The sequence below is a fragment of the Talpa occidentalis genome, unplaced genomic scaffold (genome assembly GCF_014898055.3).
Source record: "Talpa occidentalis isolate TD23 unplaced genomic scaffold, MPIMG_talOcc4v2.1 talOcc4.4, whole genome shotgun sequence".
NCBI classification, from domain to species: domain Eukaryota; kingdom Metazoa; phylum Chordata; class Mammalia; order Eulipotyphla; family Talpidae; genus Talpa; species Talpa occidentalis.
In genome coordinates this window covers 146,317,833-146,454,003 of record NW_023604295.1, presented here as the reverse complement: position 1 = coordinate 146,454,003, position 136,171 = coordinate 146,317,833, and the positions used below count along the sequence as shown (strand labels likewise).

At 61.0% G+C, this 136,171-nt stretch overlaps 5 protein-coding genes across 11 annotated transcripts; 1 reads left to right on the top strand and 4 right to left on the bottom strand.

Annotated features, from left to right (window-relative positions):
- Nucleotides 1–20,784: 20,784 nt before the first annotated feature.
- Nucleotides 20,785–32,081, top strand: CTSB (cathepsin B). Its single transcript, XM_037526560.2, has 10 exons — nt 20,785–20,826; nt 27,754–27,904; nt 28,245–28,330; nt 28,736–28,850; nt 29,189–29,307; nt 29,707–29,792; nt 29,906–30,052; nt 30,212–30,328; nt 30,917–31,045; nt 31,363–32,081. The coding sequence occupies exons 2-10, from the start codon at nt 27,779–27,781 to the stop codon at nt 31,458–31,460; spliced, it is 1,023 nt and encodes a 340-aa protein (XP_037382457.1). The 5' UTR covers nt 20,785–20,826; nt 27,754–27,778; the 3' UTR covers nt 31,461–32,081.
- Nucleotides 32,082–39,096: 7,015 nt separating this feature from the next.
- Nucleotides 39,097–58,089, bottom strand: FDFT1 (farnesyl-diphosphate farnesyltransferase 1). Of its 2 annotated transcripts, none has more exons than XM_037526557.2 (8): nt 57,917–58,089; nt 51,144–51,241; nt 50,400–50,583; nt 46,936–47,064; nt 44,142–44,333; nt 43,371–43,547; nt 42,139–42,291; nt 39,097–39,612 (listed from the first exon to the last, which is right to left on the bottom strand). In XM_037526557.2, exons 1-8 carry the CDS (start codon nt 58,013–58,015, stop codon nt 39,391–39,393), a joined length of 1,254 nt encoding a protein of 417 aa, XP_037382454.1. In that variant the 5' UTR covers nt 58,016–58,089; the 3' UTR covers nt 39,097–39,390. The 2 variants fall into 2 exon arrangements, with proteins under 2 accessions (XP_037382454.1, XP_037382456.1); XM_037526559.2 differs by lacking the exon at nt 57,917–58,089 and adding an exon at nt 53,662–53,716.
- A 3,903-nt stretch (nt 58,090–61,992) lies between these two features.
- NEIL2 (nei like DNA glycosylase 2) lies at nt 61,993–71,274 on the bottom strand. 5 transcript variants are annotated; one of them, XM_037526553.2, is made up of 5 exons: nt 71,251–71,274; nt 69,608–69,747; nt 66,764–67,092; nt 64,461–64,657; nt 61,993–62,757 (listed from the first exon to the last, which is right to left on the bottom strand). In XM_037526553.2, exons 2-5 carry the CDS (start codon nt 69,743–69,745, stop codon nt 62,372–62,374), a joined length of 1,050 nt encoding a protein of 349 aa, XP_037382450.1. In that variant the 5' UTR covers nt 69,746–69,747; nt 71,251–71,274; the 3' UTR covers nt 61,993–62,371. The 5 variants fall into 5 exon arrangements, with proteins under 5 accessions (XP_037382450.1, XP_037382453.1, XP_037382452.1 ...); XM_037526556.2 differs by lacking the exon at nt 71,251–71,274 and adding an exon at nt 70,776–70,893 and having other exon boundaries at nt 66,829–67,092; XM_037526555.2 differs by lacking the exon at nt 71,251–71,274 and adding an exon at nt 70,776–70,799.
- A 781-nt stretch (nt 71,275–72,055) lies between these two features.
- GATA4 (GATA binding protein 4) lies at nt 72,056–111,744 on the bottom strand. 2 transcript variants are annotated; one of them, XM_037526549.2, is made up of 6 exons: nt 111,138–111,744; nt 82,889–83,058; nt 82,041–82,166; nt 79,577–79,664; nt 78,178–78,326; nt 72,056–77,310 (listed from the first exon to the last, which is right to left on the bottom strand). In XM_037526549.2, exons 1-6 carry the CDS (start codon nt 111,742–111,744, stop codon nt 77,128–77,130), a joined length of 1,323 nt encoding a protein of 440 aa, XP_037382446.1. In that variant the 3' UTR covers nt 72,056–77,127. The 2 variants fall into 2 exon arrangements, with proteins under 2 accessions (XP_037382446.1, XP_037382447.1); XM_037526550.2 differs by having other exon boundaries at nt 82,889–83,055.
- Nucleotides 111,745–111,802: 58 nt separating this feature from the next.
- Nucleotides 111,803–118,639, bottom strand: LOC119258278 (translation initiation factor IF-2-like). Its single transcript, XM_037526716.1, has 4 exons — nt 118,561–118,639; nt 116,660–116,971; nt 114,564–114,721; nt 111,803–112,128 (listed from the first exon to the last, which is right to left on the bottom strand). Exons 1-4 carry the CDS (start codon nt 118,637–118,639, stop codon nt 111,862–111,864), a joined length of 816 nt encoding a protein of 271 aa, XP_037382613.1. The 3' UTR covers nt 111,803–111,861.
- Nucleotides 118,640–136,171: the final 17,532 nt, after the last annotated feature.

Below are 136,171 nucleotides of genomic sequence, written 5' to 3'. Positions count from 1 at the left end.
AATTCATGCTGGAATATACTTTCTCCTCATTTAAGAAAATGCCTTTAGGCCCAAAACCATGTTTTATTCATCTGTATGTGCCAATATCTGACACTACGTGACAAAGAACAGGCTGCTTGATGTAAATGGACTGGGTGGTACTGGATGGGGAGGTGACAGAACATGCATGGGACAAGAAGGCAGGTCACCGAGTCACTGGTCCTGCCTTGACTCTCTGGGGGGCCTTGGGCAGGCCACTCCCCTTCTAGTCCACATAGACTTAGCCTCTACCATCTTAAAATCTTTGTCTTTTAACAGGAGATTTAGTGCATTTACATTTAATGTAACACCCAACATATTTGAGTGTAAATCTTTAATTTCTTGTGTGATTATTTGTCCTGGCAGCTCTATGCCTGTTTATCTCTCTTGTTGCCACCACTTAACTTTTTTGATTGATTTTAACTTGATTGATTATATCATTCCATTTTTTTCCCATCTACTACCTTGGAGGTGATAAGTCCTATTTTTATTGTGATTACCCTAGACATTACAACATGCAGAGTTAACTTTTTATCAAATCCTAAAGGTAACTATATGTTTAGCCCATTTCCTGGACAATAGAACAATCTTATAAAACTTCAGTTCCATTTACCCATTTAGATTATAGGCTATTGCTATACATTTCAGTTTTCTGCTGTTCTTTTGAAACCCACAAATCATTGTTATCACTTTCTGCAGTGTGTGTTCACTTAGATTCACCCAGTTTCTTTGCTTTCTATCCTTGCATTTCAGTACTTCTACTTGGGATTGTTATACTGTCTGCCTAAAACACATCCTACAGAATTCCCTTATACAGGTCTTATTTGGGGAAATTCCTTCTGATTTGTTCATCTAAAAAGTCTTTATTTTGCTTTTATTCCTGAAAAAAAATATTTTCACTGTATAGACTGCTATCTTGGCAGTTATTTTGTTTCAGCACACTGAAAATGTTTGTTCACCTTCTAGGTTCTATTATTACGGGTGCGGGCATCTCTTTTTGCCCCCTCTACCTACTTTTAAGATTCTTTTGTCTATGCTTTCTTTGGTGGTGGTGGTGTGGTACTGTTTTGCAGTTTTATAAGATGTGCCCAGTGTGGCTATATCTTTTATTTATTCATGTGGGGATTGATCCTGTTACACTTAAAACTGTGGGATGGGATCTTTTATCAATTCTGGAAAATCCTTCATTGCTGTTCCTTCAGATACTGTCTCTGTTGTGTCCTCTCTGTTGGAGTCCCTAAACATGCCCATGCCACACCCCAGGTGTCCACCATCAGGCACACGTGTCCCCCGCCCACACTCCCAAGCACCTCCTGCATTCAAGGCCGCAGGCAATAGCCACAGAGGCCAACCACGTAAAAGCCTGACCATTTCACTTATCCCACAGAATTCTGAAACAACAGTTTTTATAACTTTCTGCATGAAGCTGAAAGTTTGCACCTGAAACCTCAGCTTATCTGGACCACATAGTCCAGATCTGCTGCTTCCCTGCTGGGGCCTGGGGCAACTTATTTGCCCTCTCAGGCCCCACTTCCTCACCTGCGGCCCCTCTTAGGTGTGCCGCCGGAGGACAAGTGTGTGCGTAGGACTCAGCAGCCACCGCAGTGACCAGAAGGTGGTCACTAGATAAATACCCCGAGGAATGTCCCCGGCTCACCCGGCGCCAGCTGTGGTCACCACCAGGCCTCAGCCTACGCACCTGCAAAGCGGCCTAACCACCCCCTCAGCGGCGTGAGGAAATGCCCCTGGAACGCTGGGGCCATGAGTCAATTTAATGGGTATTTAATTTCATTTAATTTGACATTTAAATGCCTCATCCTACCAACATCTTTTATCCCTCCGCCAAGTGACCCTGGGCCAACAGATGAGGGTGGTTACAAAAACAGTCTGTCAAGGAGCCGGGGTGTGGGGGGTCAGAAGGATGGGGGTGGAGGAGATGGGAGGACTGGGGTGAGGGGAGCGAGGGATGGGGGATGAAAGGAGGGGTGGATGGGACCAGGCGACTGGAGGGATGGGAGAGGGGAGGCGGGGCATGGGGTGAGGATGGGGGTGAGGAGGAGGGGAAGAGAAAGGGGGGACGGGGGCACGGGGTGGGGCGGGGAGGAGGATAAGGGCAGGGCAGTTGGGGGTGAGGCGTGGGGTCGTTCTGCTTCTTCCCACCACCGTCCTGGCTGCCCCCCTCCCCGTCACAGGGGCCCCTGCACCGAGGCCCCTGCGGCTCAGATCTGACGAGAGGTGTCGCAAGTCCCTGGGCCGAGGCCCGAGGCTGGCAGGTGCCCGAACTGCGCGTCACCGGCTGAAGGTCTGAGCCCACTCGGTGCTGGGTCAGAGCCCTCGCCAGCCCGGAAAGTGGCGCTCCTGGGTCTGCTGTTGCTGTTCTGGTCTTTTCCTCTGATCTGCGTAAACACCCTCAGCCCCCCACCTCCGGCCCTTCCTTCCTGAGCGGAGCCTGCGCCACCCCGCCCCGCCCGGCCCGCCGCCAGGCCGCAGCCGCCACCACCACCCCGGCTGCCGCTGCAGCCACTTCCGAGACCCAGTCCGTGTCCCGAGCCAGGAGACGTGTGGGGAGGCCGGAGGGATCGGGGTGCCCGCAGGAGAGAAAATAGGAAGGGGAAGATAGGAGTCTCCAGGGAATGGGAGGGTGTTTCCGAGGCAGGTTTGGGGAATCCCCGCCTGCAGGCCACGCAGCCCCCGGGCCTTCTGAGCAGGGCGGGGAAGGAGGGCAGGTGAGCCGGGGCTGGGGGCCCTTCAGTCCGAGTCCACTGTGGCACTTAGGGCTGCTGCTTTTTGTTTCCCACTAACACAAGCCTGTGGGTCCCAGGGCCAAGGGCCCCGTGCAGCCAGGTCGCTCCTCCTGGACCCGCCAGACCGGCCTGTCCGGCCCGGGGGCCTCGCACTGGCCTTGCCCTCAGTCTGGGGTGCTCTGGCGCAGGGGGTCACACCCTCTTTTCCTCACTGTCCTCTATGTGTCCCTGACCTTCCTCTTGAAAACTGCAGCAGCAGCCTCTGAGAACTGCCCCAAGCGGCAGGCTGGAGCAAGAGCACCATGGCACCCCAAGGTATGGCCTCTGGGCCTCCCCAGTGGCACAGCGGTTGAGCGCTGGGTTGCGAAGCTGCCCGCGGCCTCTGCGGCGCCGGTTCGATCCCCGGCTGCTCCCCGGCCACTGGCGAGGGTCCCGCATGGCGCGCAGACCTCTCCTGCCGCCCGCTGCTCCCCTCAGCAGTGTACTTCGGTCCTTCTGCCTGCTCTGCTCCCCGCTCTGGCTCTGGTGAATTCTCTCACCCTCCCGCGCTTCTGACTGTACCCAGTGCATGTATAAATAAATAAATAAACAAATAGATAAATAAATAAATAAATCTTAAAAAAAAAGATATGGCCGCCCCTTCCTCCTTGCACTGCGATTCCACCCTCCACCTGGAGGAGCCTCGCCCCTGTATGTGACCAGCCCCGAGAACAACCCCCCTCAGCCGGGCCTCAGAGTGGACGCCAGTGGCCCTGCTCCAGGCGGGCGGGACGTCACAAGGCCTGGACGTGGGCTCGGCCATTTGGGTGGGAACTTTGAGATCCTGGAAAACCGGAGTGTGGTCTAGGAAGGGGGTTCGGGTGCCCAGGGGCGCACCCCCTTGGTCAGCTTCTCCTGGAGAGCATGAGGCGCCGGGCAGGCCCCTGGCCAGCCCTATATTGGGGGGGGCTGCCCCTCCCTGCTCCCTTCCCTCGTCTGCTGGGCACGGGTGTCGCGTGTCGGCTGCTTCTTCCCGGGGAAACGCAAGTGCAGAGAAGGGGGTCCGGCTGGCCCAGGGACAACCTGTGCTGGGCGCAGCGCGGCCCTGCCAGGTGCCGGGTGCGGGTGCGTGGGGTGAAGAGTGGGGGTCCAGGCGGTGGAAGCGGCGGCGCTGTCTCCGTCAAGCCGGTGGCTCTGCGGGGGCCTCCCCGCCCCCGGTGAGGCAGGTGCGGGGGCTGCGCGGGCCCCGGACCCTCACACCGGGGGGCTGCCGGCTCTGCGGGCGCAGGACTGGGCACCCCCCCACCCCAATTCAGGCTGCCCAGCCCGCTGGCAGAATCCCGGCTCCAGGATCTACTTGAATGTGGACTGTGGTCCCCAAGTGGGTACGGGGCGGGGGGTGACAGGGGGACGTGGAGGAGCAGGAGGCCCTGGGGAGGAGGGGGAGGGAGAGGCTGCAGGGACCCCCTGGGAAGACTGAAGGGAAGAAGGTGACCCCCGAGCACCCCACTGACCAACGTCGCCGGGGCCACCCCCCTGGGGGCTCCAGGGGCGCGCGGGGGGCATCGTGCTAGGGAGAAGGCTACGGCGCCCCCCACCCATGGTGTCCGAGCGTGACCCGGCCCTGGGAACCCGGGGTCTCCGTGGAAGGCCCCACCCGGGCCCGCCTCTCAGAGGAGGAGCCCAGGAGGCAGGCGCTGCCGCCATCAGGGCGCGGGTCCCTGCCCAGGCCCCGCGAGGGGCAGCGACCTCCTCCGCCCCGCTGGCCGGCGCTTGCGGGGACCTGCTCTCTGGCTGGCGGAGCAGAGACCCGCGGCCCAGCCCCCGGAGACCCCTGCTTTCCTCGAAGTCTGTTTAGAGAGAGGAATGACCCAGGGTGCCCACCCCGTGCAGCCTAATTTCCATTTTGGGGGGACATTCAGCCTGGCGTCAAGTGGAGGCTGCACCCAAAATGTGGAAGGGGCGCCCAGGACAGTGACCCTCCCGGCCCCCACTGCATGTGGAGGTTCTAGGGCATAAGCTGCCGGCGCTTCCCCAGATGCCGCACCCCCACCCCACACCCGCAGGTGGCCGGGCGATGGGAGACGAGGCGCAGCCGTCGGGAGGGGCAGCGGGCGGCTCTCCACCAGGCATCGCGCCCCTCAGGACGGGCACCGCTTTCCGGAGGGGACAGGCCCTGAATAAACACTCACGGGTGAAGACGCGAGCGACCCACAGCCGGCACCGCTGGCCGTCGGAAACCCGCTGCCACCCGCCGGTGAGCACCGGAGAGACGGACCAGCCCGAGCGCCCTGAGGCTGAGGACGGCGGCCCAGGCCTGCTGGCGGGCAGGCGATGCGGGTGGCCACTTCCAGAGCCGTGTGCCCTACGCCGCCCGCGGCACTGTCCGCAGCGCTCCCCAGGGCCCTTGCACACGCCACGCACAGATGCGCGACCCCAGCAGCCAAGTGGGAGCAGCCCAAACGCCTGCCGGGCGGCCCGTCCCGCCTGATCCTGCGGCAGTTGGCCGTGGACAGGACGGTCCGCCCGCCCCTGCTCTGATGAACCCCCATGTCAGGGAGGCGGGTGTCCCCCAGTCTGCGGAGCCGGAACCCTATAATGTGTCCCAGTGAAGGGCTCACATACACCCGGCAAGCCCTGAGATCTGACTTTCACGTGTGGGAAATTTGGGGGGTGCAGGAACAGGCTAAGCTTCCCGGCAAGGCGGCAACCAGACCCGGCAGAGTGACATTCTCCAGAACGCCAAGAGCTCTGCAGCCCGAGTCCAGCCCCGGCCAGGGAGTGACCCACAGGGCCCAGCAGACTCTCCTGTCTCCCCCTGCTCACCTCAGCAGTGGATTTCGGTGGATCCTCCTATTCTGCTCCCCACTCTGTCTCTGGTGAGTCCTCTCACCCCCCACACCTCGAGCCTGTACCCCAGTTCTTATGTGCATAATAAATAAATCTTAAAAAAAAAAAAAAAAAAAAAAAAAAAAGGACCGTGAGCGACATCACAAGCAGGTGCCCGACGTGGTTCTGCGTTACCCACTGAAAGGCCATCCAGAGACCCCTGGGCTGGGGATTAGGCGTGTGAGGAAGCTGCTGTCGTGTGTGATGTTGAGAGGCCCCCAAGCACGCTCCAGTCCACATCATTCTGTTGTGTCACTCGAGAGAAAGCAGTGGCTGGCGGCGCAGGACGCCTGTTCTCGAGTCTCTCCGAGAATCAACGAGGCCTGCGGGTATCGGGAACGGTCCCTGGTGGGGGTGGGGCTCGGGGCACTCCCTCCCATGATGTCACAGATCCCACCCTAGGGCCCACCCCCACGACCTCACATGACCCTGCCCCCTCCCAAGGCCACCTCCTCGCCCCTAGACACCCGGGAAGGACACCCCCCAGCTGACCTCTCCTGACGCGGGTGTGGGCTCCCCAGCCGCCACATCTGGTTCAGGACCCCGGCCCAGCAGGAGGCCAGAGAGACACTCAACGGGTGTGGGTTCTCCTCTGAACCCTGCCCTGGTCTCTCACATAGCCGTGGAGCTTCTCCTCTGTGAAGTGGGCTGGAAACGCCACCCCGGGCAGCTGTGGGCAGTGTCTAAGGAGAGCCCGAGGTGGGGACACCGCCTGACGGGGGTGTCCTGTGGCGCGGGAGGGCAGCTCTCCCCTGCTGACCGAGGCCCACGTGCCACCGATTGCCCAAGAGCCGGGGCTCCACGTGCGCAGGCTCTGGCGCTGAGAACGGCCGAGGTCAGCAGGCGCGGGCAGCAGTCAGGAGGACGGGCCGCGGGCGCCTGAGCCCAGAGAGGAAGCAAAAGTCCTTCGTAAGGACCTTGGAGAAGCAGCAGTTTCGCTGGGCTGTGCATCTGCCCCACGGGGCGGCCACCCCACCCCTCCAGCCCGCTGCCCCCCCAAGACGGGACCGCAGAGAAGTCACCCCAACAGCCACAGGGAAATGCGTAAATGGGGCGAGACTGCAAAGAGGGGACAGCGGCTGGGGCTCTGCGCCCCAGAAAATGGCCTCCAAGTCGGGGTTTCTGTTTTCCCCCCTCTCTTCCTTGATGCAGAACCCCTGGCCCGCGCCGTGGGTGTGGGTGTGGGTGCGGGTGTGCTCGCAGCAGGCGCCTCCCCGGTGACACTGAGCAGCCAAGTCCAGCCTCATAAACGAGACCCACCCCGGGGATTTATGGGCTCGGCGTGGGGGGCGGGGTGCTCCCACCCACAAACCCGTCGCTCAGACTCAGAACAGCCGTCGCCCACAGGCTCCTAACCCGCAGCGGCCCTGCTCCCCAGGACAGAGGCAGGAGATGGGTCCGTCCTGAGTGGCTGCTGCCGCCGGGAGGGAGGGGGCCGGGAGGCGCCTTCATGGCTGACGGCGGGACGGACGCTGGATCCGAACCCCCGCCGCTCTCCGCACGCTGCGTGCCCCTCACGTGCGCTGGAAGCTGGCTGGCCTCCCCCCCCGGCCCGGCTGTTTCTCATAGATGTGAAGAAAAGCCTCTTAGAGAATGTGGAGGAACCCCACAGCCCTCCCGGCGCCGCAGACCCCGCTTTCTCTCCCCAGCGTCTCAGACGGTTTTCCAAATCACCTGAAGCCCTCACCGCCGCCTCCTCAGAGGCTGCACCCCGGAATGGCTGATTCCCATGAAGGTCCCAGAGCCCCAGGGCTACGGGCCTCTCCTCGGCCACTGCCGACTGGAGACGGGGCGGGAGCGGCAGAAGGGGGGCCCCCCCTCCCCAGACCCGGGCCCAGACCGCAGGTATCGGTCGGGCCATGTGCCCTCCAAGGGATCCCGGGGGACCCCTCTTGCCTCCCAGCTCCTGGGCATCCCATCCCACGGGGGAGTCCTGCGCTCCCCCAGGACTCCCCAGGCCGTGCTGCCCCCCTGCGCTGCCCCCTTGCTGCTGCCCCCGCTCTCCTGGCCGCCTGGCCTGGCCGCCTGGGCGCGCCCCCGGCTCTCGGGGCCCGTCTCTAGCCACTGCGGCCCCACGCAGTCTCGCGGCTCCTTCCTTGCACGCTCACCCCCAGCTTGGCCGGGGCAGCCAGGCCGGGCTCGCCCTTCGCCGCGTTGGCTGCAACGTTTCCTGGGGGTTCTCACGCTGGACATGCCCGGGCTGCTGGCCTTGCCTGTGCGCCGTCCGTCTCCGAGGCCTGCCCCACCTATTCCCCCGGCTCCCCAGCCACCCCCGGCGCCTGCTCCCCTCAGAGCCCACATCAAAGACGGCAGCTCGTCCTGCTGGCGCCGCCTTCCGAGCCCCCGGCTCCTCACCACCCACACTGCCCCGGCCTGGGTCCTGCCGGCCCGCGGAGCCCCCCGCCCCGACTCGCAGTCAAGCCAGGCCCCCAAGAGGCCAGCCGGGCGGAGTTCCGGTTTGGGAAGAGGGTGCCGTGCCGGAGGGGGGCAGGGGGCGGCGGCAGGCCAAGGCGGGCTCACGCTTAACCCCATCAAGAGGGAGGTGATGTTCCAGGTCCACTCCGCCATCTGGCATGGGTGATGGATCCCGGCTGCATGGGTGGGAGATTTAAAGCCCAGGCCCCCCATTCTGGCTCCCCTTTCCTTCCACCTGCCTCTCCCGCCACCCCCACCCCACATGCTCATGTCCGTCCCGGGCCATGACTCCCTACCCAGCTCCAAACACGCTGGCCACTCAGGCTGGGCACCTGCAGATCTCTGGGTGCACGTGCTCTCCCCTGGGTGCAATGCCCCCGCCTTGACTGTGTTTGGGGTGGGCTTGAGGGCCTCCCCAAGCCATCCTGTCTAAACTTGCAACACCCGCCCCCCACACACACTGGTGCCCCCATCTCTGCTTTGTCTCCCCATCATGCAACACGCAGGGCATGTTTGTTGCCGCCTGGCTTCCCCTGCTGCAGTGCAAGCGCGGGGGAGTTGAGGTTTTCATCTAAGAGCTGCACCCCCAGCTCCTAGAACGGTGCCTGGCATGTAGCTCATGCTCCCCCCAAAAAAATGTTTGCATGTATTCACCGTGGCACCGGCAGTGTTTGCTGAGAAGCGAGGACCTTCATAAATGCGTAGCAAGAGGCCGGCCGGCCCGTGCAATTCCTGCAACTTTCTCAAGAAAGTGAGCTGGGGAAACACCATGGGGACGAGGGAGGTGCTTCCAAGCAAAGTGGAGGCGGCCGGGCAGGCTCTGCTGGCGAAGACCCCAAAACGGGGCTCACGCGTGAGGTGTGGGCAGAAGAGCGCGAGGGGCGCTGGTGCACTGAGCGCCTCCTGGGTGCGGAGACCGTCCGGGCCCCTTCACCCGAGGCTGGGAAGCTGGCGGCCCGGCCAGGGCCACACGGGTAGCGGCAGGTGCCAGCCTCGCTTCTGACTCACGACGAGGTGCGGCCAGTTTCTGCACAAGCTGCTGGAGCTTGTGCCGAGCTGCTGAGGAGCCCATCAGACGTGGTGACCGGCGGCCACAGGGACCCCCCCCCAGGATCCCGGTCACAGGGACGTGGCCCTGGTGAAGGCTCAGTAGGTGGCGGGCGGCGGGCAGCCAGGTGGGCGGCCAGGTGGGTGGCCAGGTGAGCAGCGGGGCAGCTCCAGGCTTGTTCTGAGGCCCCGGCTGCAGGGCTGGCCCCAGGGCACGGGCCCTCCCAGAACCCTGGGCTCAGGCCTCTTGCTGGACCTTGTCCCCTGGCACCTAGAACTGTGCCGCTCTGGGCACCTGGTGCCCGGCGCTGTCCGACCCCAATGTCACTCGCTCCCACCAAAGAGAAGCAACCTGCGGCCTGTCTGCCCAGGCAGGAGGCGAGAGCGCGCGGGAAGCCCTGGTTCTCCCTCCGACAGCAGAGCCCGGCGCGGGGAGTCGGGGCGCGGCAAGCGGGCCTGAGGCTGTCTGGCTGCACCTTAGTTCAGGCGGCCCAGGGAGGTCTTGAAGGATGGGAGGGGTGGTGGCAGGGATCTGGGGGGCTCGTTGCCCCAGGGAGCGTCACTGCGAACACCCGAACACCCGCAAGGGCCAGCGGCGCCGCCCGCCCCGGAGAGCTGAGCCCGGGACCCACCCAGGCAGGGACCGCCCCTCAAGGGCTGGGCTGGCGGAAGAACAGACTGGGGTGTCCCCAGGAGAGCGGGGCTGCTGGGCTCTGACTCCCAGCGGGCGGCAGGTGACCCCCGGGCTTGAGGGGGAGACGGGAGGAGTGAGGACGGCCCGGCGGTGCGGGTAGCCGAGCGGGGAGGGTCGGAAGGCAGCGCGCCCAGCTCTCGTCTCCCGCCGTGGGCCTCGCTGGGGTGGCCAGAGCGGGCGTCTGTCCATCGGGGGGCCTCTGGGGCCTGCTGGCAGAGTCGGACTCTGCACACTAGGCCCGGCCGGGCCTGCCCTAGAAAAAGGAAGCTCCTGGCAGAGACATGGAGACAGGCTCGTGCTGCCTTCGTTTCTGGCCGAATCACAGCAGGCGACCTCGGGAGCTCCGAGGCGGAAGTGGGGGGGGGGTGCGGCACCCCTGCCCCTGGCCCCGGCTCAGGGTGCTCCCGCAGGTGCTGCTGTCACTCTCGCACTCGTACGCACTTCTGTTTGTTTTTCTTTTGGCTTTTGGCTGAAACACCAGAAACTATCCACTCGCCTCGATCCAGGATTTCAAACACTCGGCTGAGCGTGGCTTGCTGTGAAAGCCAGAGACGCTGACAGCGATCCTGTCCCGAGCCAGTGGTCCGGGAGACGATCAAAGCTGTGGTCAGGTCAAAGCAAAGCAGATGGGCGCGCTGGCGGGGCCCGGGACTCTGGGGTCCCCAACTCTGGGGTCCAGAGCCCGGAGGCGGCAGCAGTGACGTCCTGGCGCCGGCCCAGGCAGGCAGCCCTCGGGGCCCCGGGCTCCCCTCTCTCTGCGCTTGGCAAAGCAGCTCTCTTCTCACACATGCTCCTTAAACAATCCTTTTTTTGTGGAATATAGAACCATAGTTCACTGTGATGTTGAATGTTTTGCTTCATGCAGTCAACAGTCATGTATTGATGGCTTGTGATAGTTTCCTCACACCCTCCCTTGACCCCCCAACTTCTCCCCCTCCCCCTCCCCCTCCCTCTCAACCTTAACAATGTCACTTCATTTATGAGTGTCCCCTAGTTTTTATAAATATTTTGCTTTGTCGAATTGTCTGCTTAGTAAACAGGCTTGTCCTCCTCATTCTGGCTTGCATTTTATTGCAAATGGCAACATTGTGTCTCTCTTCAGGGCTGAGTAATATTCCACCCTGGAGCCAGACCAGGTCTTCTTGAGTGAGTGCTCTATCCATGCCGCAGAGCTTCTTTCCTGCCCTCGCTATTGTGTTTTGCTTTTGCTATTAACTGGAAACGTTAACAGTTACTTGTGGACCCAGAGGCACCTGCAGCAGGAGCCTCTCTCCTCTCTCCACCTGGCATGTGTTGTGGGATGACAAACCTTGATGACTTGGAGAGGGGTCTCGAGACCAGACAGTGGCCACAGCCTCAGTCCATCTGCTTTAGGGAATAACAAACTTACTGTTTGGGCTTCTTGGGCCCTGGGGCTTGGCTGAGGGGCAAGTCTGGGTGGGATTTAGCCTGTGGGGGCACGCAAGCATGAGCCCTGAGGCACCCTATGCTGGAAGGGAGGGAGACAAGCAGGGAGCAGCAGGCACCTGTCCCCCTGGGACAGGCCCCAGGCGGGTGACTACCGGGAATCCAGGCCTGCTGGGAAAGAGGCTCAGGGATCAATAAAGCTGCAGGGTGGAGGGGTGGAGAGCCAGTTATTCTTAGCCTGGAGCCAGAGGGAGGGAGAGACTAAGTGGGAGGTATTTGGAGCAGAGGGCACCAGCACAAATCTCAAAGCGCTTAGTTGGGGGAACGTGAAAGCCCCACTTCCCCTATGGGGGCTGCTGCCTGTGCTTCCCCCCACCCCCAGGCTCACCCCGGCCCCTCCAGCCCTGTGGGGACGCCTGGCCCCTCCTCCAAACTTTGTTTCTGCTGTTGTTGGCTAGAAATATCTGCAGCTTTTGCTCCCCACATCCCTCCTGCTGTTGAAATTCCAGTCTTTCACAGCCCCTGGTTTCCTCTGCCTCCTCCTGGCACCCACAGCCGTACCTGTGCCATGTGCCGCAGGGGGGCCGGGGTGGGGGTGTGTGTGTGTGTAGTGTGGTGCTCCTGGCCCCAGCTCCCATACCCAGCCTCCTCACTGCTCCAACCTGGCCTGCAGAGCCCCTGTGCTGCCCCTGCTGTGGGCCCCTCTTGGACAGGCCCCTGGCTCCGAGCTCCCCCTGGCTCTGAGCCCCGTTTGCTGTCTGTTAAAAGGTCTCGTGGGGTCAAGGGAGGATGAAGTGCCCGGGAGCGCTTCGGCTGTAATGACAGGGTAGTTACTTGTTATGCACACGGAACTCCAAGCTAAATACCTGCCTTGGAAAACTCTGCGTCCTTTCCACCCTGCACCAGAGATAAGGGTTTGCTTCCAAGGCTGTCATTCAGCACTGAGCAGTCCTGGGCTCTTGGCCTCAGGGACTGTTCTGGAAATGCAAAGGCATTCCAGTCATCCTCTGAGTTCAAACCACAGGTCAGGCTTTCAGAAACCCATGAAATATTCAGGGCCTTCCAGTGGCCAATGCTTTCGTGACTAGTATTCTTACTCATTGTCATCCTGGGGGGGCAGGCATGGGGCTGCGTGACATCACCCCAATGCAGGCACAGGAGACGGCAGGGACTAAGAGAACAGTCAGAACATTAGACGTTGGAGCAAGACTCTTGCCTTTAGGAAAACGATTGGTAACCCCAGCGTTGCTGGAGGAAGTAAAAGTGGAGTCGGGGGCGGGGGTGGGGGGGGAGCTTTGGCCTGTCCCAGCAGGCTGCCTGCCCGGGGCTGGGTCCTTTCTGGAAGGCAGCTGTCAGGAAGCCAGCGGAGGGTCAGCTGCCCTGCCAGGATGACGTCACCAGCATCCCAAGTGCAGGAACTGAGAAACCGGCCCCTTGGCCGCTGGGCAGAGGCAGCATTGAGCGGGGGGTGGGTAGGCGGGGCAGAGAGCCACCTTCCAACGAGAGATTCCAAAATTGAGAGGCCTGAAGAGGCAGCGAGCACCCCAGCACCCCAAATGTCGCAGCACAAGCCACAGCTGGGGCTCCCTCACTGTGAAATGCCACTACCCTGCAAACTCTGATGGGACTTGGGGTGCCGTCCACAGCCTCCCCTTGTTGTAGAGCAACCCCGATGCAAAATGGGGTGCCTGACTGTGGGTCCTCACCCGCACACTTAAAAGGACTTATCAGGGAGCCTGCCAGCACTGCTGTGTGCCCCCAGCACTGGGCACAGACAGGACCCCCGATGGTGTGGGAGGGTGTCCGTTTCAGGATGGCCGACGCTTCCCCAGGGACTGTCACCCACGAGCAGTGATGCTGCGGCGGGTGCGCTGACGTAGGCAGGTGCATGCCTCGAAACCCCTGCACCCCCGAGCAGCCAACAGCCCATCCCGGAAGGCAAGAGGGGTGGGTGCAGCCCATTCTCTGCACGTTCTAGGAGGAGGGGACAATTTCTCAGAGACCATAGCCCAGGAACAGCACCTGAGGGCAGGTGTGCTGGCAGCGCCAGGCAGACGGCTCCTCACCTTTCTCCCTGCAGGAATGAGCTTTTCCTGTTAAAAGCTGAGAAAAATATCTACAACCCCTCCCCCCCCCCCCGAGAATTAACAACTCTCAAACCACAGAACATTCTAGAATTAGGAGGAAGAAGAAAGGCAAAAGTGGCCGTGGCTCTTAGTAACCAGCATCTAGAGGCCCATCCGTGGTTAGTAGCTTCCCTGTTAGGAGCCGATCGTGCAGCCCCCTCCCCACCCGAGCGCTGAAGTCCTAACCCCCAGGGTCAGGACAGGGGGTCTGTAGGGAAGGGCTCGGGATTTGGACACAGAGACACCAGGGGTGCTGATACAGAGGGAGGACCGCACGAGGCCACGGAGACATGAGGTCGGGGAGACGTGAGGTCACGGGCCTCCAGAGCTTGGGTTTCCAGACTCCGGGAGGAAATGGACGCCCTGGCCAGCGGCCCAGCCCCCCACGCCTGGGACACCTGGGCTCCCCACCCCACCCAGGGGCCCTCCCTCCCCGGCAGAGGAAGGGGCTCGGGGCTGTGGACTTGCCCTCCTCCCGGGAAGTGCACCGGCTCGGGGCGGGGCCCTGGGGCGCGGGTGCGGGACCTCCCCGCCACGTCGCTGGCAGAAGGGAGTCTTGATGGAAAATGCTCCAGGAGCCCGCAAGCCCGGCGGGACCCCAGTGCCCGCACCCGTCCTCACCAGCACCTGCCGCGTGGAGGGAGGTCAGAGGGCACCGAGACCCCCGCTCGCGCTGCTCCTGGACACCTGAGGAGACCCCCAGGGCCCCTGACGCCTCTTCAGAGGGGGAGTTGCTAAGGAGCCAGAGACGCAGGGGCGCAGCCAGCGTCCGCCGGGCGAAGGGCACCCAGCCCTGCCAGCTGGCTCCCGGCACCCCACTTCGCAGCCCACGCCGTGGCCCGAGCCCCGGGGCAGCACCCACGCGAGGACGGGGCCCCACGGTGCCCCAAGTGTGGAGGGCCCTGCGGGTGGGTGCCCGGGCCGCGGGCGGCCACCTCAGCGCCGGGCCGTGACTCAGCCCGTGGGCGCCCGGCCCACTCCGGGTGGCTCTGGCTGCCGCAGGTGTCGGTGTTATCTCTGGGCTCCGCCCCCCATTAAGGCTCCATCTCCATTATCTCTGCACCTCACCACCCCGCGCTGGGATTCCATTCCCGGGCTTCACCCCCAAGCGGAGTGACGAGGCCGGGCTCCGGGGTGAGTCACGGTTCGCGGGAAGAGCAGAACCCCGGCCGCCGCAGGCGCCATGGAGCTGACACAGGCTTCTCGTGGGGCGGCGCCCGCGGTGTGGGAGGCTTCGTGCCCCATGACCCAGGGGTGGGGAGCCGGGCACTTACTCCTGGTCCGAAGGCTCCGCACCCAGAGCTTCCAGCACAAGGGCGGCGGTGGGTGACCCAGCTCCAAGGAGCGGAAGGACTCGGCCCGCCTCCACTCTTGTTTCATCCACGACCCCGGGGGCCTGCACGCCCGCCCGCGCGGAGAAGCGGACCTCTGCACCCAGCCCGCTGACCACGTGCCCACCTCAGTCAGAAACGCCCCCGCAGACACGGCCAAAACCACATTTCACCAGCACCCTGGGGATCCCTTGGGACCGCCCAGGTGCCCATAAACACTTCCCATCGCATCCCTACACGGGAAGCAGGGCTGAGCTGTGCGATCCGGACACCCAGTCACTGCGCTTGTGCTGTGGACTGGGCCGTGTTGGGCTCCGTGACACGGCAGTGACCAGAGCAGACACAGTCCCAGCCTCCAGAAACTTCTGCCTGGGGACACACGTTAAACACACACTCGTACACCGGGCTGAGTCCGAGAACTGTGCTGGGAGCACGGAGAGTACGATGAGAGGCCTGCAGTGGACTGGGGGGGGTCTGGGAAGATCTCACTGGAACAGTGCTGCTGGGAAGTGAACAGCGACTAGGCCTCGGCCAGGTAAATAGGAGAGGACGGGCCAGCACACGCGAAGGCCCTGCGGGGAGGACGCGCTCGGCCTCCTGGGGGAGTCCAGTGTGGCTGTGGGCTGGGGGTGAAGGAGAGGCACGGGAGAGGCTGGGGGCAGAGCTCAGGCACAGCGGCATGGCCGCCGTCTGGATGTCAAGCTGAGAGGTGCAAGGTCGTGTTCACTCTTCAAGACCAAAAACAACGGCTTTATTTTTTTAAAGATTTTTTTTTATGTATGCATACAAGAACTGGGGTGCAGGCCAGAGGCGCGGGGGGTGAGAGGATGCACCAGAGACAGAGTGAGGAGCAGAACAGGGGGCTCTACTGAAATCCACTGCTGAGGGAGCAGCGGGGAGACGGGAGAGGTCTGGGGGTCGGGGCCGAGGGGGTCAGCTCCCCGCCACAGTGGCTGGCGATAGCTTCATAGCACTGAGACTTTCGCCCCTGCGTCACCAGGGAGGCCCAAAACAACAACTTGATCCTTCCATTAAAGAGGGATCTACAGATGATTTGGGCACGAAGGGTTTTCAGTGACTGCTCTGTTTGGAAAATAAGTGAGTTTCTTCCAGACCCTAGTTATATTTTGGCCCGAGCCAATATGTATGTTGACCATCGTACACCATATATTTTGATCATTTAATGGAGTTTACTATGTGCCAGAGACTTTAAATTCTTCAACAGGAAAGCCTACGGGGCACGGGCCTGAAGGCCGACCCGTCTGGAGGCCAAAGGTATCCCGCTGGAGAAACAGAGGTTGTGCTGAGTCCAGCTGGGCAAGAAAGGGAAAATATCACAGCCCGGCCCCCGTGATGGTTGCGTGAATGGAGGACAGTGATGAAGTTCTGGTTGTTGGTTTGGTCACCAAGTTCCGGCTGCTGGCGACAGCCGGGGGGCAGCTCGAGGACTGTCAGAGGAGGCGCGCCCGCCTCGGGCTTCTGTAGAGCAAGGTGAGAAGGTGACTTGCTTCGCTGGTGAAAATGTTGTAGAGCAACCCCGATACAAAACAGGGTGCCTGACTGTGGGTCCTCACCCGCGCGCTTTAAAGGACTTATCAATGCTCTACTGCAGGCCCAACTCCACCCTCAGGTCCCAGCCACCCTCCCTTGGTGGTGATGGGATTTGTCTTTCCCAATGTCTTGATGGCTTTGGTCTGGAGTGGGGGTGGGATCCACAAAGCCTGTATGGGATTAGCTCAGGACATCCTTTCCCCCTAACAAAAACACAGTACTGGATTTCCATACGCAAGAAAAAATCTTGTAACTGTCCTACATGTGGGACCATCACTGTCCCCCAAATTTAAAACAGCCCCCCTCCATGCTGCTGGGGGAATGCCGTGACTGTGAGGACAGTGGGTCCCAGAGCTGGGCTGTGCCCGAACCACCTCTGCCCTGGGGGCAGGGCCGGGGAGGAAGGTGGGCCTCGTGGAGGGAGCAAGGACCGAGGCGTCCCAGACCTCCATGTAGGGCCCCAAGGTTAAGGGAGAAAACAGATATTGTGACATGAATTATTTTCTCAAGAAAAAACTCCAAGGAAAAAAACCTCATGGTTCCTGCATGGATCCTTCACTGAGTCACTCACTGAGGGCCCCTGGGCTGGCGCTTGGATCAGCCGCGGAGGTCCTGGGGAGCAGAGGGCGCTCACTCACCCCCAAGCCAGGTGCCTCCAGGCAGACCCCCTGCAGGGGACAGGGCAGGAGCCAGCTGCTTGCCACGGAGGGGGTGAGGGGGAAACGTGGAGGAGGAAGGCGCAAAAGATGAAGAGGTTGTCCCGGGCCAAGGGCCAGCAGGGCCACCAAAGACTGCTGCTGAGATGGCGCTTTCAGCGCACACGCCATGAGGTCAGGCCCTCCCCCGTCCTCACCGCCTCTCCCCAGCCTCGCCGCCTCCAGGAGGCTCCGCTCAACTCCCTGAAGTTGAGCCTCAGATGTGTGCGGCTTCAAGCGTGAACGTGCATGTGTGTGGGCTGTTGCGATCAGAAAGAAATCTCAAGCCCAATCTCGCCACCCGCTGCTTCCCCTTTACCTGGGGATTTGCAAGCTCCAAAGGCCACGAAACTGAAAGACACCTAAGGCGGGGGGGGGGCCAGGCAAACCCACCAAGGGGTGCGAAGCGGCCACACGAGCAGCATGGGCCTCTGCCGGAGCCCCAGGTGTGCTGGGAGGCGGGCCCTGGCGCCCTCCTGCGCTGGTCTGGGGGCGCTGGCTGGGCCTGGCTTCCCGAACTGCTTCTGGCTCCGGGCTAGACCACAGGCCCAGCCACGCAGCCCCCGGCCTCCCACACGGCGCTCCCCTTGGTGGCGGGGCTCCCCCGCAGCCGGCCTGTGCAGAGCCAGGACCAGGACGGAGACCCCCGGGCAGAGGACAAGGCGGGGACAGAGCTGACCTTCAGGTGCCCCCGGATGGCCCAGCCTTCCTGCGCTTGTAAAATCCACCGGCTCCCCACCTGCCTCCGGGGCCCAGCCCTCCCCGCCCCACGCACACGAGGTGGTTAGCCACCGCAGTCACGGGCGCACAGGTAATTAGCCGTGGGATCCTCTCATCTGCGGAAGGAACCAGTAAGCAAACACGCCAGCTCCCCCACAGGCAGCCGCGGGGGGCCAGGGCTCTGACCCAAGACCTTTGTGGGGGGAAACAATCCAAGGGGAGAAGGTCTGGGAGTCTTCGGAGCCCAGCCGAGCAGAGGCCACCCCGGGGAGCCCCTCAACAAGGCAGCCCAGCGCCAGCCCCCAGGGCCCGGAGGGCCTCTGCGTCATGCTGGGGGAAGGGCGCCCGCCTTCTGGGGGGTGGGGCTGAGTGGGGCGGCGCCGGCAGGCTGGGGACCCTGCAGAGGGGAGCGACTGTCGGAGGGGGGCGGTGGCCCTCCCTGCCCCTCCGGGCTCTCTGTGTTTTAACAGCAGTTTCCTGAGGACAAGACGCCTCGGCCAGGAGAAAACCACTCTTCCCTTCCTGAAACCCCTCGCCTCCACCCGGCGCCCTGGGCCCCCAGGCAGGCGCCCCCAGGCAGAGTGTGCTGCGCAGGCGGCAGCCGTGACTGGCCGTTCTCTGGCCCCGGCCCGGCCTCCTGTCTTTGGCTACAGAGCCAGGCCCGGCTCCGCCGGGTTCAATCTGGGCTGTCTCGGAGCGAAGTGAAAGCTCCGGCGGCCCGTTCCCGGAGGGGCCCTCTCCGGAGCGCGTGACCGCTCAGTGCCTCGCCCGTCAGAGCCTGAAAGCAGCTTCCCATTTGGCAGGACGTGGGGGGTTACTTGGGGGGAACTTTACTGGGGACACGCTTACCGTTGATTTACGTGGGTTTGCCGGGCATTCCCAGGCCACCGCACTGGCTCCAGGACGCTCGTTGTTCCAGAAAGTCACCAGGCCGCGCACGGCCTCCGGGTCTCCCGCCTCCCTGCCCGGCCCGGCCCGGCCCGGCCGCCCCCGTCTCCACAGACGTGCCCACGCGGGACAGTTCACGGACACGGAACCATGAATTAGGTGGCCCGGGCGACCTGGCTGACGTCACTCGGCGTGAGGGTTTTCAACGTCACGATGTGGCGCTCGGGAGGGCGCCGCTGGCCGGCCGGGGTCGCGGGGCAGATCCGTCTACACACAGGGAGCTGGGGGAGGCGTGCGGGACCAGGGAGTTAGAAGTGGCTTGTTTCTGCCAGGGCTGCCTCCCCGCAGGGGGTGAGGAGAGGCTCTGCCCCATTAGGCAGATTACCTCATTAGCCGTAATCAAGAAATTCCACGCTGATTAGTTTAAAATTCCACTCTTGGGAGAGGTGAAAACTGCAATTAGGTTGGGTATTAATTAAGTTTGGGTTTGCTGACGTGGGGCTTAGCACAAGCGACTCCATCTTGGCCCTGCTGTGTCCTCAAACACGCTTTCTCCCGAGGACTGTTCTCTCCAGGTCCAGAGTGCGGGAAGCAGGCGGCGCCTGCCAGTTCAGGCCAACCCTGGACATGCTGAGGGGTGGCCCCCGCGCCCTCGCCGCTGCCCTGGCCGGGAACACCAACATTCTGCTGAGCCTTCAAGGCTTCTTCCTTCGTGCACGCACTCAGCTACCAGCCAGACGCTGTCCCCCGGGCTGTGCGGGAACACGCAGGCCAAACCCTTGTCCACGTGGAGCTCAAGGGCCAGCGAGGACACGAGCCGGGTCACATCGTGTGCTTTCGCCACGGGCGCTCCTGGCCAGGGAGGCCGAGCTCTGCTGTGACCAGCCCCTCCAGAGTCCGCAGCATGGAGGCAATGGCTGTGAGGCACTTAGCGGCTCGCTGGCTGGGAACAGGCAGGGGAGCCATCATGGGCGGGATCTCGGGCTCCGTTAGGGGGTTGAGATGATGGTCACTGGGCAGGGCCGCCCACCCCCACTGTCCCGAGTTCCCTCCACTCAGGAGCCTGCGGCCGTGGGCTCCCGCCCTAACTCCCTCCCCGGCAGGGGTCCAGGGTGCCCAGGGGCTGAGTGGCCGCTGGCCAGTCCGCAGGCCCGGCTGCGTCCATTACCAGGAGTACCTGGATAAACCACCAGGCTTCTGGGGCCTCTGGAGTAAGGGGGAGCGGGGGGCTCCTGGAGGGGCCGGGTCCAGCAGGGTGCTGCTGGGGGCTCAGGGGGCCTCTGGCCCCAGGGGCTTCCTGCTCGGAAACCAGGTTTCTGTCCCCACCCGCAGCTTGAGCGCCTCACGGGCCCCGCTCGGCTGGTTAGGCTGGAGCAGCTCGCGGAGGGCTCTGGGGGGCCTGGTGGCTGGACACCTGCTCTGGCAGTGATTGCTGTGGTAAAAGAAGGGGCAGCCTGTGACCCCCAACCAGGAGTCCTTGGGGACTTAAATCACTGGGTTCAGAAGGAGGGGGGTGTCTCCAGGAGGCTGGGGACCTTCAGGCCACCTGCAGCGCCCTCCTGCTCCCCACAATCCCCAAGCCCAAGGGTTAAGGGCGATGGGCTGGGGCTCCCAAGCTTAGGGGGGTCTTTTGGAGGTCGGGCCGGGTCACGGGGAGGGCAGGGAGCCAGGGAGGGGCTACCGGCCCGCAGGGGGAGAACTGGTGAGGGGGAGCCCACGGGGTAGCCCCGCACGCAGTGGGGGGCGGGGGGCTGGGGTTGAAGGTACAGGAGAAGCCGGACGAGGGGAACGCGGGCCTCAGGGCAGCCGGCTCTAGGGCGCAGGGAGACTCGGGGGCAGAGACAGGGGGCGGGCGGGGCGCGGGGGCCAGCCGGGGTGCGGGGGCGGGCCAGCGAGGTCCGCGGGGGCGGGCCAGCGAGGTCCGCGGGGGCGGGGCGGGGCGCGCGGGGGGCAGGCGGGGCGGGGCGCGCGGGGCGGGCGGGGCGGGCGGGGCGCGGGGCGGGGCGGGCGGGGCGCGGGGCGGGGCGGGCGGGGCGCGGGGCGGGGCGGGCGGGGCGCGCGGGGCGGGGCGGGGCGGGCGGGGCGCGGGGCGCGCGGGGCGGGGCGGGGCGCGCGGGGCGGGCGGGGCGCGCGGGGCGGGCGGGGCGGGCGGGGCGGCGGGGCGGGGCGCGGGGGGCGGGGCGGGGCGCGGGGGGGGCGGGGGCGGGGGGGGGGCGGGGCGGGGCGCGCGGGGCGGGGCGGGGCGCGCGGGCGGGCGGGGCGCGCGGTACTTAGGCGCGGGCGGCGCGGGGCTCGGGGCGCGGCGGGTGTCTGCGGAGCGCGGTGAGTGCGGCTGCGGGGCGCGCGGCGGCGGGGTGCGGGCCGGGGCCCCCGGGTCTCCCCGCGTTCGGGCCGGCGGGCCGGGGCGCGGCCTGCGGGAGGAGCGGGCGCCGCGACCTTGGGCGGCCGGGCCTGCGCCGTCCCCGGAGTCCCGGGAGCGCCGGGCCGGAAACGGGCCTGGAACTGGGTGGAGCCCCGGAGCGGGACGCGCGGAGGGGAGGGGGGTCCGCCGCGGCCCCCGGCCTGCCCCCCCTGCGCAGCGGGCCGCGCTCGCCGGCGGTGCTGCAGAGCCGCGCGGGGCGCCCCCCGGCACCCCCTGCTCGGCCCATGGCCCTGGGGACCGGGAGTCCGGGAGCCGCGGGGCTCGCAGGCCCGGGCGGGGAGGGGCCGGGCAGGCGCGAGCCGGGCTTGCCCGCCCCGGCACCAGGTGCCACAGGCCTGCGCCGGCCCCGCGGGCCTCTCGCGGGGCTCAGAGGGAGGCCTGGCTGTGTCACCTGGAAAACCTGATCCTCAGGTGCCGCCCCTGAGGCCAGCGCAGCCCGTGACTCAGGCGAGGGGGGCGCAGCGGCCAGGCTCCCCGGGCCGGCGCCCCCCTCGCGGCGCCTCCCCCCTGGAGGCCCTTCCCGGGCAGCGGCCCCGAGGAGGGGCCGCCCCACCCGGGAGGTTGACGGTGCCCCCGAGGAGGAGCCTCCTGGGCATCTGTCCCGCACGGGGTGCTGCCAGGCGCAGAGAGCCCCTGGGCCTGGGCGGCCGCAGGCGCCGACTCCTTCCCCGATGTGGGTCGGGTCAGGGTGCGGGGCGTGTTTTGGCCCAGGACAGGCTGCACCTGCTCTTCAGACCTGTTCCCAGCGCCCCCAGGCTCAGGGTCTTCCTCCCTGGTGCTGGAGTCAGGTGGGACGTCGCGTGGTAGGGGTGAGGCCATTCCGCGTGCCCCTCGGCCCTGAGGTGGAGGGGTGAGCACTTTGAGGGGAGCCTTGGCTATTGGGTGACTTTCTTAGATGTGGGAACAAGTGTGGCTGTGTCGGTGGCCCCATCCTTGCGAGAGAAGGACCGAAATACTTTAGGGATGAGGACTCAGCTCTGCCATCTGTTCTTGGCATAAAGAAAGTTCTAGAAGGATGAGGAGTTGAACTATACAAAGAGGGAATTTTTGTAGGATCCAAATTGGGGACTTTCACATGACTCAGCCCTGCGTGGCGCGGGCGGGCGGGCGGGCGGGCGGGCGGGGGGAGAGCCTGGGCTGCTGGAGGTGTCGCTCACCTGCTGCACCTGAGTCTCCCTGCAGCCGGGCCCTGCTCCCGCAGCCTCCTGGGAAAGCACGTGGGAGGTGGCTCCTGAGTCCAGCCTTGCTAGGGAGGGGCTTGCAAGGATCAAACGCTGTCATCTGTTTAAACTTTAACCAGCCCCATCTTTAGCCTCAGCCTGCACCCACTCCCTCTGCACAGCACCCCAAGTCTCAGGCCGCGGTGGGGTTAGCGGGCAGCAGGGATCTTGGCCTGCAGGTTCCTTCTGCTCCGCTCTCCCTCCTCACTGCTGGGGTGGGGCGGCCCCGCGGTGCTCTGGCCGAGTCATGGCCACCTCGCCCGCTCCCACTGCTGCGGAGCCGGGCGATGGCACTGCAGGCCCGAGTTCTCGCTGTGCACGTACAGCGTGTGGCTGCTGAGGGCCAGGCTGGCTCTTTCCTGTCACTGCCACTGGGTGCTTAGCGTGACTGCCCTGTGCCACGGAGGTGGGGGCCGGTCCCCTGCCAGGGCTCCCTGCTGCTGGCTCCCTCCCGCCCCTGAGGGGTCCCCAGCCTGTGCCCCAGCACCCACTGCCCTGGCTAGTTGGGGCCTGCGTTTCTTGCCATCTGATGGGTCTGGATGGCGCCTGCGTTTTCTTTTTCATGACTAGGAATTGCAACTTAATTGTCTGCCCCAGGAAGGCCTCTCTGTTGCTCCTGCTGGTGTCACATGGTCTGGTCTGAGCAGCTGGGGCTTGCCGGGCAGCTGGGGCTGTCCCCCTAGGTCTCTGCCCCCCCCCCCCCCCGGGACTATTTCCTAACGCCTGTGGGTGGGGACTGGCTGGCCGACTCTACTTGCAGGCGAGAAAGCTGAGGGTCCCCCTGGTTGTGACGTGGTCTCGGTCACCTGGCCCAGCCTCCCCCAGGCCTCCTGCCACGCCCCTTCCCCTCAGCTGTTCAGGCCTCTCCTCAGGCCTGCTTCCTCCTCACCTGCTGGGAAGCAGACGCCGCAGACAAGCCTGGGTTACTGTCTTGTGAGTGCTGGGCCAGGAGGGGGAAGAGGCCTTGGCCTGTTATCTGTCCAGACCAGGCCAGTCACTTCATCATCAAGATAAGGGGGCGCTACCCACAGGCTGGGGGGCAGACACCCAAGACAGCAAGCCGACACGTGAGAACTCCTAGACTTTCTGCCTGAGAGTCCCGGGGAGGCCGGGCTGCCCCCAACCCTCTGGCCTGCTGGCCTGACCTCGGGCAGGAGGTGTGCACAAGTCACCAGGCTTCCAGGTTTACGAAAGACCCGGGGGCGGTGCTGGTGCTCAGCCTGGCCGCCTCTCTGTCCACTTGGTCCTGCCGCTGCGCCGTCTGGGGCTGTGTCCTGGGGACAAAGCAGAGAGCGGCACTGCGGATTGGACTGCGGAAGAGACGGGCGTCTGAGGCCTTCCTTGTCTCCCCGGCCAGAATTTTTCCCAAATGAGGGTGTCCTTGTGAATAACAGGTGACCCAGCTGTCCCGGGGGCCTCCCTGCTGGCTGTGGGGGGGGTGCTGCGCCCCAGGCCATGCGGAGGGCACTTCGCAAGGGAGCCTCTCCTCAAGCCTCCAGCAGCCTGGGTAAGACTAGCATCTTGTTCCGGGCCCAGGACAACTGGGCACCGAGCCCGGGAGGCGAGGCCTTGCCGGAGCTGGCTTTGCGGCTGCCCAGGTTTCCCGTCACCCCATCCCCAGCTGGCGGGAGGGGGCATCCAGCCAGGACTGGCCTCGGGGAGCCGCGGTGTCCCTGCAACCACCAAACACTCGTGCCCTTCGCATCTCCAAGGACGAAAGCGGCTGCACAGAGGCCTGAGGGCCCGCAGCGCCTGGGTGGCACCGGGTTTCAAAGCTGAGTCGGGGTAGCGCCCCTGGCACCCCCCAACCCCCATCTTGTGTCTTAGCAGTAAGCAGCCGAGGGCCCTCGTGGGGCCACGGTCCCCAGCCGAAGGCGGCGCTCCTGTGGCAGCATGTGGGCTGCCCCGCCGTGGGCGGGGAGCTGGGCCCCGGGGCCTCTTGGGCAGGCTGGCTCTGCTGGCTCTGGGGGTGAGTCACGGGTCTGGACAGACGCGGCAGGTGGCGGGCACGGGGGACACACCTGTGAGTGCCGCGCGTGCGGGTGGGTGGCGCGTGCCCCTGCTTCTGGGGCGCCTACAAGGCTGGGCGCCTTTTCCACTCATGCTGCAGCCTCTGGGGGCCCAGCCCCGGGGAGTCCCCTGCCACAGACTCAGGTGCCCATCGGGGAGCAGCTCTGGAGGAGCCCTCTTTGTCTCGGTTCCCAGACCCCCGTGCTGCCCGCCCCCCTTGTTCTCTGCACTGTCAAGGCCCGGAGCAGAGGCCGGCGAGCGTGTCCGCGAGGAACGCGGGCTGACGCAGGAGACCCTCGCTGGGGTTCAGGCTGGAGAGGTTGGGTCTGCTCGGGCCCATCCGAGTGTGACTGAGGTCCTCCCTGTGTGCGGTGGCCCGGCCCCACCAGGCTGGGGGTGTCGAGGCCTGCGCTGCCCACACCGACCGCAGCCAGAGGCTGGTCAGGCTTTCAGGAGAGGCGCCTCTCCACCCGCGGTGCTGGCTGCCAGCCACGCCCTTCCTCGTGACCGGCTGCCGGAGGCCCTGTGGCCATGGGGAAGCTTTTTTCTTTCTTACCGTTTTTTGTTTTAAAAACGCGTGGAAGCAGCAGCCCCCTGGCATCACAAAGCTGCTGGATGCTCTGCAAAGTGCTTCTGGAAAGCGCAGGCCGGAACCTGCGGGGTGCCCTGGGGGTGGAGGTGAGGGCCTGCCCCTCTCCCTGCTCACCCAGCTCCTTCAGAGCCCTGGCTCCCCGGGCAGCTCTGGGGCACGGGGCGTGGGGGCGGGGTGCTGGTGGGTGCTCTGAGGACCACCTGCCCGCAGGCTCTGCTGATTGCGTTAAGGTTTTGGAGGGAAGAAATGGGCCTTGGGCTCGTCGTGCTGGCGGAGGGGCAGGGGCCGGTCCACGCAGGAAGTCCAGTGGACCTGGCCTGGGGGGACACCCGCCCCCTGCGCTGTGTGACCCCACCCCACCCCGGCCGCACTCAGGGGCTGGGCTGCCAGTATTCGTGCTTCTGAAACACTTCCTGTGCCTCTTCTGCTGATTCTGGGGAAGACACAGAATTAAGAAATGAAAGGGAAGTGCTGGCGGCGGGAGGGGAAGTGAGAGCCGGCTGCCAGCTTGCTGACGCCCCCGCCTCTGCTGTCAGGGTCTGTCCCCTCTCAGAGGAGAAATTTGACTTGGGGTTCTCGAGTCTCGGGGCCCTCCGGGTGGTTAGCTGAGGTTAAGGCTTCCGTTTTAATCCAGACCCTTCTCTGGGCTGTGGATATTGTGCACAGAGCCGGAGCGAACTGGAATTACTGGAGAGGGCAGGGGGCGTGCAGGTGGAGCCTGCCCAGGGAGAGCCCCTCCTGCTCCCTCCCCACTGTGTACAGGCCCCGCCCACGCCCACCCCACCCCACCCCAGCGCTGGGTGACAAGGGGAAGAGGTCGGTAGGAAACGTGGGGGGACCCGTGGAGCAAGGAAGGGGGTCTTCGAGGTCTCAGGGCTGGGGGACCGTGTGGGGGCTGATTCTGGGGAGGGGTGAGGACTCTGTGCTCTGCCACCACAGAACCCAGAGGTCTTGTTGGCAGGGGGGGCTTGCTGTGACCTCCCAGCCCAGCGGGGCTGGGCCCCGGGCCTGGGTCTCCTGCTGCGCACACGGGGCCCCAGCTGTCACCCTGGACAGCCACAGGGGGTGGAGGGCGCCTTGGGGCGGGGTGGTCAGCCAGCCCCCGCTCTTCACGGGAGGGCCTCCCCTTTCGGAAGCACGTTCAGACGCCAAGTGTGAGACAGGGTGTCGGTCAACGCTGAACCCGCTGCCCCCTCCCTGCCCAGGACGCGTCTGCCTGACGGTGGACGGCTGGGTCTTGGCGAGCTGGGCCCCGACGTGGTCTTGGCGGGCAGGTGAAGTGTTGGGGTGACAGTCTCTGGGGAGTCAGTGTTACAGGGCCAACCCCAATATAAAATGGGGTTGCCCGACTGGGTCCTCCCCGCGCGCTTAAAGGGCCTCCTGAATGCGAAACGGCGGCCACTCGCGAGGATGCCGAGAGGCTTATTCACAAGGGCAGGGAAAGCGGGGACGTGAGTAACTCAGGGAGAAAAAGAGGGGGATCGGTGCATAAATGCGTCCTGCCCGAGCTGGTGAAACCCTAGCAGGCCTCGTGGCCGGGCCCATGACCCGCTCGGCGCCCAAACCCAGAGCCTAGGTGCCTTCCTCCGCCCAGGTCGGCGCAGCCTTCCCTCGGGGGCTGCTGGGAGTTGCAGCTCCCCGCGCCGTGGGGTGGCGTCCACAAAGCCTGTGTGGAGTCGGCTCAGGACATCTTTCCCCCCATCGGAAGCCCCCTGGTGTCTGAGGAGTCTGGAGTGGGTTTGGGGCTATTACACAAGTTGTGCGTGGATTTGGGGGCTTGGGGTGTTCGGCAGCGTAGCTGGTGTCCTTCCTGAAAGAAGGGGAGCGGGGGCTGGACTCGTGCTCTTGTTCTGCACCAGGCCCCCCCCCCCCCCCCCCCCCCCCCCCCCCCCCGTTCACCGCTTAGCCGGCTGCGTGCTCAGGGCCTGGGGCTGACGGTTTGTCGCGTCTGGAGCCCGTCTGGGCCGGCTGCTGGTCAGCGGGGGCCGGCAGAGAGCCCAGGTTTGTGCCGGCGGCGGACCCCGTGGGCTGCCCGGCCGGCCCGGGCCTGGCTGGTCTGGGACAGGCACCTCGGCCGCCGGCGTGGCCTGCAGGAGCTGTCGCCCGACACCGACACCGGCCACTCGTGGCTCTTTCTGAGACGCACTGTCTGTCTGTCTGTTCGGGCTGCTTCTGTTCTCCTGATGACCCCCCAGTTTAAAAGGCGGGGCCTGCTGGGGAAAGGACAAAGGCGAAGAGCGGCCTGTGAGGTCACGGCAGGGGAGCGGCTGCTGCTCTGATTTTAGAGCCTTTGGACCCCAGGGGAGCAGGCGTAGGTGCCCCTGAGCCGGTGTCACCAGCTCGTCGCCCTTTTGTTTTAGAGGCTTTTGGGTGTCAGGTTGTTTCCATCGCCTCAGCCCCTCGCATCCTGCAGCGTCCAGTGTCGGCTGCTTAAACGCGCGTTTATCCTCCTCATGGCGCCTCTGGCCCTCCCTGGCAGGTCTGCTGCCCGCGGCTCGTGCTGGGACCCAGGCGAAGGACTCAGCTGCTTGCCCCGAACCGCTCTGGTGGAGCTGCACCTTCGCCGGGCCGCGGGCGTGGGCAGGCCGGGGCGTGCTCTCCTGACCCCACAGGCCAGGCTCCTCTGCGAGCTGGGGAGGCCGGAGCCGGGTGGGGCCAGGGTGATCTGGAGGGGCCTGTGCGGGCCCAGGGCACCTCCTGGGGTCTCTGTGATGAGGGTGTGACCCACTGTGACCTACCCCCGCCCCAAGGTCCCTCCTCCAACATCCTCACACGGGTAGGGTTTCAGCTTGGATTTGTGGGAGGCACATTCAAGCCACACCGTGGTCCTGTGTGTTGTGGGCCTCGCGCAAGAGGAAGCTGAGGCACAGGGAGACTGGCCGAGCCGGGGTGAGGGCCTGGGCCTCCTGCCTGAGGGGTTTCCTGGCCCCAGGGCGGCACTGCCCAGCAGGGCACCTGCGAGAGCCTAGGGAGGTGCCTCCTGACATCTGTCCCCACCTTTCCAGGTGAATCCAGGATCCAGACCCCAAAATGTGGCGACTCTTGGCGGCTCTCAGCTGCCTGCTGGTGCTGGCCGGCGCCCGGAGCCGGTCCGACTTCCAGCCCTTGTCGGATGAGCTGGTCAACTACGTGAACAAACGTAACACCACGTGGCAGGTGAGCTGTGGGGCCGCTCCTGGGGCCAGCTGTGCCCCTGCTCCCCGGGGAAGTGGCCGCAGCTGTGACCGCAGGACGTCTGTCCTGGCGCCAGCCCCCTCCCTGTGGGGGCGGTGAGGGCGTGTGTGATTGGGGTGTGCCCTGGCCTGGGACTGTGGGGCCAGGAGCGGGGAGGGAGCAGCCACTGCAGGCCTCAGTGGGTCTCCTGAGAGCACTGCGGCCTGTCCAAGCTGGTCCCCCGCGGGCCCTGCCTGCCACCCCACCCCCTGGGTCCCTGAGGCGGGTGGGCCCAGGCGTCCTTGGGCCCGCGTGGGTGACCGAGGGGCTGGGTCTCTTCCAGGCAGGACACAACTTCCGCAACGCGCACCTGAGCTATGTGAGGAAGCTGTGTGGCACCTTGCTGGGCGGGCCCAAGCTGCCCCAGAGGTGAGTGCCCCACTGCAGCCACCTGGGCCCTGCTGCTGCCACCGCCGTTGGGGCAGGGACCCAGGAGTCCAGTTCCGGGGAGAGCCCCAGACAAGCATCTGATTGTTCCAGAAAGGCCTGCAGTGCACGCTTGCCCCGGAGGCAGCTGTTGGGCGGCCGCCCGGGAGGATGGGCTGCACACAGTAGGGCCACAGTGCCGTGGGGAGCCTGGCCGGCGTTTGCAGTGGGGAAACAGACGACCTGGACCCTGAAGCAGCCCAGGAATTAGTCCAGCAGAACGGGGTTTTGCTTTACAAACTCCCGGGGCCTCCCTGCGTGTCCCTCACGCCTTCTAGCAGCCTTCTCAGGGGCTGGCCTTGGCTGGAGGGAGGTGAGATCTGTGTGTAATGAACCCCCCTCCCCCAGAGTGCAGCTCGCTGAGGACGTGGTTCTGCCCGAGAGCTTCGACGCCAGGGTACACTGGCCCAACTGCCCCACCATCGCCGAGATCCGCGACCAGGGATCCTGCGGGTCCTGCTGGGTGAGCCCTGTGCTGGGGGCGGGGGGGTTGCCTGGGGCCAGGACAGCTGGGGCCCGGCCAATCTGGGCTCCCTGTGGCTGTGAGTGGTGGGGACGAGTGGAGGGACAGGCCCGAGTGTGGCTTGTGAGGCCTGCTGGCCAGTCCCTCAGGTTTCAGCCTGACCCAGTTTCCCCACAAGCTTGCTTCTGAGTGTGGGGTGCGCGGCACTGGCGGCCAGTCTGCGAGGCCAGGGCCTGTGCCCAGCACGTGTCCAGGCGGAGGCTGGGCCCCTGGCCCACGCAGTGGGTCCAGTGAGGAGCTTCTGGGCAGCCTCCTCACGGGCGGCCTCCTCCCTGCAGGCCTTTGGGGCTGTGGAAGCCATTTCTGACCGGATCTGCATCCGCACCAACGGGCACGTGAACGTGGAGGTGTCCGCCGAGGACTTGCTGACCTGCTGCGGCGAGAAGTGCGGGGAGGGGTGAGTCCCGGGCACAGGGGTGCTTCCAGTGGGGTGAGGGCCTCCGCAGAGGCGGCCTGGGCCCAACAGCTGGCCTGGCCCAGCCCTGCTTTGTGGGAGGCTCCTGAGACCAGGTCCAGGCTAGGGCGGGTGGACCAGAGGGTCTCAGACCCGCACTTCCGTTTCTGGGGTTGGGTTTTGTCATCCTGGTCCCCGGTTCTTGCTGCGGCCGCACGTCAGGAATACTGGGAGGCTTCTTGCAGAGCCAGCCTCCCTGTGGGCCCCGGGGAGACCAATCTGGAAAGCACCGCCTGGGCCCTCGTGGGAGGGGTTCCCTGGGAGGAGCCTCGGGCTGCGGCTGGAGGCCCCCAGCCCGGGGTCGGGGAGGGCTGGGCAGCGGGTGAGCAGCTGTTTCCTTAGCTGCAACGGGGGCTTCCCCTCGGGAGCGTGGAACTTCTGGACCAATCAAGGCCTGGTGTCCGGGGGCCTCTACGAGTCCCACATAGGTGAGTGTCCGCCCGTGGCCCGGGCCCGCGTCTGAGTCGTGGGACGTGCGGCCCCGTGTGAGGGTGGAGGGCAGGAGCGCCCGGGCACCGGCTCACAGCCCCGCCTCGCCCAGGCTGCAGACCCTACTCCATCCCTCCCTGTGAGCACCACGTGAACGGCTCCCGGCCCCCCTGCTCGGGGGAGGGAGGCAGCACCCCCAAGTGCAGCAAGATCTGCGAGCCTGGCTACAGCCCCGCGTACAAAGAGGACAAGCACTTCGGTAAGCGCCGGGAGGGAGAGGGGAGAGCCGCGGGATGGAGAAGGGCCCTGAACTCGCCTCAGAGCTGGCTTGGGGGGAGGTAGTCCAGAATCCCCCCTGGGGCGCAGCCAGCCCGGAACCCCCGTGGCCCAGGGCGCGCCTCACCCCCTGCCCCCGCAGGCTGCAGCTCCTACGGCGTGCCCAGCAGCGAGAAGGAGATCATGGCCGAGATCTACAAGAACGGCCCGGTGGAGGCGGCCTTCTCCGTGTACGCGGACTTCCTGATGTACAAGTCCGGTGCGTGCCCACCCCAGGGGCGCGGCAGGGTCTCGGTCACCTGACTCCCGCCCCCCCACCCCCCGGCCAGCCGCTGTCCCCCGGCAGCCCCCATCACCCCCGGGCCCACCGTGGGGCCCGTGGTTCTCTGGCGTGGCAGGCCCTGGCGGAAGGAACAGGGCGCCCGCGGTGCGTCCCGCCCGAGAGCCGGCCGTGCCCCTCCTGACGGGCAGCCGCACTGACAGCCCAGAGCCCCAGCTCTTAAAACACAGTCAATTATGACAAAACGCCCCCCCCCATTGGAAAATGGGGTGATGGGACGCCTGGTGGGCCAGCCCCAGAGCCAGCGTCCCCCCACGCTGGCCTGCCCCTGCCCAGGATGTCCTGAGCCAGTGTGCACCCCTCCAGCCAGGTCCTGGCATGGACGCCGGCCCGAAGTACCTCACGACATCTGACACGAAATACTTCCCAAACGTGGGGGGCCCCTGGGGCCTCTGCTGGAACACTGGGGCTCCACAGAACCCTGTTGGAACATGAGCCTGGCCCCTTAGTGGCGGGGCAGCTGGGGGTGCGTGGCGGGGCTCCGTCTGAGTGGCTGTCACTTGGCAGGAGTGTACCAGCACGTCACCGGCGAGATGATGGGGGGCCACGCCGTCCGCATCCTGGGCTGGGGGGTGGAGAACAACACCCCCTACTGGCTGGTTGGCAACTCCTGGAACACGGACTGGGGCGACAACGGTGAGTGGCAGCACCTTGGTGCTGGGCAGGGGGTGCTGTGAGCCAGAGCAGGGGTGCCCGGCCTCTCTGCTCTCCCCACGCAGCACCGGGTGCTCCCGGGGCTCAGCTGTGATGGTTCCTCAGCCCCGGGGCGGACACGGCCTTGGCTTGCTGGTGAGGCGCCTCCTTGTGGCCCCAGGTGGCCGGGGTCCAGCGGAGGCAGCGCCCAGGCCCCGTGTCGCGGAGCTGGCCACCTGGTCCCCGGAAGCGCCCGAGCCCCTCGCTGACTGCGGTGCGGGGCTTTTGGGGCTGCGCTGAGGGCTCCCGCTCTTTTCCAGGCTTCTTTAAGATCCTCCGCGGCCAGGACCACTGCGGCATCGAGTCGGAGATCGTGGCCGGCATCCCGTGCACTGACCAGTACTGGAACCAGATCTGAGGGCCGCCTGTGCCGCCAGCCCCGGCTCCTTCCTCGCTCGCCACCGGGGCTGGGCCCTTGGGGGGGCTTCTATTCCTCGAGTTCACATACACGAACAACAGGCTTGCGACGGCCTGAAGGACTGAGCCAGACCTCGCGTCCACCCTTCGGGCTGTCTTCCGAGGACACGCAGCCGAGGCAGCCGCCTCCAGCCCGGGCTCGCGAGCCCCGCTGCTCCCAGAGCCGGGCCTCCCCGTAGACTAGACCAGGACCCGCGCCGCCCGCCCCCGGGAGCATGGCAGACGGGGCTTGGACAGTGGGGTTCAGAGGCAAGGAGAGCGGGGTCCCCGCAAGACAGCCCCCACGGCTCCGGCAGCGCCCGGCCCGCAGCTTCCAGCTCCGGAGCGGGAGCCGCCCTGGCCCGCGCTAGCCCTCTCCGGCCTCGTCCTTGAGCTTCGACTCCGCCGCGGCCGCGCTCCAGACGGCCCCCGCCAGGCCTCGGCTTCCCGCCCCCGGCACCGCCGTGGGCCTGGCGTGGGAGAAGCCAACTCTGAGAATCACTGCTTCGCCCTGTAATTCAGCCCGGGAGAGAATGTGCCAATAAAAGGTTTCTCGGCCGCCGCGGCGCCTCTGTCCGCGCGTGATCGCAGGGGCCCGTGCCGGGGCGGCGGCTAGTACCCTCCTTCCCCAAAGACCCGTCCTCGGGGGTCTGGGAGCCCTGGGGACAGCTTGCCTCGAGCCGGGGTTCAAAGGGAACCCCAGTTCTAACTTCTGCAGCCAGGGCCTCCGTCTCCATTCCCTGCCCGGCCCAGGCCGGTGCTCACTGCGCTCCGCGGGGTGGCGGTGGCGGGGCTTTGGGTTCCTGCTGTGGCTTTAGCTTTTACTTCGCCAGTTGGAAACTGTTCCTTGGTGGCCCTGAGTTCAGGTGTCCACACCTTGACCCTGGCTCCCACAGAGACCGACTCCTTAGTGATAAATGAGCAGTTTCTGGGCAAAAACCTAAAAGCTGAACCACCCCCATACCACGTGGAGGCAGGGAGCCTCCCTGGGGTCACGGACCTGGGGGTCCACAGTCAGGAGGGGGCTCAGACCTGGGCCATCCTTGCTAAGTCTCACAAAGGCTTTGTACACACAGTGTGCACCCCAACTTAAAGCCCTGCACTTGAGACAAGTCCCCAAGACATTAGTTTTGAAAACCAGTGGGGCCCACGAGAGAGAACTGAGAACCAGCCCCTTCTCAAGGGCCCAGACGCCCCGGCGCAGCACTGCCGTGCCCGGGGTCTGAAATACTCAGTGGCTCGTAGCAGCGCGTCATCACGGGCAGGCATCTGATTCACACCTGAGGAGCCTACGGGGTCCTTCCCGGGCCAGGCAAGCGCCACCTCCACACTCCCGCTGCAGCCTGCCGGGGCCTCCCAAGGGCGCTCTGATGTAGCCGGCACCCAGGAGATGCTCTTGACTCTTGACCCCAGAGCACCCTGTGTCCCTAGGCCTGGCTGGCACCACCAGTGCACAAGCACTTTCTGTGAAAGAGGCCTCTGCTTGTCCTGGGGCTTTCTCCGAGGGCAGGCCTCCAAGGGCAGCACACAACACACATCCGGGGGCCTACGGAGGGCTTCTCGGAACAAATGCAGATGGACACAAACCTTGAGCTCTGCCTCCTTACAGCTTGCTGGCATCTCCCAGGAGGGAGCTATATGCTTGTCCGAGCCCAGTCTTTCGTGGTTGCCACCCAGGGGGCCCCGAGATCGCCAGTCTCTGGTACCAGTGTGGTCCCACAAGACAGCACATGGCCCACCCATGAAGCACAGCTGCCTGGGTGCCAAGAGCCCGACTCTAAGTCCTGGCTGAGGGCCTCCCTCTGGGACACTGGCAGGCCTCGTCACACCCGCAGCTACGGTAGCTGTAAAAGCAGGCCTCTTGGAAGGTCACAAAGGTGAGAAGCACCAAGAGCTCCATCTGGGCTGAAGGACAAGCCCTGTCGGCAAGAGGCCAACTCTCAACGCTGGGAGCGGCAGCGGTTTTACCCAATGCACGGAAACCAGTGTTCCAAAGCACATGACCAAACCTGAGGATTAAAGGTTGATTGATAGATTGGAGGGCAAGAGGATCCACCAGAGATAGAGCGGGGAGCAGAACAGGCAGACTGAAATCCACTGCTGAGGGGAGCAGCGGGCGCGACAGGAGAGGTCTGCGGCGCCATGTGGGACCCTCGCTGGCCGGCTGGGATGGAACCGGCGCTGCAGAGGCTGCGGACAGCTTCACAGCGCAGCGCTCAACCCGCCTGCGCCACCAGGGGTGGCCCAAACCTGAGGATTAAAACCCTTAATGGGAACCTCCCCAGTGGCACAAGGGGTTAAGTACCACACTATGAAGCTGTCCGCAGCCTCTGCAGCGTCCATCCCCGGCCCACCAGGGAGCAACCCACATGGCGCAGCAGACCGCTCCTGTCTCCCCGCTGTTCCCCTCAGCAGTGGATTTCAGCAGATCTGCCTGTTCTGTTCCCCGCTCTGTCTCTGATGAATCTTCTCACCCCCCCCCACACCTCTGGCCTGCACCCCAGCTCTTGTATAAATAAATAAATCTTTAAAAAAAACCTTAATGGAACAGAAGCGGTAACCTGTGACAACCTGTTCGAGAAGCCAAAGCAATGGTGAATAAGATCCTCACGGACGTCGAGAGAAGAATGGATGGACACAGTGACGTCAAGAAAGAGGGAAAAAAGTATAAGCGAGAACCAGAAGGAAACCCCGGAGCTGAAGAACGCAGTTCCTGAAAAACACGCCAGGGTTTTACAGCAGGCGCCATGAAGCAGAGACGGCCAGTGACATCAGACAAGCCACGATCAAAGCAGCACAAGAAGAAGGTGCAGCTGGCCTACAGGGTTGACGGCCGTCGACAGGCTAACGTGTGCATGAACGGAGGCCCCCCTGAAGAGAAGAGGAAGAACAAGGGGCAGAAGAAAGTTCCTTGGAATAATGGCTGAAGCTTCCTGAAGATTCCTACCCAGATCCAAAAGCCCAGAGATTTCAAAAAAAGATGAACCCAAAGATCTCCAGCACCAATTCATGTAAGTAAAATACCAAAAATTCAAGGCGAGGAGAGACTCTTAAGAATAACTGGTGAGGCAGCTTGTCACACACACGCGCGCGGGCCTTCCATTACACGACATCGCAGCAGCTCTGCAGGCCAGAAGGGAGTAGCACGATGTGGTGAAACTGCGAAGAGAAAAGCTCCCGAGCAATAACCCTGTACTTGGCACAATTACCCCTCCAGATCATAGGAGAGTTTCTCAGACGAGCAAATGCTAAGTTGCGCGTAACCACTAAAGTGGCTTTACAAGAAATACTAAAGAAACATCTTTAAACTTTGGTTGCTAAATACTACCTAGAAAATATCAAAGTATCAATCTCGCCAGTAAAAGGCATCATAAAATGCATAATGACCTGACAGTGTAAAGGCAGAAAGTCATCACAGGGCTCGTATGCAGGTTGAGATGAAAGTAGAACATAATTATAGCTTCAGAAAATACTTGTAAATTATATCTGATAAAGGGTCAATATTCAAAAATATATATATAAGCCATTCATGCAGCTCCATAGCAAAAAGATAACCTACTCAAAAAAGGGGAAGAAGATCTGATTAGGTAATTTTTCCAAAGACGACAGGCGGGCGGCTCACAGGAACCTCAGAGGTGCGCAGTCATCGCCGATCATCCGGGAACACAACCTGCAGCGAGCCGGCGCCCCACACCTGTTGGCGTGGACGGCCGTTGTCGAAAAGACAAGAAACAACAGGTGTGCTGGCGCGGCTGAGAAGAAAAGGGAGTCTTGTGAGCTGCTCTTGGGAATGAAAATTGGTGCAGCCGTTATGGAACACAGTATAGAGTTTCCTAAAAAACTAAAAATAGAACTTCCCTTTCATCCAGCAATTCAACTTCTGGGTATTTGCCCAAAGAAAACAGAAACACTAACTCAGAGGAGAGACACCCCCCTGTTCACTGCAGCATTATTCACAGCAGCCAAGGCAGGGACGGAGCCAGAGTCCACGGAGGGGAGAGCCGTGTGCGTCCAGAAGGGCGTATTCTCGGGCCACGGAACGCCGCCATCTCGCCCCTGGGGACAGCACGGCCGGCCCGGAGCGCGCTACTCCAGGTGCACCAAGTCGGAGAGAAAGAAACGCCCCGTGCCGCCACGTGGATGTGAACCCGCAAGCAGCAGCCCCCGAGAACAGACCCGCGCTTGCCGCAGGCCGGGGCGGGCAGGCCCAGCGCGGGAAGGCGTGGACATGTTCACGCGTCCAGTTAGGAAGTGGGCGCCGGGGGCTGCCGAACAGCCGGTGTGGGTGCTTATTACATATTTGAAGGTGGGGAAGAGTCCATCTCAAAAGCCCTCATCACAAGAAAAATAGCTCTCGCCGCCTTCCTGGGGTAACATAACGGCACAACATTGACCACAAACCCGCACCCACGGCGCGGCGGACCAGAAACCAGCGGTACGTGTCGGTTCCACCTCAACACCAGCAGCGGCCCAAGGAGGCCCGCGCGCCAGTGCAGGGCACCGCGGCCCGGGGCACGCCGCACCCCCCCACCGGCTGTTGGGCCGCCAGTTGTTTCCCTCCCCCGGCGGAGGGGAGGCTCCTTCCACAGCGACGCCGTCGTAGCAGCCAGAAGCTGCATCAAGTGCGCGCTGAGCTGCCCACGGAGCCCGTGAGAACCCCGCGGACGCTCTCACCACAGCGGGTAGAAGCTCTGAAGCTGGAAAAACCCGTGGCCCCTTCATCCTCCGCTGTCCGCCAGACACACTCACACCCCCACGCGGCCGCCGGCCCACGGCTCCCGGTCTGCGCCGAGTCCCTGCATCCCCACACTCCTCCCCGCTCCGAGGCACGACCCCCCTGCGCCGCACCCTCACCGGGAGCCCCAGCGACGCGCCGGCGAGGGCCGCGATGAACCCAGGCCCCTTCCCGCGTGGGCTAAGCCTTTGTGAGAAAACACACCGGAGGGCAACGCTCTTAATAACCCTACCCTGCCCCATGGCCGCCCCTCACCACCGCAGCTCCCTTCAGCGGTGGCCTCCCTGGGGCCTGCCCACCGGGGGGCGGCCTTGCAGCCTGCGGAGGCAGGCATTACCCGGGGAAGCTGACCCTCGCTCTGAGCAGAGGCAGGCAGTTGACACTCGCAATAATGCTGCGTCTCCGCCCTCAACCTGCATCTCCCGGCCTGGCACCTCCACCACCTGGAGTGTGTTAGAAATGCAGATTTGGGGGCGAGCTCTGAATGGGTGCTTGCACTTCAGGGAGACTCCAGGTAATTCATTCAAGTTTGAGGCATGGTGCCTTGTTGCTGCGGCTCTCAAACTGGTCTCCAGGCCAGCAGCTTTAAAAATACCACCTTTTGCCCCGAGTGGCCCTGGCCTCCCGAGGAAGCCTGTGGCCCCAGCGATCTGGGGCGTCAGGAGACCCTGCGCATGCTAGTTTGAGAACCACCGCTTTAGAGCTGCTTCCAAATCTGCGAAGGGTAACCTAGAGTGTGGCACCGACAAATGCCCAGCACCCCCCCACAGCACCCCCGCCCAGCCACCAGGCGTGGCTCCACAGATAGCAGGGGGCTTCCAAAGGAGGACGGTGTGCAGGTGCGACTTCTGGGACCTCCAGAAGGTTCCAAAATGTAACCAGCCAGCCTGCTTCTCCCTATTGCAGCTGAGTTCATGTTAAGCCTTAGGTTCAGATGAGTCAGCTTTTCAGGAGGAAAAAGTGGGAATCAAGTAAGACTCTATGGGGGCGGAGGGGGGGGTGCTGCTGCTAATTCATTACATTGAAAAGTGTGGAGGGTCAGGTTGCCACATTAGCAAATAAAAATAGAAGATGCCCCATTAAATTTGAATTTCAGGCCCTTCCTGGTGGCATAGGGGGGTTAAAGACAGTGCTATCAGGCTATCGCTGCCACTACAGCATGAGTTCAATTGCCGGCCAGCCAGGGAGCTACCCACATGGCGCAGCAGACCTCGCCTGTCTCCCCGCTGCTCCCCTCCGCAGTGTATTTCAGTGGATCCGCCTGTTCTGCTCCCCACTCTGCCTCTGGCGAATCTTCTCACCCCAAGTCTCTGGCCTGTACCCCAGTTCTTGTATGCATAAATAAATCTTTTTAAAAAAGGTATTAAAAAAAATAATTTGGGGCCTCCCCTGGTGGCGCAGCAGTTGAGCACTGGGTTGCGAGGCTGCCCACAGCTTCTGCAGCGCCAGTTCGATCCCCGGCCACCAGCGAGGGTCCCACAAAAAAAAAAAAAATTTGAATTTCAGGTAAGTGGTTTTTTTTTTAGCATAAATGCATCACGTGCAATATTTGGGACATGACTATAACTGAAAAGAGTTTGTCTGAAATTCAAGTCTGACTGGGCCCTGTGATGCTACAAGTGTGCAAGCCAGGGCCTTTGACCACGTCAGCCGTGGTAGAAATGACACAGCTTCGTAGCTGGGAGGGACCCTGGAGGTCAGCTCAACCCGCGGGGGCTCACAAAGGCCACAGGTTCTCGCTGAGCCAGGAGAGAAGCTTCTAGTACCTCCACCTTGGTGCAAGGCTCTCCCTTCAGGTCCCGTGTGAACGTTAGCAGAGGTCACCTTCATGCACACATTTTCAACAATTTACCTCAGACTCTCACACCAAGTTCAGATGCTACAGTTCCTTGGAAGACTGGAGAGCCTGGCTCGCCGCTGTGCTCGCAGCCAAGTCCTGTGGCTCCCGAGTGCTGACCAGTGGGTTCAGGACTGAGGTTCAGATGAGCCTGTAACTTGAAATCCGTGGACACAAGCTCAGTCAGCTGCTTGGGTGGTGCAGAGGCCACAGGAAAATCAGGGTGGGTGCGGTCATAACAATCAAGTCCAATGTTAACGCTGGAAGAATCCCAAATTCAAGCATCAGGTCATGCGCACCAAGGGCTGCAGCCAGACACCGTGTGCTGTGTGCCCTGGAGCGCCCATATTCTAGAAAGGACACTAGTGGCCGGGACAGGGCTTCTTAGCCTGAGGGGCTTAATCAAACATGCCTCTAGGGGTCTTGTCCTCTGGTCTGGCCGGAGAACTTCAGGGTGTCCCTGGCGCTGAGAGCACACCACAGATTGCCCCGTCCAGTGCTGGGCGTGGAGGAAGCAGTGCTCCCTCCTGTGCTGGGGAACGGGGGAGCCCCACCTGGCTTCCCACCATCACTTGGAAACATCACCTGCCTTTCTTTTTATTCAATTTTTTTTTGAACTTTTCAAAAAAGATTTTTTAAAAACTTTTTTGAAGAAGTCTGGTTTTTAAAAAAATCCTTAAAACTTCTGAATCAGCTGAGAATTAGCCCCAAGTCAAGAAGGCTGCGTGCCTGTGGTCAGCAGAGTCCGCTCTTGGACTCCCCAGGCTGGCTGTGTGGGGGCGGCAGCCAGACCCAGCGCTACCTCCACCCTTCAGCTGCCCACACCTGGCTCACCCAGGCTTCCCAGCAGACAGCAGCCACTCAGCTCCTGCCATGCAAGTCCTCTCACATACACCAGCCTTCGCTGGAGACCAACTAAGCAACGTAGACACGCGCCTGCTGTTTCAGAACACGACTCCTCGGAGGACCCAGCAGCGACACCCAGGCTCCCGCCGCGGCGCACGCCCAGAGTCAGGGCAGGAAAGAAAACCCAGAGAGAAACAGAAGCCCACAGAAGAGAATTTACTTCACATGTTCCCACCACAGGGACTCAAAGGTCGCTCCAGGTAAGTACATGTTAGCACAGCTCCAGCCAGCCTCTCCCAGGGAGCCTGCGGCCACAGGCCTGACAGAGGACACTGTCCTCCCAGCCCATCTTCCAGCCGCAGTGCTGCTGCCACAGTCCAAGTGCACAGTCTTTCAGGGGTTAAAACCAGAGTGGGTGGTGACGTCCACCCTGGAAGGCCATCCGCCCCCAGTGGCCAGCGTCCACGCCCCCGGTCAGTGCTCTCCGGTCTGCACGAAGTCTTCTGTGACCTGCGTCAGGGTGCTCAGGCACTGCCAGCTGAGCGCAGCCAAGAGCATGACGAACGACAGGTAGATAGGGGTGTAGTGGCTGCGGGAGACCAGCTGGCAGCTGGGCAGGTTGTGCGTCCGCACGGCGGAGATGATCTGTGTGGTTCTGCCGGAGGACGGGTCTTCGGCGGGGATCTTCTGGTAAATCTGCCAGGGAAGAGACGCGCCCGTAAGTGGTGCTTTATGCAGCCCCGGAGCATCGCCAGTGTGGCCCTGACAGCCGCGCTTGCCAGTGGGGTCGGCCTCTTGCGCACGTTCACGGAGGAGGAGACTGAGGCCAGAGAATAGTGGGGCACGGCCCAGAGCGGCCCCTCCCCCAGGCCGAGAAGCCCCAGAGCCTGTGCCTCCCCAGCGAGCGGGACGCCGAGCACATGCTGCCCGGAGTGCCGAGTCCCCATGCACCTCAGGAGCCCCTGGGGAGGCCACTGTCCCTGAGGGCCCAGGTGGGAGCTGGCGGGACCAAGCCGGGTGATGAGCTCGCCCTGGAGAGCCACGGGGAGGAGATCAGAGCGCCTCTGTGCCCTGAGGACAAGTGACAGTCACGTCGGGAGCCAGAGGGCGAAGCTGAGACAGGGACGCAGGCGGCCCGGACACACTGAGCCCAGGATCCACAGGGGCTGAGCGCCTAGTCAAGCTCAGTGCAGGGTAAGACAGGAGGCCATGCCAGGGAACAGGCTGCCCTGGCAGAGTCTTTGTGGCCCAAAACAAATCCAAGCCGCTGGCCAGCTGCCTGAGCGCACCCACCAGCAAGTGTCCAGGCCAGCTCTAGGCAGGGGCAGCTTCGCAATCAGAAAGCTCTGATGGGCACAGTCACCCGCCAGAGGAACACGGGGGTCACGACATGCTTCCCTCAAACATCAGAGCTGCAAGTGGGCGTCACCACCCGGCCAGGAAGCCCAGGAGCCATCAGAGCAGGTGAGCCCTGGTCTCGCTGCAAAGCACAGCCTGGTGGGAGGGGGCAGGCTCGCTGCCCTAGCAGGGACTTCACACCTAAAATTTGACCTGAAATTGTATTTACAAAATTTCAGCCAGTGCACAGAAAGCCTAAATCCACGTCTTTGAAGCCAACATGAAAATCACGGTCACGCTCTAATCCTTAAGGCTCAGAAACCTTCATCAATTTTTCTGAATTAAATCAACATAGCTATTAATAGTAAATAGGATTTCTTCCAAAATACCTTGAGTTTCACCAGAGAAGCAGGGCTCACTGGATCTACTTGGCTCTGCCCTGGATTGCACAAGCCCGAGACGGCACTAAGCAAACGTGGGGTTCTGATAAGCCAGAGGCACTTTGTGCATCCCCCACATCCCGGCCCCAAATCAGACTCGGAGGTAAAACTTCGATGTAATTCCAATAGTTAAACAAAATAAAGCCTGAATTGTAATAGAGCAATGAGCTGACCACAAAATGTTTACAGTTTTCTAAAATTAGTAATCAGAATAAAAGTGCAAAACCCAAAGTCTGAACAATAAACCACAGCAACCATTTCTAATTTGTATAAAACGGAGAAGCCGCGCCTAAACCACCCCCTTCCACTCAGAAAGGCTGTAAGTCAGCCCCTCAGAGCTATGGCAAACGACACAGGCTCTGAAGCCAGCCAGCCCTGGGTCCTAGTGATGGCTTGTGCCCTGGGGTCAGGGCCAGTGGCCTTGACCCTAACAGCACCCACCTCTGGGTGGCCACGCCAGCACACAGGACGCCCCCCAATCCATGCCAGTCACGTGGCAACTGGATCATCACGAGTCTTGCCTCAGCAACGGCTGAACCCTTCCGTGGAGTCACTAAAAGGATTTTAGTATTTTATACAACTCAGTCTTATCTTACACCTGTAGGTGCCTCAGGAAGAAATGCTGAGGGCAAACGTGCCAGAGAAGTGGGAAGGACAGGCAGAAGCGTGCAGAGTCCTGCCGTCACAGGTCACCTCTCTGTAAAGGCGCCACCAGGACTGGACTCTGGGCGGCAGGGCCCTCTGGGGCGTGGAGGTCTCTCTGCAGGATGTCAATCTTCGGCAACACTAGGCCCAAGGCTCTCTGCGCCGCCACGCACCAGATGACAGTAGCCAGCTCCGCCCAGTACTGGCCACCGAAACATCTGCAGATACTGCCAAGTGTCCCGCCTCAGGGCCCAGTGGTCAGCATACCGGACAATGGGAGGCCCTTGTGGGCCCAGTAGGGCATTAGGCCCCACACGCTCAGATCTGACTTGAGCAAGGTTTTTTTTAATTTGGCATTTGAAATGAGATTTGCAGAAGAAAATTTAGAAGTTACTGCGACTCGATGGTGTTCCTTTGCCAGGACACCACACTATAACTCTTCCAGTGAGGCATGTGGGGTGAGGGAAGGTTCCGGACTTGAGTCTGAGACCCATGTGGGCAGGCGCTCCACGGCACTCAAGAGCCTGAGCCACACATGCCCCTCCAGGGAGACAAGCAGCCAGCAGCCTTTCACATCACCCTCCAGCTCAGAAACGGGCCCGCGCCAGCACTCACGCCAGCCCAGGGTCCCGCTGACCCCTCTCCTCTCACGGCTCCTGGGCAGGTGCTTGTTCCTAGCAAGGCACCCCAGCCTGCCCTCTGTGCCCTACACAGTGTGAGCCTAGGAGCGCCTGACACCCAAACAGGAAAGGCCTCACCGGGGATGCCGCCGACACGCGCAGAGGCGAGCGCCACCCACCTCCTGCATGTACTGGTGCAGGATGGCCTTCACAGCCGGCATGTTGGTGGCGTCCAGCATGAGGGTCACCGCCTGCCCTTTGCGGATCTTCACCACCCCTCTGAACACCTGCTGGTTGTTGTAACAGGCGGCCAGAGTAGCGATGGCCATAACCTGCGGGTATCAAGGAGGGAGAAAAAACATCATTCGCGAACGAACAAAGCAAGCAGCAAAGAATAGCGCTACAATCCCAGGCACGAAAAGGTCAGAAAACCTGCAGACGGGAAACAGCCAAAGGGCTAAGATGTAACCCCCTGAGAAGAAAGGCCCAGGCAGAAAAAGCACGCCAGGCGCCCCCCACCCCCACCCCGGCCTCCCGGCCCAGCACCCACAGGATCGAGCGGCCTCTGCAGCCTGACAAGACTGTGCAGTCAGCTACGGAAGTTCTTTGGCTTGGAAAAAACAAACACAAGCAGATGCAACATTTTCCGTGCTGGAGCAACGAGCTATATTAGATCTGAAAAGTGTATTTCGAAGTAATGTCTGCAAAGAAACATCTATTTTAATTGTTTTTTTTGTTCTCTACGATGAACACAATCATTAGATATTTAAAAAAAAATTGAGGGGGTAAAAGAGGGGAACAGTTTCCAGAGCTCAAAGGTAAAGCACTTCTAGGCTCAAAGGCAGCAGCCTGAGCCGGGTCCAGATTCCAGTCCCGCCACACAAGGCAGACCCGAAGGACAGGCGCGAGCCGCCCGCCAGGTCAGCTCCACCCGGGCGTTCTTCACTTATTTGAATTGGTAAATAACTGCTAACATTTTAAAGGTGTAAGCTCCTGACTCTCCAGGGGCTGGGTCCTCAGATCAGGTTTGGATCTCCCGAGTCTAGGAAAATGAAAGCAACAACTGGAGGCTTAACTCCGACTTTGCGACGTAACGGCTCCCCACGTTTTCCCCGGGCCCCTCACAGACCTAGCGGAGCCCTAGACTGACCTGTGAGGTGAGGAGCAGCTAGTTGAGTACAGCTGGTGGGGAAAAAAAGAGCAAATCCAGAGAGAAAGTTCAGGAAAGGAGCAGTCTTAACCTCGAGGCTGAGCTGAGTGGTGGCGGGGAGCAAAGGCAAGGGGCTGAGACACGGCCTGCCCCCGGCAACAGAAAATCACCCGGAGCCTTCTTTTTAAGGAACCCGATGCCCGAACAGGCGAGGCACCACGCCCAGCATGCTACTCCGGGCCAGCCGGCCGGGCACGATACCTGGGGAATGGCACAGAAGTTGAACACGCTCTGGTTTCTCAGTCTCGACAGGTAGGTGATGACGTCCGGGAGGTGCTGCAGCGCGTTGGTGATGAGCTCGTTCAGGCACTGCACGGCCACATCGATGTTCTCCGGCTTAGCAAAGTCGCCCAACTTCTTAACATACTTGCCCCAGACCTGAGCGGGCAGGGTTTGAAAACAGGCCGCGTGAGGCCCAGGAGGACGGGAGAGCAGCACGCGGGGCTCTGGACTAAGAGCGACGCTACACGGCAGGCTTTCTCAGCTGCCGGCGCCTCCTTCCCCAGATCCCGTCCATGCAGTGGCCTCTGCGGCCAGCCAGGGTCTGGACAATAGGTATTCAGGACAGCGTCCCTTTGGGACAGAGTGAAGACCAAACAGGTCATTCGGAACCCTTAGTCTACACTGAGAAACAACCAGGCAGACGTCAGGACACCAGAGCCGCAGGCCAAGACCAGGCGTCCTCGGTCCGGCCAGGCCTGTCCGTGCTGGTGCGCGCGCAGCACGGCGGGGCAGGGAGCAGGTCGGGGGAGTGGGGGCGCCCTTCCCAGAGCTCAGGGCTTGGATTTGAAACCACATCCTCAAAGCCAGCGGCTGGGACTGGCTGGATGATTTTTAATGATATTGTTTAGAGGATTCTTGAAAGCAAACAACTTGGTCTTGGTAATTCCTAAGCTTCCAAAGAGTAACACTCCCTCTGACCAGATCCACTTCCCCCAATCAACAGCCAGGCCTAAAGGACCCCTCTCCTACCTCTTGAGGCCAGAACTCTCTGCCTTCTCGCTGGTCTTCCAGGTAGTCACGGATGATGTTTGTTTTCTGCAGGAACAGGCCCATGGAGTTGGCGCGCACTGTGTCTTCACCGACTAGCGGGTCTTCGAACTCCGAGGCTGAGAAGAGGCGGGAGAGGCCGATGCCCACCAGCCCGGCAACATAGTGGCAGTACTGGGAAGGACAGAGGTTGGAGAAGAGAGTGGTCGGGCACATTGGCAATGAAACCTCTATGGAGAGGGAAACACCAGAGATCCCTAGCTCCAGGAAAACAAGTTCCAAACAGAAGGTGCAAGATCTCCTTAGAAAACTCAAACAGGCACTGTAAGGATTGCAGACACTCTAGAAGGGCATAAAAGATTTGACAACAGTGATCCCTGGCTGGTAGATGGTGAATGCTCTTCATTTTTTAAATTGTACTTTATGTATTTCTACATACATTATAGAAATGCACATGCAAATGTAATGCACAGCTTCGGGAATAAAGCTACTAAACAAACTAGTAAACTTTTTTGTTACAGTAAACTTCCTGTTATTCAAATTGGGCGAAGGTAATGCAGGAAGAGAGCATGTGCTAACAGAAACCAGAGCAACACTGTATTTTAACACCAAGTGCTCAGCACTCTGCATTTTCAACCTCACCGACATCTTAGGAAAAGTAATTACCCTGATCCCCACGTCACAGGTGAGGAAACGGAAGCACAGAGAGGGAATGAACCTGCCCAAGGCCACTCATCTGGGAACTCAGAGGCCAGGGATTCACAACCAGGCGGTTGTGGTAAGCGTCAGGCTTTAACGGCTTTGCCAGAACTGCCTCTCTCTGCCAAGTGAGTTTAGCCAATGTGATTCCTAATTGTCAAAGAATTTTTTTCCATAAAAGCAGTTTATCGAAGTTATCCCCCGTGAAAAGAAGTATTCCAAATCAACTAAACACAATGCACTTAACTAATGGATGTCCCCTGGCCCAGCGAGGCAGCGGAGAGTGGTTACACGAGGGAGCTCAGGGGTGGGCGTTAGAATAAAGAGCTGGGCAAATCCCATCTCTCCGAGGCAGGGAGGGCGCCTCTGGCCAAGGGCGATACAGAGACCGAGGGGCACCACGAAACGGCCAGGAAAGTAGTTGACCTCTGCTTTAAGAGAGGAATCCTCTGGAAAGAGTAAGTTAAAGTGAAGTTAGGGACAAAGAACTGAGCCATGGACAGCTACAAAAAAATTTAAGAATTACTAAAAATTAAACTTCATAGTATGTCCATAGTGCTGTCCAAAGAAAAGTGTATCTAAGTAATAGCACTTTGGGCAGAAATACCCCTAGGATGGAAGTATTCAGGTCTCCCCAGAGGTGACTGGAAAAAGAGCCTTTAAAAGGATTCAATTTAGGGGCCTCCCTACTGTGAAAGGGGTTAAGATGCAACCTATGAAGCTGTCCGCAGCCACTGCAGCATGAGTTCGATCCCCCGGCCAGGGAGCTACCCACATGGTACAATGGACCTCTCCTGTCTCCCCGCTGCTCCCCTCAGCAGTGTACTTCAGTCAATCCGCCTGTTCTGTTTCCCACTGTTTCTGGTGAATCCTCTCACACCCCCCCCCCGACACCTCTGGCCTGTACCCCAGTTCTTGTATGCATAAATAAATAAATAAAAGGATTCAATTTATTTGATCAGTTTCCACTCAACAGCCTGTAATTCAGTCTCCAGAAGAGATCTGCACAGCAGAGAAGCCAGTCACTATGCAGACAATCAGGGCTGGCTGTTGGCCAGGAGCTAACTTGAACTACAGAGACTAATATTCTAGCAGCACGTATGCCAACTTGGGGTGCAAAAACCAGCAGTTTCAAAGACGCTGCCATCAAGCTTGGGGCTTGGAAAACAAAGAGGCCAGACCTTGAGCCTAGGCAGATTTGATGAATCTAGAGTGCAGACACTGACGGAAACCGGGTAACGACACGCCCCACGTACCACAGCTGAGCCGTTTCGGGCCTTGGCTCCCACGGGCCAGAGGAGCAGGCCGTTCTGTGGACAGTGGGCAAGACCCCACCACCTAGCCTGACGCTCAGTTTAGTCCACTGTCAGTTATGCCACTCTGTCTAGTGAGGATCCTCCTGCCCCTTACTGCCACCCGCTGCTCACAGAGCAGCTCAGGGTCCAACACAACGCCACCGTGGCCACGTCCACACGTCGCCTGCTCTCCGGTCTGAGGGCTGTTGTCTCCTGAGGACAGCCTCGCCCATGACGGTGTCCACAGCTCGGCCCCTGCAGACACCCACAACCACACACTGACCTCTGGAAGGGGGTGCTGGGGAGGAAAGACCCCAGGGTGGTGCCTAGGGACTGTCATGGACTGTTCTGTTTCTAAAGAAACATAATTGAACGGCTTGAGATTCCCACTTCTCCTCATATGGGGGGCCAAACTGGCACTGAGCTCAAAAACACCCTGAGTCAGGGCAGAAGCGCAGGTGGCTGAGATGCTGAGGTGTGTGCACACACTCTGAGTGACCAAAAACACACTGACTACGATCTGCAGCACCCGATCTCCCCGTATCACACAATGAGGGGGGCCATGTATAGCCAGCCCTGTGTAAGCCAGCAGCACTGTCACCAGTTGCGCCCTCACCTCCGGGACAGGTTCTGTCCACTGTGGTTCAACTTAGGGTGAAGGCTCTGGGGTGTGGACTATTTCGGGGGGAAGAAAACCTGCACTGGAGGATGACGCTCTTGCGTCTGGGCCTCAGGCTGAGCCGGCTCTTTCCCACGTACCACGCCGCTCCCAGGACACCAACCTTGTCCCACTCCTGTTCAGATGTTACGTGCTTATCCAGGAACTCTGCCATCCCAAATCCCATTTTCTTGCAAATGTCAGCGATCACGGTTTGATATTTCTCAGCCAGATTCCTAAACTCGAGGGAGATCTGAAACGAAGTACACACACAGGAGAAGGTCAACGTAGGGGGCAGCCAGGCCCTGAAGACCCTACCGCAGCAGGCCCGTGGCCAGTGCGCCCAGACGACCGTCTGCGCCCAAGGCCCAGGCGTGCTGGTCCCCTCACGGGGTTAGCACGCTCCGAAAATTTTATAAATATTAAAATAGGAGGGTGTGAAAGTGTTGAAGTTTCTAGACTCAGTCTCACCATACACTCCTCTTGCCAAAATACAGAGAGAGTGGGATGCCTCCACGCAGCACTGGGCAAGTGTGAGGACCTTGGGAGAACGCGGCGCCGCAGACAGCGGACAGCCCCGGGACAACCCCCAGCGACTGTTGTTCTGGAGGTGGGGCCTACAGCCGGACACACCGACACTCAGCCCACTGCCCATCACCACCTCCAAATCCGCCTGGTGAGCTAGAGGCTGCCCTCTCTGGGGGGACTCTTTTTAACACCTTAGAACAACTCTGCTTTGCTCAACCCCAGAGAGGCTGCCCAACACTTTCGTCCTCAGCCCCAGTCCCGATGCAGGGCAGCAGGAGTGAGGCTTCTTAAATTACTGCTACCGCCCAAATGTCTCGTTTAAATCCAAAGGTACGTTTATGGGTTGTCAAAATACCAGGCAAAAGCACCACGAAACCTCCTAAATAAAATGCTCCAGAACAGTCACCCAGTGAACAGACTGAGCACCCGCAGCGTGAGAAATACTTGGGCCGCTTCACAGGTTAGGAAATCTTCGGGAAATGCCAAAATTCAGTACCCGAGGGAAGCTGTGACCCAGGGAGCAGATGCCCATGGTGCCCTCCACACTCTGCTCTGCCCAGCGCTGCCGCAAGACAAGGCCAAACTCTTAATTCCCAGTGTGGGCAAACCCCACAGCAAAGTCTACCAAAGGTGACTTGCTCCCAGGCCGCTCGGGTCAGTTCTATTTATACAGGAGAGGCAGGCAGAGTGGGGAGGGGCTGTGCCCCTCCAAAGAAACAAACCACCAAGGGGCTGGCAACCCCCTGGTGACTCTGGTATCATCACATCCCTGCTGATTCAAGAGGTGAAAACATAAATACATGGGAGAGTGACAATGACAAGTTCTGCTTCCCAGAAAGCATGGTGGGGGGCAGCACCCTCCCCACCCCCCCACCCCCCAGTGTGCTCAACCAATGAAGGAGTCCAGGAGGGCTGTTCAGTCCTGGAGGTGACTTGCTCAGGACTCCAGATTCCTGGCCCTGGTCCCGCTTGGGCATTGCCGTGGCGAGTCTGCCGGTGCGACAGCGAACGGCCTGGTGGTGGGGGGCAGGGAACACTGCACCCACCTATCAAGACCGCCCCCACTGAAAGCTTCGTCTGTTGTGATGGCAGCACAGACACCACCTGTGACTTCATGTCCAGTGTGGTTTTTACCATGTCCTGGTAAGGGGGAGGTAAAACGTGCCGGTAATGGGCACAAGAGCTTGTCAGGTGAAACCAGGCAAGGTGCGTGGAGCGCCCTGCCGAGTTCCCTCCGCTATACTAAGTGGGATCACAGTGCGGATCTATCAGATCTTAACACTGCAGCAAAAAACAAATAGTAAATCAGTCATGAAACAGATCTCGTAACAAATCCGTAAGTTGCCCAATGTGCTGTTACTGCCTCCGTCTGAGCGTAACCCCGTGAGTCCCTCAGCTGTGTTCAGAGGCAGGCCTCTCAGGCATCTGCTGTCCATGAGCGCCAGATGAGAAAGATAAACTCTAGCTAGTAACATAAATGAGAGTTCTAGAAAGCCTGACTTTACTAGAGCCATGAATGGCCACTAGGCATAAAACACCCGGCTCCCTCTTGATGCAGAGGCTGTACCTGGAACTGCACCCCCAAACCCTGGGGCCTGTGACAGAGCACACCTGGAGCCCACGGACCATAGGGCAGGTGCTAGAAACCACCCAGCCAGTGAGGCCTCCCAGCCAGGACGCTCTGTTCTTCTTGGACAGACCTTCACAGAGGACGCGGGTGGGTTCCATGGAGCCTGTTCCCAGGCCCAGCAGGGCAGAGACTGTGGGCACCAAGCTCTTGCCTGTGTCTTCCCTCTGTACCCCCAATTCCGCACCACTCTGGGAGAAGGAAGCTCACACTCCTGCGCGGACACCCCAGAACACGCCGCGTCACCTATTTGACAGAAGGACGGGTCGGCAGCAAAGCCGGTGCCTGGCCAGCCCTCTCGCTCCCTTCTGCCCCCCTGGGCAGGCCTGTTCTGAGACTCACCTGGGGACCCTGGGCCCTGTGCGTACCAACGGCCACATCGCCACTTCCTCCCCAGCGAAGCTCCGACTCCTCACCTCATGGCGCCTCTGTCTCTTCGGTTTGAACTTTTATGTACTGGAGATGGGGCCCGGCCCTGAGGGCCCTCCTCAAACACCCTCTGTGTGACAGTGGGGCTCACCTGCCCCACAGGAATACAGATGTTTCTGTATTTCAGTAGCAAGAGCTCACATGAACGACTCTCCCCCAAAATTCTGCAACTGTGCACAAAAAGAAGGGCTTCTTGGGATTGTTAGGGAACCTGAGACTGCTAAATCACTCCTCTCGAGAAAACCTGAAATCACTTATTTGTGTTAAGACTGTCCGTGTCCTCCTCTAGAAAAGGAGGACCTAGTCACTGATGCAACAAACTTTCTACAGCTCCAGAGTCTCACCATAACCTGCTTCATACACACAAACTAGGGCGGTCCTCACCGGGGAGGACTCACCAGGGCGGTCCTCACCGGGAAGTCCTCACCGGGGAGGACTCACTGGGCAGTCCTCACGCACGCGTAGTCTCGGACAGTGCCCGGGATCACACAGCTGCCAGGGCCGAGGACAATCCCGCCTCTCAGCCCTCACTCGTGCCAGCTGAAGAGCCTGCCTCGCCCGCGCAAAAGGAGCAGCAGCCCTGCCCCAGGCTCAGGGACCCAGGAACTCAGTGTCACCTACTTGGTGGCACCGACCAGGTGCTGGGCCTGGTGACTGAGCCCCACCTTACTGACACTGGCCTGACTGCCGCTCCCTGAGAGGAAGCACAGCCGTGCAAAGCACCGGTGGCAGCCGCGGCTCTCACCACACGGGCGCTGTAACTGCTCACTGTGTCCTCGCGTTTCTGACGGCAGCGCTATCGCCATAACCCCCATCTCACACACGAGAAACCGAGGCACAGGCTACTAAGCGCCAGTGGACGAGTGAGAGTCAGGACTCCAGCCAAGGCTGGCTGGACACAGCGCCGAGCCCCCGAGCCCGGGACGACGCTGCGGCCAGCAGGCTCGGGCCCGCCTGCCGCCACCACCAGCGCACGCAGGGCAGGAGAAGGCCGCCAGCGCTACCGTCGGGAAGTCCTCCAGCACGTGCCGGTCCTTCTCCTTGCTCTCCATGAAGCGCCACTCGGGCTCGTACAGGTACGTGTGGAAGTTGTGCAGCAGCGGCACCTTCCTCTCCAGGCTGATGCTCATGTCGTCCTCCACCGTGTCCAGCGCGCGCAGCACCAGGTAGAAGATGCACACGGCGTGGCTGCGGGAGGAAGCGGGCAGGCTCGCAACAGGCCTCCAGGAGGCTTTACTTTCAAATCCCATGTGCGGGAGGATTTCTACCCCCTCCTCCCGCCTGGGCGCCGGGGAGCAGGAAGGGACACCCACAGCCTGTGCTGCCGAGTGAAACACAGTAGTTTCTTGGATGGGATCGAGGGATTTCGAGCTTCATAAAAAAAGAAACAGAATAAGCCCGGCCAGCTGGATGCCAGCGCTGCTCCCAGCGCCCCAGAGCTCCATTTAGCCAACTCGGAGCAACTGTGCGCAAAGCCTGCTGAGCAGCAGTGGGGTGTCTGCAGATCAAAGCGTCCAAAGACCACCTTTGGGGCAGCTGCTGGGCCAGAGCAGCGGGTCTGAGCTTCTGTGTGAGCCCAGCAGGGCGAGCGAGCGCGAGGAGAATCCGCCCGGGCCGGTCCTGGGGCGGGGGAGGGGGGGCCGGAACCGCAGGGAGCTGGGAATGGGCTTCAGCTGCCAGGCCCGAGTCAGCAAACCCGCGCCCCGCGGGAAGGGCCCGCTGCGGGGACCCCCAGGTGGGCCACTCACCGCATCTCCCCGTCCAGCGCCTCGATCACGGCGGCGAAGCTGCGGCTGGTCTGGTTCAGGTACTTGTAGCAGGTCCTCAGGCTGGGGCTGAGCGCGTCCTGCGGGCAGAGGAGCGCCGGGGCCGTGTGGGGGCGCGCGGGGCCGCGGGGCGGGGGGCGCCCCGCGGGGCTTCGCAACCCGCAGGCGCCCGCTCCCCACGGCCCGCACCCCGCGGGCCAGGGGCGGCCGCGCGGCGGGGAGCCCGCGCCCCTGAGCGCCGCGGCGGGGCCCCGCACCCAGGCCTGCCAGAGAGACATGCCGGGGCTCGGGCGGGACTCCGCGGCCCACGGCGGGGCCAGGCGGGAGGCGCCCCCGCGGGGCTGGGCGGGCCGGACCCTCCTCCACCCAGCCAGCCAGCCGGGGCACAGGAGCTCTGGGGGCCGCCCCGCCCCGCCCCGCCCCGCCCCGCCGGGCTCTGCGCCCCGCCGCCACCTGCACGCGCCTCCTCCCCGCCCCTCCCGGGCCACCCAATCTGGGCAACAATCCCGCGGAGGGGTTCAGCGACAAGCCCGCATCCCGGCCCTGTGACGGGGCCTCCCCTCGCCCCGGCCGGCTCCAGCAACATCCGTTAGGCCCATTTAGGCCCATTTCTCCCTCTGGTCCGGTAAGTCACCCCCAGCCGGCTCCTGCACCCTAACCCCTGCTCCCGGCCCCGCCCCCAGCGCCACGCCGAGGCTGTCCCAGACCGCAAGGGTCTCTGCGTAAAACCTGATCTTATCCCTTTAACCACTTCTGGCTGCTTTTTCTTTCACACCTGCTCAACCGCTGCTCTCTGAAAAGCCAGCTAGCCCTGCTCAGATTTCTGCAGCCACCGCTCCAGAGGGAGAGCAAATAAGGTGACTCCACACGGGCAGGAGCGCAAGGACTGGGGTGCGGGTGTGTGTGAGACAGAGAGAGAGTTTGGCAGAGACTTTCTATTCTAGAGCAATTGCGGGGTTACAGGGACACCGCGGGGAGGCACACACCTCCCCAGTCCACTCTCCCCCACTCTGTTAAAGAGCAGGGAGCAGTTGGTTGCAAGCACCCGGGGCACGTCCACTGGGAGGAAAGTGCAGCGGGCGGTGCAGGGCGGGCCAGGGCACCCCTACACTCCCACCAGGATGCGTGTCTTTTGTCAAAAGAGGAAAGTCCTTTAAGTCACGTGATCATGACAATTTCATTGCCCGTTACAAGGAAGCATCGGGAGCAGCAGCATGCACTGCCCCCCTGCACCCCGCGCCAGGAGATCAGTCATACAGTGTCTGGCATCTAAAAGTACTCAGTAAGGTTGGAAATGGGTCACTGGTTCCTCCCTCTCAAAACATGACAGGGCTTCACCATAAAAGGCCACACACGGGCAGCTTCCTGAGCTCACCGTGCAAAGGGCATCGGGAAACCAACACCATTTTAACATTTGGCCAGAGATGGTCACGGAGCCTCTGACCGTGCCCTCCGAGCAGGAACACAGGAACGCTTCGCTTCGGGCAGGTCTTGTGGCCAAACGACTTTGAACTTAATTTACACCAAAGCGCTTCCCTTTCAGGCTGCGCCGGAAGGAGCTGGTGCTTGAGGGCTGTGCTCCTGCCCTTCTCTGTGGCGAGGAGACCCGAGGAGGTTGAGTCACCAAAGTTACCTGCTACTCGAGTCCAGATCTAGACTTAAGGTACTGGCCTTGTGGCCTGAGATGCCGGCCTGCACCCTGGGGCTCAGGGGGAGAGAAGTCAAGTCACAGAGCGCCCACTTCCCTGCCCGGCGCCCTCGGGACGGCGCCACACAGCGGGCCGGGCACTCACCCTCCACTTACTCATCTGCCCCAAAAAACTTCAGCAAAATCAGCTTCACGAAACCTTGAGCTCCTATGGTCAGACCCTTCGTGACGAACTCAACCGCGCACACCGTCTGCTAAGAGCAGCTCCCCCAGCTTCTCTCTGATGAGGGGAGATGCCCAGATAATGTCACATGAAGGCGCATGTGCTCCCCAGTTTGTCTCCTCTGATGAGAGGGACACTCAACTATTTTTCAATGGCTCAAGGGGTCCAAAAGGGCTCGGATGGGTGAGTGTGGGGACATACATCTGAGGACATACATCTGTTTCCTGAGTCATAGGCTGTGCTATAAACTGCTGTTACCACAACAAAAATAAAAAGAGCTCAGCCCCCCAAGGTGCGAAAAACTGCAAACACCCAACAACACTACCGTGTGGCCACCGAACCTCATCGCGGAGGGAACAGCCCAAGCCCCACTCTGAATACAGTGCAAGAGTCCACGCGACATCTTGGCCTCACCCTCGCCAGGCCAGCCCCGGCCTCCCTAGAGGGCTCACGGCTGCCGCCTTCTCCAGCCGCCTCCTCTGACAGACAATGAGACACGGGGAGTCTAGTCTCTGGGCTCAGGTCACAGCCCTATAAATGTGGTCCCAGACGGCAGACACTCACATCCCTCCTGCTGTTGTTTATGTTATATATATATGAATATCATGCGGTACATCAGTAACACACACCGTACGTAAGCTATCCCAGACAACGACGTATGAACACGCTACGGTGTCACGATAGCCGGGTGATGATCTTTTAATGGCAATTATCTTGGCCTAAAATAGGCCGCGGCTACTTTTGAAGATTCTCTTCTGCACCAGAATAGCAGGCTCACGAAGCGGTGTCCACCGTCCTGTCCTGCTCATTTGACATCTCCAGCACTGAGATGCAGCAGGTGCGGGCAACCGGCGGTCCCGTCTTTGTTGAATGAATCAACGAACCCACGCGTGAAGCTGACACACAGCAGCATGGCCGGCGGGGGGCGGGGGCTGGGCACAGCAGCCACCCAGGCACACGAGAGGCGGCAGGATCTCATGAGCTCTCTGGGCGTCACAGCCCGACAGCCTCCACAGAGAAGCGGGGTGGGGGGTGTCTTCAGACGGGCCCGGGTGGGCATCCTGACCCACCAGCTGGGAGCGCGCGACTGTGAAGTCACATGACATCACAGTCTTCCAGAACGGCAGAGCTGAGCGCCGCTCCTGGGCTGCAGTCAAAAGTGACCAAGTGCGGGGGGAGTTACAAAATGGCCTCAAAACTGGGTGCTCTTTCCATCAGGAGACGGGGCATCTCCCCCATCCTGGAATCTGGGCTCCCCTGTGCCTTTTTTTACGCTGAGAAAGACAGTGGCAGGTGCGCCTCAAGCAGGGCATGGAAAGCAGGGGCATGCTGGGGCGGGCGCCTCCAGTGGCTGTGGAAGGACCCGGCTGCCCGCCCCGTAATGAGACACGCCAGCTAGGGGCCGATCGCCTGACCCCGGTCCTCAGGCCGGGAGCGAGCCCCAAGAACCCAACCCCGACCCAGACCAGAGGCTCAGCTCTCTCAGAAAGTTGTAACCTGAGCTACAGAAGTTACTCTAAGTCATGCTGTTCACGCTGCTCTGTTGTGCAGGTTTTTTTCTTTCAATTAAAATGTATATAACAAAACTGACCACAGTAAGCACTGCTAAGAGGACGTTCAGTTCTGTTAAGTGCTGCGTCCACACCGCCTGCGCCCAGCCCCTGACTTCAAGCAGTCAGGGTTGGGGTGGTCTGTGGCTCATCAAAAGCCACCACCACACTGAGATGCCAGAGGCGCAGTGCGGGGCAAGTGAGCCCCTACGAGCGCCACCGCCAACCTGAATACTCTGACCTCGCCCCCCTCCCGCCCCCCCCCCACCCGCCGTCCTGCACTGCCCTCATCAGACCCGGTTCTGCTTCTGACCATTCCCCACTTCACCGACTGCACTCAGCTCGTAGACTTCACCCCTGCTCGCGGACTTGCCTCTCTGACACTCCCTTTCGGCAGCTCGTCTGCCTCCTCCGGCGTGACCTGGCAGCCTGGGCCAGCTCTCCCCACTCACTGAACCTAACCTCAAGGCCCCACACCTGACCAGGCACGCTTCCTGTGCTTTCTGAGGACAGTTCCCCTGAAAACACCTCCCTATAACTGAAGTTTCCAGAAACCAACTTGTATTAAGGTGACGTGCGCCGTCCAGCCTACCTTACACGGTACCCAGACCCCCAGACATGGTGACCCTCTCCAGGGTACCACCTTCCACTCTGTGGCCACCACACAAATGTGTTTGGCTTTCAGCTGACCCTGGACACCCCCTGCCCACAGCATCTCCGTGGCCTGGCAAACTTAAAAGTGAGCAGCCCAATGGGGGGAGGAGCGAGGCCTGCAGTCGGCTTCACGCCAGGCCCCGCCACAGGAAGCTGCTGGACTTGGGCAATGAATCCACCCCTGTGTCTGTTTCTTCACCTACAAGCTGTAAGTGACAGTAGTTCCTGATCAGGTGAGTGGGAGGTTTAACTCCCAGATGAAAGGAGGTGTTTACAGTAGTGCCAGGGCATTCGGCATTCGGATGGCCTGACAGGTATTCAGATGGCCTGACAGGTATTCGAGGTGTGATACCTTATCTAAGAGGTCAGGAAGTAGGCGGGAGGCCTTCCAGCATCGAGAGGATTCCCACTCAGAAGCAGCACCACTGGCCCTCCCGAGACTGACCACACCCGCACGCCAGGCGCAGTGCCGCGCAGGAGGGACTCCAGTCACCTGTTTGTTCCTTCAGAGACACGCCATCTGGAGCAGGCGGGGCAGTGCACGGCAGCTTGGAGACGAACCCAAATGGTTTGTGTTTTCAGTGCTTTTCTATTTGCCTGAACTATTTTACAACTAAACTACATTTTAACCTTAAGTGACCGGGACATCCAGCCACCCAGGGACAGGAGCTCCGAGTTCCGCAGCCACCGCAGCGCACCTACGGCGCTGTTCAGTCAGTTTTGAACGATCCAGGGAGGGACACCAGGTGAGTGTCTGGAAAGAGCAGCACACCAGGCGTAGCTCGGGGAAGGACACAGCACGCAAGCTTGAGGTCGTGTTCGTCAAGAGAACCTGCGAACGCTCGAGACACCTGAAATGCTGTATCCCAGAGCCCGGAGTAAGCTCTCCGCTACGCCAGAGGGGACGCAAGGGCTGTGTGCGCCCCGGGAGACCAGAACCATCTGGAGATGGAGGGCGGTCTCAGGGCAGTAAATGGCTGTCACAGGCACCAGGGTCGGGCCTCTATCTGCCTTAGGCCACAAAGCCTGGAAGAATCTGCTCAGAGTGGACACCATTTTCCTCCGCAAAACAAACGTACAGCAGCATAAGTAACTCCAGGAAAGCACCGAGCCCGAACTCTCACACAGAATCCTAAAGGCAGTCTAGATGCATCTCCTGTGGGCAGCCCTCAGGCTACATCTGCTATGCCAGGCAGCAAGGACTTTCTCCTGTGACTTCCCGGTGGCAATTCCTATATTCTGCCAGCTCCCTGGGTTCGCCTTGTTTAAAAAGCTAAACATGCCTGTGGACAGGGTACCCACCTTTTGTCCATTAGCTGACTACAGCTACAGCAACAAGATTCCAATTTCAAATAGTTAAAAATCCAGAATCAAATTGGAGTCAACCCTGGTGGTGCAAGGGGTTAAGATGCAACCTATGAAGCTGTCCAGAGCCTCTGCAGCACCGGTTAGATCACAACCTGCCAGCGAGGGTCCCACATGGCGCCGCAGACCTCTCCTCTCGAGCCCGCTGCTCCCCTCAGCAGCGTATTTCAGTCCGTCTGCCTGTTCTGTTCCCCACTCTGTCTCTGGTGAATCCTCTCACCCTCATACCTCTGGCCTGTACCCCAGGTCTTGTGTGCACAAATAAATAAATCTTTAAAAATAATAATAATAATCTTAAATCCGAACGGAACTTGGGAACATAAGCCCTACACACCAGCGGTAGGCCTGGGACTGACTGATGGCAGGTGACCTCATTCTAGGCTTAAGGCTTGAGGGAGGTTCACAGGTCCCGGAACAGCCTCTCCAGGTGGGGCCTTCCTGAGAGTTTCTTGACTGACTTTACCTATAAATTGACAATGCTTTATTGGCCTGACAAGAAGGTGAGCTCTGAGTGTCTTACTGGCCTACCACCCATCCTGCTGGCTGTGCCCAACCTCTGGTCCAGAGAGGTGTCCAGTGAGTCGCTGAGTGGCAGCCCTCCTGCTCCAGAAGGAGTTCGATCCCCGGCAGGCCAGGGAGCTACCCACAGGGCGCAGCAGACCTCTCCTGGCTCCCCGCTGCTCCCCTCAGCAGTGGACTTCGGTCAGTCTGCCTGTTCTGCTCCCCACTCTGTGGAGGGTGAATCCTCTCATCCCCGCACCTCTGGCCTGCACCCCAGCTCTTGTGTGCATAAATAAATGAACCCTAAAAAAAAGGGTGCATCTACACAGGGCTGTGCTCCACTGGTATTTCCACCGGGGAAGACGAGAGCTTGTGCTGCAGCCGGGCGAGGCTGCACCTGAGAACGCATCAGCACCGTCACCCCGGGGTGCGGGGGCCGCGGGCCCGGGCCTTCCCGCGCCGCCGTGGAAGCGCGGACGAGCCCGCTGCGGGGGTGCGGGCCGGGCGGGGGTGCGGGGCCGGGCGGGGTGCGGGGCGGCGCGGGCCCGGGCGGCCGCTCACTCCGCAAGGATGCGGCGCGGCTCGCGTGAGGGATGCGCAGCGGCCGGCACGTCCAGCCGCCTCGGCTCGGCCGCCCGAGCGTCGGGACCAGGGCCGCGGCCGCCGGGCCCGGGGCCGCCGGGGCAGAGGCCGCCGGGGCAGAGGCCGCCGGGGCAGAGGCCGCCGGGGCAGAGGCCGGGGCAGAGGCCGGGGCCGGGGCAGGGCCGCCGCCCGCCCGCCCGCCCGCCCGCCGCCGCCAGGCTGCGCGGCCTACCTGGCTCATCCTCGGCATCACGCGCTGCAGGCCGCCCATCTTGAAGCGCAGCAGGTTGTAGAACTCCTCGGGGTGGCCCAGGCACTTGACGAACTCCATGGCGGCGGCGGGGCACCTGGGCCGGGCACCTGGCCGGGCACCTGCGGTACCTGCCGCGGCCGCGGGACGCTCTAGAGCCCGGCGCGGGGGGCGGGGCGTCCGGGCGGCTCGCGCGCGGCCCCGCCCCGCCCCGCCCCGCCCCCACGGGCCGGCTCTCGCGGCGCCAGCGCGCGCGGGGTGGGCTGGCGGCCGCTGATTGGCCGGGCCCTCGCCCCAGGACGACGCCGGCCAATCGCCGGCGGGGCGCGCCTGGCGTGACGACGCGGCGCCCGGAGCCACTGGAGGCTGAGAGCGAGGCGGGCGGCGGCCTGCGGCCCCGGGGGGCGGGGCTGGGGCGCTCGCGCGTGCGCGGTTGCCGGGGCAACCCCGCATCTGGGCCGGCCGCCCCGCATCTGGGCGGGTCTCCCCGTCGGCGCCGGGGCCTCCCGGGGGTCGGGCGCGGGGGCCGGCGGCCCCCAGCACCCCAGCACCCCCGCCCCGCGCCGCCGGCGCCCCGGCCCCGCCGCCCTCTCAGCCGCAGACGCCAGAGGCCCCCGCGGCTTGGAGCGCGGCTGCCGCCGTGGGCGCGCAGGGCCCGCACCCCCAGCCCCGTCGCCGCGGGCCGCCCTCCCTCCCGGGCCCTTCCCAGGCCCGCCCCGGCCGGCCGGCCGGAGCCCCTGCCCCCCGCCCCCGTCTGCGCGGGCCCGCCCGCTCCCGCCGCCCGACGACCTGCACATGCAGGGGCCGCGTTTGTTTAGAACAGAGGATGCAGCAGCCACGCCGCGGCTCGTCCCCGCCCGGCCAGGCCAGGAGCGGCCCGGGGCGCAGCCGCCCGCCCTGCCTCCCTCCCGCTGCTCCCCCAGCGCTGGATTTCAGTCCCGCCACCTGTCCTGCCCCCCACTCTGGTGACTCCTCTCAGGCCCCCCGCGCCCGCACCTCTGGCCTGTACCCCAGCACTTGTGTGCATAAATCAGTAAAAATTGCAATTCAGGGCACACGAATTTGGGTAAAAACCAGAACTGTGCCTCACGGACGGATGTAAGTTGGGGGTTTGATGGAGGAAGAGAGGATGCGTGTTCACAAGCTGAGGCTGTTCTTGGGCAACAAGGTGCTGATGCTGCCCTCCCGCGTTCCCGGGTGCTCAGGCAAGACTTTCCCGGTTCCTTTGAACAAAATAATCCCATACAGGCTTTGTGGACGCCACCCCCACCCCAGGCCAAAGCCAAAGACACTGGGAACTCCACATCCCATCCCCACCCAAGGGAAGGTGGCTGGGACCTGAGGGGGGGGTTCAGCAGCCAGGTGGGTATAAAGCCAGACACGTGGGCTTTGAGGGGGTCCCCCATTTTGGCTCCCACCAGCTCACAGTGTCCAGCCAGCTCTGAGAGTGCCTTTGGGTTTCCAGGTCGGCGGATCGGGTAGGACGCATGAAAGACTTTATCTCCCTATTTTCTCCCTGAGTTGTACATTTTCCTTATTTCCTTTTCCCTTGTAAATAGACCTTTTATGAACCTTTTGTGTGTGCCTGCCGTGGAGTGTTCAGAAGTCCCTTGTAAGCGTGCGGGTGAGGACCCACAGCCAGGAACCCGTTCAATATCGGGGCTGCCCTATAACAAAAGGTTTGACCCATTCACCAGTCACGAATGCGGCTTCTCCATGATGGCTGCCTGGCTTCATTTTAAAAATGGTCCCACAAACGTCAGCTTTCCACAGGCCTCTCTGCCTGGCTGTTCACTTCTTATTCCTGCAATATCCCAGCCCACCCGGGGGGAGCAACGAACTCCCTCACCTCCTTCGCTTCTTTGCTGAGATCTCACTTCCTCACCTGGGTCCACCCTGATCGCCCATTTCATACTGCAGCTTGTCCCCCGCCCCCCACCCTGCTCTGCTTGCTCCCAGTGTTCATCATGTCACAGAACACTGCTCCCCGGGCCACGCTGCTGCTCGAGGGTGACAGACTGTGCTGTGCTCACTGACACACCAAGCACCAGAGCAGTCACAGGACATCCAAGGGGCACAACGTTCTCACCTCAGCGGCCTCAGGGATGCCTCCTGAGGACCCAGTGCCAGCTGACCCTGACTGAGCCACTCCTGCCGAACCTGCTTCTCTGGTCAGCAGCACCTACGGCCTCCCATTGCTCAACTGTCAAATCCAGACGTCACCCCTCCTCCATGGTTTCTCAAAACTTTCCACCCGGTTCAGAGGCTTTACCAGTTCATGAGTCACCAGTTCCCTGGTGCAGCTTCACAGATCCCTACACCCATCGCGTCAAAATCATTCATCAAATCCTACCGGGCCCCCAAATCCCCATCCTATGGAGCTCAGGAAACCCACGTCTCTCTTCGTAACCTCTCCTCAGCTCCGACTTGAAACCTGTCCTCCCTTTTGTCCCCCACCCCCAAATTCATGTTGAAGCCTTAACCCACATGGTGGCTGAAAAAATGGGACCCCATTTGGAAATAGGACCTTTTCCCAGATAACCAAGGTTCAGTGACGTCACAAGGGTGGGCCTAGTCCCACAGGAGCCGCAGCTTCCTAAGAAGAGACAGCAGGGCACGAGGCCACTGCTGCCTGCAGAGGGGCGTCAGGAGAATCAGGCAGCTGACACCTCCACTTTGGACCTCCCCCTCAGGAGCGGAGAGCCTCTGGCCGTCAAGCTCCCCAGTCTGGGTGCCTGTGAGCCCCAGCTCGCAGCACGCTCCAAGTCCAAAGCTCAGATGCTTTGGGTCAGCCAAGTGAAGCGCACAGCGGTGCCGCCCGGCACGCAGAGGGACACGGCCCGCTACAGGGGGGAATGCAGAACCCCGGGAGTCTGGGCCCCACAGCACCTCCTCCTCTTCCCAAGAATAAAGGTGAAAATGGATTTCGTGGCACAACACGGCTCAGCACACGGGGTACAGCGCAGTGAAACTACTTTACTGGGGTCCCTGGAGGCTGAGCGCCAAGAAACCAAGTAGATGCAGCTCTGCAGCGCTTCTCAAACTTACCTGTTCCCGGAACCCTTCACTGGGAGACCTCCTGGAGATGCTTCCTCCCTAGATACCTTTTTCAGAAGTGGTGGGCCAAAGGAATCCTGGCTACTTTGACCCCTAATATTGGCCAGGACTTGGCCCATGTAGGGGGGCTGCCTTGGGTGGGGGGGCGCGACTGACCTTGGCCCGTCACCTTGGGATCCCAGCGCCCCGGCCTCGTAGACTCGTTTCTCGTCTGCAGTGAGTGCACACTGCAGCCCTGCAGCGCGTACCTGGGACTCAGGTAATTGGCTCAGCTTGGGACACACACTGACCATGGGACACACACTGACCAGCCCCGGGGTCCAGGTGGCCACGGAGCAGCTTCTGCCGTGGGCTGCTGAGATCTGGGGGGAGAGGAAAGCGCACATACCCCCTCTTGTACCTGCTGTTGCAGCACCTGCTTTAGGCCAAGCAGGTGGAGAGCAGGTGGGCACCCCACAAAGACCCTTTAGACACCAATAGAAAACACGGGCTTTATTCCCACGTCACCACCTGGAGTCTCATTGTGCTAAGGCCCCAGTGAGCTGTCTCCACACCCAACTCCTGCCAGCATGTCAAGTCCATCGCCCAGAGGGGGAAAGAGCTCTTCTGAAGCCCCAGCCCCCAGGTAGGTGGTCAGCTCCGGGCCCCTCCTTTCCTGGGGATGCCCAACCCACAGGAGTGCCCGCGAACAGGAGGCCGCATTCCTGCAGTCCCGCCAGCACGGCATCCTCAGAGAAGGCACGCTGGTCGGTCTTCGCGTCGCGACAAGCGCAGTGGCCGCAAACCCGCCCATTTCAACACCACATGCTTCAAAGCAACCCTGGGCAAGGCTGGGCCACGCGGGGCTCCTTTCTCTGCCCCGTCATCTGGGAGGATCCTCCCTGTACCGTTACGACTCCTCTCACCTTCCACGAGGTAGAAGATAATCAACCAAACCAGAAAACAATCCGAAGAATCTCTGTTTTTGTTTTTTTTTTTTTTTTTTTTTTTTAATAGAGGCATGTTTTATTTATTTATTTGTTTGTTTGTTTTGTTTATACAAGCACTGGGTACAGTCAGAAGCGCGGGAGGGTGAGAGAATTCACCAGAGCCAGAGCAGGGAGCAGAGCAGGTAGGAGGACTGAAGTACACTGCTGAGGGGAGCAGCGGGCTGCAGGAGAGGTCTGCGCGCCATGTGGGACCCTCCTCCGGTGGCCGGGGAGCAGCCGGGGATCGAACCGGCGCCGCAGAGGCCGCAGGCAGCTTCGCAACCCAGCGCTCAACCACTGCGCCACCGGGGAGGCCCAAGAATCTCTGTTTTTGATGTGAGTCCCGGGCAGTGACCATCAGCAAGACTGACACCCTGAACCCTGACCCTACCCCCACTTCTTACACCCCTGCTCACACCCCCTCCTGGCCACCTGGGCATCGTGGACCTTCCAGGGCCAGGGGTGACACAGAGGGCCTGAGGGTCTCGGGCCTGCGCTGCTGCTCCGGCTGCTCGGCGGGCACACGGGGCTGGCACTGTGGGCACCACCAGGTCAGTCTCTGGAAACCACCAGGAGGTCCAAAGGCCTCCTTGCAGACCTGGTGCCCCTCAGGACACTGCTCTTTCTGGTAGATCTGCATGTGCTGCTGCCGGCCCTGGCACTTGCCCTGCAGCCAGTCAGCGCTGAAACCCAGCACGTGGTCCAGCAGGGTCTGGAGCTGAGGAGGTTGGAGGAGTGAGCCCAGAGAAAGTGGGTGGATGCCAGCCCTGTACAGGGCCTCGTTCTTAATGATGTTCCCTGGAAGAAAGCAAGGAGGCGGAGGGGTCAGGCGCACACTAAGGAGACACTGCAGACGTCACAGAGCAGAAGCACAAGCCTGAGGGCAGCAGGGCAGAGGCAGCTGGGCCCAGCTTGGCGTGGGTGTGGCCACCTGCAGTGGTTTGGTAACACGCATCTTCAGGGATGTCAAGACAAAATGGAATGATATTCAGGGCTGGCATTTAGCACGCAGAGGTCAGCCAAATGGACTCTGACAGCTGAGAGTCAGCCCCGAGCTCCAGGTCACCTAGATGCTCACTGCAGGCCCTGAGCTCATTCAGGCTCACTCTCCTCAGCTGTCAAGTGGGGTCAGGGACCTGGTTTTTGTGAGCAGTGAATGAGAACTCACACACGCCCAGCCCATGGACGGGAAGTTAGAATGGCACACGGCCCGGCTGGTCTGACTAAAAGGCCTGGCGGGAGGCAGGGCTCAGGGAGGGTGCGGCCATCTTCCCGCCTCATTCTCGGGAGGCCAGCCTGGACCCCTTCTTCCGGAACCCACGACTCTCTCCAACCACGCTGTCTGGAACCTCTTCCAGGCCTTTCTCACGGCCCATCCGAGCTGCAGCTGAGCCCGGGAGTGCTGGCCACCGGACGAGCACTGAAGCCAGGGGAGAGGCGGCAGGCACGCAGCACCGTGGGGGAGCAGAGGGAGAGGCCCCTGCTCACACCCCTGCTCTCTGGAGGTGCGACCTGCACCCCCTGCCAGGACACCCTCTGGCAAAGGGAGAACACCAAGCACGAGCAGCCGGAAGAAGCCCGCCGGAGCCCACAGAGCCCCTGGCCATCACCCGGGTAGGCAGTGCGAGGAAGCCAGGGCGTAGGCTCTGACCATGTGTACCTGGCGCCACCTCCAGAAGCCTCTGGGCTTCAGGGTAGACGCCCCAGGTATGATGGTGAAGGTTCAAGGCTGTTGTCTGAGCCACGGCCTCCTCTCACGAGGTCAGCCTTGCCTGCCAGCTGGAGGCAACATTCCCCTGGGAATGGGGTGACCTCCACTGCCGCCACACCTGACCGGGTCACCAGTCGGGGGATGCTCTCCCAGCTTGCTGGTCAGCTGACTGGTCTCCCCACCTCAACAGGCCACCTGTGGCTCATGACTTGAGCCTGCTTCTGCCTCGTGTCTCCTCAGTCCGTGATGTGGGCTGAGGGGCCAGGACCGGGCAGCAAGCAGGTGGCTCCTCAGCCTGAGTGGCCCCCACTGGGCTCCTGGTAGAGGCTGAGTCAGAGTGTCTGTGTGCAGGCTTTTGGGGCCCAGGAGAGAATCCCACGACTCCGGCCCCAGGGGAGGCCACACGCCAATGTGGCTGGTAATGGAACAGGGTGGAATTCTGAATGGGCAGAGAAGGTAGAGATTGTCTTCTCTTCCTCAGTTTAAACAGTGGCCCCTCAGGAGGGTCTGAGTCTGGGGCCTCCCAGATCAGTGGGGTTCTCCGGTCAACAAGAGCCTCCATAGCCCCACTCAGAAAGTCCGGGAAGACAGGTGTGCGTGTAGGTGACAAACGCCAGGCCCGTGGCCTTGCTTCCCTTTTCTGGGACTCGAGGGCCTGCAGGTGAGGGGCCTTGGGGGGCACCACCACCCACACACCTGGAGGCCCACTTCCTCCAACGTCTGTGTCCTCATGGCCCTGTCTGCGCCTGGCCAGTGGGTGCCTGAAACACGGCAAGCCCCCCGCACCTACCTGAGCCTGAGAAGTGCCTCTGGTCCAACAGTGTGTAGCAGACGGGCTGCGCCTGGCCCAGCGCCACCAGGGCACGCCCGCGATGGAACTCGGGGGCCAGGATGTCGGAGGTGGGGCTGACCACCGGGGAGGAACACCACGACATCTGACAGTTGTAAAATGCCAGGAAGCCACCGCCCCCGAAATGCAGGACCAGCCTGGGGAGACAGAGAAGATGCTGAGAACACAAGAGCCCCCACCCCCAGTCAGCTGAGGAGCCCAGGCCTGTCCAGTGAGAGGAGCCTGTGTCCGAGGAGGATTTAAGAAATAAATACACCCGGTCACTCAGAAGACCAAAGCCTGCGTGAGCCTGGTCTTCACCCGCAGTCCCTGGCTCCCAACCCCCACGCCTGGGCATTCCCCAAGTGCTGAGAGTGACAACAGGCCTCTTGCTATGTGAATGAGGCGCTTCGGGGCAGCAGCTAAGGATGGGCTGGGTACCAGGAGGGCTGGAATGTCCCGACCCCCAGCGGGGCATGGGCTGTAGGCGGAGCTCAATGGCCCAGGGGCTCATCAGCCACACGGAGAAAGGAGCCTCCAGAAGGGCATGAGGGGCCTCTGGTGAGCTTCCAGGTGGGGGATCCTGTGGAGACCCGGGAGCAGGGCACCCGCAGAGGCTTGGCTCCGCAGCGCTCAGCAACGCTCCACAGCATGCCCGTGCTGGCCTCCCCCGGCCGCCCCAGCGCGGCCTGCGCGGCGACCTTCGCCCGGGAGCAGCCGTGCCTGGGCCAAGGGGAGCTCTGATTCACAGCCTGGTCAGGGCACAGCCGGCCATCTGGGCTGCGACACGCCTGAGGCTGGGGTGGGGTGGGGCGTGGGAACCTCAGTCTCCAGGTCGGGGTCCAGGAGCCAGGGGACACGAGGAGGAGGGTTGGGGCGCTGCGGCGCGCTGAGCTGTGGGGCACGGACGCGGGGGAAGCGCAGGCACCCAGGAGACAGGCACAAGCCACAAATTCATTAAAACAGCAGAGAAAGCACAAAAAAATTGTTGGGGCAAAAATCAAAACAAAGACAAAGGGGAGGCCAAGGTCACACCTTTGTGATCTCGGGGCTAAGCGGTCATGACGAGACGACAGCAGCTTCTGCCCCTTCCTGGCAGCCAGAGGGGACACGGGGTCAGAGGGGACGCGCAGGAGGGGTGGGTGTGGGGGCGGAGCACAAACAGGGCCTGCTGGGACGAGTGGGGAATGGCCAGGCAGGGCCCCGCCCAGGCCCCCGGGCAAGCGTTACCAAGACCAGGCAGCGCCACTGGATGTTGCCAACCCCAATGAGCAGCAATGGGCACGTTGTCAGGACACGCCCGAGGAGCCGGACTCCTCCCTGAGGGAGAACAGGCCCTCGGGGTCACACGCCCCAGTGGGGGTCTGCTGCTGCGGCCAGGACACCCCGCGAGCGGCAGGACGCGGGGAGTCTGGGCAACACGCTCTGCGGGGAGAAGGTGCCCAGGACAGCAGCGACCTCAAGAGGGGCTGGGGCGGCCGCGGCGAGAGAACCAGGCGGGGCTGGAGTTCTGATTCCCACGGGGGAGCTGAAGGGATGGCGGCTCCACGGCGGGGCACCGAGCCCGCCTGCGCAGACCCGACGGCGGCCTCACCGCTGAAGGCCGGGGAGGCGCGCACGTGGCCCGGGTCGCGACGGCTCCGTCCTCAGCCAAGGCGGAGCGGCCATCAGGCAGGCCAGCTACGCCCGGGCTGGGCCTCCAAGCATCAGCACGGAACCGGACACAGGAGCACCGCGGGGCTCCACGGCAGACACGGCCACCGAGAAGGGAGACGGACAGTCCCGGCCAGAGAGCAGCGCCCCCGGTGGGGTCACGTTTATGCGGCGAGCGGCGAACTGACAGAATTTGAGAGGAAAAAGGACACAGACTTGAGTCACAGGAACCCCAGGACACAAGGGGAACCCGCGACGCCCACAGGCCCCACGAGAGAGAAGGAAGCAGCAAACAACGCCCAGCCCAGCCGGTGCAAGCAGGGCCCTCGCAAGGCCGGAGACGTCCGTCCCTCACAGCCCACGAGGGGGTCACCGTGCCCACAGACAGTCGGGCCAAGATCCTCTTTGGACACCAGCAGGGGGACAACGGCGCACTCCAGTTCTGACCCTAAACTCTAGCCAAGTCCCAGGTGTTCTCTGGGGCCAGGTCTGGGGGGGCACTGCTCGCCTGAGGGGGAAGGCCCCTCCTCTCTGGAGGCTCCTGGCCCAGACAGGGGATGTGTCCGAGCCCAGGCCCAGCTCCCCAGAGCAAGGCCATGCGACCCTCCTACCTGGGGATGGGGTCCTTCCAGTCGCCCCTCTTGTTGGCTTTCTTGGCCCTGGAGAACTCGCTCACCCAGACGCTGCCGAACAGGCCGAAGGCGACCCGCAGCCACAGCTCGGTGTCCCCTGCTCCGGCGCTTCCCAGGGGGCCAGGCGGCGGCGGGGTCGGGGAGGGCTGGGCAGAGACTTGCTGGCCATTGGCTCCCAGGGCTGGCTTCTGGTCCCCGGCCTCGTCCTTCCTTGCCCTCTTGTGGGGCGGCACTGGTGGGGGGCTGCCCCCGGAGGACCCTGTTTCTTCATCTGGATCAAATCTAAGGAATAATTTCTTCCCGTGGACCTGGAAAAAAATGAACATGGATCTGGCCCTCTGCTCTGGACTGCCCCCCCCCATGCCTATGTCAAAATTAACCCAATTGGATGCCATGAGGAGGTGGAACCGTGCGGGGTGATGATGTCGCGAGGACGGAGGTCACGAGTGGGGCTCGCCTTCGCTCTCTCCATCAAGGGAGGACACCGCAGGAAGCGGCCTCTGAGAACTAGAGAGACAGCTGTCACCAGACACCCCCGACTGCCTTCCCCTTGGACTTGCAGCCTCCAGAACCACCCGGAAGTCAGGCTGCAGGACTGAGGCTACGGGAGGGGGAGCGGAGGAGGGGGGCCCAGCGGGCTGTGGTGGAAACAGTGCTGGTGGCCGTGGCCACCTCCACCTCCAGAGCTGTGAGCCTGCCCCTAAGTCACATGCAGTGTGGTGACCCACGTTACTTCCAAACACACAACACGTATACGGGAAGGGTGTCCTGGCTGCTGCAGATCCTATTTCCATGCTGCGAGCACCGGGTGCGTCAAGGTCCTGTGGCCAGATTCCCGGGGGGCTTGCTGCAGGGTAAGTAAAGTATCAGGCTTTTCCGCCCTCCTGCCATTAGATTAAATGCATGCCCGATGGCAGGCACCTGGAGTGAGGTGTGGGCATGCTTAGGTGGGTACACCTGGGCTGAGACTGGGCTTAAGAGGGCGGCGCCATGAGGACGCCAGCAGAGCCAAAGGAGCAGAGAAGCAGAGGCCACGAAAGAAGGCCGGAGAGCCCAGGAAGAATGAAGCTACGCTGGGGGCTGGCAAGCCTGCCAGCCACCCGGCCCCCATGCACCCCTGCCTGCCGTGTACCTGGTAAATCCCAATAAAACCCTGAAAAAGCCACCGAGGGCTCCAAGACTCTCCTTTACTCCAATCACAGAAAACCTGCCCTGTGCCCTTCCTGCCACTAATCTTGTTCTGCAGGACCTGATGTTCAGGGGGTCTTTCAGAGAGTGAACCCCAGACATCTGGCAGCACCACCGCAAGCGCCTGACCACCAGCCACTGAGATCACAGTTTGGATCTCCAATCCAACCAATCTGTATAAATATTACACTGCAGCAGCAGGTGAGATCCTCTCCCCAAGAGGGTAATTCCAGGGTGACCGGTGGGCTGAGGACACTACCTGTCAGATGCCCCCGGAGAAACACCTGCCAGGGCAGAACCCACTGTCCTTGCTGCGTTCACTGTGCCCCGTGGCCCCTCGACCCTGGACACGTCCTACCTCGAGGGGTCCCTCACTGGGCGGGTACAGAGCGCGGCTCAGAGATGACAGGCTGCTCCCCTCCCCCCAAGAACTCAGCATTTCAGAGGCGGGGGTTTGGACATGCTCGGAGGTGAGCCGTGGAGAGCCAGACGCCAGGGGACACGGGGAGCACGACTCACGCCTGCCCCTGCCTGGAACAAAGTGGAGGGCCCTGCAGAGAGCAGGGGACCAGGGCGGCCAGGCTGGGGGTGGGGCGTGGGGAGCACCTGCTCATGGGCCTGTCGCTCCTTTCTGGGAGATCAAAAGCTCTAAATACAAAGTACAACTTTGGGTGAAGGCACGAAAAGCCAGTGAGTCAGCAGCTAGAGATCTTTTTAAATTGGGGGATTGATTAAAAGTCTAAATATGGAGAGGGGCTGCGTCCCTAGCTCCTCCCAAAGTAGGGCTGGAGGTCAGCTCTCAGCCGAGCAAGAACTCAGGCGTTCTCTACCCCGCACCCCGCCCAGACAATGAGAGCGCACCCGGGCCAGGGGTGTGACTGCTGCTGCCTCCCCTCTTCAACCCTCTGATTTCTGGGGACCTCAATACACTCAGCCACAAATCTGCATCTCGCAGTTTCCCTCAAGGATGGGGCGGCCAGTGAGATGTCTGCACCCATGGTCAAATGTGCATTCCAGAAAAGTTCTTTAAAAGGGTGAATGAGCCTCCAGGTCCCTTCTGCCTTTTCTCTCTCCCTGCTGAGAATGCAGATGTGATGGCTGGAATCCCAGCTGCCCTGCTGAAGCGGAAAAAGTCAGGCTGACCTGTTGATGAGCTGAAGCTGGGACACGGCCTGCGGACTGAAAGTTTCAGGGAACAGCAGACAAGAGCCCTCAAGGCCACCCGCCTGGTTCATGCATCCCAGCTGACGGGACCCCTACTTCAGACATCACAAAAATCAATATTTAGTTGTCTAATTGCTTGGGGCTCAGACTTTGGAGAGAGCTCTCCTCTGGGCCCCCCACCTGCGTAAATAAAGAACTTCCCTCCTCCTCTCTGAGTGCTGCCTGGTTCTCTGACAGAATCCTGTGGGACAGTGATCACCTGGGTGAAGGCCACACCCCCGGGAGGGGTGAGCAGAGGAAGGTCGCTGGCCACTGAGCTCCAGTGCTCCAAACCACCCTGGGGGGCTCCTGGGACTTCCCATCAAGACAAGGAAGACCCTTCCTGACTAGTACTCCCTGTTATGGGGACAGTCCCGTGTCTCAGGGGCAGGCTGGTTCTGAGAGTGTGTCCTTGGGGGATGGCGCACTCACCTGGGCGTCCTGGAGCCACAGGGACTGAAAGCTGGCAGGGTCAAGCTTCTTACTGCTCCCTCCTGTCCTGACCACCTGCTGCCCCACAAAGGGGGACACCAAACCATGATACCTCCGCACAGACGGGCCCTCGGGCATTCCTGCGGCAGGAGAGAAAGGCACTGACAGCTCCAGCCTACGTGGCCCAAGGTGGGGGTCAGAGGCAGCCTGGTCAGAGGCAGCCTGCCGGGGGACACCCTGTCCAGCCCCTCCCACCTTTCTCCACATGCACACACTTAGTAAGCACCACAGTGCACCTGGGCTCAGAGCCTGCTGCCCTGAGCTTCAAGCCCGTGGCGGCGCAAACCAGAGTTTTTCGATGTTTGTCTTGGAATTGCCAGTGCAGGACTGCCACGCCCGCCTCGCTCAGGACTTGACAAGCACGTCTTGCGCAGGCGGGGAAACAGGTGGTTAAGTAGTGCCCCGGGTACGGTGGGGAAACCCTGGAGCAGACATCTGAATGCCCCCCTCCCCAGGCTCTCTACAGGCTTGATGATTTGGGCAGGGAGAAATGGGGGGTCACAGACAACCCTGCCTCCGTGCCAAGGCGTGATCCCCCCGGCCGTCAGTTACCAGGGAGAGCTGGCGGCCAGAAGCCACATGCGCCTCTGCCTGCTCCCACCCGGGACTTGTCACTGTGCACCCGGACCGTGGCCCTGACTCATCTCCAGGTGCCCAAAGCCATCGGCGCCCACAGCCACTGCCAGCTTAGCTCCCTTTCAGGGGGAGACCTGGCGACCGAGCAGGCTGCAGGGCACAAAGACAGAGGCACCTCCCGCTCTGCGGGCAGGCCCTGAGTGGAGGCGCCCATGCGCAGGCCTCCCGGGCGGGAGCAGGCAGAGGCGCATGTGGCTTCGGCCGCCAGCTCTCCCTGGTAACTGACCGCCGCCGGGATCACGCCTGGGCACGGAGGCAGGGTTGTCTGTGACCCCCCATTTCTCCCTGCCCCAATCATCAAGCCTGCTGAGAGCCTGGGGGGGCATTCCGATGTCTGCCCCGGGGCTTCCCCACCCTGGACTGGGCTCCTCCCGCCGCCCACAGCGCGCGTCCGGGCGGGCGCTCCACCCCTGCGCGGGGTCCTCGGCCCCAGCCGGACTTCAGGCGCTCGAGGCCTGACCTTGCCGCTGACCTTGGCGTGACCCCCGCGCTCACGGCCGACCATCGCCCAGGCTGGGGCTGCTGGAAAATCCTCCCCCGAAGGGCGCCCAATCCCTAACACACGCCCGGTCCCCCCGGGGTTTCTGGGGCCGCCGGGGCCCCGGGGCCTGCAGGGGCAGCGGAGGGGGACCCCACGCAGCGCGCGCGGGCCGGGGCGCCCCGCCTCGACCTCCCCCGTCCTCCGGGGCGGGTGGGGCCGCAGGGCCGGCGCGGGGTCACGGGCCGCGGGGGGACGCCACAGAAGCGCACGAAGGGGTGCGGCGTCTACGAGACGCTTCCAGAAGGTTCTCGCGCGCGCTCCCACGCCGGCGCGCGAGGGGGCGACGAGGGGGCGCGCAGGGCGGGGAGAGCCCGGCCTCCGCGACGAGCTTCTGGGGCTCCCGGCACCCCCCGGCGCGCAGCTGCCCCCGCGCCCGCGGGCCTCGTCGGGGCCGCCGGCCACTCACCCGCGCCCGCCGCGCCTGCGCACGCGCCTGCGCCGGGAGGCCTCGGCGTCCGCTCGGGGCTCCGCACGGGGGTGGGGCTGGAGGCGGGGCTAGGCTAGGCTCCCGGGGGGGGGGGAGGCTGGGGCTAGGCTCCCGGGGGTGGGGATGGAGGCGGGGCTAGGCCCCCGGGGTGGGGCTGGAGGCGGGGCTAAGCTCCCGGGGTGGGCTGGAGGCGGGGCTAAGCTCCCGGGGGTGGGGCTGGAGGCGGGGCCCCTGCTGTGGGCGGGGCCCTCTGTCCTGGGAGGGGCGCCGGGCCGGTTCTTGGGTGTAGCCGGGTCGGGCCGCAGCCCTGAGCTGGGCCGAGCAGAGGGCCGGCCGGGAGAAAAGGCAGCTCCCCGGGCCGCCGGCTGTCCTCCTCCCGAGGGCAGTCCAGAGAAAGGGCGGTCAGTGCATAACCCGAGACTTTGGGGAGCCCAGGCCCGGGCCAGCCTTTCAGCTGGTTTTGCCCGGCCTCCCGGCCGACCCAGCGGGGCCGCTGAAAAGCCAGCAGGTTTTCAAGAACTTCTCAGGAAGCTTTCAAAGGGTGTTTTTTTGACCTTATATTATTTCAATATTGTTATTGGAAGTTTTGTGTTAAAAGCAGTATTTGTATATTAAATTTTTATTTTTTTTTTTTTTAAAGATTCATTTATTTATTTATACAAGCACTGGGTACAGTCAGAAGCGCGGGAGGGTGAGAGAATCCACCAGAGCCAGAGCGGGGAGCAGAGCAGGCAGAAGGACCGAAGTACACTGCTGAGGGGAGCAGCGGGCGGCAGGGGAGGTCTGCGCGCCATGTGGGACCCTCCTCCGGTGGCCGGGGAGCAGGAGGGATCCAGGCAAAAGATCTTCGCATTCCTGCCTCCCCCACACATGCCAGAACCACATCCCCACCCCTGGATGCCTCCCATTATAGGAGGGGCAGGGCCCCAAGGAAACATTTACAGGGCCCCTGAGCCTGTTCTGTAACTAGTTGGGGGGGGGCAGGCTTAGCCCCAACCCTGGCCTCACTTACTGGAATGAGGCCTCTGCTGAGCCAACGCGCTAGTTGAGAAGGCAGGTGGGTTGCAGGGGGCACCGGTGTCTCCTATAACTGCTGTGTGCAAGACTTGCTGGCCCCACAGAGATGTGGCCTGAGCATTACCCGCGGGAAGACAAGCCACAGCGTTGGCATGGGGCATCTTTCCACGGTGTTACGGAAATGTTACAAAGCAGGCATTTGAATCACCTGGCAAAGCTGGCAAGTCTTGTTTACATGCAGTGGCCATGCCTGGCTCTGCCCTTCCAGCAGCCCCATGCGGGAAGGAAGGGACTTGCCTGGGGGCAGGGACCCGGTACACCGTGCTTGGCAGCAGGGACACTCGGTATGTATTTGTTGAATGAAGGATTAAATACCAGCTGTGGAACACAACCTGTGGAGTGCTGCGCCAGCGCATGCTATCCTTGCTCTCTCGTGACATGGGGCTCTGCTGGAACAGGGCCAGCTCCTGGAAGAGTGACTCTGGAGAACAGCAGGGAAGATCTAGTCCCGCCTCGGACGACCTGGGTCCCATCTCAACAATCAGCAAGCAGAGCTTGGGCGAGTGACTGAATTTTTGCAACCTGGGTCTTTATCCATAAAAGGCAGCGAAGTGCCACCTTGCCGGCGGCTGTGGGATTTGTGGAGCTGATGCAGAGGGCCTGGCACACGGCAGTTGTTACTGTTCGCCTCCCCATGGATGGGGCCACTCAGGGTCCGCAGGCGCCTGGGGTCAGCTCCGCAGCGGGCCGCCGACCCACTTTCTGTGCTCCTTGCGGCCAATTCCTGCCTCTTCGTCGTGCCCCGATGGCCCCGGCAGGATTGAGATTATAGTGCACGCGGAGATGGGTTAAAACACAGCCTCCCCCAGACAGCGGGCAAAGGAGTGAAGGGCCGAGTGAGGAGTCCAGTGGCCAGGGAAAGCTGGGGGACTCTGAGCCACGCGGGCTGGGGTCCTGTCTCCAGCAGCCCTGAGAGAGGCTCTGGGGTCTGTGGCAAGTGGACGGCGCTCTCCAGTGTGTCCACGTCCTTCCTTAAGGAGTCTGAAAATGGGGAGAATATGGAACCCAGGAGTCGCCGGCCCGGGAAGAAGTCCAAAGTCTTCATCTGAGATGGAGACCGGGCTTGGGCTGCGTGGATTTTCTACGCTTTACGGTGGAGGCGGGAAGGGAGGAGGTGCAAGTCCATATTCTGGGGGCAAAGGGACAGGGTTTGAATCCTGCCCCTGCACTGTACTCTGAGACCTGCAGCGAGTCACACGCCATCCATGGGCCTCCCTCTGGTTGGGAGGATCAGACAGGCGGCCAATATTGCAATAAAGTCATGGCGTTTTTGCGCTCCCAGCACTTACACAGCTGTGTTTACACTGTATCGTGGCCTATGAACGCCACTGTAGCAGTAGCATGTCTAAAACACAATATTGCACACTATGCAAAAAATGCCACCTGAAAAATGCCAGCCCTCACCTGAGCCTGGGCTGAGCCAGAACCTTTCTGCTCTGGAAGGTCCCATAACAAGTGCGGTGTTACCCAGCACAGCAGTGACATGCTGGGGAAGTTTCCTGTGGACACACAGAGCCACGAGCAGGCCTGCCGCGCGGCGACCTGGTACTTTCCGCCCGCAGTTTCCGGGCTGGTCTCCTCTCGCTTGAAAACCTGGCTGCAGGCGGGGAGGCGGGAGCACGGGGCGCGGTGAGCAGCCCAACGGCGAGGACAGCACCTCTGGCCTCCCCAGCAGGGTGGTGCAGGCAGGGGCGGGGCAGGTCCCTGGATGAAGGTGGGCAGGAGGGCTGGGAGCAGAGGGTCTCAGGGACCCCTCGTGACCTGTAAGTGTCCAGCATGGTCTCACCATCCCGGTGTCCTTTTCCCTAGTGGGGTTCAGTTTGCTTCCTCTTCCAGAAAGACAAGTAAACTAAACCAAAACAAACCCAAGAAATCTGACTACAGAATTGAAGCTACCAGAAGGGGGTGGATGTGAGCAAAGGAGAGAGGAGACCCAAGGGTCCCGGGTGAAGGATTGTGGGGGCCTTCGGTGGCGGGTGTGGTGCGATAATGTTCATCTGAAGAGGTGTGAACCTGCACCCCAAAATCATAGTGTTGTAAACTAATGTTACTTTAATAAGCTATTTTATAAATGAAAAAAAGAGAATTGGAAGAGTCGATTTTCCAGTATCAGAAAATGTTTAAAAAAAAAAAACAAAAAACCCCACACCAACCCCCTCCACTTCAAAAGCAGCTTTCCAGACAGCGGTCTCTCACACACTCAGTATCCCAGTCGGCATGTCTAGTTCTGGGGGGCAGATCTCACCCAAATAATATTCACCCCAGTTCCCTTCGGTGCCTGTTAGGAGAACCTACTTCCTGTCAACCCAAGCCAGTCGCAACCTCAGCAAACCCGCGCTGGCCTTCCAACGCCCAACAGCTGGACTCCCCTTGCTCCTCACAGGCGAGGGGAGACTGTGATGGGCTGCGGGAGCCCCCACCGGGACACATGCGACTGGCCCCTTAGCGGCCAGACCTTTGTTCTAAGGGCCAGGCAACACTACCTGCTCCCCACCCGACCACTGCCCGACCCTCTGGGACTTGCCTCTTTTACCATATCCTATCCCAAGCGGCCGCCACCTGAAGCTAGATTTGGGGGAGCATGAAGATGGGGGGCGCAAAGGAAGGGGGAGCACAAGTCACAACGTCACGTCAGGAAAGAGCCAATCTTGAGAATGTGCCCTTGCTGAGGCTGCCATAAACCCCGCTGGCTGCTGTTGGCAGCTGGAGGCCTCTGGGCCTCGGCCTCTGGCGGGCAGCGACCCGGTGCGGCTGGGCAAGTCCTCAGTGGGTGAAAAGCTGCTGTGCTTTTCCAGGAAAGAATGGTGCTTGGGGTTTTTTTCTTACCTGCTCAAAAATAACAGGGCTTTTGTGAGGGCCAGAGACCCCTCGCAGGGGCCAGCTGGGAGGCCAAAAGCCAGAGGAACCGCTCCGAAGGGGGCCGACCTGCTTCCTGGTCCATTCCACAGGCTCGGGGCCAGGGGGCCTGGGGGCCAGTGTGTGCCGTCGCCCCACTGCTGCGCTGAGGCGGGTGAGCGAGACTCGCCCGAGAAGGTGAAGATAAACTGGATACACGGGAAGACGCTCCTCTTCCGTTGCTGAGGCTTGACTTGCCCCTTCGGGGCTTGCTTGGATGGAATCTGGAAGGAGAAATGGCAGGAACCCAGGGTCCCTGCTCGTGCCTGGCCACAAGGGCCCTGGTGAGCTGCTCCGGTCTCGACCCGTCAGGAGCAGCCGCCAAAACTGAACAGAGGAAAAGACAGGACGCAGCCTGCCCGGGTGGGCCGGGGCCTCGGGGGCCTGCAGGGGGAGCACGAGAGGCGGAGTAAAGACCTCGGGGAGGGGCGGGCGAAAGGAGTACAGATAAATTTATTAGTTAAATACTGATTTTACAACCATTTCACCTTAAGACAATGTTAACAGGTTTGTGGGTTAGGGGCGGTACATGAGGGTGGCCTTCATGGAAGAGAACAATGTACACGGTGATTAAAACAGAATCTGGGTTTAAGGATATTCTCTGCTACAGCCAGGAGGGCTTCTGGGTGGGGGTGGGTGTTCGGGGCAGGACTCAGTAAGGCCATCATCTGCCAAGGCTCTGCCGATGACAGGACACGAAGGAGGGGGTTGTCTTTGTGAGGCCTCAGCATCACAGGCAGAAACAGCAACATGGAGAAAAAGCCAATTCCAGAACATTCCAGAATAGCGCAGAGCTGGAGAGTCCTCAAGGCCCACGCTCAGTGTCTTATCAGTCCTTGTCTTTCTTTCCTTGAGTTTTGTTGGGTTTGTCTGCTTTGAATTCATGTTGCAAAATCCGGAGCTTTTTGCCTCCAGGACAAAAGACTTCTGCCGCAGAAGGCCGCGGTGCAGGTGCTGTCCGGCCAGGCACAGCTCCAGAGCCTGGGAACCCACGAGGTCCGAGTGCAGAGCCAGGGTCGGCGGACCTGCGCCCACATAGCACCGGCCCAGGGTCACGCTCGCTTTAGCGATGGACTCTTCATTCGGGCTCTCACTGGAATCCCTGTGCATGAGGGGGGCAGGAAGAGGGAGGATTGGGGGGTGCTTTTTGGCTGAAGTCGAACTTGTTTTGCTGAGGGGGGGCGGGTCACTCAGAACAGCGGAGGCGTTTTATCTCCGAGGCCTCAGGAGTGAAGGGGGGAGCGTGGGCATGAGGCCGTTAGCAGGGGAGGAACTCGCCGAGCCAGGCTGCCCGGGCCGGGCTGTGAGGGGGCGGAGTGGGCCGCTGCCCCCACCGAGCGGTCAGTTCACGGGCTATGCCCAGTGTTTGTGGAGTCGGGGTTGGGATGGAGGCCGCAGGGGAGCACCGAGTCCCAAGGGGAGTGCTGGGTTTCCAAGGGGCCTGTGGCACCCAAATGCTCGTCAAACAGATGCCTTGGCCCTGGCCCTGGCCCAGGCTGGAGCTGGGTCCCAGCCCCTCAGATTCCTGGCGCTGAACGCCATGGAGAAACCACCATCTTGGGCCTCAGCGGCGGGAAGGTCACGGAGAAGGACATCTTGCTGGGTGCAGAAATGAGAAAGAAGTCTCCGCGGAAGGCGCCTGGGCCACGGTGAAGGGCAGGCTCTCCCCATGGGAGTCCGACCCCTTCCCAGCCCCCACCTTGAGGAGTAGCCGATAAAGCCCCGCACCCACGTCCCCGACCCAATCTGTGACTTCAAGTTTCTTCCCAGTTGTTCTGGAGTCATTCCCAGACAGAGCAGGCCAGCCGCGGGAGCCAGCACCTCGGCTCTGCTGTCCTCCAAGTCCCAAGTCGCGCAGGAATCCAAGGAGGGCAGGCAGTGGCATTATGCAGTGATTATGTCCCCGTGACTGTCAGCCAAGGCCAGGCTGTTCCAAGGGTCCTGCTTGGAGCTGGCCTGTGGCGACTGGCTGACGGAAGACGCGTAGCCCTGTGGGGAGAGCTTCAGGGCCGAGAGCACCGGGTGGATGGAGGGCCCGTGGCCCGACATGGCACTGACCGAGAACGTCTGAAAGACAAGCACGAGGCGCTGGTCACTCCAAGGGCTCAGGGAGAGAGGCCTGGGTTGGAGGGATGTCCCACCCCGGGCTGCCACCACCCCAGGCAAAGGGAGCCAGGAGAGGCCTTGGCATGAAGGCAGGCTGGCCACACAGCACCTGTGCTATGCGACTCGGAGGCTGCCTGTGGCACAACCCACACTCGGCAGGGGCTCAGCAGGTCTGAGCACGTGCCTTCTGAAAGATGCCACCATTATAGGCGACCCTTCTGCAGCAGAGGGTGTCCTCCAGAGATGAGAACCACCCTCCTGGTTCTACAGGTTCGGCCTCTCTGTACCCCAACAGTAAAGCTCACTAGACAAGGCATCCCCCAGAACATGTGGAAAACACGTGGGAGTTAGAGGGAGACCCTGACCCAGCTTGGGCGCATCCTAATCTCACGTGGGGGCCACCGCTGGGGAAGCGGGTGGAGGAGCAGGGAGTGGGGGTGGGAGCACAGAGGGTCATTCTGTGGACTCACAGGAAAAATGGCATCCTGCCTGTGACGCACCCCCACCCCACGGTCCTCCGTGGTTTCCACACTGTTCCCAAGCCACCACCCCGCCGCTAATTCTAGACCAAGGCCAGCCAAAGCAGCCTCACTTGGGGCCTCACCTGTGAAGAACTGCTCGGCCTCCAGTGCCCCATCCCCCCTCCTCCAGGGTGGGCAGGCAGTGCCCCGCCATGAGCCAGCCCTGGCACCCCATGCCTCGGCTCCAGACATGGAGGAGCTGCTCTCCACGTGAGTGCGGACCCCTGCCTCGGGCCAGCCGCCCTCCGCCCGCCAGCAGAGGGTTGGGAGCCTCCCCAGCCGCGCCTGGGCCCTGCGCCCAGCCCACCTGTGACAGGGAGCTGCTGTGCCCGTAGTGGGCCGACAGCCCCGGCTCCGTCTTGATGGGGCGCATCTCTTCCCCGCTGCTGGCGGCCGCGCTGCTGGAGCTGCTGGAGGCGCTGCTGGTGGGGGGAAGGCTCTCGCCGCCCGAGGGACCTGGAACAGCAGGAGCGTCAGGGTGGGGCGGCCGTGGGAGCCGCGGGCTCCCTCCATGCGGAGCACACGTGTCAAACTGCATTTTTGAGAGGACAGGCCCACCCCTCTTCACCCCAAACCCTGAGGCCACACTCAGCGCCCAAGCGCGGGGTGTGAGGGGGGGATGGCGGCAGGGAGGGCGGCAAATCAGGCTCTCCATGAGCCACCGTGCAGTGGCTGGAGCCCCCGGGACGGGCAAGCGCCCTAAGCAGCCTCGTGCCAGTTCGGGTCAGGTTCTGCTGCGGATCTCAGCTCCCCAGTTGGGAACCCCAGAGGGGGCTGTGCTGGGGCACCGGTGCCCGGAGGCCCCATGACCGGGACACGGGGGACGTGAGCCGCGCCGAGCTGGGCTGACAAGCAGCCTAGAAGAGGCGGAGGGCACCGTGTTGGGCAGGGAAGCCCCAGGGAGCACTGCTGGCAGGCGCGGGGCTGGGTCTGGGGAGCAGAGCTCTGGTAGTGTTCTAGGTGGGGAAGGGGCGACTGCGGCCCGGTCTGCCCTGGGAGCTGAGGGTTGTTTCCCTGCGGGCCAGTTCTGGGGGAATCTCCTTCGGCCTTGTGCCGGACGGCTGCTCCTGCCGGGTCACAAGGGCCCCTCACTGTTTCTGGAAATCAAGGCGGCAGAGCCCAGAGCTGACAGAGTGGGGCCCTGAGGCTCAAGGCCTGCCGGCAGCCCTGTCTGACTCTGGTGAGGTCGCTGGCCTCTCCAAGCCTCGCTTGCTCATGAGTAAGATCAGGATAATAAATGGGGTGCCATGGGGTTAAGGATGGCCGAGCTAGTATTTGGGGAGGGGCCACAGGTCACTAACGCCACCTCGACTACCAATGACTCCGCTGTGAACGTGACGGAGGGGGGAACCCTGGGCTCCCACACTCCAGTTAGCCCAGAGACGTGAAGGGAACCGAGTTCTCAAGGGGTCGCAGTGCCCAAGGCGAGTGACGGAGCAACGTGTGTTGTCCTCTCGGCCAGGCCTCTGCTGGCCCTGCTGGTCCCCATGGCCCTTACAAGTGGCAATAACAGGCCCCAACCTGAGCTAAGCCTGTAAGCCAAGTCCACCCTTCACTTCCCTCGGGGTGTCCCTTGCGCACTGAGCAGCCGGGACTCTAACGCTACCTCCCCACCTGCACACCCAGCTGGGTGGCCCAGCCGGGAAACACGGTCCCCACCTCCCGGGCGGCTGTTGTCCACACAAGGCACACGGGTCGATTCCTACCTGCTGGCGTCTTGGATTTGTTAAGATTCTTGGGCTTCCGTTTTCTCGTCTGAATCCCCTCTTTCCGCATCGCCAGAGGCCTGGGGACCTGGGGGTCAGTACATGTGGTTGTCCACTTGCACACGATCTGCCTTGGCATTACAACACACAGATAACACCCCGGAAAAGCAACACCTAAGCTGCTCAGCTGCAGACTGCCGGGACGAGGGAATCAGCCCCGGAGCGCGTGCTGAGAAATCCTTCTACTAGAAGATGCACTAGAAGATGCGCCGTGCGCGGGGGCTGGAGACACAGCTCCTTCCCGGAGGCCACAGTGTCGTGGGGAAGACACATCGTGGAGCAAGACCGGACGGGTCCACGACGCAGGAGGCGGGAGAAGCGACCCTGAGCTGTCCAGTGTCGGGAGAGGGCGGGCCCGAGCCTGGGGGCTCTCTGTGGCGCGCAGGCAGGGGTGTCGGGCAGAGGCACGGGCACGCCAGGCTGCAGGGAGAGTGCACGCAAAGCCTTTGATTTATCACCCCCCCAAAAACACCGTGCGTGTGAAAGGGGTGAAACACACACAACGAACTGCCAATTTAGCCCTCGTGACACGCAGCTCGTGGGGTTGACCTATCACACTGTTGTGCCATCATCTCCACCATCCATCTCCAGAACTTCCCATCATCCCAAACTGCAACTCTGTCCCCAGGAAACACTGCCCGCAGCCCCAGCCACCCCCCTCCTACTCTCTGTCTATGCCCCCGACACTCCAGCGCCGTGCAGAGGAGGCCCGTCCCCTGGATACCGTCCTCAGGCTCGGCCACGTCACGGCAGCTGGCAGTGTCCCTCTCCTGCTGGTCCAGTACAGACGCACGCTGCTTAGCCACGCATCAGCGGGCACTGCGAGGGCGTCCACTTTGGCTATCGAGAGGAAAGCGGCCCTGGACACGGGTATCCGCGTGGGTCTCAGAGGCCTGCTTTCGACTCTCTGGATACAGTCCCAGAAGCGGGGCTGCTGGATCACGCGGCAATCCTATTTTTAGTTTCTGAGGACATAATCCTTTTAACACCTGCATAACACTGCTCGGTCAGTTTCTGGTTCCACTCCTGCTGAAGAGCAGTGTTTCCTTTAACCCTTGTCCTCCCGGGAGTTCCCTCCACCCATCTCCACTCCTCAGCGGAGGAGGCTCCGGACTGGAGCACAGAGCGCTCTGAGAAGCCCTGCGTCCTGACGCGCGGCTCAGCCTGTCCTGCCCCGAGGTGTCTTTGTCCATAAACCAGGACACAGTGTTATACATTAAGTAGCTCTAACTTGCCTTTCATGGCTTAAGAGTTTTGCAGACTTGCTTAAGAATCCTCCTTGGGCCTCCCCGGTGGCGCAGCGGTTGAGCGCTGGGTTGCGAAGCTGCCCGCAGCCTCTGCGGCACCGGTTCGATCCCCGGCTGCTCCCCGGCTCCCACTGGCTCCCCGCTCTGGCTCCCTGCCTGCTCTGCTCCCCGCTCTGGCTCTGGTGAATTCTCTCACCCTCCCATGCTTCTGGGAAGCTGTCAGCAGCCTCTGCAGCACGAGTTCAATCCCCGGCTAGGGAGTGGCCCACATGGCGCAGCAGACCTCTCCTGTCTCACCTACTGTGTATTTCAGTAGATCCACTTGTTCTGCTCCCCACTCTGTCTCTGGTGAATCCTCTCACCCCACACCTCTGGCCTGCACCCCGGCTCTTGTATGCGTAAATAAATAAATCTTAAAAAAAAAAAAAAAGTTCTCCTTCCATCTCTGAGCTTATAGAAATGCTTCCCCAGCCCATATTTTTTTAGTACTTTCCTTATCCCTATTTTAAAACGTCTGACATCTACACTGAGTATCTTTCGTTTGCCCACACTTATTTCTATTTGGGGCAGGAGGTGGAAGTCAGGCTTTGCTTCGGTTTTCCAGACTGTCCATACAATTATTCCTAAACACGTTTTCCTTTATCAGCTGAACAGAAACGTCACCTCCGCGGGCCCACGCCCCCTTACACAGACTGTCTCTGAGCCGCCTCATCTGTGAGACGAGCCAGCCTTCCGCGCGGCCCAGGCGGAAGTGAGCGGCGCGTCTCCGTGGTCGCCTGAGTGTCAGTGTCCCCCGCTCAGGCGGTGGAAGCCGATGCCCATGGGGCTGTGACTAGGTGGGCCTTTGGGGGTGAGTAGGTCAGTGGGGTGATGAGGCGATTCAAGAACAAGCCCCCGAGCCCCCTCCCTGGTTCCTGCGTGAGGACACACAGGGGGGTCTGCGGCCCCGGCGTGCTGGCTCCCGCCCTGCTGGCTCCGGCCCTGGACTTGCGCCCCGAGGGCGGGCACGTTCCCTTGGCTGAAGCTGCCAGGCTGTGTTCTCTGCAGACCAGTGCAGCCTCCACGGTCCCTTCCCGATGGACCTCTATGTGGAGAAGAACCACCTGTGGTCTCCATGGAGGACACGGGCGAGGGCTGTGTGGGACGCGGCCGCTTACCCCGTGGAGCTTCATGTAGAGGCCGCAGGCATTGCACACGGGCTCGCCCTCGGCGTTGCGGCGCCACAGTGTCGTGGTGGTGGTCTGGCAGTTGGCACAGGACAGGCCCACGCGGCGGGAAGCAGACTGCAACACAAGACAAGCTTCAGTGAGTGGGGGCCCCGCTGCTTCTGGGGTGGCGGGGCCGAGCCCCGCAGGGGTGTCTCTCAGCGGCCCCGGCCCCACACCTGGTACCTAAGCCACCAGGGTGAGGAGAAGCAGGACCTGTGCTGCCCCGGGGGAGCGAGAATTCTCGTCCTGCAGTGGACGCTGGTGACACTGGGCACCGAGGCAGAAGGGTACCCAGTGCCACCCGGGTGGATGGGCACAGGCCCTCAGGCACTGGACGGGCCCTGGGGCCTCACAAGAGGGAGGCACCGACCACTCTCTCGCCCCCCTGCTGAGGATGTGACCACTGGTTGGCGTTGATCCCAATCAGAGGGTGGTAGGAAGGAGCCCAAGTCCAGAGCCGGCGACTCCTCCCCATTCTCCTGAGGTGCTGGCCCCCCCGACCCCCCCACCCGGGCCCCGTGCCGCTCAGAGCTGAGTCAGGGAAGTCTGGACTCTGGCTGGGTGTGGGGACTTGGCGCCTGTGGGACCCTGGCATGGCCCTTAGCTTTTCTGGGTTCAGTTCCCTTCTGTGCAAGTAACAGGCTGAACCAAAAGGGCCAGGCCCTCCTGCAGCTGAAGCTAACCCGTCCCCACCCCCTCAACCTGGACCCTCTTTCAACGGTGGCCTGACTGCAACATTCAACACCAGAGCAGGCCCGGGGGGCAGGCCGGGCTCTCACGGACGAGGCCCCGCTTACCAGCCGGCGCTGGGGCTTGATGAGGGGCCGGTTGATGCCGTTCATCTTGTGGTAGAGGCCGCAGGCGTTGCACAGGTAGTGCCCCGTCCCGTCCCGCCTCCAGAGCGGAGTGGACATGGCCCCGCAGTTGACGCACTCTCTGCCTTCCGAGAAGTCATCGAACATATCTACTGGGGGAGAACAGAGGGTTATTCTGCGTTTGTCAAAGAATCTGGAAACCATGGAAATCGGACCCTCCCGGGCATGAGGACGGGTTGGGTCAGCGGGCCGTCGGGGCTGGGCACCCTGATGCGTGGGCTCCGCAGGGGCACCAGCAAAGGACGAGGTGGGGCAGCGACCAGCCGCCAACCCCACCTGCCCCGGAGCCTGAGCCCGAGGCGCCCCGACGCTACGTTCCCCGCAACACTGTGACCTCTTCTTCCCATTTCAAAACTGAAATTCTTTGCCTCTTGGAATGAAAACAGAATGAGTGTTTACTTCAGGAAAGTCAGGATACTGGAAGGTGCAAATAAAATCGGCCAACGTGATCCAGTGTGGACGCTCTGTTCCATGACATCCTTCACGACACTATACTGACACATATTTTTGCCTTGTTGGGGTCAAACTCTGTAATTTTGAGTCTTTTTTTCCCCCCACTTAATAACAAAGCACTTCCCAGCATGAGAAAGTATCTTAGCGAAGCGCAGCATCTCATCTCGTAACGCGCCACCCTTCCAACTACGTCATTCAGCTTTTACTCGGTCTCACCCAGGGTCTGAGCTGTGTCTGAAACACTGCTGCCCGCGTACCCACATGCTGGCGTGTCTGCATAGTCCTTGGGCTACCCCCTGGCAGCAGAATCACTGAGTCAAAGGACTACATTAAAAGAAAATGCATTGTTCAAGCTGCTTTGCAAGAAAAGGGGGTAACGCATGTCTCTTTTGCATACACCTGCAGGAGGTGCTGAGTGACGGTCTGGCTCTTTTTTTGGCTTTTTGGGACATAAAAGAAAAGTGCATGTTGGGAGTCCTGGCTGCGTGCCGACGAGCGCACCTCAGAAGCCTCCGGCGCCTGCCCCCTTCTCTTATTCAGCCTCCCCCACCTTTACAGTCACAAGCTCCACTCAGTCCCTTGGGCGGTCCCGTGAGAGAGGCTGGGACCCTTGGCCTGTTCCTACCGCGAGCTACAGAAGCTTGGCTCAGAACTTCCAGTGGCTGCCTCCTCTTTTGAAAAAACACTTCTAGCCCTTCCAAGTTTTCTGTCCCTAACTTTCTGTCCCAGTGTCCAGATGGCTCTTATTCCACTGCCAGAGCCACCGTGGATTCTTCTCAAGTAGAGGGGGCAGATATTTGGGGTGGGGATTGAGCGCATTCCTTCCATGGGGACTCAGCCCTCTGCAATCAGGTTGTGAGCTGGAGACAAGGATGGTGGGGGGCCGCCCCCAACTCTGGGTACACAAACAGTCATTTGCACCTGCAAACAAGTAGCTGTGAGTCAACACACGCAGGTGTGAGGGGCTGTTTGCGCAGACCAGGGAGCTGAGCACACACGTCATAGGCTATTTTTGCAACTGGGTCACACTGGGCGCCCTGCAGCAAGGTCACCTGCCCTCAGAGCCGCAAGGAAATGGCGACAATGTCTACTCAGTTCCCCCGGAGGAGGTAGGGGGAGGTACAGCGAGATCACAACCCGGACCCCACCGTGGCCACCCCCATGGCCCTCTGGGGTCAGCCTTAGGCCATCCCTAACTGGGGGGGCTGGGGGCGGCGTGCTGGCTGGGTCGTGCCCTTGTTGCATGTTGCTCGGACACTAGGTGGCACTGCAGCCTCAAAATGGAAGGTGCCCGGCGCTGGCGGACCGGTGGGGAGACCCTGGGATCCTCCTCCCAGCGCCTCTTCACTCTGGAGACAGGTGAGCGCACCCAAAGGACAGAACCTAGTAATCGTCGGCCGCCACCTAGCGGCCTGGTTTGGAGGCCGCCTCCCCGCCTCCCCTGCAGACAGGCTTTTTGTTGCTCACAAACACCCCAGCGCACAGCTCGCACGCATGAAGACCCACACTCTCCCCCTTTCAAGGGGACTGGACTCCTCTCCGGAGTGGCCGACTCGGCTAGGCTCCCTCTTCCATGAAGTGTCATCCCGGCCCCCAGCCTCAGCCTGGAGACCCCAGCCAGTGCCCCAGAAGCACCTCCGCTGTCTCGGAGAGAGGGGCCACACACTCATGCAGCGATTTCACTCGTGAGGAAAGGCTCGGGGTGGCAGACGCGATCACCGACAGACGCTCGCAGGCACCTGCTCTGGAGGCCGCGGCAGCCGGGGGGAGCTGGCGTGCAGGGCACCAAAGACCGAACTGGGCATAGTGGGCCGGAAGGGAGCACCTGAGCCAGGTGGGGACTCAGGGTGCTGACAGCAGGGCTCTAGGGCAGGAGGCAGGGAAGAGCCCAGGGGAGGATCAGGTGGGAAGCAGCTGGGAGTTCTGGATGGAGGTCAAGGCCACGCTCCCTGCAGGTCCCAGGCAGACACCGTGTGCCCCACAGCCCCCACACCCCAAGTCTGCACCAGTCTGCACCCTTTCTACGAAAGAAATCCTGCCATCCAACCTATTCAGTGGTTATCACCGTTTTAAAGGAGGAGGAGCAGGCGGGTGGGGGAGACCCTCTTCAGAAAGGGCTATTTTGTGGGACGCAGCGGGCAAGCGCTTGCACCCCCGGAAGGCCAGGACCGGGAGGGCGCTGACGCCGGCACACAGACTTCTCTCTTCTAGAAAACACCGTTCTGTAATGTCTTCATTGCCTATTTAGAAAATTCTGACACAAACTATATAAAAACAAAACCACTCTGATGGCCCCACCTAAGGGGGGGAGCCTTCTCCTCTGACACTTGACAGTTTCTCCCCTTGGACTGAAGAAAGGAGAGAACAAAGTTCACGCCGGGCTACTCAGCACTCACACTGGGGAAAGGCGAGGCCACAGGCGGGGAGCCCTGGAGGAGCACCCACTTTTGGCCCATACAGGGAAGGACGACCTTTCTCCTTCATTGGAAATGCCCTGGGTGGGACTTCCGGCTCCAGGGACGGCGAAAGGCTGGGGCGAAAGGCCAGAAAGGTCTGGTGCTGCGGAAGGGCGGGCTGGGCCTGGACTGAGGAAACAGCCCTGGCAAGCTGGGCCTTCTGGGCCTCCTGGGCCTCCAGAGCTGGTGCGGCCACTTCTCAGGCAGTGGGAACCCAGCACTGGGAGGGGGGGTCAGCTCACCCCACATTCAGAGGAAAGACTTGTGATAATAGCTGTAAAGTACTTCGCAAATAAGAGGAAAAACTCCCAACAATGGCTGTGAAGTGCTCTGCAAACAGGGCGGCCCGATAACAGTGATGGATTATTGTGATGGTGGAGGAGAGGGCCTGGGACAGACCCGGCGGCTGCAGGGGAGGGCGCCTGGAGCAGTCAGGCACCTGGCCTTTCCTCCCACACGTCTCTCGGGACAGCCAGGATGCGTGGTGCAGGCAGGGACAGGCTGGCAGCATGGGCGAGGCTCAGAGCTGCTGCTCAGGAGAAGCCCAGATGGGTGATGATTTCAGCAACGAAGAGCAAGAAACGGAACTGCAGCCCTCCCCCAAGAGCGGGCACCTGACTCATTTCCATCCATGCCCCATCGACAGTCTTCTGAAGGAGGGAGACAAACTCGGCCTGACTTTACAGGCACGCTCGCGCAGCCAGTCCAAGAATGAAGGCAGACGTGCCCCTGAGCGCCTGGACCAATGCTGTGGGCCAGGAGGTGGGGGACCCCGCGCCACCCCCTGGTGACCTGGCACAGTGCAAGGCAGAGACGTGACCTCGCCCTGACCTGTCCATCCATCTTGGAGGGCCCACCCACAGGCCAGGTGAGGAGTCAGGGGTGGGAGGAGGCCAGAGAGAGAAATCGAGAGGGGAAAAGAGACCGCAGAGGCGGGAGGCCCCACAGGCCAGGATGGTGCTGGGCACTGCCCCAAAGCTGTGTTTGTCTCCCTGGACGAACCGGAAGCCGGAGCGAGCTCAGGCTGGTGCTTGTGACCACGCGTGTGCCGGGCCAGGCCACAGAGCTGGGGTGCCTCTGGGGGGCTTCTGCCACCCGGGGAAGCCCCCTGAGAGCCTGCTGGAGCTGCTGGACTAGCCTGGCAGCAAGTGCTGGACACAGAGGCCAGTTAGACAGAACTGGGCCAATCCCGGTCTAACACTGTTTTGGTTTCGCGGCAGAGACCACTCAGAACAAATAATGACATTCATGTGACAAAGCGCAGTGGCGCCTGGGCTTTCTCAAGCGTCCCCCTCCCCAGCTGCACAGCCTGCGGAGGGGGAAGGCTCCCCAGTCCCAGAAACTGTTCACGGGCCGAGCAGCTTTCTGGGGCGCAGACCAGCCCAGGCCTGGGCAGAGATCTCCCCCAGCACCCAGCAAAGGGGCTTAGAACAAAGTCCCTGGCCCCACCCGCCTGTCCCTCGCTGAACTCCAGCCGGAGTCCCATCCAAAGTTCACCGAGATTGTGCGTGGATTTCCTGACAGGCCCGAATCCGGCCCGGGGTTGGCGCCTCGGCCTGGGGCATGAGGAGCAAACAAATCCTGGGGTTTTCTGGCAGCCCCCGAGCCCGGGTCTTCTGGGCTTTGTCAGGCTTGGCCGTGACAGACGCTCCCGGGGCTGACGGGGATCAGAGCGCCTATTTTGGAAACTCCTGCAGCCGCAGAGCAGAGGGAGTTCAGCAGGAGCTGGCGCTCGAGCCAGGCCCTGCTCGGGCCCTGAAGAAGCAAGCTGAGGCCTGGGCCGGCCCTTTCAGGAAGGCATTTTTAGGAAGCTGAAGATAAACTGCATGAAACAGCACCCTGCGGCTCTTCCCAGCCCTCGCGGGGTACCTGCTCTCCTCCAGGTGCCTGTAATCACACTGGGAGCAAACGCCCGCCCGCTGGGCGCCACTCTCTGGCTTTGGGTAAAGAGCGAGGCTCAGGTTTAAAAAAAAAAAACCCACAAACAAGTAAGGACGTTCTGAAAGGGAGGGGAACATGAAGAATGAGATGGGGGCTGAGGGAGGAGAAGAGAGAGAAGGGACAAGAGGCAGTCCAAGCAAGGCAGCGGGGAGGCAAGCAAGGGCCCAGAGCCAGGCTGTGCTCACCCCGGGGGCCACGGTCACGCAGGGAAGGGGGCTGGGCTGGGGCGGCGGCCGGTGCTAAGGCCTCTGTGCAGAGCCCAGCGTCCTCTCGCCTTTGGGAGGATCTACAAGCTGGGGACTCGGGCTGCCCTTCCTGTGGGGATTGGGGGGGCCAGGAGTGCCAGAGACAGGGAAAGTGCCCAGTTCTAGAAAAGCGAGGTGGCGTGGCGTGCCCTGCTCACATGACACAGCACACTGGGGCTGGGCCCGGCGTCCCTGCTGCTGCCTTCAGGGAACGTGAGCATCCTGGGGGGGCCCACCCCCCGCTGTAGCAGGCAGTGCCCCCACCTACAGCTGGGAGTCCGGAAAGAGCCTGGGGTCTGGGGCGGGGCGGGAGGCGCACCTCGGCACACCGTCTGGGAAGCGGCTCTGTCCCGGGCCTTCGTGAAGGTGCGATCTGACGCCACGACAAGCCCCCGTGAAGGGACAGAACTACGGCAGAGACTTTCCCCTGAAATACAGGCCGCCTCCTGGCTCCAAGAGAAACGTCTGGGTGCTTTACAAATTAAAGCGGGGCCTCAGGATGCATCTGCCCGGCCGCGAGTGCCCTGCAGAGGCTCTGCAGGCTCGGAAAGTTCCATGCGGAAACCCCAGCAGGAAAGCTCGGGCAGCGCCCTCCCTAGAGGGGGCAGGGACGCCGTCGTTAAAGCAGACAAAAGCAAGAAAGACTCAAAAGTTGTGTTGCTTTAAATAAATAAGTAAATAATCTTAAAAAAAAATTCTTTTCAAAAATTTTTTCCCAATGTGGACGTTTTGAGCTCTGAACAGCAGCAGCCCTGTCGCTGACCGCCTGCCCAGCTGTCTCTGTCCCCTCCCGGCCTCCCCATGCTGTGGACAGGTGGGCAGCACTGCGCTGGGCCTCCACGGGCCGCTGCACCCAGGGACGCTGTCCTGAGCGCGGAGGCCCGGCCCTCGAGCCGCACCGCAGGCTCCCGCTGCGGCCGCCCTCCGTGCTGAGGGGCCTTATTGCTGATATCCCGGGACAGCGGGCTCGGAGCCAGGATGTGTAGCCGCCTCGGCAGACCAAGTGAGACCCCCCTTCCACACAGGCCCCAGGTGTCCCCCAGCTCTCACCGCTCTCCAGTGTCACCCCGACTTGCAGCGGGCAGCAGAATGCCAGGGAAGGGCGCACAAAACGGCACAAGCCCAGGACCCGGAGTGTCGCTGACACCTCACCAGCCCCGGGACAGGCTGCAGCCTGGGCCCAGACGCCGTCCCGGAGCGGGGAGCATCCAGTCTGCCCCGCGCCCCCTCTGTGCCCTGGGTGGTGTGGGGCCCTGGGCAGCGCCAGCTCTGGCGCCCGTCACCATCCGAGCGCCGGCTGGTCTCAGCGCCGGCCCCACGGCGGACGGCACAGGCCCCACAACCTGAAAGGGCGACCCTCTGAAAGGCCGGTGGAGAAAGCAAGGTCCACAGGGAGTGACCCACCTAAGTTCCCAGAACGCCCCCTGGCCCCACCCCCCAGGCACCCGCCGCTCTCGGCCTGCACACGACAGAAACGGAGCACGCGGGCCCACCAGCTCTCAGGCGGACCCAGCGCCCCCCCGCCCGCCAGGCAGCGGCACACGCGGGTCTGCGAGGACTCTGCTTCTGGCCTGCCCGGCTGCGGGCCAGGAGGCAGGGCCCGGACACACGTAATAGTCTGGCTGAGAGTTGTCCGTGCGAGTCAGAGGGGTGCGTGTGTTACGTGTGTGACTTGCGCGTGTGTACATGGCGTGTGATGCACACACAATAACGTGTGCCGACATGCAGCAGGGGCAGGCGGACGGCTGCGGGGAAGCGTGCCCGGACGCCCTGGAAGCCAGCGTCTGCGGCTGCCCCAGCGATTCCCTGGAACACATCAAAAGGGCCTCCTCTCCCCGCCAAAGGGAAATGACTATTTTAAAAACATTCAAAGCAAAATACTGGAAGCAACCGCAACGCCCAGTGGGTAGGGCCTGGGTAGGAAAACCAGCAGTAAAAAGAGTTGATATGAAAATCTGAGTTGATTGTTAAAACAGCAACTGTAAGGATTATGTTGAGGTTTGTCCTCTGTATCTAGGAAGCGCATTCGCCGCAGCAGTGCAAAGGCCTGGGTGGGGGGCGTGGGCGACATCGTGCGCTACTTGCAACCCGGAGCGCCCCGGTCCAGTGACATGGAGGGTCCAGAACGGGCCCAGCCACAGACAGAAAATGGCTCACCCGTGGCGGGGCTGGCGGGGGCTGGGGGACACGGCGTCACTGCCGGCGGGACGGCTCCTTCCTGGGGCCTGAACTGCTCTGAAGCTGAGGGTGAGGGATGTGCGGCTCTGAGAACAGACTCACACTCACCGAATTACATGCTTGGGGAGTGAATCTGCCAGGATGTCCATGAGACACTAATAAAGGTGGTGCAGAATCATGAAGACAAACAAACAAAAAAAGAAAACACGCATCTCTGACGGGAGTTCGGGCACTGGAGGCGCCACCTCTTTCCTTCCACTTCCTGGGTCCACTTCGTCCCCCAAACAATCACAGGGCTCGGGCCCAGGTGCCCTTGGCCCGCCCGCCCGGGCAGGTCTCCCTGCTCAGGACTCACGAGGAGCCCACTGACCTTCCCACAGGGACGCGCCCAGGAGCCCCTGGAAGCCGCTGCCAGGCTCGACGTGGACCAGGCAAGTGACTCACTGGGGGTGAGTCATGGGGTCACAAGGCCTCCCTCTCCAGCCTCCGCCCGGCCTGGCCCGTCATCTCCGTGGGCCCTGAGCGGCAACAGGCAGCCGGGCCTGGAGATGGTGTGACCGGCACAGCCCCAGAGGGCGATCGGTTAGTACCTTAGCAAAAGCACAGCCACCCGCCTGTTCCAGCCCAGAATTCCCCATCCAAGAATTGACCCGACACTGCACTTGTGTAAAACGGTTCACAGACAAGGATGCTCACCAGGGCTTTGTTTCGACAGCAACGGATTGGGGAAAAACAATTACATGTCCGCCCAGCCCCAGATCTGGCTAACTCAAGAATGAAGAGCTCGTGAATGCGCTGAGAACAGCAAGGGCAAGGCCGGGGCAGCAGGACGGGAGCCGCTCACGGACGGCCGGCCCCTGCAAGAGGAGCCTCCAGGGAGACCGCAAGGCGCTGGCGCCTCCCTGGCCCGGACGCCGGCGCAGGACGACTCCTCGCCCGCGTGCTCGCCGGCCCTCTCGGATGGAAGCACCATGTGACTTTCCTGTTTGCAGTGATGGTTTCACGGGGTTGCGGACATCAACACGGACGCCGAGACTGGCACCGCCGCGCTTTCACGAAGTACTGTTACTCCAGAGCCTGCAGCTCCATGTTCTGGTTTCCCATGAAACCGCTTATCTCCCTCGTTTTCTGAGCTAATTCCCCTCTCACCCCCGTCACTGCTCCCAGGATCCTGGTTCCAGTCCCAGCTGCCCCCTCCGGCTCAGGCCCGCCCGGGGCTGGGGTGCCGACGGCTTCCAGAGCGCAGCCCTGCACAGGGCCCTCGGGCCTCCCTCCTTCCTCCTCCGAGGCTGAGCAGGGCAGCGGCCGGGCTCTCCCAGCTCTCCCAGCTCGGAGAATTCCACCTGGCCAGTCTGGCCGCCTGTTACAGGCTGGCAGGAGGGAAAGGAAACATTGAACAAATTGCCAGACCAGCTCCCCCAGGGACCAAGACAATGAGTCTGGAGGGAAAAGCTTTTCCTTCCAGCCCTGCTGCCCACGGCAGGCGGGAGGAAACGACTTCCCTTTCACCTCCAGGAGGGCAGGGGCTGGAGATTTATGGAGATATAATGTGACCTCTCTCCTGCCCTGATGCTAGGGAAGTATTTCAGGGGAGATTTACACCTTTTAGACAGGAGGGGAGCCGGGTGTAGGAACTTAAACAGACCAGGGGCCCCTTTGGGGGTTCCTAGCGGATTACTCAGTCAGGCCAGGCTTAAGCTCAATCACTGCACCTTAGGTCTCCTGCTCCTGCTAATCCACCCCCATCACCCCACAGCGACTTGGATCCCCACAATGCTCTGAGTGGCTTTGAGTTCAGCTACCTCAGAAGGGCAAAAACAAGGCAGAGGATGCTGCAGCTGGGCCGGGAGACTGGTCCCTCTAGCACATTTCACCTCCTCAGCCCAGCACCTCTGCAGATCTCTGTAGCTAGATCTTCCCTAGCTCGGAAGTTATCCAGACTCATATCAGATCAAATGTGTAAGTGATTTTCTGTCACTTGTCTTTTTTTTCCAGCTGGAAAACCCTTCAACGAAAACCTCATCTGAGGAGGCTTGACATAAAGACAGAGAAGAGCAGCCGATGGGGTGAAGAGATGCCTTTCCCAAACCCCCTCCCAGCACACCCACGCCCACACCGCAGGGCCTTGGGCCGGTCCTCCCCCCGCCGGGGGCGCACGCACACTGCCCCCAGGACTCACCATGAAGTGACCGTGGCCCAGCGCTGCTCAGTAGCAGAGCGACATTGCAGCGACCTGAAGGGGGCTGGGGTCCACCTCTGCAGGCAGAGCGGTAGATGTTCACCAACAGTAACGCTGCCTCTCTTGTGTTCTGATCTCCCCCACTTGAAAGGACTTGCAAAAGACGATCTCTAGCTCCCTACTTTTGGATTATCGCTCTTGGCACTGTGGCCTCTCCATTTACATATCCGTCGATGCTCTGGCTATCTCTGTTGGCCCTAATTTATGCTTAATTTCATAACTGGGGGCCTCCCTGGCGGCACAAGGTTAAGTCTCAGCTATCGCCACTGCAGCACGAGTTCGATCCACGGCCAGGGAGATACCCACATTGCGCAGCAGACCTCTCCTGTCTCCCCGCTGCTCCCCTCAGCAGTGGACTTCGGTCAGTCTGCCTGTTCTGTTCCCCGCTCTGTCTCTGGTGAGTCCTCTCACCTCCTGTTCCTCTGGCCTCTGGCTCTTGTATGCATAAATAAATAAAGCTTTTAAAAAAATAAATTCATAATTGGTAGAAATACTCAGTACAGAAGGATGTCACATGAAAAACAAGTCTCCACCATCACCATTCTCCCAATCCCAGAGACAATGTGGCTATTTTTTCAGACATTTCCTATTTTATTAATTATGTTTGTTTTTAGAAAGCATAGGAAAGTACCGGGAGTAATATAACAAGCCCCTTTGTTCCCTTCACTGTCTCCTGTGCAGCCACTATTTTGAATTTCATGTATGTCCCTCTAGTTCATTTTCATATTTTACATACACACGCGCGCCAGTGGACATCCTAAGCTTTGTTCTGTGTTTTCTAATTTACACAAAATCCTCCAGACGGTATGTCCCATTTACAAGTTTTCTTTGTTAAAAAATATACAATATTTCAGTAATTGATGGGGAGAAATGAATATAAAACCCTCCTGAACCCACCACCTCACTCTGCCAAATCTTACCATTTCACTGTATTTGCTTGAGATATTTTTAAAGAAACAAAACACGCAGACCCAGCGGCTTCTCTTGTGCGTCCCATTCTCCCAGCCGCCCCCTTTCCTGGGGAAGCGACCTCTGTTCTCAGTGCGATGCTCAGGACTCGGGGGACCATCTTTCCTCCTGCGGTCCGTGTGCGCACGCGTACGTGTGTCACAAGGCCAGGCATGGTACTTCTGCATGTTTTAAACTTCACAGAAATAACATGTTACATGTCTCCTTCTGGGGGTTCCTATTTTCCCCGTTTGGGCTTTCATCATGTTGACACGTGCTGATCTACTTTGAGTTTCCCAGGATGTAGTTTCCATCGCAGTGACACATCACTGAACAGTTCACCTTCTTGCTGATGTGCAGCCGGGCTGTTCTCAGTCTCGCTGAATTACATGCTGCAGGCGGCATGCCGCACATATCTGCTTGCCTGTGTGGGAAAGTCTCTTGCCTGTGAGGCAAGTCACCCCCACGTCAGTGAACACATCCATGGAGCACGTGTGTCTGGCTTCGGTGGACGCAGCGGTCCGTCCCGCAGAGGCCCCGCGTGGTTACCGCGCTGCAGAGGTGCTGTCCGCTGCTCACATGACACTCAGCCGTGAGTTGGCTGAAGTTCTGTGTTTAGTCTGGGATCCAGGCTCAAGGTGCAGCCTCTATCTGGGTCACGTCAGTTTTGTGGCAAGGGCCAAAAAAAGCGATGTCAGAAGCGCATAATGGCTCCTAAGTCCTCTGCTGGTCGTGCACAAGTGGCCTCTAGTCCCATGTCGTCGGTCGAAGCACATCTCAGAGGCAAGCAGGTGTCATCAGCGTGGGGGATGGGGTCCTGCCCCAGGAAGAGGTGCCCAAGGAGCAGTGGGTGCTGTGTGCCCGGATCCGAGGGGGCTCACCCCTACAGACGCTCCTGCAGCTTCCGTTCGTCACAGAGGCCTGTCTACACAGGCACTTCCAGTGTCGGGACTCTCCCAGCGGGACTTAGGGGTACACTGCGAAGGGACACACGCCTGTATTCTCTCCCGTAACTCCCACAGCTCTGCAGGTGAACTTGGATGTTTGAAAGGCTCCGACGCTGCAGAGCAGGCCGATCTTTTCAGACCCCGGCCTCCCTGTTCCTAAGGCCGAGGCTGCATTTCAGCGAGCAGCTGTGCATACTACATGCGACAGGGCTGTAAGGAACGTCACTGCGTTTCTGGGCCAACACCTGTTCATTTTCATTTGTTTTGATTTGTGATGGGGCAAGTTGCTCTTTCTAGTCTTCTTTTAAAAAACATCTTTGCTATTTTATACAAAAAGTATTTCCACATATATTTTATAATTGGCTTGACACGCTGCACTTAAGAAATCCTGATATTTGCTGGGACTACGTTGAGTTTATAGATTTGATGCTGGCAAGGTGTTAAGAAAAAGGAACCTCATACACTGTTGGTGGGAACGCAGACAGCTCCAGCCCTTACAGAAAACAGTGGGGCGGTTCCTCAAAATATTAAAAAAAAAAATCTACCATGTGATCCAGCAACCCTACTTTTAGGTACCTAGCTAGAGAATGCCAAAACAGCAATTCAGGGGTGTCTGCACCCCTATGTTCATTGTAGCACTGTTTACAATAGCCAAGTTATGGCAACGACCTCAGTGCCAACAACAGAGGCGTACACCAGAAGACGTGGCCGAAATACACAAGGGAACCCTGCTCAACTGTTGACAAAGATGAACTCTTGACACGTGAGGCAACGCGGATGAAGCAGGGCAGGGGCGCGGAGGACGGTGCTAAGTGCCACAAGTCAGAAGGAGAAAGACAAATGCCGAGGATTTCAGTCTTCGGTGGAACAGAGGAAAACACACACGCAAAGGAACAGACAAAACTAAACCAAAACAAATCCTAGAAACCTCACTGCAGAATTGAGGCTACTAGAGGGGGCAGAAACAAAGTGGGGTGGGGAGCCCAATGCCACAGGCTTTGAGGGTGGGGTGGGGTGGGGTGGTGACAAGCACCTGAGGGAGCAAGTCCCAGTCCCTTACCTCACCTACGGTGCTGTGAGCTGAAGGCACCTCCAAAATAATCACAATAATAAATAAAATCACCTCCAAAACAATGACAATAGTAAATAAATACATCGAGGAAGAGATCTTAAAAAACAAACAAAATGCTTACAAATTTGTTGCTGAGAATTTCACAGATTAGAAGAGGGCTAATGTCTCCCATCAGGAACATTGTCTACAAAAACAGAGCGTAGTATCCATTTCCACTTACTCCTGTCTTCCCTTGCGTCCTGCAGTGGTTTACAGCTTTCCCCACACATGCCTGCTTGTTTGTTTCCAGAAATTGACTATCCTTCATCTGCAAATAATGATCGCATCACCCGGCCTTTCCAGCCTCTGGTATTTTACCCACTGGGAAATTTACATGTAGCTGGAGACCAGCCCTCAAAGTCTCTCCCCTAAAGTGGGCCGAATTTCCCCGCATTTGCGGCATTTCTGTAATTGTGCATGTGCGTGGTTGCTTAGTATCTTGGGAGATGAAAATTTCACTTTATTTTGGGGGTTCTTTTCATCTGATTTGGGGGTGTGCAGGGAGGAAGGGGAGAAAGCATCCCTTTACTCTGCTACCTTTCGCAGGACGCTCCCCCCTTCACGATGCACCCCCTTCAAGCCCCGCCACCTGCTCGCAGCAGGCCTCTCCCAGACTAAGCAACGCGATCCCCCAGTGTCCTTGGCAATCTCTCACATCCAGCTTTAATGACCTGTTTTATCCTTGTCCTGGGGTGCTCTTTGGGTGTTATTTCATTCTTTTCTCCCAATCTTGTTACTCCCAAGCCACACTATAAGCACACAGAGAACAGCGTGTAGTTTGGACCCTGTTTATTGGGTTTCTTTTCTTTCCCTTCTCCTTTGCCCTCTAGCATCAGAACGCCGTGGCCAAGCGAGCACGTAGAGCTCACGCAGAGAGGAGCGCGACTTCAGCACTGGGCCCCCCTGGGTCCAGCCGGCAGCCGCTGCTCCTCCCATCCCAAGCAGGCAGGCAGCGGGATCCAGGAGCTCCCTGGATGCGGGTGGGGCCCGAGCCTCCTTTCGTAAAATCTTGCACTCGCTTGACTGACATCTCAGGGAAGACGGACAGCCGCGCCAGAAGAGCTACCTCCCAGGCCAGCCAGGGGCCCGTGCCACCAGCTCCCGCGAGAGCCCGCCGGGCCGCGGAGGGAGGGCCTGGGTGTCAGGCTGGGCTGTAAGGGTGCTCTCTGCTCGCTCTCCTGCACCCAGTCTGTCTGTTTCTAAGCTGGAACAGAAGTGAAATGCACCTACAGCAAAGTGACCACCTCGCGGTGGTGAAGTGCACAGTTCGGCAGCGCTGGCCACGTGCGCTGGGTGCTGCCCGGCCCTGCGGAGGCCGCGCCCCGCTCCTGACAGGTGAGCACAAATGACACCGCCCTCTGCCAATTCGGCGCATCCTGTTCCTACTTCCAGTAGCGCCACCAGTATGTCCCTACGAGTGTCCAGCCCCCGGGCTCACGACGGGCAGAGCGGGAAGGGCCGCTGGCTAGAAGAGGCTCCTGGTTTCAGTTCATTCATTTTCATAAAGGAGCCAGGGGAGCCCCGCTCCGCACAGAGGAGGCAGCCACGGCTTCCTAGAGCACAGACACTGAGCCACGACACCCCTGGCCTATAGACGGTGCCCAAAACCAGCAGAGGTGTAACTGCCCAGGGAGGCGCGTGTATTGGGTTATCAAAGCAAAAACCAAACCCCACAACAATAAGCAGCCCCTCCCCGTTGTCAGAGCCTTCTCCAAAGCGCAGAATCCAGGCGCCAGAGCCCTCCCGCAGAACCAGCTGCTCGACCTGGGCGTGGCCTGCTGGTCAGCACACCTGCGGCCCCAGGACAGCGCTCCCTGGCGGCGCCTGAGCTCCACCGGGACCCTGGGGAAGACTGAAGCAGGTGAAGGCGTCAGGGTCATGGGGTTGTTCCGAGACCCCAGGACATCCTTTGGGCCTTCTCAGAACCCCACAGTCGGGAAAGCCCAGTGGAATCCTTGCTTCCCCTTTTGTTCAGTCTTGCCAGAGGTAGGTGGTTGGCTCCCCGCTCTAGGGAGCCATTTACACCACCCAGAGCTGGGGCAGTAGCACCCCTAGGCCCACACCCCCACTTCTGCTTATGACAATGTGCTCCAGGTAGAAGACTCAGTTGGCGATGGCAACATGTCCCTAAAGGCAGATGAACACAAGAGGGATGCAGACCCCTTGTTTAATTCAACCTGGCAGCCTCGGAGAGCCCCAACTCCATGAGTGGAACCAAGAAGACCTGCTTTCAATGACAGCAGCACACACGTATTAGTGGGTGGCTCAAGGCTCCGTTTAAAGACGCTGCACATAGAGGACCGCGCTTGTGAACGAGCTGTGAGGCAGCTTCTGTTCCATTTGATGGAGCTGAACCCTGGCTCCCGTGGGAGGGTCTCGGCCAGCTCCCCAGAGGACAGTGGGCTCCCGCTCCTGCGCCACCCCCCCCACCCCTGCCTTTGCCTGTGCTTCAAAATGAGGTGGTGGCACCACAGACTCCAGTTGTGCCACCTGCCTTCTGGATGCCCCCCCGCCCTGCAGTCACTCCCTGTGCTCAGGCCCACAGTGTCCACCCCTACGGGGCTTGGCTCCTGGGGTTACCTTCGAGCACCCCCTGGGGATTTTGATGCTCCTCTCTACTCTCCTGGCTTTCTAGCTCAGGGCTGCCTTGGCAGCCTTGGCAAGTCTTGCAGCTTCTCAACCCCTCCAAGCCCCCGCGGCCTGGACATGGGCCATGGGTGGGACATGCTCCCCGTGCACTGCACTCAGGTTCCCTATCAGGAGGGACCCTCCCCTGTGCGCAGGTCTCAGCAGGGCAGAAGGCAGGCAGGACCCTGTGAATCGCTCTAGAACACACTCCATCCAGGTAACAGCTGTTATTCAGGACCGGCCCGTAACTGGGTGACTCCCCTTGCCTTGCCTTCCTTTGCTCTGCCCTCACCCATTCTCTAAGCCAGAGGCCATCCCTGGCAGCCCCTCCCAGAGTCACCTTCAGTCTCCAGAACAGCCAGCGCCTGCCCCCCACCCCCACCCCACTGCACACACACACACTGATTCATTTCTGTTTGCTCCGCCTGACGTCCGGTCCTCGTAGGGGCCCCTGATCAGAGCTGCCCATCCCTAAAGGGAGGCCAGGCTGCTGGGGCACTGCAGAAAGGTCTGAGATGTGGAGGGTGGCCACCTGGGGAGCAGCACTGCATCGGAGGCAGGAGGAAGGGTGGGTCGGTTAGGCCATCGGGCTCAAGTAGTTGAAGAGGAGCCCCAAGTCAAGAGCCAGAAAGCCCAGAGGCGGACCCAGCATTTAAAGGCCAGGAATAGGGCCTCCCCGGTGGCGCAGCGGTTGAGCGCTGGGTTGCAAAGCTGCCCGCAGCCTCTGCAGCGCCGGTTCGATCCCCGGCTGCTCCCCGGCCACCGGAGGAGGGTCCCGCATGGCGTGCAGACCTCTCCTGCCACCCGCTGCTCCCCTCAGCAGTGTGCTTTGGTCCTTCTGCCTGCTCTGCTCCCCGCTCTGGCTCTGGTGAATTCTCTCACCCTCCCGCGCTTCTGACTGTACCCAGTGCTTGTATGAATAAATAAAAATAAATCTTTAAAAAAAAAATAAAGGCCAGGAGTAGCCGAGACAGCGTCAGCAGCCACCTCCGCCAGCTGCCCTCTGGGACCCGCAATGCCCCACGGAGAGCCCATGGCCCCGCTCAGCGCAGCCAGGTGGGTCTTCCCCATGGAGGAAAGACACACAGATGTAAGATTCGTGGAGGACAGAAAAGGGCACAGCTGCTGGGAAAGCAGGACGGACATTTCTCCAAGCCCCGGTGTCACTGGGTGATCGGCACATCACTTCACCCCCCATCTGAAAGCGGGGACTCGAATGCACCCGCATCCTTCCCCTCCCCCAGTGTTATGACAGCCGAGGGCAGGGGCGCATCCCGCCACCACAGGGCCAAGCCCGACCACAGCCCACTGGGCAAAATTAGCCAGACCAAGAACACTGGGCACAACCACTTCCACCAGGTAACCGGGTGGCAGAAGAGGAAGCAGAATGGGGTTGCCGGGGGCTGTGGCAGAGGGAATGGGGAGTTTCAGTTGCTCGTGACCTGTGACCCGTGGATAAGCTCAGTGTCGCTCAACTTGAAGATGTTACAGTGCTCAACTCTATGTCAGGAATATTTTACCACAATTGAGAAAATGCATAAAGCAAAAACTTTTAGCCCTCAATTAGAATACAAAGTACTGGTAACAATACAAGAGGATTTTATCTTATCTCTGGGTGAGGGGGATACCCCCTAACACTCTGCATTGAATGAGGAGCCCCTGAGAAAAGCGAGCAGCCAGCGGAGCTAGCTCTCAGCAGCCTCCCCAAACGCCATCCCCCCAGGTCTTTCCAGGTCTTTCCGGAGAAATGGCGCAAACCAGCTGTGGAGGAGAAAATGCAGGTGGGCTCAGCCCTGGAGAGCCCTGGATTGCTGAGCATTGGAGTCACACTCTGCCAGCCCAGGAGCCGGTCAGCAAGTTCCTGCTGCAGAGAGCAGCCACCAGATCATCATCAGTTAGGATACAAATGTCATGGATCACGTATGTTAAAGCGCATGAGTTCTCAGCGATACTAAAAAAGATCTCATCTCACGGGAAACCACCTCTGAAGGACACCAGGGACTTCATTCATTAGTCTAACATTAAAAAGCAAAGTGATTCCAAGTGGACTAAAGGCTTAGACACACAAGGCCTGCAGAGGAAACACTGGGGAAGCATGCTGTGCTGTCAGTGAGGAAGGTGTTGTTGGGGCTTGGCCTTTATGGCAAGGGGAATAAAGCCAGAGGTAAGCAGCTGGGGTGACCGCGCACTGAAAAGCTTCTATACAGAGAAAGAACACGCACAACCAAAGGGGTGCCTCCGCAGGCGTCCCCGAGGGGCCCCCCACTCCCCCCGGCTCTCTCCACTTAGTCTTCCAAGTCCCACGAAGTCCCACGAGGCTGACCCTGCAGGTGCTGCTTGCTTCCAGCCTCATCCCTGTCTCCGTGGCAGGCTAGCCAGACTCTGGGGCCCACACTCGCCCCCAACTCAGCAAACTTGAATCCTCGGTTTGGACATGGTATAGGTGGAGGATGGTGAGGGGGGCATCTGAGGGCTCTGCTGCAGCCCCGACCACCCTGGCTCTCGTCCAGACAGATCCCACCTTCACTTTCTCTCCCCTTCCGGAGCTTCAGCTGTGGGGATGCGAAGACCCTCTCGCTCATTTTTTAACCTTCAAAGTCTAACCAGGGGCAGCTCAGGAGGGTCCGGCAAACCTCTCCCGGCTGGCTGATGGAGCATGGGGGTGTGAGGCGCCAGTGCTTGTGGGGAGTCCCCAACCCCCCGACCCTCCCAGGCCCTGCACGGCCGAGCCGGAGCAGAGTAGTGGAACCAAAGGCTCGGGAAAGGGAGGCCACCCCTGAGGTCGCGTAACCTACGGGCTCCCAATGCTGCACACGTCTCAGCCGTCAGGTATTTTTTCACAGGCTAGAAATACCAAGCCCAGGCTTCCCGGGCAGCAGTGCTTCAAGCGAGGCAGGTGGCTCCGGGCAGCTCCCTCACACAGGCGCGGGGCTCTGGCAAGGCTGGAGTGCACGGAGGTGGCGGGTTACTACGGCGGCTCTGGTACGAGCAGAGACGAGGCCGGCCCTAGCTGTGACCCGGGGGTTGCCCTAAGCCCTGGATGCGGAACATCTCCAAAGGGCCCAGCGGCCCCTCGCACCTTCTCCGCGCCAGCCCACTCGGGAGGCCGAGCAGGGCAGGCTCTCGGGCTGAGGGCACAGGAAGCTGTCCACACCCGCGCCGCTGGCAATGAGGGGCTTCTGCCGCTCTGCCCTCCTCCCTTCTAGAAAGAGGGTTGAGGGCTGCTGCTCACATTCCCCAGAGTTCAGCCTCACAGGTCAACTCTTCCTGCAAATGGTCACCTCACCTCAAAGGGGTGACAACAGAAAAATGCTCTAGCTGCCAACTGGCTCCACAGAACACACTGCACGGCTGAGCAAACACGTCTCCCCTCTTAATACCGGCCCTTTCTTTTCCTGTGAACTTCCCATTTCTGCTCTAGGTAAGGCATCCATCTTCAGGAGCCAGCCTAGGTCTCTAATCTTAGAAAAACTTTCTTCCGTGCTGAAATAACCAAGCAGTAACTTTTACGACTGTTTAAACACTAGATGCCCGTGCGTGCACGTGTGTGGTAACTGACAGGTCAAGGATCCGGGCCCAGCAGCGGTGATCTTGGGGTGCTAAGATCCCCAACTCTGTGTGCACTGGTTTATGTGACTTTTCATTTTCCCATATTAAACATACATTGAGTTTAGTAAGAGTAGGGTAATTAAGTTTTATGGATGCTACTTAGGGAAAAAAGTTTGTTTTTTTCTGAAGCCATCTTTGACCTGGGAAACATTTTCTTTTTTCAAATCAGCAGCATTTTGCTATTAAGTGTGCACCCCATGAGAACCACATTCTTCACCTAGGGTCAAGTGAAGTTCTCCCTATAAGCCAGGGAAAGGTTTTATTTGTTGTTTGTCTTCCCCGCCTACTCAATTTTGAGGGGCAACTTGTATTATTGCCTCTCTTTACCTGGTTTGATTTATGATCTTGGAAGTAAGGTCATTCTTTGCTGGGTCGAAGAAAGAGCGAAAGAAAAAAAGAGGTTTCCCCCAACCTAATACCCGATAAAATATCTGGAAAGGTCACTGCAGACCTTGACAGAAACACATACAATTTCAACCCCATCTGATAACGCAACAACCAGAAAACTTTTATCAGGAGAAATGCAGCTCGCCATTTCCCAACTCAATTGACTGAACTTGTTTTTATCTGCAATGACAGACATCATAAGATAGGAAAATTCACAGATAAGAGGCCAAACTGAGTAGCCGTGAATCAGATCCGATTGTCTGCCCGGTTCAAACTCCCACACCTGCCCGAGAGCCTCCTGGCATGGTCCCTGAGGGGTTTGGAAACAGCGCGAGAGGGGTGAACTTTGGACTGCAGCGTTTATTCTGCGATTATAATTAACCTGCTCACCAGCGGCTATCGATCAGTTCTGAATGGAGGTGATAAAGTTTGACTGGGTTTCTAGAAGTAGAAATGGAGATTTAAACTGGAAAGGGACAAGGAAGATTAAAAAACTATTTTAAGGACCAACTTCAGTTTTAAGACCCACAACTGGACCTGCAGCTGGGGGACCCCAAAGCTTATGACTTAATAATCCTCAAAAGTCCCACCAAATTTCAGCAGTAACGTGACTCCTCGTCCCCAAGGCAAAGCGCCTCAGCGGCTGCGGCACCGGGTGGGCACGCGCTGCACCTGCAGGGGCTCTTCAGAGCACCATGGAAAGATCTCCTGCCACGTGATGCTCCTCCTTGGGGAGAAAAAAGGTATTTTAAAATGTGAAGTCAATTTTTGGACTCCTGCAAAATGCTGAAGGTCAGAAAATCAAATTCTCTTCATTCAGATAAGAGGCTTGAATATCCCAGCTCGATTCTGATTACAGAGCAGCAACAGATAACGCGACGGCCACCTGCCAGTCAGGGTGGCTTCCCTGGCCTCTAAGCTCAGCCCTAACCACGTCTCTGGTCTCTCAGTCTGGGGGTTTCTTTACGGTCGTGCCCAGGCCCCTAGTCCTATCTTGATTAGGACAGCCCCCATGAGCCTTGTCCCCACACCCACCCCCGCTGCGGAAACAAGCAGAGTCAGGTCTTCAGAGGAAGAGGGTGCATCTTTAGAGAAGACGGCTCTCAGGGCCCATAAGGGCAGGGATTTTTTGAGTCTTATGGTTTTACTCTTATAATGCAGCCAACAGCCCCCTCCACCACCCCAGGAGAAGCCTCTGGTTTGGGAATCTCTCTAACTGCACACCAGAATCAGAAGCAGGCAGGAAGGCGAGTGTGTGGCAGGCAGGGGTGGCGACTTCTGCACCCCTTGGGCTGTGCAGCCTGGACAGAAGCACAGAGCTGCTGGGAAAATGAGCCTGGGGAGGCCCCAGGGTGGCAGAGAGGACAGGAAGACCTCAGTTGGGCACGAGCAGAGACAGGCTGGGGGAGGTCCTGAGGTTTAAGGGAGTCCTTAGGCCATGGCCTCCTGAGGGCTGACTGGCCAACCGCAGAGTGTGGTGGCTGGGAAGGCAGGGTCCTGGGAGCTGGCCTGAGCAGGGCCAGGCCAGGGCGCTCACTGCCACCGGGGATGGGGCTGGGACAGGTGACGGCAGTTTCCTCTCCTGCAGACTGGAGAGAGCATCTACCCCATGAGAAGGACTTAAAGAGTCTCTTGTCGGGCCTCCCTGGTGGCGCAGGGTGTCAAAGACAGCACGATCAAGCTATCGACAGCCACTGCAGCCTGAGCTCCATCCTGTCTCCCTGCTGTTCCCCTCAGCTGTGTATTTCAGTAGATCCGCCTGTTCTGCCACCCACTGTCTCTGGTGAATCCTCTCACCCTGCCTCATCTCTGCCCTGCACCCCAGTTCTTGTATGCATAAATAAATCTTTAAAAAAAAAAGTCCCTATCCTCTGAGACTTCCTCAGTGACCCCTGAGAAGGGTCACCTGGTGCGAGACAGAGGCTCGGGCAGGGGCGGGCTAGGCGACTGCGCCTCCAAAGTCGTTAGCTGGTTTCCAAACCCTAATGTATACAAACCTGTACATATTATTTTGTACAAATTAAAACAGATCAGAGGTTATTCTCCTATCAACTTCTCTACCATCTTTAGAAGGACACAAAGCAGTGGCTCTACAGACAGCCAATAAAATGTTCAAATAATCCCTGGAGTGTGTGACAGGAAACGTGTCACGGAGCACACAAGTTACCTGGCAGTGACACCCATCCACACCCAGAAGAGCGTCTCTCACCCGCCCCTTCAGCAGGATGCAAGGCCAGAGGAGTCCAATGGGCCCAAGCTGGCCCACGTGAAAAAAAGGCTCCTTCAAGGTCTCAAAGCTGCAGCAGCCCCAGGCCTGCAGGACAAGCCCTCTCTTGGAAGCCGGCAGCAGAAAAACCTGTGGCCCTTCCCCTTTCGTATGCAAACAGAAGCAGCAACATTTGCAACTGGCTTCAGCCCTTAATTCTGTGCAACTTGATTGTCTTAAAAGGACAGGGTGAAAAGAATTCATTAAGATCAGCCTTGCCCTGGAGGAAGGTGATTAGTTTTTCCAACACAAAGCCACCACCGGCTTCCTTAGGGTTTTCCGCTCTAGCCCCAGGTACACTGAGGGCGACCAGCACACGCCAGGAAGGCTCGTCTGTGAGTGTGCCCACCTGGGCCTGGGGTGGGGCCCCACACATTTGCTGACCATGACCTGCTGACCACGGACATACTCCTGGGGGAGGGTTTTCTGCCCCTTCAGAAAAGCAATCTCCCGTTGGGTAAGAAAAATCAAAAGCAAACTCCCATAAACAACAATCTATGTTTTTAGTGCTTTGCTGTATATCCACAAACTCTACCTACAGAATCCTTTAAACCAAATAAAGAGGGGGAGACTTTCTGGAAGTCATTCATGAATACGGTGCCAAGGCCCCACTGGCAGCCCCATGTTGCCAAGTCAAGAAGCAGTGGGAACAGGGACGCGTCCCCCCGTGAGAGGCAACATTCAGCCTTGGGGAGGAAGGACACTGCTGCCCTCGACAGCCTGCACAGGCCTGGAGGATGGACGTGGGGGAAAGGAGCAGGCCACAGGGGCAACACTGCGGCGTCCCCTTCCATGGGCCCTCCAGGCCAGCTTCTCTGCCACCAGAAGTAGAACCGTGGGGGGAAATCAGGAGTTTTTAAAGGTTTTACAGGTTGAGTTTTGCAGACTGAGAAGGTTCTGAAACTGTTTCACAACAGTGTGGATTCTCCATGACACTTACAAAGGTTAAGATTGCTTTTAAAAATTTATCCTCCTATTGCAAAGACATTTTCTTATTATTTAATGGATTAATTTAAAAAGCACAGAAACGATTATAAGGTGGTTAAGTGGTTAAAAAGTTCAAAATGGTCCAAGGCATAGACGGTGACAGTCCTTTCCCCAACCTCCGTCCCCGCAGCGCAGGCATCCTCCCAGCCAAGCCTCCTCCGAGACGATTTCCAGAGATGAATCGCGCATCTCCCAGCGCGCACAACCTCTCCTCTGCTCCCTCTTTCTGACACAGACATACACCTGCGCGCAAGGTGTGCCGGGGGGCGAGTCCTGACTCCCTCCGCCTGCCCTACATGCTCCCATTTAGACCCACGGGTCGTGGTCTGTCCAAGTTTCAATGTCCTTAAGGATGTGCCTTTAGGTTGTTTCTAGTTTTCGTTATTACAAACAGGGCTGCAAGGAACCTGTGCCAGTGTATTTGTAAAATAAATTCCTAGAAACTGGATTTCTGGGTCAAAGGTTTCTAACTTTGCAACTTGACAGGTATCAGCATCAAGGGCTCCCTCTGAAGCCTGTACCAATTTACACTCCCACCCACAGGTATCAGAGATCCTGTTTCCCCACACCTCTGAGTATGTTTGTTTTCTTAGCTCATTTGAGTAAAAAAAAAAGGGGGGGGGGAGACAGAAGACAGTATCTCCACATCTCTCTCCTGAGGCTCGTCTCTACCTGGGAGCTCATATGACACTGGCAAACGTGCCCCGAGCGGCTGGTGGCGCACGGTTGCAGGTGACACAGCCCACCAGAAATGGTGACACGCCCTGGCTAACCCCCAACATCCCCATTTAATTGGCTCTTAAGCCAGCACCCAAGACCAGCCCTGGCTCTGACCGCCCCGCTCAGGGTGTAACCGGAAAGTTAAACAACTCTGCTTTTCTCAATGACCGACAAATTGTTCTCTGGCCAAACAAGCTTCTTAAGAGCTGACCTCCCAGAGTCCCCTGTACAAATGGACTGGCGCTGAAAGCCACTGACTTAATTGATAAGCAGTCCCCCAAGGCCCAGAGAACACCTCAGCGCTTTCCCTGACCTACAGGCGCTCTGGGCGCCATCTGGGTGACACTGAGGGACTGAGACATATGCCACTGCGCTGTTATTTTTTAATCCGTCCTTTATAAATAGCATAATCACTTACTTCTCTCCATTAAAGCCCTGCTATTCCTTGACAAAACGTGTTTCCATTGCTCTTCCAGCAACTCCGACCCCCACGCTAGTTCCTTCCCGGCCCATGTACACAGCATCTCCCCTTCAGTCTCCCTTTTGGCCTCACGTAATGACGCGCATTAATCGATGCAAGAAGCAACTTTACTGTGGTATCATGTACAGGTGGAGGGAGGCTGCCATTTTAAGAGGACGCATCCAAGCACTGACAGCCGCAGAGGCCGGCAGCTCTCCCTCTGACTCGACTGCCCGGGAGATGTCCCGGCGCCCAGGGCTCCGGGAAGACAAGACGCGCCACAGCCCACTCCACAGCCTCCACCCCAGGCAGGAAGTTTTCTCCCCCAGCCTGGCACTGCTCGCCCCAGCAACGCAAAGCGAAAGGGCCAGACTTTGCCTCAGCTATTGGCACACCGTCTCACCCTCTCCCTTTCGTCTGCCCTGTCCTGCGACACCTCCAGCCAGAATATCCCCAGAGCTCCCCAAGGTTTCAGAACCCTCTCCCAGAGTGCACTCTCTTGCCTGGGCTCTTCCGCTGGCCTCTGGTGTGGCTGGGCGGAATACTGTGGCAATTGCCTCCTCGATCTCTACTCAAATATTTGCTAAGTGCCTGGCATGTGCCAGGCACTTAAATATGAGTAAGACGCCACGCTACCCTCAGTAAGGTCACAGAATTCCATTAATGTGCCTAATTGACGATTTCAACAGCGGTTCCAGGGTCATGGCACATATTGAACTTGGAATGACTTAAAGTTCACGTCCACGCAGTCACGCAAGAATCAGTCCTTTCACCTCGGCGTGGCGTCTTGCAGCGGCCCCTATTCACTCGGTTTCTTTGATTCCTGCTTTATTCCAACAAGCAGTATTAAGAACTCTGGCAGGACACTAACCACTGGTAATAGCCCATAGAAACACAAGGTGTGCGCTTCCTTCTTGCTGAAATGGAAGATTTCCAGTTCTAGAGGTAGGCGTCATCAGAGTGGTTTTTTTTTTTTTTTAAGAGTCACTTACTTATGCACACAAGAACTGGGGTGTAGGCCAGAGAGGCTGAGAGTGAGAGGATTCACCAGAGACAGAGTGGGGAGCAGAACAGGCAAACTGGCTGAGATCCCCTGCTGAGGGGAGCAGCGGGGAGACAAGAGAGGTCTGCTGCGCCCTATGGGTAGCTCTCTGGCCAGGGATAGAACTTGTGCTGCAGTGGCTGGAGACAGCTTGACAGTGCTGTCTTTAACCCCTGCGCCACCGCCACTGGGGATCCTTCATCTGGGTTTCTATATGCAAATGAATGAATGAACAAATGAAACTCTGGTGTCAGGGTCTCTTCCTTTATGACTCTGGGCTGTCTGGATTGAGACTGGAAACCAAGGATTCAGTCTTCAAGCCTCTTGCCCTGGGACTGTGACAGCTGGCACAAGGGGAGCTTTGTGGGGTGGTGAGATTGCCGTTTTATCTTTACCTCGCAGTGATCATATGTCGGTAGATATAAATGTTAGTTCTCAAGCATTACACAGTTCTCAAGCATTACATTTTCACTCCATGAAAATGGTGGCTCAACATGCTATTGTTAAAATCTCTTTTCTTCTCCCTCAGGTTTTCTAGTAATTAAGATTCTATTTGGGGGCCTCCCCGGTGGCGCAGCGGTTGAGCGCTGGGTTGCGAAGCTGCTCGCGGCCTCTGCAGCGCCTGTTCGATCCCCGGCTGCTCCCCGGCCACCGGAGGAGGGTCCCACATGGCGCGCAGACCTCTCCTGCCGCCCGCTGCTCCCCTCAGCAGTGTCCTTCGGTCCTTCTGCCTGCTCTGCTCCCCGCTCTGGCTCTGGTGAATTCTCTCACCCTCCCGTGCTTCTGACTGTACCCAGTGCTTGTATAAACAAACAAGCAAAAAATAAATAAATAAATAAATAAATAAAACATGCCTCTATTAAAAAAAAAAAAAAGATTCTATTTGGGCTTAAAAAGTTTCTGAGTGAATGGGGACTGCTCTTGCCTGGGGCGATGGATCTGTCATTTACACAGGCCAGGCTGTATCATACTGCTTCACGGGACTGCAGAGCAAGCCCATAAATGAGGCATGTTTTCTCTGTTCCTTTCTTTTTTTAAACTGCAGGTGCATGTTCTGGCAAACTCCTACCCACCCTTCAAGGCCAAATGCAGGTGGCCCCCTCACAGCGAGACTTCCAGATTTTCAGAGAGGGAGGAAGCCCACCTGTCACTCTTCTTTGTGCTCACTGTCTTGCCACACCGAGTGGCTTGCGCACCCCTTCAAGCCTCTTAGGGTGACCAGCCTAACAGCTGGTCTGCTGAGAACTGTTTCAGGCTTAGCACCAAAATGCTCGAGTCCTGGGAAACCGCCCTGCCTGGAGCAGGCCAGAAGAACTTGTCGCTCTGTTACAGATGGTGAGTGACTAATAAAATAGCCCCCACTGATGAGGGACCAAAGATCAAGTCTTCACAAACTCTTCTAACTTAAGGCAGCGTTGAAAGTGGTTATGATTATCCCATTTACACAAAACGGGGGGAGACCGAGAGTGGTAATGATTGCCCAGGGTCACAGGGCACCTGGAACCGAAGCCAGGTTTGCCCACGTGGGCCCACACCGTCCTCTCTGGCCGGGGGCAACTTCACGCAACACGTTCTCACAGACCCGGGATCAGCAACTGCATCATCACGTTTCTACCGCCCGAGTGAGCAGACAGGCGGGCGCTGGTCCTCCGCAGGGACCCAAGGGCCCAGGGCCGGGGGCACATGGGGGGCGCGTTTGTGTGCACTGTGAACTCACTCTCCTCACGCTCACGTGAGCACCACTGCAGACCAGGCTGAGAATGGGGCTGCCAACAAGTCCCACGGGCCTGAGTTCACACCCTGCAGAGAGGACACAGCCTTTTCCCTGACACCGCCATGCAGCCACCTGACCCACCTGACCCGGTGCCAGGCTGCCTTCAACTGGGCGCCCCAAGACAGGCTGCACTTGCCCTCTCGACTCTGGAATCTGGGCGCACTGCTTACTTCAGCACCCTCCCTCTGGATGCGGGTGACACTTTAGACCTAACCACCTGCTGGGCGTTCGCACACAGCATTTCTAAAAACACGGTTGTGTTCCTGACGCTGATGACCCGACCCTCTCCATCTGGGGATTCTGAACTACCCATCCCCCAGCACCAAATTCTCACTGCGGGCTTATGGGGGCTGGGGAAGCAGCCTCTCACCCTATCCCCCCGCTAAAGTGGAACCCTGGGCACCAAGCTTCACGGTTTCAAATCACACGTTCTAGGGAGGTCCAGAGAACTCAAGACAGTTCGGAGCAGGCCGAGCCAAGCGCCCCTCCCCCAGCACACCCACCTGGAGCGCCATTGTGTGGGGCGCAGCGCTATCTCGCCCCAGCCGGCCCCAGAGCCTCCGGAGCCAGCGACCCGCCCCCGCCCCGGGGGTGCCGTCTGGCTCCCCCGCGAGGAGGAGGGGGGCCCAGGGGCCGCAGACCCAGCCCGGCGCCACTTCCACGGTTAATCAGTTTACCTGGGATGTGTATTTGGCTGGACCCCGGCACCTCGGCCACCCAGGGCCTGAGGATAATTTAAAGCTCTTCAAAGGCGGGTCCCTCCTAGAGGCCAGCCCCCCCCCCCCCCCCACTGGACACCTGGGGGCTGGGCTTTACTCTTCAAAGCGAGAACAAACGAAAGGATTTAGCACTTAGTAGGTGGTCAGTAAATGTTAACTTTGCTTCTCCAGCCGGCTCCCCTCCCCCCAGGGCCTGCTCCCTCCCAGCCGACCGGCCCTTCTTCTCGCCCCCGCCCAGGCTCCCCACATTTTGGACTATTGATCCTCACTTCCCTTTCCCGGCCGGGCCCGGGCCGGGCTCAGACTGGAGCTCACGCACCCGAGGGCCGGGCAGGGGCACCTCAGGGCGCGGCCCCCGGAGAGCCGCTGCGCCGCCGCCCAGAAAGCCAGCAGGAGAAGGGGCGCCCCGGGGCTGCCGCGGGCCCCGACACCGACAGGCCTGGGCTCGGCAGCGCCCCTGGACACCCGGTTCCCGCCGACCCGCACGAAGCGACCCCGCGGCCCGGCCCAGCCGCAGTTCGACCGTCTCTGGGCTCCGGCCCTTCTCTGGGCCCGACGGCGCCCCCGAAGGGCTTCATCCGCGCCCGGGGAGGCCCCCAACTGGGCGGCCAAACGGCCGAGCTCCAAGTAATCGGCGCCCTGCGGGGCCCCTGCGGGCGGCCGCCGCAACAGCCGGCCCCGGAGGCCCGCAGCGCGGCGCCGCCCCTCGGGCTCCCTCCCGGGCGGTGGGGCCGGGGCCGCCGCCCTCGCGCGGTCGGGCTGCGTCTCCAACGCCGCCCCGCGCCCCACCGCCCGCCCCGCGCCCCACGGCCGCGCCCCACGCCCCAAGGCCTCCCCGCGCCCCACGGCTGCGCCCCACCGCCCGCCCCGCGCCCCACGGCCTCCCCGCGCCCCACGGCCGCACCCCACGGCCCGCCCCGCGCCCCACGGCCGCGCCCCACGCCCCACGGCCTCCCCGCGCCCCACGGCCGCGCCCCACCGCCCGCCCCACGGCCTCCCCGCGCCCCACGGCCGCGCCCCACCGCCCGCCCCGCGCCCCACGCCCGCCCCGCAGGACTCACCGAGGTTGGGGTGCCGCGCGGCGGGGTTGGCGCGGCCGGGCAGGCTGTGCAGCACGGGGCCGTCGAAGGGGCCCGCGGAGGCGGCGGCCGCGGCCCAGGTGGCGCCCACGTCGGCCATGTAGGCGGGGTAGGGGCCGGAGTAGGAGCCCGCGAAGCCGGCGCGGCCGTACTGCTCACGGCCGCCCAGGCCCGCGCCCGCCGCCGCGCCGCCCCCGCCGTAGGCCGCGGCCTCCCGGGCGGCAGCGGCTGCGGCCGCGGCCAGGGAGCCACCGGGCCCCGGGAAGGAGAAGCGGGGCGACACGGGCGGCGGCGTGTAGGCGGCGCCCTCGGCCCCCGCCTGGCTCCAGCCCGGGCTGCCCTGCTGCGGCCCCGGCCCCGCGCCCGACGGGGCGGCCCCCGCGCCGGCCCCCGCGCCCGCGCCCGCCGCCGCGCCCGCGCCGCCGGGCAGGTAGGGCAGGCCGAGCACGGCGGGCGGCACGCGCGGGGTGGGCACGTAGACCGGCGGGGACGCGGCGCCCGCGCCGGGCATGAAGGCGCCCGCGCCGCCCGCCTCGTAGGCCCCGGGCGGCGGGCCGTGGCTGGCGGCCATGGCCAGGCTCTGGTACATCGCCCCGCGCGCGCGGGCCGGGCTGCGCCTCGCGGCGACGCCGGGGGCGGCCCTGGCGGCGACAGCAGCGCGCGCGGGCGAAGGGCTGTCGCGGCAGCGGACACCCAAATCCAGGGGTCACGGACGGCAGGTCCCGCCGAGCTGTGTGCGTGCGCGGTCCGGACGCGGCGAGCCTCGGGGCCGGCTCCCAGGAGACGCCCGGGCCGGGACTCCGGCCGCCGCGGGAGCTGCTGGAGCAGGGGCCGTGTCCACCGAAACCCGGAGGTCAGCGCTCGCGGCCGGCGCGCGGTGGAGACGGGCGAGGCGTCGGCGGGGTGTGGGGCCCCCGAGGCGGGGGGCGCAGGGCGTAGGCAGGCTCGCGCCCTCCTCGCTGCAGCCGGAGCCCTGCAGGAAGGACAAAAGGGGAGAGAAGCTGAGCCCGGGGGTGCAGAACCCGCTTTTCCTCCACTCGGCTGCGGCTTCCGAGCCGCAAGCGAAAGCGCCGCGTCGGCCTAGCCTCGGGCCAGGCGGTTGCGCGCCCAAGGGAGTCGCCCCAGGGGCGCTTGGAGAAATGGCTTTCCGGTTCCCGGGCTGGAATTCTTGGTGGTGATCCGGCTCAATTATTTTGGTATTTCTAATCCGTATAGGACTTTAATTTTACCTTATTTTTAAAGCACACTCTTGTCACAGGATTTTATGACGTTCAAGGGTTGCTGCAGAACGCCTGGGGTCTAAGGACTCTCCCTCCGTCTCCTCTGTTCCCACAGCTATGCCCAGTTCCTGCCCAAGGAGGAACTTCAGATGGCCCGTGGATGGCAAGGGCAGACTTCATAAAAACCAGCAACCTCAGAGACTTTTTTTTGAAAAAAAAATTTTTTTTGACCAGGGGCAGAATCCAAATGTTTATAAATGAGCAACAGTGTCTGCTAAGTCTCCCAAAAAGAGCTATGAAATTCCTTAACCACAACACTGTATGGTCATCAAATCAAATCTTGTTTCTTGCAAGCAAATATATTTTAGAGATTTTGCAGATTGGATAGCGAGACCAGGAAAGTGAGGGGAATGTACAAAGGTCACTTGACAAAATTACCGATTCTGAGTCTAATTCACGGAACCATTATTAGTCCTCCCAGGTTGGGAATGAGAACAGGAGCCAGACCACTTGGGGGGGAGGGTCGTTGGTAGGACTTGACTTCAAACTTGTAGCCTGTGTTTTGATTTTCAGGCTCAATATTTCTGCTGAAACAAGAGCTGCTGTTCTGAAGCACCTGCTCTGTTCCAGATCCTTCCCCACAGCTCCGCTAAGTACAAGTGTCTCTCCTGGTTTCACAAAAGAGGGGACTGAAGCACTAGACTGTTTTGAAACTTGTCTCAGATCAAAGTACAGTGAGAGGGCATGGGGGATGGGGTCTGGAGGCCCCCCCCCCTTTTCGCCTTAAAAGGAGGCAGCTATGCCTAACAGTGGCTTCTCTGCAATCCTACGGTTACACAAATGTTAACTGAACTATGCACCAAATCCAGGCTTGGCCACTTCCTGACTAATGACTTCAGATAAATCACTTAACTTCTGTGCCTCAGTTTCCTTGTTTGCAATAATGCAAATTTTCAAGATATTTACCTTGTAGTCATCGTGAGGATTCTAAATTAATGTATGGAAAGCACTTATAACGGGGTCTTCAAAAACTATGAAGGGGGGCCCCCCTGGTGGCACAAGGGGTTAAGTCTCAGTACTAGGAAGCTATCCACAGCCACCGAAGCAAGCAAGAGTTAGATTCCTGGCCAGGGAGGTGACCCACATGGCGCAGCAGAACTCCCCAGTCTCACCCGCTGCTCCCCTCAGCAGCGTATTTCAGTAGATCCGTCTGTTCTGCTCCCCACTGTCTCTGGTGAATCTTCTCCCACTCCACACCTCTGGCCTACACCCCTGTTCTTGTATGCATTAAAAAAAACCCAACAACTCAGAATGGGCACAAAAAAGGTTCCACAAGACTGTTTACTATTATTATTGTCATTACTACAGATTTCTAATGTGCCATAAGAAAGTTCCTCCGATGTAACATGTACTATAATAAATGTTCATCTTTATTATTGTAAAAAAATTCTAGAAATGAAATCTCTAATACACACTAATGCTTTCAACTATTTTTGCAACATCACTAATAAAATGGGATTCATAGCCCTGTGATCGTCACACGGTAACTTCTAAGTGGTTTATTATTTGCTTTAAAAAATATACAGTATATTACTGGTGTTGTGGACACTTCCAGTAGGAAGTTTGGTGAGAGGTTGGATTCGGTCTCTCTTAGCCAACCCCCCCCAAAAAAGATCTGTTATCACCAGCTTTCCTCTTTGAAAATCAAGACCAAAAATTAACACATAGGCATCTCTGGGCTTCAATAAGCAAGTCCATGGGTTTACTTTGCTAAGATGTGCAGTATTTAATTTTTACATGAAATGTATAGTTGACCGATTTTATTGTATTTTTTGGTAATACTCAGCACCTACAATTCTAAAAATGTAACTGTAATTATAACGAGAACTTATAATTCTGTAATTCAACGTCCAGTATAGATACAGACGCTAACTCACAAGCTTTAAAATGCAACGCTAAAAATCCTGTAGAGCTGACATTCGTCTTTCTTACATGCTCTGCCTTTTCCAGTGGCTGATACATTATCTGGGAGCTGGATTCCTGAACAAAGAGATGCTTTCCCGCTACACCTTTCTGGGAAGACCCTTAAAATGAGTCGTTATTTCTGTGACTGAGGCTGGGCCAGGCCTCGGGGCCCAGGTCTGAGACACGGTCTTCCCTTTCCTCCCGCTCGCTCACCCCAGTTCACCTCAAATTCAGGACAGGAGGTGTTTTCTTTCTTCAAGACTAAGCCTACGGCCCTTTGCGAAACCCTCTGCGGGCAGGGAAGCCCGGAGCCCCGCAGCTCCCGTCCATGCACCGATCCTTGCTCTGGCTGCGCGCCGGGCCGCGGCCTGCGATCTCCGCCTGCAGCGCAAAAAAGGGGCGCACGCGCCGCTCACACGGGTGGCAAAAAAGCAGCCGGCCGCTGTCGGGGACCCGGAGGCCCACAAGAGTGGGAGCACCACCGGTGGGCGCACCCCCGGCCCCTCAGGGCAGCCTTTCTCCCCTGAAGAGCCGAAACCCGCGCTAGGCCGCCGGCTCTTTCCCGCGGCACAGGAAATGCGCTCCCGACCCTGCGGCGGCCGGGCTGGGGCGCCGGCCCGGGTCGCCCAAAGGCCACCCCTTCCCACCCGAAAGATCCCCATCCCCGGCCCCGGCGGGGTAGCAGTTCCCCAGCCCGGCACCTCGCTCTCCCCTGGGGGACCCCGGGTGAAAGCCGAGACAAAGTATCGCGGCCCCGCAGGCCGACCCGACCGCGGTGGCCGCTGCCCTCCGCCTGCGTTCCGGGGTCAGCCCGCTGGACCCCGCAGCAGGGTGGGCGGGTGGCTTCGCTAGCTTCGCCAGGGGCTGTCGCTGCCCGAACCCCTGTTCACAGGGCGAGGGGCTGGCTGGGAAATCGGGCCGCTCGGCCTCTGTCCCGACTTCCGAGCCTCCCCGGGGCGCAGGCCCTGCCGCGCTGCCCCCCGCGGCCACTCGGCGCCCCGGGAGCCGCCAAAGGGGTCTCGGCTCCGGCCGCGTCCCTCCGAGTGCGAGCGGCCCTGGGCCTGGCCCGGGCAGCCGGCTGGGGCGATTCCACCCGGCCACACGCCCGGGCAGGCCAGGCCTGCGAGGCGCAAACCCGCGGCGGAGAGCGCACGGGGAGACGGCGGAATCCGCCGGGCTCGCACGAAGGCCGCCCCGCGCGCCGGGAACCCTGCTCCGCGCCGCTCCCCGCGGGTGGGAAGGCGCGGCCGGGGCTGAGCCGCGAGCGGGGCGGGCTCTGCCCATCGGGGGACGTGGGGTGACCGCGTCCGCTCCCCACTCACCGGCTGCGTCTCCTCGCCGCAGGCGCAGAGCGGGGCCGCGGGGCCGCGCGGGAAGGAAGAACCGAACCGGGCCTCCCGGCCTCGAGCCTCCCGGCCGCCCCCAGCTGCGGCGGCGCCTCTCCAGCCTCCGCGCCCGCCGCGTCCAGCCTGGCCGCGGCGCCGGCCCCTCGCCCCGCGCCCCGGCCGCGCTGACTGGCTGCGGGAGTCACGTGCCGGCGGGGGCGGGGGTGCGCCGCCGGGGCTGCACCTCCGCGGGGCGCCGGCTGCGGGGCTGTTCAAAACCTCCCAGCAGCCAAAGTCCAGGCGCCGGGATCTCCGCGGAAAAAGCCGGGCTGCTCCGCCGGCCGCGGGCTCGGCCACCGCCCCGCGCGCGGCGGGCCGCGGCGCTGCCCAGGCCCCCCGCCCCCGGCGGAGGGCCGCCCCCCGCCCCCCGATCCCCCGCCCCCAACTCCGGTCCGGGTCCGGCCCCGCCGGGGGCCAGGGGCGGGGCTGACAGGAAGGAAGGGACCTCGGGCGCGACCCCCGATCGCGTGTGGGGCGCTGGGTCCCCGGGGTGCCCGGCCGGTAACCGTGGGGATCCTCCTGGCCTCGGACTCCGCGACGGTGCGGCCGAAGAAGCCCCGGACTGGACCCCTCAAATCTGCGCTCGGAGACCGACCCCTCCCTCCAAGCCGCCGGGGAAGAAGGCCACGCGGCGGCTCCGGCCCCCAGTTTTTCATGTTTATACAAAACGTGCCCCCCAGCAGACCCCCCACCTGCCGCGCCCCGCCCGCTCCGCCACCACCTCGCCCTGCAGCCCGCGGAGCTGCGGCCCCGGCGCTCGCGGCCGGCGGGGCTTTTCCCCAGGCCTCGGCCCCCTCCGGCCTGGGGGTGCAGGGGCGGCGGCCCCGCTCGGAGAAGGCGTCGGGGCCTGGGCCCCAAGGGAGCGGGCTGCGAGCCCAGCCCGAGCCCCCAGACAGGTCTAAAGGTTAATAGAGCAATCGCAGGGCCCGATTACCGCGCAAAAATAGCCCATCGATTCCTGCAGCCTCGGCGCAGATAACAGCCGGCGGCCGCGCTCGGCTCTCGTGGAGACGGTTTTTTTTAAGTCTCAGTCTCTCTCTCTCTCTCGCTCGCTCAGGCTGGTCACTCCAGATTAGCGGGGTGCGGGGGGGGGGAGATGCCTCCCTGCACGAAACCCGCGCGGCTCCGGAGAAAGGGCCGCGCCGACACCCGCTTCCGCCGCTGGAAATGGGTCGCGGGTTCCCGGTTACAGCGAGGGCGACGCGGGCGCTGAGCGAAAGGAAACCCCCAAAGGGATCGTGGCCAACTCGTGGGGATTCTCAGGAAAATCCCGGAGGAAGGGCCGAGCGCGGCTGCGCGGGGATCCTCGCCCCCGAGCTGGAGGTGCGGGGCGCGGGGCCTTAGGCCGCCCCGACTCCGGGACGCGCCCCGGGGAGGCTGCGCGGTGAGGCTCCCCCAGCTCGCGCCGGGCCAGTGTGGAATTTGGCACCGCAAATCTGAGTCGTGGGAATTTAAGAGCGAGGGGTCCTGGGGTGCCGGGGACTGGGCCTGGGCGCCGGCCGGGTCGGGTGGCCACGCGGGCCTGCGCGCTCCGTAACGCGGCGAAGGCGACCTCCCTGCGGCCTGAAGCGTCCTGAGTTAGGGTGAGCGAGGGGCCTGGAGCCAAAGGTCCGTGCCGAGGGCCCGCCTCGGCCTCCTGCAGGGCTGGCGACCCGGGCCGGGACGAGCAGGAGCTGCCGCTCGCGCGCGGACGGTCGTGGCTCCAGCCACGCCCGAAGCCTCAGAGCTGCGCCCCCCGCGCGCGCCCCTCGGGGAGTCCAGGGGCTGAGCCGGAGGGCCGGGCAGTGGGTTATTTTAGAAAGAAGCCCGAGGCCTGAGGCTCAGCGCTTGGAGGGGCGGCTCTCGAGCGTCCTCGAAGGCCGAGGACACAGGCCGCTTCCCCCCACCCCCCCGCCCCCCGGTTCTTCCAGCAGCGCGGGGGGGGGGGCGGCAGCGTCAAAGCGCGCGCTGGGTTCCCAGTAGCCGGGCCTTGGAGGTGCCCGCCCGCCCCCCGCACCCCCGCACTCCCCCCCCCACCCCGCCCCGGCCTCGGGGAACTTCCCTCTCCTCCTCTGCCCTGAGGTGAGGCAGCAACAGGTCGGCTCTGGGCGTTCGCTGGGGGCGCGCGGGGCCTGCTTCTGCCCGGGCGGCGAGGAAGCCCGGGCCTTGCGGGGGAGGCTATTCCTAGCCAGGCCAGCAACCCAGCTCCTCTCCCCGCGGCTCTGCCGGCACTCTCCTGGGGCGCTGACTCTCCTGGGGCGCTGACTCTCTTGGGGGGCTGGCTTCCTGGGGCGCTGACTCTCCTGGGGCGCTGACTCTCCTGGGGCGCTGACTCTCCTGGGGCGCTGACTCTCCTGGGGCGCTGACCCTCCTGGGGCGCTGACTCTCCTGGGGCGCTGACTCTCTTGGGGGGCTGGCTTCCTGGGGCGCTGACTCTCCTGGGGCGCTGACTCTCCTGGGGCGCTGACTCTCCTGGGGCGCTGACCCTCCTGGGGCGCTGACTCTCCTGGGGCGCTGACTCTCTTGGGGGGCTGGCTTCCTGGGGCGCTGACTCTCCTGGGGCACTGACCCTCCTGGGGCGCTGACCCTCCTGGGGCGCTGACTCTCTTGGGGGGCTGGCTTCCTGGGGCGCTGACTCTCCTGGGGCGCTGACTCTCCTGGGGGGCTGACTCTGCTGGGGCGCTGACTCTCTTGGGGGGCTGACTTCCTGGGGGGCTGACTCTCTTGGGGGGCTGACTCTCCTGGGGGGCTCAGGCCTGGGAGCCTGTGGAAGCTCCTTACTTCTAGAAAGGCTCCGAGGGCCGAGACTTTTGTGTCTGTTTCCTGTGGCTTTTTTTCAGGACTCAGCGCCCCAACCTTCTCCCCGTGGGCTCTCGGCGCGGAGGGCGATTGGCAAGCGGTCTGCTCTTTGGGGGGTGCCCCTTTTCCCCTCCATAGCTCGCCCCCTCCCTGCCGGGGCAATCGCGGTTGCCAGGAACCCGGAGCATTTCAAGGCCTCGCTGGGCAGCCGATGGAGGTTTATCGGGCCGCCGGGTTCCCAGGCCTCTCCCTCGCCCCGAGGCGCAGGGAAGGTGGGGGGCGGGGGTCTCGAGGTCTGGGCTCCCCGCTCCTTAAGGAGCTGTCCCCCGCCGGCCTGGGGGTGGGCGGCTTTTCTCTCCCGGAGTCACCGGGCGTTTTGCCGCTGCGCGAGCCTCGTTTTCCTGAGGCCCGGATCTAGTGGAGAATCGGGCGGAGATTCTAGACAAGTGAGAATCACTGGAGGGGCCCCTGTCCTCGGGAAAGCGCTCCCGGGGCCCAGACACTGCCTTTCCTCGCCTCTTTAGGGACCAGGGCCCGCGCGGTCCAGACAGGAGACACAGCTGTAAGCTGCACAATTGGGGGGTGGATAATAAACGATGAAATTCAGTCTCCCCACCGGCTCCCCAGGATTTCCGCGTGTACCCCGGCGCCGCTTCCTTTAAACCAGGTGCAACCTCGAAAGCCACCGTCTCCAGTTGGGGCTGCGGAGACCCTTGGGCATTGCGGGGTGCCCGGGAAAGAATGGCATCTGAAAGAAAAACCTGGATCCCCAACGTCTAATCGGCAGCAAGGCCCCCCGGCGCCCCCGCGCGCGAGAGGGCCCGCAGGAGCCCCGCCCGCCCCGCGCACCGCTTGCTGCGGGGGAGGCTGCCCGGCCGGCTCGCGGCCCGCGCTGGGGACGGCTTCCCCGGCCCGCGCGCAGCGAACCCCGGCCGCCTCCCCGCAGCCCCGACGCCCCTCCCCGCGCGGGCCGGGCCCCGCACCGTCTCCCCCTCGGCGACGCCAGGCAGCGCCGGGACCCCCCTCCACCCCCGGCCGCAGCGCGCAGGGCCCGGCCGCTGCGAGGGCGCCGGCTGGGGCGCCGGGAACGAATCCGGCTGCAGACCCGAGGACGCCCGCTCCGGGCCCGAGGGCGGCAACGCCCGGCACTCCTGGGGGGCGGGGGTCTCCCCGCCGCCCGCCCCTCCCGCCAGGAACCGAGCTCGCCCGGGAGAGCGCCCCCAGCCTCCCCCAGCCTCCCCGGCCGACCGCCGGGCCGGGCGCGCCGCCTCGGGCCCGCTTTTTACAAATACGCGGGCCAGACCTCGGCCGCCCAGACCTCCGCGCGGGCCGGCTCTCCCCGGGGCGGGGGTGCGGCGCCCGCCCGCCCATCCAGTTACTTCGGGATCGCCCGTACGCGCAAGGTCCCGTTTTCTCCCGAGGAAAGGACCGCGTCGCCAAGCGGGCGGCAGGCGCGAGGGGCGCCAACGGGGACGCGAGAGCCGTGGGGCGTCTGACGCCTGCTCCTCGCGGACACCAGGCCGAGGACCCAGCCCCGACTGCAGATCGCTGTGCCCCCCCGCCCCCCCGCAGTGTCAAGTGTCTACAACCAAACCCTTGAAAACCGCCGTTCTGCTTTTCAGATATTCCAAATATTTCTGCATTTCCTCTAATGTGCACATCTGACATTGAAAAATGAAACCAATTTAAAATCAAACAACTTGAATCTTATCATCTAAGAGCCGGTGTGAAGGGGAAGGACAGCAAAGAGGACCCGAGACTCTCCTGGGGCCAGCAGCGATGCCCAGGCTGTCTGCGTGGGGAGGTGCTGCCCGGCCCAGCCGCCAGGCCAGGACTGAAGCCGGTGCCGGTGCCGGCAGGGCCATGCGGCAGCCACCACCCCTGCCAGCTCCACCCCGCTGCGCCCTCTCCCCTCCAGCCCCGCCCCCTGCCTGCGCCTCATCCCGGGTCCTGAAAATGACAACCAGCAGGACTTCTGGGCCTTGGGGTGCCCTCTGCCCAGGCGCCCGCCCTGGAGGCTGGCAGACTCTGAGCGTCCCCCACCACCACTCCCTGCCCTTCTCCTCCGGAAGCTGCCCCAGGTCCTCTCCCTCCCCAAGCAGGGAGTCTAGGAACAGAGACAAGGTCCACTTGCTTATTCCCAGGCGCTGCCTATGCTCCCTGGAGTTTGAAATCCGTTTACCTGTGACTGGCTCTCCACACCCTCCCTGCACACACCGGGCAGAGGATGACCAAGGAGGGCCGTGAGCAAGGCTGGCTCCCAGCAGATGCTCAATAAACGGTGAATGATTAAAATTACAAAAAGGGCTGTTGATAGCAGGGCTGCCGGGAGACAGAGCCTGGGACACTCAAGGGGAACATGTCCCCGGGGCATGCAGTAGGTGCCCAGAGTCCCACCGCTTCTCAGACACTGATGCCCAGGCCAGAAGGCAAGAAAGGGGCCCAGTCTGGGTCGAATGGAGCGTTTATCTGCACACTCAGTCCCACCCGCACCAACTGCAAATCCGGGCGGCCAGAGGAAAGCGCGAGCCGCTGGCCCTGGAGGCCGCAGGAAGAAGGATTTCCAGGCGCAAAGTCAGGACTTTGGAAGCTGAACTCAGCCAGGCAGTCGGTTCGGTGCCGAGGCAGTAACGCTCAGTGGGCAAGGCCTGGGGCTTCCTGGTCTCCCCAGCAGGGAGAGCCCAGACCCATCCATCCAGGAAGGACAGAAGGACCTTGTCGGAGCCCAGAGAGAGGAAAAAGTTGGGTGGGGGCCCAGGGGGAGAGACAGAAACCAGAGAAGGGAGGGGAACGGCGGGAAACAGGCCGGCAGACAGGCCGGAGAGCAGACTGGAGAGGAAGGGGGGTGAGAGCAGGCTGAGCAGGGGGTGAAGGGGGTCCTCCCTTGCTCCCTTGCTCCCCTGGAGTGCCCAGCAACAGCCGGGCCCCTGGGGGTCAGCGTGGGACGAGGAGAGAACACGGCGGGGAAGCTCACGCCGTCCAAAAGGGGTGCGGGCAGGGAGGGGGCAGATCTGTAGCTCTCCAGGGCGCGGGAAGGGAGAGGCAGGAGGGCGGAGGGCGGAGAGGGAGACGGGCAGCAGAGGGATGCAGGCCCAGAGCCGGAAGGGGAGTGCGAAGTCAGGTGGCCAGGACGAGGGGAGGAGAAAGCGGACAGGAGATCTGGAGGGCAGGGCTGGGCCAGCCCGAGGACAGGGACAAGGTCAACGTGGCGGGGAGGCCGCCGGGCCGCCCGGGAGGGCTGAGGTGATGAGGCGGCCCGGGGCTGCAGTGCTGGCAGCGGCCAGCCCCCCCCCCAACAAGAGTGAGCCCGAGGTGACCTCAAGCTGGAGAAGACGCCCAGGCAGGCGCCGAGCCCCGGTGTGGCCCAGCCGGAGACAGGAAAGTGTCGAGGAAGCCAGAAGCCAGGAGCGAAAGGGGAAGCGCCGGGTGGCCCCTGCGGTCCTTCTCCTGCCAAGGCCCTTCCTCCTTGTCCTCGGAGAGCCAGGGCACCTCCCAGCAGCCGCCCGGCAGAGAGGGGCGCTCCTCTCACCCCTTGTTAGTGGGAGACAGTGTTAATGTTGGGGATCACTGGTTCTCGCAACGGCAGTCAGAGGAAAAGGGGGGCCGCCGAGCATCCAGGGGTCAAGCCCACCGATTTCTGTCCCAGGGCGTTCACTGCGCCCCGACCCCGGGGAGCAAAGACTGCCAGTTCCCGGCATTCCTCTCACTGCGGCTAGCGCCACGGCCCTCACGGTCACCGGTCACCTCTGTCTGTTTGATCAGAAGGGCCTTTAAAGTCTGCCTCCTTGCAGGCCCTGGGGGGGGGGGGTGCGGGGCTGAGGGAAACCAGGGGCTGAATGAAAAAGAACCACCAGCACCAGGTCAGGGGAGCAGGAAGGCGCTCACAGGGGTGCAGGGCGAACCCCAGCAGCCTGCCAACCTCGCCCACCTCCACAGGGAGGGGCCTTTCCCCTGGAAAGGGCAGGACCCCCTGCCAGGGGGAGTCTGGCGTCGAGGCCCACACGCTGCCTGCCGGGATGGGCGGGGAGGCGGAGACTCAAGTCTCCTCGCTCGGCGGGAAATCAGTCTCTGCTCCACTTCAAAGGCCCTGATTCATTCCCTCCCTCCCTCTGTCCTACTCCCCCCCCCCCAGGCCCGTAGTTCCATGGGTACAGGACATCTTCACCCCAAACTCTTTGGCCACGGCTCCTCAGCAGATGGGTCTCTGCTGTCCGCACCAGGAGGGAACAGCTGCCGTGAGCCGAGTCTCACTCAGCGCCGGGGTTGCTGGGACACCCCCGCAGGCCTACTCATCCCTGCCCCAACTGAAGAGGGCACCGGCGCCGCCGTAGTGCCTCATCTGGGCAAGGCTAAGCGAGGTACAGCCGTACAGGGGGGTGCTGCTGAGCAACAAGAAGGCGCCCTCTACAAACACCCCAACAGCAGGGAGTGGGGAGTGCGCGGGGAGCAGGAGAGCGAGCGGGCATCCGACGGCAGAGGGGACAGCGAGCAGCCCAGCCCGGGGTGCCAGGGGTGGGGGGAGGGGTAACCCCAGAGCGGAGCAGGACTTTTGGGGCATGTTGGAATCCTCCTGGGCTGGTAGGAGTCCAAACTCACAGAAGTGCACATGAGAGGGTGACCTTTCTGCACAGTATGTAAAGGTAACCTCAAAAATTCAGACTTTTTGAACAGTAGGGGTGAGAGTATTCTGGGGGTAGAAGAGTCTCCTGTTCCCTCTTTCCCTCTCACACGCCCCCCCATGCCGGCCTGAGCGAGACTCCCATCCCTGGTACATGTTTGACTCCCACCTAGGAGACGTCAGGGAGTGATTTATCGACACAAGGAAGCTTTGCCTCTCTTGGGAAAGGATCCAGTTTCCAAGGTTGGTCCTCCCTACAGGCTCCCCCCACGCCCGCATCCCCCCACCCCTGTGGCCGCAAAAATGGTCGAAGCTCTGGTGCCTCTGCAGGGAGCCAGGCGGGCTGCTCTGTCCCGCCCAGGCAGCAGGAACCCGGACTCGCCAAGCCACTTGCAGCGAGGCACTGCCGCAGGGGTGGCAGAGGGAGGCTGGTTGTGCCCAGTTGGCCCCAGGAGGCCAGCCCGTGCCACGTCTGGCCCTGTAGGAGGGTGACTCGGCCCCTGCGCACTGGACTCAGGGGATGCTTGGGTGAAGCCGGGTGTGCCTTGGCCGTGAGCAGGCAGCCCTCAGGCTACTCCCTGCCCCTCCCCCCGCCCATCCTGGCAAGCCCCTTTCCCCTCGCTCCCCCGTGACCTCGGAAACCTCACATTTGTTCAGGAGCCCACCCCCGTGACAGTTCTGCAGGGGGAGCGTCTGACCCTGATCCTAACAACAGCCTTCGCAGAGCTGGGCTCGGGAGACGGCTACCGCAGGTCTGGGCGGGAGCGAGTGCCCGCTCCTAGCTAGAAGCCCACCCTGCACCAGCCTTACCGCAACCAGAGTCTGGCGGGCGCCATGGGGTATCCCAGAGCCACGGACTACTTGGGCCCTACAGGGCTTTGCCATCCGCCCCCTCCATGAAAGGAGTGTGCGCGTGTGCGCGTGTGCATTCGCTCCCTTACCTAAGCGGATGACCACGCTCTTGTCTCTAATTCCAGCCAAACCCCGCGGTGATGATGGGGAAAGACGAACGCTGAGGTTGAGACACCATCGGTCGTGGGTTTCATCTCATCCTTTTCACTTGATGAAAAACCCCACGCTAGGGAACACCACTGTCAGCACAACCAGGACAAAACCCACCGGACACTTTCCTATTGGACACAGAGCGAGGGCAGCTCTGCTGATGTCCCTGTGGCACGGAAGAGCCCAAGGGGGGAGGCAGGGGCGGGAAGAAGTAAAAGGGGCGCAGGAACCTACAGCTAGGACAGCTCCGTGGCACTGGACAGGAGCCCTGGGGGGCTTGGGGGTCCTGCCCCCTTGGGGACCCTGGGTAAATCTGTGGGCACAGAGCCTCTTGTGAGGTGTGACACCATGGTCGTGGAGGATTGTCAGCCTCCCTGTGCTCTGAACCAGGTTCTTTGCTTCCCTCACAAGGCTGCAAAGCACACGGTGAACACTGATTGGATGCTCGCTGCATGCAGGCGCGATGCAGACACCGGCCATAGAAAGGACGCGCGCGAGGAAGAGCCGCGGCCAGCAGGCAGCAGCAGACGCGGGGACAGGCAAGTGCATGACGCTTGGGGACCGAACCTGTTAGCTCCTGGGGAGAAGGGTTTGGAAGCAGGAATCCAAGGAAGGGGGTTGATTTTATGTATAGGTGTTTCCCCACATACTCCGGCCTCCTATACTGTTCTTTCCTGACCTCCACACACACCCACACCCCCCCACACACCCCCACACCCCCCTGGGGCGGGGCGGGCCTGGCCCCCGCAGGCACTGCCAGGCACACCCAGAACCTACCACACGCGCGACTTCCCCGCTTGCTTCACACATTCGATGCCATTTCACCCTCGCTGCGACGTGCGCCCGGGCACATCGCTCACGGGCGGCGGGCGCCCAGCTGGCAGCAGGGGCCAGGAGGTGGGTGGCAACGCGGGTGGCAACGCGGGTGGCAATGCGGGTCACGCGCCCGGGGCCCACTCTGCCCCCAGCTTCCCCGCCTGCGGCATGTGCTCCCCGACAGCTCTCGGAACCGGGCCGTCCTCGAAGCGGCGCGGTCCAGTCGAGGAGGCGTCGATCCACTGCAAACCTCCCGTCGAGCGTCGCCGGGCACTGGGCTGCCGCCCTCGGGCCGCCTCCCCGCCGCTGCGGCTCCCCCGGCGCGCCCGCCCCCGCGGGGTGCCCGCGCCCGCCGGGTGATGGATGGGCGCGGCGCGCCTGTCAGGCTTATTGATGAGGTGCGCGCTGACGGCCGCCCGGGGCGGGCCGCGGGAGGCGGGCGCGGGGCGGCGGGCGGGCGCAGACTCCGCGGCGCTGGGGGTCAGCCCCCGCCCGGCGCCCCGTCCGGCTCCCCGAGGGGGCGGCGGCCGCGGAAGCGCCTCCCCCGCCTGGCGCCCCGCGCGCCGGCCCGGCTTCCTCGGCGGCCGCCCGGCTTCCCGCGTGGCCGGCCCCCGGCCCCCCGGCCCCCCGGCCCCCGCGCCCCTCCCGCGCCTCCCGCCGGGCGCCGCGCCCGCCCCCGGCCCCTGCGCGCCCCCGGCGAGCCCGCGGGGGGGGGTGCCCCGCCCTGGAGGCGGCGCTAGCCGCGGGGGCGCGGGGCGCGGGGCGCGGGGCGCGGGGCGCGGGGGCGCGGGGCGCGGGGGCGCGGGGGCGCGGGGGCTCCGGTCCCCGGGCCTCGCCGCCCGCCCGCCCGCCGGCGCGCGCCCGACGGCAGGAGGCGGGCGTGGGCGGGGCGAGGGCGCCGGCCGGCGGGAGAGAAGCGGCTGGGCACGGAGCCCGGGGCCTCGGCGCGGCCCTCCCGCGGCCCCGCGTCCGCCGGTGGCGGAGAAGCGCTCACGCCCGCGGGGCGCACCCGGGCCGGAGAGTCGGGCAGGAGGGGCCCGGCCGGGCAGCCCGCAGGGCGCCCCCCCTTCCTCGCGGCCCGAGGCCTCTGCGGCGCCGGCAGCGCGGGGCGCGCACCGGGGCGGGGGGCCGGCGCGGGAGGAGCGGGGGGCCCAGCGCCGGGGGAGCCGGGGAGAGGCCCTCGGCCCCACGCGGGGGAACCCGGGCGTCCGTTCTCGCGGCGACACCCCTCGGGGCGCGCCGGGGCGGGGCGGGGCGCGCGGCCTCGCTGCGTGGACCCGGAGCCCCAGCCGCGGCTCGAGCCAGAGGCGGCCCCCGGGCTCCCCACAGCCGCCTCGGCCCGGGACAGGACGACCCCTTCTACGTGGACATTTTTGTGACGTGAAGGGGCCCCAGCGCGCGTGGCCAGCTGGTCATCCCGCGCCTCTCAAGTTTTCTTCCAGGGCTCCCTGGGGGGGCACAGGGGAAGGGCGATGCCCGGCCTCTCAGCCCGAGGCCCTGCGAGCGCAGACAGCCCCGAGCGCCCGCGGGGCCCCCAGAGCCAGGCTCCTGGGGGCGTGAGGAAGGCTGGGCTGCAGGGCGAACGTGCAGCCACGCACCGGGCAGGAGCGTTTACTGGGCAACAGATTGTCCTGGGCGCCTGTATTTGCCAGGCCTGGTGCCAAGAATGCTGTGGGGTTACCTCGTCCTCGCGGGCACACAACGTGCCCATTTTACAGACGAAGAAACTAAGGCACTGAGCTTTCAAATAGCTTGCCCAGGTTCCCAGGTGGCAGAGCCGAGCTCTACATAAAGCCATAGGACTCCAGAACCCCAACTGCAAACACTGCACTCTGAGGGGGACCCTGGAGATGGGGGGGTGACAAGGCTTTCTTCAGACATGTCCTCTTTTAAAAATTTTAAAACAGGGCCTCCCTGGTGGCGCAAGGGGTTAAGATGCAACCTATGAAGCTGTCCGCAGCTACTGGCGCACGAGTTCCATCCCCAGCCAGGGAGCTACCCACATGGCGTGGCAGACCTCTCCTGGCTCCCCGCTGCTCCCCTCAGCAGTGTATTTCAGTCAGTCTGCCTGTTCTGTTCCCCGCTCTGTCTCTGGTGAGTCTTCTCACCCCCCCACCTCTGACCTGTACCCCAGTTCTTGTATGCATAAATAAACCTTTAAAAAAAATTAAAACAGGGGCCTCCTTGTGGCACAAGGGGTTACGACGCAACCTATGAGGATGTCTGCAGCCTCTGCAGCACGAGTTGGGTCCCACAGCCGGCCAGGGAGCTACCCACATGGCGCGGCAGACCTCTCCTGTCTCCCCACTGCTCCCCTCAGCAGTGTGCTTTGGTCAATCTGCCTGTTCTGTTCCCCACTGTGTCTCTGGTGGATCTTCTCACCGCCCCCCACACCTCTGGCCTGTACCCCAGTTCTTGTATGCATAAATAAATCAATCTAAAACAAAAATTAAAACAGCTTTCTTAAACTTCCATTCATATTCCAGAGTCAAACCCCGCTCCCCTGGGGTCTACCAGCTTTAATGTGTTGTATTTCATTTAATCTTCCACACATCTATCTACGCACCCCCATTTCAGTGTTCTTGAGGACAGAAGTTCTATATTTAACATCTTTGTATTTCCTAGTAGCTTATAACATGTAGCAGATGTTTTTACAAGTTTGGTGACTCGAATTCAGAAAATTGGCATTTCCAACTTGTCCTTACACAGTGTAAGTCCCTGTCCTCTGTGACCCAAGGGGTACCTCTGGGATGTGGCCCAGACCCACTGTCATGGCCCTTCCATGGGTGCAGACATGGAGAGACTCCGGCGCACCGGGCGCCACATGTTGTCTTACTAGCACCTTAATGCCCTGGTGACTTTGGCCCACTTAGCGGTCACAGGGCACCCTCTCTGTGACGCTGACATGTGTGGAGTGCCGGAGGTCCCCCTCAAGGGAACCCAGGAAGAGGCAGGCAGGGCTGGGAGGGCTACACACTTGCCTAGAGCCACTCTTGCGGCTCTTTAGTGGCAGGACCTGGGCAGGCTCCTAAGCCCTGGTCATTCCCGCTCTGCCATTTCACTAGGCTGCCTCAGACTTCTAGTTCCCGCCATAAATCTGAACCCCAAGGCCAAGCTTTCCTCAGCTGATGCAGTCGTTGTGGGGAGAGGATGAGAGATAAGGGATAAGGCCAGGAGGAGCCAGGAGGAGCCTGGGAACATGCTGGCAGCTGCCCCCCCCTCCTTTTGCTAGAGGTGGACGAGGGACCCTGACTGAGCCCAAGGTGGGGGCTGGGCAGTGGGAACACAAGGTGGACAGCACGGGTCTCGGGCACCACAGACAGCGAACCAGGGCCGGCCCAGGCCCCTCAGAAGCTGAGGCTAAACCAAGACAAAGGGCCATTTCTACACCAGCTTCTAAGCCTTAATATTGTGCATGTACAATATTCCAGCCTTCCAGACACCACCCTGTCTCTGGTGGCGCCTCTCACCATCTCCCTCCCCCCACCCCAGCCTCTCACCCCTGGCCTAGACCCATTCTTTTTTTTTTTTTAAAGATTTATTTTTTTATTTATACAAGCACTGGGTACAGTCAGAAGCGCAGGAGGGTGAGAGGATTCACCAGAGCCAGAGCAGGGAGCAGAACAGGCAGACTGACGAAGTACACTGCTGAGGGGAGCAGCGGGCACAGCAGGAGAGGTCTGCGAGCCATGTGGGACCCTAGCCTGGGGCCAGAGATCCAACAGGCGCTGCAAATGCTGCAGGCAGCTTTGCAGCCCAGCGTTCAACCGCTGCGCCACCGGGGAGGCCCCCTAGACATATGCTTGTACACATAAATAAAATAAATCTTTAAAAAATAATGAAGTAGAACAGCCCCCTGAACAACACACGTGACTCCATCAGCATTTGCCTCCCAGACAAGCAAACCCTGTGGGCATGTCGTGTACATTCCCCGTATGTCCCGAACAGGGGCTCTGCTGTTGGTCTCTGAGGAAAAGGGACTTGGGGATTTTGTTCTTAATTGGAGCCACCAAGGCAGTCCCCCCGCCCCCTCCCCCCAGATATTGGCCCTTTCCATCTTGGAGAACGCAGCTGTGTGGGGATGGGCTGAGGTGAGCCGCCCTGAGCTCTCCCTGCCTGGGCTGGGCTGCAGACTCCACTTTGTCACCGTGTCCTTCGTAGGTGCGCACCTGTTCTCGGAGGAACAAAGTAAGGACTGCGTGTCTGGAGTCAGGCGCCTGAGAGCTCCGTGTAGGAGGCGTGCCTGCGCATCTGGGGGCCATCCCCCTACTTCATCCACAGCACTGCAGCCGATGCGGCCTCCGAGATAAAAAATATCTATTAAAAAAAGAAGTGTGCCTATTGGCGCGATGCCAAGGATTTCCCCAAATACCTTCCTTTTCTCGAGTTTCCGGCGCCCCGCACGGCTGCCTGGGAAAGTGTGGCGCTTTGTAAACCACTTTATTTTCCCTGTCTTTTCTCACACGTGTGGGCTCTTAAGCTGCTATTTGCTTCCCTTTATAACTTGCACCTTGCCGAGGCTGGATGATAAATGAGAGATGAATAATTCCTTATTGCTACTTATCTGGCAAATCTATAAACTAGTGTCAGCATTTACTCAGTGGGGTTAAAGCTGCGCCTGGTATACTTATTAACCTGCTTAAAATAAGCCATAAAAATGGGCTTGGTAGGCAGTTCTTTTAACTAATTTTAAAAAATGGCATTGGTCATTTCCACTCACTCATGGGGTGACCTTTGGCAGACCACTTAACCTTCCTGGGCCTCACCTGCAAAATGCAGGGGAGCGGGCTGCGCAGCCTTGGGGCTCTGTCTTGCCTGACTCTTCAGAGGAGTCATTAGGGTTGCCCAACAATTCCCATGGGAGCAGACAGTCGTGCTGGAGAGACTATGTCCTGAGTCCTTGGGGCAGCCCCAGGGTGGGGGGCAGCATGGGGGGGGCGGTGAGACAGGACTTTTGAGTTTAATTATTAGTGGGGTGACCTTTGGCAACACCTGGAAGTCTCAGTTTCCTCATCTATAAAACAGGTGTAATATTCTAAAATATTTCCCAGTTTACCTGAAGGGGTAATCAAGTGTGAGAACTCAATGGGTGTCCTGTTACTCACTACCCCCCCTTCATGGGTGGGGGAGCCTCAATGTTGGGCTGATCAGTTTGCAGCAGGGCCAGGGAAGGGCTGTGTGACTTCTCTAGAGGGCAGCAGGACATAAAGATCAAAGTCAGATCAAAGTCGTCAGGGTGCTTCTCTGGGGACTCTGGGTGCTGGAGAAGAACCTGCGTGGAATGCGCTGGCTCTGGGCCTGCTAGTGGTGCAGTGATAGGACAGTCAGGCCCCGGGAGCTCCTGGTGACCAGCAGACGGGAGTCTGGGGCACTGCACATATGCGTCCTCCCCAGCTCGGGTTCCTGTCCTCCTGTACCCTTTGCTTCGGGGTGTGCCCCGTTTCAGGGGTACACATGATCTGCCCAAGGCTGTGGTGTCATTCCCTCCAGAGCTGAGTGGTTGCTGAGGGCTGCTGGGAGGCTCCAGGCAGAACGCGGCAGGGAGGCGCTGAAGGGGGCTGGCAGAGAAGAAGTGAGTGCAGGCCATATGAACCAAAGTGCTGCAATTCTGCTGAAATTCAACTCATAGTCTTTTACCCACAACCCACCAACTAAAGAGAAATAAAAGTCAACCTCAGAGTTACAAAAAAGAGAGTACAAGAGCCCAGAAAACCGGGCAGGGCGGCCCTCCAAGTCCACGGAGCCTAGGCACAGGAGACAGCTTCCTATCTGCTAATGAACAACAACGCAAGCGGCCTTAGCTGCAGGTTCCTTTTAACTTCTACTGACCTACTGACCGGAATGTGTGACATTAAATAAAAAGTCTCAGTATAGACCTTTCACAGGTTCCCTAAATTTACTGGGATTTTGTGTCTATTTCTTTTGTTACTCGCCTGCCAACTCCATCCCACACTGGCTGTGAGGCGGGAGGCACGCAGACGTGGTCTTTGAAAAGTGCTACTTGTTTCTCTACCAGTGAAAACCATTTCAGTTTCCAAAAAAGCACTTGACTTCCATCTGTCCTTGTGAGTGACTCTCTTCAGCTGTTTCTTAGGAGTTAACTTTCTTGCTTTCACAAAGGTCTTGTCTTCTGAATCTTCTCCCCAGCTTTTTGACCACTGCTAAAGGGATGTCTCCCACGCCCACCCCCAAGTTCCCCTGCTCTTCTCCTGGGTCTGAATCATCAGAATTTTTTTTTTTTTTTGCAGCTGGACCAGCACCTGGCCTTCCAGTCCATCGCATCCTTCTGCCAGCAAAGGGAGTTTTGAGAAGAAAAAGTTACAAGAACATAGACTATTGTTTTCAATTTCAGAAACACTCAAGGTTGCCAGTAAGATTCTCAGACAATCTGGGTGGAGGGTGCCTAGAGCATGTGCGGGGGCGGGGGGGGGGTCTCATGTGGAAAAATCACTCCTGCCAGCTCTCTCTAGCTGCGGTCCTCTGGAGCCAGGAGTCAAGAGCCCTTGGCCTGCTCCTGGAGTCTGTTTTGGGGGGTTCCAAAGCTGAATTCTCTGAGTGGACAAGCTGCCTGGTCATAAACTCAACAGTTGTAAAATCTCAGGAATCGAGACAAGTCCTGGTCTGGCAATCCTCCCTCTCCTAATAGTTTTTGGTTCTTTTTTTGTTTCCTCTTTTTTTTTTTTGCAAAGAAACAGGAACTCATTTTCGTTCATTTGAAAAATATGGGAAAGTAAAACAAAATCCATCCTTAACCAACACCCAAAAGAACCACCGAGGACTGACTGCTTCTCTCTCTCTCACTCTATCGTGTTTTGCAACCTACTTTTATTAAAAAAAAATCTTATGAGACACTTCCATGCCATTAAATATTGTAAGAAAAACAGCCCAACAGCAAGCTACGCTGTGGATGTAGCACAGTTTATGCACGGAAGCCCTTGCTGTTCAGAGTTTAGGTTATTTTCTACTTTTCACGTATTTATACATAAATGTCAGAGCCTTGGCAAATCCACATAAACTTAGGATAAATGTCTATTACTGGAAAAAAGTAGGTCAAAGAATATGGACACTTGGAAGGTTTTGGATACACGTTGCTGAACCGCCTTCAGGAAAAGTTGCTTCTGAAATTCCCACTCAGTTTTTGGTAAGATAATTACAAACCACATGTATCCATTGAGTAAATTTCCACGTCTTATTAGACAAATTAATGTCTGAATTGTTTTGAAGTCACAGGTTAGGAAACAGAACAAAGGCAACCAAAGGGGGTGTTGGTGCCCAGTTGAAGAATCACCCCCTGGAGTCACTCCCGGGACTGGGGAGGGGCCGGGCTGTCCTCTAGGGTGTGTGAGGATTTCCACAGAGAGGATAGAAAGCATGGAAATGTTAAGCAATGTGCCCGAGATAACACAGCTCGCAAGCAGTGAAGATGGGAGTGAGATCACGTTATCCTAACAGTGGAGTCTGAACTCTTACACTGACCCAGGGACCACGGACACTCAGTATAGCTTCAAACCTCAAGTTCCCGGAATGTTCCTTCCAGAAATTGACTTCTGTAACTTTTAAGTTTTTAATTGACGAATGAGAATAGTCTCAGACTATTTACGAGGGGAAAATGCATCTTTGAAAAAGGTGGCCGCCTCAACTCTCGGGAAGCACACTTACACATTTTATTTCTAGAACATGCCAGAAATAGAAGTGGAGTAACTCGCTGGAGGTCGCCCAGCTGGTAAGTGGCTGTGGTGGGGCTAGCATCCAGGCTCCGGCAGCTCTTTGGCTCCCATCTGGCGGCAAACGCCCCTGGGGCACAAGGGAAGGCTGAGGGGAGGCGGCCCAGCCATGAAGAGGTGGGGAGCCGGGCGGGGCAGTGGAGGGTGGCAGTGCCACAGCAGCACACGGGGAAGCACTGACAGACCTCCAGTTGCAGGAGCCACTTAAGCATGGGAACCCACAGGCAGCTCTGGTTGCTGGGGCGAGTGGGCTGGAGAGAAAGGGCTTGGGCGCCGACCTTCTGGGGAGGGATCCCTGCACTGAATGGAAGGCTGGACCAGATAACCTCTGGGCCCTTCCAACTCCCAGTCTCCGATTTGTATGTCTTGGGAGAAAGGAGGGAGTAGTCACGGGACTGGGATATTGGTTTAGGGTCCCGCCCCAGTCGCCAGCGTAGTCCTCATCTTGGGCAAATAATTTAACCTGTCAGTGCAAGGCACAATGCTTGGTGTGGAGTAAAGCTCTGTAAATGTTTGCGGAGCGAAGGAATGAATGACAGGCATGGACGGGTGGATTTAAGTCTCCACGTACCAGGGAATACGGGAGAAAACGGGAATCTTACAGCGCCTTTGTCACCGGAGTTTGCGGGAGACAATGGAAAACTAGGTTGAACTTAAGAGAGAACGTGGCGCCCCTCCCTCCCCTCCCCTCCCTCCCCTCCCCTCCCCTCCCCTCCCCCAGCCCAGAGGCTTCGCGCCGTCTGCTGTCTGTCTGTCCGCGGACCGGGCGGAGGGCCCGGGAGGCTTGGCGGGCCGGCCAGCAGCGGCGGGGCTCGCGCACCCCGAACCCGCCCGTCAAGCCCCCGCCGCCCAGGGGCAGCCCCGGGCCGCGAGGGCGAGGGCGAGGGCGGGCGGGGCACGCCGGGCCCTCCCTCCCGCTCCCCGCCCGAGAAATGCCGAGGTCTAAGGGATTGTTCTAGCTGCTGTCCAGATTAGATAGCCGGCCCCTCCGCTATCGCCTGGAGCTCGCCCGAGGGCGCCCGGGCGAGGCCTGCGGAATCTGGGGACCCGGGCGCCGCAGCCCGCTCCCCCCGGGCCCTGGCAGCGCGAGCCCCGGCCCCGCGGCCTCGACCCCTGGCACTGCCCGCCAGGTGGGGAGTGGGCTGCGGCGGCGAGCTCCGGGCGGGGTTCAGGGACAGTCGCTCCCAGACTCCGCCGTGGCCTTGGGGAAGCGAGGGACCGAGGCGAGGCCTCCGCCCCCGTACCCGAGAGAGGACTGCCACGACCCCCCAGGCGAGAGACTTTCCTAATTTTGTTGTTCTTACGTCACCGCAGAGGAGTGTCCTTGCCTGTCTGAACGCCCTGAATGCCCCGCGGTCAGGTTTTTACCTGCAAATGACCTTGTTTCTCAAAGTTTTCTTTAAAGTTTTCCTTAAGTTTCTTAAGAAACTTGGGTTCCCGCCCCCCTTAGGAGTTATTTTTTGTCTCCAGTCATTTTCTGGAAGCAAAAGGGCTCTAGATCTGCCAGCACCATGACAGAAAATGAAGCACTCCTGTAGCTCCACCACCACATTCTAGTAAAACAAGTAACAGATGCCCAAAACAATGACTTCTCTCCAAGGACAGACTACGTGTTCTTGAACCCCGATGACAGAGCTCCTGCCATCCCGCAGAGCAAACACAATCGTAGCGGCGAACAACGTAAAGTTATCTGTTTCTACCAAGTTCATTTCCTGTTTTAATCTTTGCTAACTGGAAAGCCAAACCATCCAACTAGTATTAAACATTTTCACAGCATCAAAAACTCTGCGCCCTATTTCTGTGTGACTCTGTCTCCCTATACATCCCTGTAGCCGTTGGAATCTCTGTTGCGCGTCGCTATTGGCTTAGATAGAAATTTAAGGGTCAATCAAACAACCACTGTAGCTTAACATTCAACGTTTGAAATAAATGTGCCCACGGGGAGGTTTCTGGCTCATCCAACAAGACATCTCCAGGCGGGCACGTCGGCGCGCGGCAGCATATCGGAATGGACGACTCTGCTCTGCGCGGGCACCGGCCTCGGGCTGGGGAGGGCAGAGGAGGGGGTGGCGCAGAAGAAGCGAAGTGCGGACACTGCCAGGAGCGCCCAGCCGCAGCTCTGCCAGCCGGCGCCGCAGCCCAGAGCGGGCACGGCGGGCAGGGACATGGCGTAGAGATAAGAACAAAGTAAGCGGCGAGGGGTTTTCGTGACGCCAGGGAAGGATCCCCCGGACCTGACACAGAGGGAGGGAAACGAGAAACAGAGAGAAAAAGAGAGAAGGAGGCACAGAGGAAAGGGGGGAGCGAGGGAAGTGGCAAGGACGATCCCCAACGAATAAAGCAAAGCCCCAGCACAGCAATGGGGGTGAGCGGGCAAGAAGCACCTTAGTATCGAAAGAAAAAGCAGCCGCCATTGCCAGCGTGGCGCGGCCTCGGGGACAGCAGCCCCCAGGCGTGGGCATCAGCCCTGGGACTGCAGCTGCGACATGTGGCATGGGGTGGGGGGGAGTCTGCCAGGAGTTTTTCTAAGGTGGAGTGGGGTACTGGGAATGAGCTCGGGGCCTGGGAGAGGACATAAAGCCAGTGTCCTTCTCATACTCCGTCTACAGTCTGGGACTCGGCGGCTCCTCCGGAAGTAGCTGCAGCTGTGCCAAACCCCTATTTCCAGCCCGCACCATGGGGGACGCTCCAGAAATGCGAAGGCTCCTGGGTCCTATGTCTGTGGCCACTAAGCCCAGGAGCCCTGGTGCCATCCATGCCCCTCCGGAACCTTCCAAACGCAGCCTCCGAAAGGTGCCTTGCTCGCTGGAGTCCCGGGTTCACACGACCCTTTCTTGACTCTGGGGTGCAGGAGGATATGGAGGTACAGAACAGCCTAACCTGGGGGGGGGGAGTAAGAACAATCCCCCAGTGACACCCAATCCTCGCCTGTTCAGGGACCCTACGTGGGCGGCTGTGACCAGGAAGAAGAGACCCTGGCACACTGCTTTGCTTCCGCTGTCCTAGTTATGGGGGCCTTCAGTTCGGGGCGCGCAGGTTGAGGGTACAGTTAGCCACTGAGAGAGAGACTCGCAGGATGCCTGGAGCATGCCTTCTGCTCCCCCGTGCAGACTGCTCGGCCATGAGGACTGTGAGGACGGTGGGGCCCGCAGCAGCCCGCGCCTCTGAGTTCTCCGAAGGGCACCCAAATAGAGTCAGAGCAACATCCGGCTCTGGCTCCAGGTCAGACAACTGACCCAGGCCTCAGCCTCAATGCCAGTAGCCCGAGGTCCCCCCCCTCCACCCCTGCCACCCCAGCCCTGAGCCTGTGTCCTGTCGGGATCCGGAGGCTGGGGATGCGGCTCTGAAGAAGGCCGGCGCCGCCTTCCCAAGGTGACCTGGCCCACCAGGCACCATAACGAGGAAAACCTTCAAGTCAACTGAGCCTACGCCTGCGAGCAGAGGGGCCTAGAGGGAGCCGGGAGCCTCAAGGTCAGAGGGCAGGAAGGTGGCAAGGGACCCTTTGTTA

What these genes read in the sequence shown, in the direction of transcription:
- GATA4 (XM_037526549.2), bottom strand. Translation starts at nt 111,744, where the DNA reads ATGTACCAGAGCCTGGCCATGGCCGCCAGCCACGGCCCGCCGCCCGGG. An exon ending in CGCGCGGCACCCCAACCTCG is followed by an intron (nt 83,059 to 111,137) that starts GTGAGTCCTGCG and finishes GTTCTCCCCCAG; the next exon opens with TAGATATGTTCGATGACTTC. An exon ending in ACAGCAGCTCCCTGTCACAG is followed by an intron (nt 77,311 to 78,177) that starts GTGGGCTGGGCG and finishes CTTGTCTTTCAG; the next exon opens with ACGTTCTCGGTCAGTGCCAT.
- CTSB (XM_037526560.2), top strand. Translation starts at nt 27,779, where the DNA reads ATGTGGCGACTCTTGGCGGCTCTCAGCTGCCTGCTGGTGCTGGCCGGC. An exon ending in GGGCCCAAGCTGCCCCAGAG is followed by an intron (nt 28,331 to 28,735) that starts GTGAGTGCCCCA and finishes CCCCTCCCCCAG; the next exon opens with AGTGCAGCTCGCTGAGGACG. An exon ending in CACGGACTGGGGCGACAACG is followed by an intron (nt 31,046 to 31,362) that starts GTGAGTGGCAGC and finishes GCTCTTTTCCAG; the next exon opens with GCTTCTTTAAGATCCTCCGC.
- LOC119258278 (XM_037526716.1), bottom strand. Translation starts at nt 118,639, where the DNA reads ATGGAGGGGAAAAGGGGCACCCCCCAAAGAGCAGACCGCTTGCCAATC. An exon ending in CGAGAGCCCACGGGGAGAAG is followed by an intron (nt 116,972 to 118,560) that starts GTTGGGGCGCTG and finishes AATCCCCACGAG; the next exon opens with TTGGCCACGATCCCTTTGGG. An exon ending in CCTCCTGTCCTGAATTTGAG is followed by an intron (nt 112,129 to 114,563) that starts GTGAACTGGGGT and finishes TCCTTCCTGCAG; the next exon opens with GGCTCCGGCTGCAGCGAGGA.
- NEIL2 (XM_037526553.2), bottom strand. Translation starts at nt 69,745, where the DNA reads ATGCCCGAGGGCCCGTCTGTGCGGAGGTATCATGGTTTGGTGTCCCCC. An exon ending in TGTGGCTCCAGGACGCCCAG is followed by an intron (nt 67,093 to 69,607) that starts GTGAGTGCGCCA and finishes ATTTTTTTCCAG; the next exon opens with GTCCACGGGAAGAAATTATT. An exon ending in GAGGCACTTCTCAGGCTCAG is followed by an intron (nt 62,758 to 64,460) that starts GTAGGTGCGGGG and finishes GCTTTCTTCCAG; the next exon opens with GGAACATCATTAAGAACGAG.
- FDFT1 (XM_037526557.2), bottom strand. Translation starts at nt 58,015, where the DNA reads ATGGAGTTCGTCAAGTGCCTGGGCCACCCCGAGGAGTTCTACAACCTG. An exon ending in CTGAACAGGAGTGGGACAAG is followed by an intron (nt 44,334 to 46,935) that starts GTTGGTGTCCTG and finishes TGTCCTTCCCAG; the next exon opens with TACTGCCACTATGTTGCCGG. An exon ending in TGCACCAGTACATGCAGGAG is followed by an intron (nt 39,613 to 42,138) that starts GTGGGTGGCGCT and finishes CTTCCCTGGCAG; the next exon opens with ATTTACCAGAAGATCCCCGC.